Genomic DNA, 144,179 nt, shown 5'->3' with positions numbered 1-144,179 from the left:
TCCCTCCGCCGCCCTTGACTGTTCTCAAAGCAAATCCAATCCCCGTTCTCGCTTGTGGTCTCTTGTGTATCCCATGTCTTCTCCCTCCGTTTTGAGATGAATTAGATGAAGAACGCTAGAGATCTGAGAGTCAGGAAAATGACAGATTTTTCATGTTTGAAGAGCCTTCCAATGTACGGGTTTGGTTGTTGTTGTTTAATATCTCCAAAATAGCTTGGTCGGGAAACTCCACGTGGGTTTCATTGACCTGAAATCCAGGCGCACAGGGGCCTCTGCATATTGGGGGGGGGGGAGAAGGGTTCATGGTTAATTTTAGAATGAATTGCTAGGGTTTTTGAACCTTCAGGAATCCTGGGGTGAGGTTCTCCGGCCTGCGCTATGCAGGAGCTCAGACGAGGGGATCACAAGGGTCCTGTCGGGCCTTGGATCTGTGAATCTCTCAGCCTCTCAGAATCAGAACTGCAGCCCAGCTGGGGGTGGGGGGATAAGCTGGCTTTAAGTCGCCTTTGCGCCCTCCCAATTCTGGCCTGCTCCAGGGGCTGGAGAGGCCCCCCGGCAAAATGTAGGCATGGGCTACTGCCAAGCTAGGTCGCCATAGCTACATTGGTCCGGGGTGAGGAAAAGCACTCCCCGGCGAGGTATGCGGACCTAAGCCCCAGTGTAGACACAGCAATATCAACACACTCCTCCTGTCTCCCTCCCACCCCCCAATGCAGGGCTTGTGAGGGATCTCCACAGCAGCGGAGCTGAGGAAATACTCCCCCAGCCAGAGGCGGGGATTTTAGGGCCCCTTTTATGCCACTCACTCTGTGACTCTCTCAGCCTCTCAACAGCCCCTAAGACCCTGCAGACTTTTTAAAGCTTCATTTAGTTTGCAACCACCTTCCACTGTTGACTTTGCCCTCTTGCTCTTATCCTGTTATGGGGCTCAGTATGGGCCTGATCCAAAGGCCACAGAAGTCAACGGAAAGTCTCTCACAAACTTCGATGGGCCTTAGATCAGACCCTAAATCCATAATAAGATTTAAAGGAATATCTGTTCGGATTCTCAGATCTGACTTAGCAGAACCTGAGGGGTTTAAGCACTTTTAGATCCTTCAAAAGTTATAGCCCCCCCCCAGCCCCAATAGATTTAAACCTTACCTGCTATGTAGAGAGTCTCCACATGCCACTTCAGTACAATCAGCCACACAGACAAATTACAAAGCCAAGGTAGCAGAGATGGACCAAAGTCATATCCGCCATACCAAGTTCAATGATCTCCCTAACTATCTCATTCTCCCTCCTGATATGGATCGGAGGCTCCAATAACCTCATGCAATCACATCCTCATCTTCACCCATCCATTAATTAAATAATGGCCACAGACCCCAGACTACCTCGTTTGCCAAAATAAAGCAGACACTTAATGATTATCCTCATTGTCCATGCAGAATAAAGGGGAGATGACAAAAATTGAAAAGCAGTTTTGCTCACTATCGCAGAACTGACTCTACATCGGGTCAGGCATTGCATTTCCTGCCTCACCTGATTTTGGGTGACATCCTCCTGGGGCGGGGGGGGGGGGTGTAGGCAGAGTACATACAGCTTGCCTGTTGAATTCCCTTAACTCTGAATTGTCAGACATTCAGAAAATCTATTAAAATTTTTTTAATAAATAACGCATTTTTTATATAGTGACCTCAAAGCACTTCAGTAAGTATCATTAGCAGAACCGATGGAAATTTTCTGAATTTAGATTTTTCAGTTACATTTTTTTCATCCAATTGAAGAATTTCAACCAAAATTGGGTAGAATTTTTTTGCAAAAAATATTTTTTTGCAAAAAAAATTCTCTTAGCAAATTAATCCTGACTTTTGGCCAGCTACGGAGTTGGTAAAATTTTCAGAATTTCACATTTTCAAAAATAAATAAATAAATAAATAAAAAGGGGGGGTTTTGAAATACTGAGTTTCAGTGAACAAGAGAAATACATTTTTGTGAACGTTTTTCAACCAGCTCTAATCATATCCCCCTTTTTACAGAAATCAGTCGGTCCTTATACATTGAACACGGTTATTAATGAAGATTACATAACATACAAGCTCCCAGGAATGGCGCACCTTAGCAATAGCAGATACATCCCTCCCCAGACAGAATATAAACTCAAAAGGATAGCCCCAGGGTCAATCTACAGAACAGATAGAACCATGCTAAGTGTAGCCCTACTCTGAAATGCTCATCAACCACAGTAATAGCTAACATGACCTAACAAGTCCACACAGCCTCAGTTTTGATGGCACAGCTATGTTGGTCTGTCTATTCTTGAAGGGTCATGTTGCATAACTGTATTTGTATCCGTGCATTGCAGAAAAAGAGTGGCTGGGGGGTAGTGGTGGGGGGAGAGGGAAAGGGAGCAGGGAATGTGACACCAACAGCATTACTTATTTTACAGTGAGGTTTATTCAAACGCAGGCTAAAAGTCAAATCCAACAGTCTCTGCTTGACCTTATCCGTTTTCCAAGCATATTATTCAACCAGGTCCTATCATCCATCCAACCTACTGATCCTTAGCAATACACCATGACAGGAGCGTCCCCTGAATTCATGAACATCACAGAGAGAGAGCTGACAGCTGGCATTTAAGAGGAGCTGATTTAGCTGCCTGGTTTATTTGTTTTGCATTCACTGCAAGGATCTGCTCCTTCCTTTGCATGTGTCACCAAGTTCCCAGGGGAACATCTGAAGCAATTTACAAACCCGTCTTTTCCATATTGCTGAGATTCTCTCACTACCGACTTTTCCTTTATACAGGAGGAATCAACCTTTTAGGATCCAGGAACCATCTACTCTAAGTCATCTTTAATGTCACTTCAAGAGCTGTATATACTTATATGTACACGTAGGCCAGAGTGAAACCCCAAGAGAAGCTATGCATGAGCACATATCGTTCAGCATCTGCAAAGGGATTTAAATAGGCTTACTGCGGGAGAAAGCTCTTTTATATATGTATAGAAAATGGAAACTAACTTTGGATAACCTTGGAACAAAGAGAGACAGGAACCATCCAGTGATTCCTCTTCTCTGCCTTCAAATACCATGATAAAATAGTATGAATAGCTCATAGTTAACATTTTATAATTGAGGATTCCATATTTGCCTTTCATTTAGATTCAGTAGATCAGGTATGATAGATAGATAAACCTAAAATATGGAAATCTTGACTGATTTAAGGTGAACTGAAATGGAGAAAGCTATTTTTATTATACAGCTATTATAATAATGCAGTTACTAGAGATTAATAACTGTGTAACAGATATGCTAGCATCTACATACAATATAGATATCTCTATAGTTTTATATTAATTTATTTAATATGCTAGTATGCTATTAATATGCTAGTGTTACCTATTGCATTGTGTGTTATGTAAATACATGCACTTTCAAAACTGGGATTTGTTTAATATGCAACGGGTCCAATGGAGTCACACAAAGGAAAAATTTGGCCCTGCAATTGAAAATCAAAATTAAATGCATGAATGGGCATTCTTCTTTTACATATGTGCTAATGCAGAGCAGATCCATTTAGAATAACATCTTAATTGCATATTAGTACTGCAAATGCACCATTCATCTGTAGCAGGAATAATAATGTGTATTAGATTTCCATGTCTCAGCTTCCAGAGATGTACTTTTGTATTTTCCCTGCACTTTGCTGCTTAGCCTTGAGGCTTGGTGGATTTTAAATTGACCCTTGTCTTTTGAGATAAGAGAAAGTAATAGGCTGAGTGAAAACAAGCAGTCGGTGCTGACTAGCCATTTTGATTTGGGGAGAAGAAGGAAGATACCAAAGGGACTAAAGCAAAGCCTCTGTTTTCTAAGCAAAATGTGAGCAGTCAATTTCAATGCATTCTTAAAACGGGCTCAGGTAGCTACCTTCCATAGCCTAGCATTATCAGTGTTACTTAATCTAAACATGAATGGATGGAAGGATTTCCCCCAGAATGGATTAGAGAGTCAGGAGAAAAACAAAATCCAGCAGAAATCCTTTTAGTCATTTTTATCAGGGTTAAGATTTTCACACCTCAAATTTCCAATGGCAGTTTGCGTGGATAATCTCAGATTAGTTTGTAGCTCTGTGTGTCCCCCCCAAAAGTGAATTTTGCAGAGACAGAAGAGTAAAACAATTATTTTGGAGGACGAATGTGACATCTAAATAATAAAAAAAGAGTTCATCTAAAAACAAGCAGCTTAGAGTTTGGGGATTTTTTCTGTTTTTCACTATGCATTATTCATATTAGACAAGGTGACCAAATGTGTCATCTTCCTGTGCAATTACCAGGAGAACATATTCAAAGACATATGCTAGTGCCTCTCAGTGAAAGGAGAGGTGCAAGTAGCGATTATTTACTAGACATGGTCATAAAGTCGGCAAGTTTGACTCCTGGGATACAGCTTAATTTACTCTCCATAGTAACTCGGTGCATGCATCCAATACAAGCCACTCCAGTGCGTGGTTGTTGGAGTCCAGTGCGTGTGCTCAGTGCTTTGGTTTCTCATGCACTGTTTAAGAAATGTGTTTTGCATCGATTAGATGTTCCTGTCGAAGAGCTGGCGAATGAATGACAGGCCATTTTTAAATTATTTACAGCCTTGGCATTTTACTGAAAGCAAATCGTCAACTAAATCTAGTTTGTTATCCTTACAGCCACTGGGCCCATTTCTCCTGAGCACAGCAACTGCGATAAAGATCATCTCCTCCTCAATTTATTGCTTTCTTGATTCGATAAATATATTTCCTGCAAGAAACCTTCACAGAGGATGTTTATCTAAATCAGTCCCCAACATTCATTTTTGCAACTACATGTGCTATTTCCCTTTCTTTCTACAGACGTTGCTTGTTTTTAATCTGCTATACTCTATAGGACGTATGGATTTTTCCACCCCAGTTCTTTTCTTTAACCTCTCCTTTGACAGGCAGTGGACTAGGTGCACGTGGGAAATATATTTCTCTCATTCAGTCAGATAGTTCCAATATCTTTCATGGCATTCTAGTCTTGTAGCGAATGCTCTTTAGATGCTGCCAAGGGGACACAGGAATGACATATGGCTGGCATGGAAGGGGTTAAGCGTGCCACCACTCCTGTTATTCGTGGTGTTATTATTTTAGATCATGCCTCCAGGTCAGTCAATTTGCAGCTCAAGGTTCGGGGTCAGATGGAAGTAATTTTGGAATGTGATTGAGATATAGAGTCAAGGCTCTTTTTTTAATAGGTACATTGGACACCGACGGGTACTATCATTTCCAGAACAAAGAAGCATCCAGTGGACATAGCCGCCAGCAAGTAGATGCATTCAGAGAGCCTGTTCTGCAGCAATTCTAATGGATGCGCATTGTTCCCTCTCTTAAAATCTGAGACGGCAGACAGGTCCTACACTGAATGAAACCAGAGAAATTCATGTCGCTCAGATACGCTAAAGCCTGCGTTTAACGAATGCTAAGGACTTCACAGACACCACTGTAGGCAAGAATGCAGAGTTAAGGCCTGCATTATGCCCCTAACTCATATGCAGTTATTTAAATGTGAAACTAAAAAGGGTATATTCTCACTAAGGAGAAGGTGTCAGCCTTCATTTAATTTTTGGTCCCAGTCTTAGCATGCAATCCTTTCCCCAGCCCAGTGTCTCAGTAACAGGGCTGAGTACTGGGGACTTCTGCAGGGGTTGTGCGCGCACAGAAGGAATCCTGGGATGGTCAATGGATGCGCGTAGTCGATGATCCACTGGCTATGCCATTATTCTGGCCTAGCCCTACAACTGCCCTGCACCCCGGGGCACAGCGAGTCCTAAAGACACACAGTTCCAGTGTCTTAGGGATTGAGCCAATGTCCACTGAAATCAATTGGAGCTGGGGTTGCTGAGCACATCTGAAAATCAGGCCACTTCTATTTAGAAGCCTAAATACAGCCATAAGAGCCTGACTCAGCGTCTGATAACGTTGGCAGCCATCCACTCGCAAAAAGTATTCTTGTACATTGTATACTCATTGTATTACTTGTACACGCACACACACTATTAAAAAGCAGAAACAATTTTTGGGGTGAAATCCATTTGTTCCTAGGCTCAGTCCCCTTTACCAAATTTGAGACCACAGAACATACATGATTCATCTACTTTCTGTAGGTACTTATATGGCTCTATTACTGTAATATCTGAACAACTCACTGTCTTTACTGCAGTTATCCTCATAACCCCCCGGTGAGGCAGGGCAGTGCTATTATCCCCATTTTACAGACAGGAAACAGAGGCACGGAGAGACTAAGTGACATACCCAAAGTCACACAGGATGTCTGTGGAAGAGCAGATTCTTGACCCCGGGTTTCCTGAATAGCAGGCTAGCACCATAACAACTGGACCAACCTTGCTTTTGCTAAATGCAGAAGTAGGAAACAGGAAGGAACAAGGTCCTCCCTTTCCGTGCAGTTACAGGAAAATGGGGTCCGCTCCTTGGGGGTATTGGCCGGGACACGCTGACTCAGTACATCCCCTCAGCAGCTTCCAATAGAATTTAAAGGTGCTCCCCCAATGGCTAAAACTGGAGCGGCTGAGCTGCTTGCCTTCTCTTGGGGGTCATTCCTCCTAGTGTGCAGAGAGATTAACTGGCAAAGGAGGTACAAGTTACACCTTCCTGAGTCGACTTTGGTGAATCTGACCCAACCAGCCATTCAGACACAGAACACACCAAGTGACCAGGAAACAGATTTATCAGAGTGGCTCAAGGTTTATTATTTGTTTGTTTTGTTTTTTATATAAAGAAAGTTAATAAAGAATGGTGACAAAACTTTTTTGAACGGTGGATTGATGCTGACAAGCTTCACAAAAGCAATGTGAGGAAGCTGTCAGTGTGCCCAAAGCGAAAAAGAGTAGGAAAGGAGCCCTTGTCATTCCTTTCGGTGCCATGTGCAGATGGTTTTTAGGCAGCTACTTGCACGGCGGATGAGCTTTGTCGGAAAGTCACCTGGGATTTAAACCAGATTGACAAAGTTCTCCTGTGCATCATTGCAGGACCTACTGCAATCTCTTCACCTGACTGGGGAGGGATAGCTCAGTGGTTTGAGCACTGGCCTATTAAACCCAGGGTTGTGAGTTCAATCCTTGAGGGGGCCATTTAGGGATCTGGGGCAAAAATTGGGGATTAGTCCTGCTCTGAACAGGGGCTTGGACTAGATGACCTCCTGAGGTCCCTTCCAACCCGGATATTCTGTGACTAAAGTGCATGCTTCCTGTGTCACGTGTCTCTATGTTTGGTCTTATTTTATCCATTGCTGTTTTCACTGCCAGTAAGGTTTGCACCAGTGGTATTTCCCTTAGAATGTCACCCTCATATCTATCAGGAAAATAGTCTTTTAACAAATCTGCCTTGGCAGGAGTACACATAGCAGGTCAGTTCAGCGAACTTTCAGGCCTGGCCATTCAACAGAGCACAGATGCTTGCCAAGATGCATTTGTTCTTTTCAGCCAGTGTGACTGTGTTAATTTCAGTGATCATACAGCAAAAGTTTCTCTTCTGGAACCTTGGCAAAATTACTCTGTAGGTGGAGCTGTTTGGGTTCCGCTAAGAAATGCGGGAGCAGAACTGATTTGAAATCAGATGTCTAGTTGCCACAGTTTAAGGCTTACTTGTTTAGAAAGTTTCGAAACTCATAATTTCATTGAAATTTCAGCAAAACAAGGGTAAAAACATTTAACGGTTCTGGACGTGAAAATGTCATCCTGTTTCTCAAATCAAATTTTGATTTAAAAACCAAAAGATGACATTTTTTCTTGAGAATTTTCAGGAAATTTATGTCCCATTGTTTGACCAGCTCTAATCAATACTCTCTCTTTTCAGGCCCCATTTAGGGCTTGTCTAGATTTAGGAAATTACACCAGTTCAACTGCATGGATGTGGTTTTCAGTAGACGTTCTGCAGCCGTGCAAAAAGGGATTTGATTTCAATAGGAATTTGGCACAGACTTACGTGATTTGTTGAATAGAGACCACGATATTTGGTGCTGAACAATGATGACAGAGGAAATATGGAAACCACCCTACTGTGATTGCGATAGGATAAATGTTCTGGGCTTTGCTCAAATGTGGGATGACATGTGAATGTGATCTCTTTCCACACATCACTGGAGACTCTTGCACCAGAGGTTAGCTAAAAAACCTTAAGGGCTTGGAGTGTAGGAGGACTTTTAATTGAAACTGAGCAACTGTAGCAGTTGAGTTGCAATGTAGCTCACATGGAATGCTGAGTGCACAGTTGAAATCCAAGGTTTATCGAGAGTAATTTAAAAAATAAGAAACTAAAAGCCTTTAGAAATAATATCGTGTGCGGAGTGTGGCTTTATATAGATTTGAAGAGCCTTAGTTATTCCAGATTTCTGGTGATATACACTGTATACAGAGATGACTGTTCAATTGTTAAACATGCCTTGGAAACAACTCTGTTGAATCAGAGAAACATGAAAGCCTCCAGAGCAATAGAAAGAGTAACATTTCTTAAAATATGTTTTGGCTCAGGAAAGAGCCATCATAAAGCATCATAATATAATCTACGTGCTGCTCACAATAGATAGAGTTTAGTAAAGGCAGGGGAAATCAGGGTTGTGAAAAAGTGATCATGTAGTTTGGATGTGTCTCTGCAAATTGTGCTGTGTGTTGCAGAATTCCAGCTTACTTTAAAGAAAGAAATAAAAATGAAGCTTCAGTCTCTATTCTATCCCATTTACCAAACTTATCCTCCTACAAATATGCTGTTATTATAAAGCTCTTCAAGGAAAAGACCTTGCCTTCTTCTCTGGTTGGAAAGAGCCACATTATAGGCCGCACTAAAAATAAAATAATAAATTTTTGATGTATATAATTTCTTTAAATCTCAAAGCACTTTATAGCCCGTATGCTTAAAGAGCTACAGAAATGCAGCCATCTCTGGGGCCGGGAGGCAACCATCAGGCAGACAGTTGGTACAGTAGGAAAGGGAAAATTCTGGCCAAGAATTTTAAAGCAAACTCCTACCACGACGAGAAGGATCCTGAGATTTCTGATGTTCATACAGAGCAGAGAGGGCTTTCATTTTTTAAGGCTCCTCTGAAAGGCCTTTTTGAAATAAAATGCATGGTCCTCAATTTACAGAGCAATGGGCTGCTGAGACCTGCTCACTGGGGTTTGAACGCCTGAGTGGTGAATCTAGTGTTATCCTCCAAGTTTACCTCACATGCAACTTGCCTAGCATGGGCTTGTCCCACCTGTTCCCTAAGTACCACCTCTCTGCTGTAGAGCGAATGGTATTTTCCCACTGGGAAACAATTGTAGATAACGGATCAGTGGAAGCTCAGGGTAGCCGTAAGAGGATATGTAGTTTCTATCTTGTTTTGCTGCACAGACCATGTGATCTTTACTCACTGCTCCAAACTGGGCTCTCCTTATACCTTTCCCTGTCAGATTTGCCAGCTCACTTACACCTCAAGTAAAACTGACTGCATAGGATACACTCACCTGAGTCTGCTGAAGGATTCCTACTCATTGTTATGGAGGAGGAAGGTAATAATGGTAATTGTTGGTATTATTTATTGCTTATTAACTGCTTTCTGTGCACTGGATGTGGCATGAAAACAAAGGAAGATACAGACCATGTCCCAAGGAGCTGACAACCAAAATACATGCAGACAAAACTAATCATATTAGGGGACCCAGAGGAAGGATCTGCCTTACAGCATCTTCTTTACATATTTCTGTCATGGTGAAAGGTAGTGTTTGCTGACGGTGGGTTTTGCAGAAGAGAGAAGTTTTGAGGATGGATTTGCAAGGGCAGAGGATGGACACCTCGCTCGTTAGGGTAGAGGTAAGTTTTAGGCGTCAGAGTAGCATGGAAGCATTGGAAGGAAGGCTGAAGGCATTGGAAGTTTTGCCTCTTTCATAGCGCATAGGCAAAACTGTAGCAGCAAGCTGAGCCCCAGATCCCTGGGGCATAATCTAAAGCTCAGTAAAGCCACAACACCCATTAGCGTCAATAAGTTTTGGATCAGGACCTTATCTTTTGTATACATTAGGTGTTCTAATGTGACCATTTTCTACTGTACATTTTAAAAACACATGGTCTTTTAGATCCTGATCTTCCTCATGGAGAAGCAGGTAGCAGCTAAGTGGATATGAAAGACCAGGTGGAGGCTGGGAAACCTTTGGCTCAGATACTGAAGCCATGAGAGGAAAAAGACTTGAAGGGCGAAAAATTAATCTCCAGATGCCGAGAGTTCCATCACTCCACGTTTGGCAGAATGAAGCTGCCGAGATTGCTCTTGTAAAACGGAGCTGCTGAGATCAGATATCCCCCTGTGCATCTATCACTTTGGTGTCATTTCACTAGCAGTATGTGGCAGCACGATGTCACGTGGTCTGATTGACTTGGGGGAATGACCACAAAGACAGGACATGTGTGCATGAGAGCAGGCGGGGGTGAAGGCCGATGTGGCTATGCCATGAATCTGTTCAGCTGTGCAAACGATGAACTGAAGGACACAAAAATCCAATCAGTCTGAAGACACTGTTACCCAGGGCACGTCACAAAGGGACCATTCACTTCCCCGATCTATTGACTCCAGGCCAGGGCTTGCATAGCAAACATTTTTAACAATAATACCTTCCCACTTCTATAGCATCCCTTATCTCAGGAGCTCAATGTGCTTTGCAAACGGTGACTCAATGCAGCCTCTGCAGTCCCCTGGCAAAGGAACTCTTATTATTTGAAGTATTTGGAATTTGAGTTCAAGGGACTTGCCAAGGTCACGCTGCGAATGATAGAACTGGGAATAAGTCTCCTGACTTTCAGTCTCCTGCTCTAACCGCTGGACAACTCTCCTTCCATTCGGTATTCTCCCCCCATTCATTACAGGCCAGACTGAACCTGCAGACCCAGCACTAAGTATTGAGCAATGCACAGATATGCCACCACATGAGCAGCCCCAGGAAGGACCGGCGACTCCGACAGTCACGGCTGTTCCCTTGGTTTCCTCTAATCCCTGGAGTGGAGAAGTAAGTTACCGCAGCTCTCTGAGAGTTGCCGCTCACTCCCTGACTCCTTGCACCTGGGCAGCTACTCTAGCCAATAAGCAGGGAGTGGAACTAAGGCTCCACCCACTTGCTTACGATGGGAAATATTTGGAGAGCAGGGACTGCAACTTCCAAGTTGTAGGTAAGCCAAACAAGTGGGAAGTGTTTGACTCCACCTTACTGCCCTGCTTGGCCTGGTAAGATAAGGACACATTCGAGCCCCATGGAATCAGTTTTAAAACCAACCAATTCCTCCTCACATGCCAAGAAGCGAGGGACGAGGCACACACCACTACTGAATCACTTTAAATCCCACCAATCCACTTTGACTCCAGCACCACTGGGCTCTGTGGATCCAGAGAGACAGCCTTACCACACAAACGTCTCGAGCTGGGATAACGGGGCATGATATCGTAGGGGTTGGAAAGCGGAGCAAGAGGGCACTTTGTCAAAATGATGGGATCATAAGATCATAACAGCTGGAGATGGGAAAGACTTATTAGATAATTGACTCTATCCCTGCCAAGACAGGATTTAGTCTCCTGACAGAGGATGGAACAGATATTAAACATACCGCGCTTATCTCAACAAAAAAGTCCCCTGGAGACTTTTTTTTAACCACTATGTAAAACATTTTTGGATAGTATAAACAGGTTTTGTCTGTAGAGCAGCTGATCCAAACATTACATTTAGAGCTATCAGGAAGGAATCTTTTTCCCTGTGACATTTTTTGACGAAAACAAAAATATTTTGTCGAATTTTTCATCTAATTTGGAGACATTGAATTTTTTTAAACAAATGGACATTTTCAGCAAACATTCCCATTTAGTTGAAACCCCCCTCCTACAAATTTGTCAGAAAAATATTTCCACGTAAAATTTCCATCCAGTACTAATGGCATTCGTATGGCCAGGCTCTCACACTAGGGTCTGACTACTATCGGAGCAGGGCAAACACTGCAAAAACGGATTCACAGGGCTCTGTTCAGATACACGTGAATTCCCTTAACATACTTGTGACCCCTTTATATTTCTTTTCTGCCAGTGTTCGTACAAATGTTGTTGTTCGGTTTTGTTTTGGTTTTTGTCATTCATCTGATTGGGCACAGAAAACAGAAGCTCTGTGAATAGCCAGGGGCAGCCCTACGTTTGTGCCAAGACTTGGGCTGGAAATGTCTGTCCATTTCTCTTTTCCTGTTTATAAATGATTTCATCAACCAATCAGGGAGCAGAAACAAACCCATGGTACTTAGGTGGCCAGTAGCACACCATGAATAGCAAACAACTGAAGTGAATAGTTTGTGAACAGCCCCTGGCAGAAATGCTGTGTGAATATTTCCAAAAGGATCTAGTGATTTTGGAAGCCTCAGTTTCTGGCTGCCCAACCTGAGACCCTTTAAGAGGGTCTGATTTTCAGAAGATGGGTGAGAAATGATCAGCATTTTCTGAAAATCAGGCCAATTTAAGGTTCCTCAATTCAGCCATGCAAAAATGGAGGTACCCAAAAATCAGTAGTCCGTTTTCAAAGTTTTGGCCTATGTCCACCCAAAGTGTGAGCCAAAACAATTTCTGAACAGAAAAAAAAAAAAAAAAGAGAAAAAAAAATCAGTCTGTTTGTGAATAATTTGTAAATAAAAGAAGAAAGGCCAATTTACTGTAATTTATACACGCAACAGGGAAGTCTTACATCTCTTCTGTGTGGCAAGTGGAGGGTTCTCCCACCAGCAAGGAGAGGAAAAGTAAGACAAAGGGGCAGAGTTAAGATTAGCTCTGGGACTCTGACCAGAGCCCCATTCTTGTAAACACATGTGCATAACTTCACCAAGGTCCGTAATCCTACTGACGTCAATGCAGCTACTCACACAAGTAAAGAAATCCATGCTAGGACCTAGAACCAGACATTCTGATATTTTTTGAATATTTGTCATTATTAGAAATATTGTTTACAATGTTTCAACAACGTTGTCTATTATTCTTTACTTTATCCTTATCTGTGTTTTCCTGTTACTATCTGGAAACTATTTGGAGCCAGGAATCGCAACATAGCATAAAGAGCACATGGAATTCCATTTGCCACGATGGGAGGGCGCATCTGCCTTCAGCACTGGACGGGCTTGGCGATCGTCTCACGACCGTACAAATGTAAAGGAAAAAGAAATCACACAAAAGGAGAAGGTGAAGAGCATTGGAACTGGCTCCCGCGTTGTTCGTTTCTAAATGAGATAGCAAAGCTTCTGTTAGAGTCCCGCAGGGGCTCTGTCTGGCATGAGTCAGCAACCAGCCAGATTTACTGCCAATTGATTAAATTAACATTTGTTATAAGCCAGAGATTGGGGGAAGGGAAAAAACTCTCTTCATGGCTTTTGCATTATTTATGTCCTGGAACTCTACATGCTACACTCCATACATACTTGATAAATACAAGCTGCAAGATACCCTTCCCTTAAAGGGACAGAGTGCATCCTTTTAGCTTCCTTGTGTCTCTGGGAGAATTTTAGAAATGAAGGATGTTATGATGCATGCAAGTCCGTCTTACACCCTGGAGGACTAAACTGCTCCATGGGGCATTTTGCTTCCATTATTTTAACTATGAGCTCTGTTCACCCAATAATGGTGTGACAGATAGAAATGAAGTACCACTGTATTTTTAAATGTTCTCTACTAAGTCTTTATTTAATTGTGAAACAGAGTGACTGATAGGTCTCTGTGTAGAGGAGAAGGCTGGTTTTGCTTTATTTTGCTCCTATGGCATTAAGCCAAGCATGGAATAACTGAAGCTGAATTCCCACTGATTTGATTATTTTTTTCCTGGGCACTGACAATTAATCTGGATCATCTGCTGGCTGCTCTTAAATTTCAGTAAATCGGGTCTGAATGTTTAGCGCGTGAAAACATAAAACATCAAATGCAGTCATTTGTCTCTGTGGGGGTCGGTTGGAGGAACGTGGATGAGAAGGATTTGTGCGTGTTTGAGTGAGAGGGAGAAAGATGCGTCCATGCTGAAAAAATGTTGTACAAGTATAAAACGTGAGTGGTGTGGCTATTCTGGGAAGGAATATATGCAAATGTGAGAGAAGGACGTATATAACCTGCTGAGGGAGATGCATAAGGAAAGAGAATCTTTTGTTCAAATCTCCCTTGCAGCAAGGCAGGCTCAAAACAAGACAATAGGTGTGATCACAATGTCCAGCTATAGGAAGGTGGCTATCAACCCAAGCGAAAAGTAAGGAAACTCTTCTTTCTATTCTCCTATAAACCAACATCCTGGTTCAAAAATAACATCAGGATGCGTTTCCTTCTTGTCAGCTGACATGCTGTACATTAACTACAGTGTGACCAAGGGGTTTTAGTGAGTGAAAGGCTAGAGGTGCACTGCCCTTTCCCAAGAGATAAGGGACAAAGAAAAAGGAAATCAAAGACAAAATGGCTGACAATGAGAAAGAGAGAGACTGTGTCTGTGGGTCCCCTTGTCCTACTTTATGCAAGCACTGGGAGAAAACGTCTCCATAATGCAGAGCAATAAGCACGCTGACTAAAGGACTGTTCTTTCATTGCTGAGCCACTCGAGACAAACTCAGTCAACTTGGACAAGGGACCAGCTCCCTTCCAGATTCCCAATGGACTCTGCACACATGCCCAGCGCTCCACACATCCTGAGTGCCTGGCTCAGAGATGGAGTATTGTGGCCTCAATTTCAGCCCACAGCATGTAGCGTTCGTAGCAAGAGGAGGATATACCACGTGTGTCTCTGGATAGCCCCATTTCACCTACAGCTGCCAGGACAATAGCATCCAGGTTAGGGAATGGTACTGCTGGGCCCCATTATAGCCTTCCCTCCTGGCAGGTCTACTTGCCGCCAGTCATCTTGCCCCCCCTTGTGATCCTCTCTGCGCAGAGTTACAGAGGTGTGCATTCAGGACTGGCTTTAGCAGGGGCAGCTCCTGTCCCATGGGGCTGGGCCCGGCTCCCCACTCTGGGGGTTGTGACCTGGCATGCAAGGTAGCAACACCACTCCGGTTTGGCCCAGCCCGCCTTCCATCATGACAGAGGGCGGGATGGGCCAAACCTGAACAGCGCTGCAACCCTGTATGCCAGGTCCCACTTCCCGGAGCAGGGAGCTGGCCCAAGACCCATGGGACAGGAGCCACCTCCATGGGGTGAGCGTGGGGCAAGTTCTCTCTCCTGGCCCCGCTCTCCCCTCCACACCAGGATTCAGGCTGCGGTACCAGGGCAGAGGGTACTTCTGCAGGTTGTTGGGGCCCCCCCGCAGCCAGGCGAGGAGGAGGTGGTGGTAGCAGAACGCACCCACTGAATTCGAAGGCTGTATCCGCCACCACGCGTGTTGTACCTTCGTCTGGGAGCTCGTTAATTGAAGGCACTGGGACTCGATACTGAGTTAGACAAACTAGGCGCGTCACTGGCCATGTCTGGACTGTCAGAGTGTTTGCACAGCACAGACTAAACCTCCCCTGTCGCTCAGCACTGGGCTGCAGGAAAGATTCAGTGGAGGTCAGTCTCTTTGACTGTGGTCTGCAATCTGCTATGAGCGTCCTGAGGCCATTACAGTGCATACACACACCTTATAGCACACGTTCAAGCTGCCTCTGGCAAATTCTGATCTATACGGCGTATGCTGCTCTCCACGTGCCTCATCCCAACACACACTGCAGGGAGGAGCACGCCATACAGGGTTTCGTCCTCACTTTACCCCTGATCGTCGTGCGGCCCGTAAGCCTCGGACTGGGGTTGCGTATAAAGCCGTGAATACTTCTGTGCAACAGAGCAGTTCTGTTTTGAGGCCTGATCCAAAGCCCATTAAAGCCAATGTGAGTTTTCCCACTGACTTTGACAGCCTTTGGATTACGTCTTTGGTGTACAATGTACTTCTTTTAACAAGGGCAGCACTGACAGTTTTCTCTGCTAAGTGACATGGTACAGATAGGACAATCAGGCCCTTGAATTTATTTAATTTATATATATATATATATGCGCACCCATACACACACACACGGGTGTCTGAAGAAAAAGAAAAAATAAATTCAGACCTCCTTACAATCGACCATCAAATGGTCATAGCAACAGATGAACCAAGAAAGGAGTGACCTATCACACATGTATTGGAAGGGAAATAATATTTTACAGCCAGCAGATTGAGTCATCTCTCTTGATAAATTTAGGATTTATTTCATTTGCACTCCTGAAGCAAACAAACCACTAGCAAGAAGAGGAAGGAACTTACTGTGAAGTACTCGGAGATAAGTGGGTTATGTAGGACAGAGAATGAAAACAGTTAGTGTAAAGAAGAAGATGATCTCTGTACTGAGGGCAAAACTCAGCCAGAAAAATTCTCCCCTCTCCCTGGCACAATCAGAGAAAATCAATAGCCTATCTTTTACAAAGTGAGTTTAATCCCTATTTTATGTAGATAGAACAGCTGAGTTGTAGGTAGGGAGGGTGGCCTAGGGGATAAGACATTGAACTCAGGAGCCCTGGAGTCAATTCCTACTTCAGCCTCATACTCCCTGCATGATTGTGCATGAGTTACTGAAGCTACCCTGTGCCTCAGTTTCCCCACGTGTTCAGTGGGGATGGATAGTACTTCCCTACCTCACAGAGGTGATGTGAGGCTAAGTTCCATTAGTGATCATGAGATGCTCAGATACTATGATGAGAAGGGGTACACCTAAAGCATAAGTACCGAAATAGATTTTTTTAAAAAATAAATATTTACAACATAGTATGTCACATCACTTAGGCAATGATATGCATGCTGTTGTCCATCACAAAATAAGTGCTTCTGCGCCTGTGTGTAGCAAGAGACCTCTCACTTAGAGCTGAGTGAGTAATTGAGTTTTTGGTTTGGGGTTTGAATTAAAAAATACAGACGAGAATTGCTTTGGGGTCAAACTGAAACTGAATTTATTTATATATTTTTGCCCAAATGAAAAAAACCCCAAAATATAAAGTTATAAAATATAAAGCCACTCCCCTGAGCGACAAAAAAAGGATTCTTCTGTCAAACTATACACTCACATACGTATGGGGGGGGATAGCTCAGTGGTTTGAGCATTGGCCTGCTAAACGCAGGATTGTGAGTTCAGTCCTTGAGGGGGCCATTTAGGGATGTGGGGCAAAAATTGGGGATTGGTCCTGCTTTGAGCAGGGGGTTGGACTAGATGACCTCTTGAGGTCCCTTCCAACCCTGATATTCTATGATTCTATATATATATCTATATACACACACACACACAATTTTAGGGTCAAACAGAACATTTTATTCAATCCAACACCACATTTTTTGGCTTTTAATTTTGTTACATTATGTTTTCACTATTTTTTAAAAAAACAAATCTAGCTAAATTTCTAAATGAAACATCACTTTGAAATGAAAAAAAAAAATCAAAGATTTAGTTGTGACAATATTCAAATTGGACCATTTTGACTCTCTAATTGCCCCCCTCCTCCCCCGAGTTTTTATTTGGCTGAAACCATTCGCCAAATTCGATTTGACTTCTCAAACAGTTTCATTCAACCAAAAATGCATTTTTCGGCACATAAAATAGTCACCAAAATCCATCGCCCAGCTCAACTCTCACTCTCATTTGAAGAGCACGCTTAGCATTAGTGATCTGACGAGGGATTTTTTTTAAATTATCTGAATTTTAATTCAGAAGGCAACTAGGGAGAAGAAGGATGGTCTTGTGACTGAGGCACCAGACTGGGGCTAGTCTACACTAGAATCTCTAAAGTGGCCCAGCTGCATTGATAACAAAACCACCTCTGTGAGAGGCAGTAGCTATGTCCGTGGGAGAAGTGCTCCCGGTGACGTAGCGCTGTTCCCACCAGTCCTTAGGTCGGTGTAACTTATGTTGCTCAGGGGAGTGGCTTTGTTCGCACCCCTGAGCGACACAGGTTATACCGACATCAGTGGTAGCCCAGAGAAGCCCTACAATGGAGTAAACGTGGGTTCAGTTTCCAGCTATGCCGAAGATTTTCTGTTTACCCTTGAACAAGTTACGTCAGCTCCCCCTTTAAAATGAGGATGGTAACGGTTCCTTTGCCTGCCTAGTTAGATTGCAAGCTGTTCAAGTGAGGCCCGGTCTACACTATGGTGGCACTGTAGCTACGCCATTACCTAGACCCTTCCTACATGGGCAGAAGCGGGTTTTCTGTCGATGTCATTAGTCCAGCTCTCCGAGAGGTGGTAGCGAGGTAAACGGGAAGATTCTTCTGTCAAACTAACTATGGCACTCGCGGCATGACATTTTCACAGCCCTGCGCGACACAGCTAGGTCGAGCTCATTTTTAAGTTTAGACCAGGCCTCAGTGTCAGTTATTGCAGGATGGACCTCTGGGAAGTGAGCTGAGACCAATAACCCATTTCCCACTGAACAGGCACTATTCAAGACCCACTTTCAATCTCTGTCAACCTGCTTTGGATTCAGTTTAACAACCAGGAGCTCACAATGTCCCAAACCAACCACTGCTCCCCATCCAGCAGCATGAGGCTTCACTGGGGTCATTCTTCCTTCCTGAATTTTCACTGAAAAGACCACCACAGGATTCTTGGTGTTAAAGAAAAGAGAGGAGTAAATCAACCTTGTTTATACATATGGCAGGACTCCCAAACTGGTGTTAGGTACTTGTTGGAAATAAGATGCACTGCTCATCTAGTCCAGACTGAAACATGTGTGGATTTGGTTTTACTTTCCTTCCAAACGAGTTGCCCAATCTTATGAAAATGTCCTGTGCTTGAAGAGATGTTTGGCAAAGTGCTGTTTCAGCAGGTTTTTGGCTGACTGAGAGACAGACTCACAAACAGACATCCCACTCTGTTTTTTCCTAACTGAATCACAGATACAGATAGATTATTTCACTGCCAATAAAGGCGACACTTTAAGAGGACTGATTGGATTTTTGAGAGGCAAGAGAACTAAATTTCTCTTTGAATTAAAGAAGCTAAAGATCACACAGAAGGCTTCAAAGGGTGGAAGCTGGGTTTGTATTGTTGCAGGAGATGGGGGAGGATTGTGGGTAGGTCAACAAAGTCCAAAAAGTAGTTCAGTATCTCTATTCCTTACATACAGCCATCCATCCATATGTACGTATACAGGCACCAGTATAAATGTTAAGTGCAGGTTTAAGTTCCAAATCATGATCTCAATGAGGATCCAGATTTTAAACCTCTCCGCGCTGCCTCGAATGTTCAGAGGGATTCAGGTTTGGCATTGCAGTGTGTTTCACCACAGGCATCTGTGCTGATTCATACCCCATAAATGAGATGCATGAGATGTAAATCCACATAGAATCTGCTTCCCATGCCCTGATCATGAAATCGGAAGCTGGGTTTGAGTCCATAGTTTTGAACCCACAAGTCCATGAGAGTTCAGATTCTGGGCTCCAGTTTAGAGATGTTATCTAACCTATCCTGCTGCTACACTGATGCAGATGACCAAAGCAAAAGCCTTGCAGGTAGAATTATATACTCACCTCCCCCACACTCATTTTGTGTCCTGGATTCCAAATTCCTTTCTTCTTATAGGCTTTCCTCTAGTTGCTTTATTTACCATGATGGCTGGATTGCATCAGCAGCTGCAGCACCAGCGGTAATAACCTCACAGTGGGAGATTTCTCCAATACCAATCATTGCCTTGGCTTCCAAAAAGATGCAGGACTATGTATCTGATGACGGCAACCTATCATCATGAAGGGATTCGAATATTAACACAGAGCTGCCACTTATCTCAGTGTTCCAGTTTTCACAGGGGCGTCCCATAGCTCGGCAAGACAATTAAAGAGCCACAAACTCAGGTTAAGTATCATCGCATCGGGTCAGCAAGCGATAATGCAGCACCAGATGTACTCTTGCAAGGTCTTTTTATGACCACACAGCCAAGGTGGTGTCATCTGAGACAGCATCACGGTGCTGTAACACAATTAGAGTCAGATCTTGCAAGACACTGAGTACCTTCAACTCAGCAAGCGCCAAGTGCCTTAACTACCAAGGAGTGCCGTGGAAATTGTGAGTCCTTGCACCAGGCTGGAAGGGGAGCGTTGTATGGCAATAATCTTCACTCAACCTTCACAATGTTTGTTTGTACGTAATGTCTCCCTCATCGTGGCTATTATTTTCACAACTGCCAAACGGCCAGCACTTTTAAATCAGAGCATCTCTCTTTTATCCAATGTATCCAGAACAACTAGCTGATGCTTGCACCCATTACCAGCTGGCCTTTCTAAATTTCTGTACAATATCGTATGCTCACGTTCTAGGCTTGCTTAGTTACACCAATAATCTCAACGAGGATAATCTGAGCTATTACATTCCAAGGTGGCTGCACTGCCAATTAGGTTTCTAGTCAGACTCTGTTTTAATATCAAGATTCTCCATTTATACTGGTTTAAAGGTGACCTGCAAAGGAAAATAAGATTGGGCTCATGCCCGGTTTTTGCTTCTTTGTGATGCATTAAAAAGAAGCCCCAAAAGGAATTAGTAAAAAAAATACCATGCTTTTCTCCTACTTGTTTTTTACATTAGAAATTCCGCTCCTGGCTATGCTGCAAGACGCTGTGATGGCCAATGATGGCATCACGAGAGCCAATAGTAGGAAAGTTAAGCCATGAAGTGGGGAAGGGATTTTTAAAACTGTCTGTTTAAAACACTGTGTTTTTGTTTGTTTTGTTAATGTCAAGGACTAAATTACATTTTGGATAAAGGAACCCTTTGTTAAACATAAATATTATTATTCCAAGTCTAATTTATGCATCATAAAACAAAGTAAAAAGGAGCATAATCCCAATTTAAACCGATCCTTTATAGGTCACTTTTAACTGCAGATCACTCTCATCGCCACTGTTCCAAGAGCTGGAAAGAAATATTTGCTCTTCTGCAAACCTTGGACATCAGGTAAGCACTCTCCTATTATTAGCACATGTCTTCCCCTGCACAATCTATTCCTTCTTCTCCTGCTTAGGACAGTATTTACAACTGTTCTCCCACCAGGAACATCTGGATCAAATATACCATTGTCAGGTTTCTCTTAACATCTGCAGTGCCCTGGGTATCAAGTTTCCATAATTCCTGTAACCACCTGGCCAACCCTCACTAGGGTTTCTTTAATTTCAAGAGCCACCATTAAAACGCATGATCTGTTCTGATCACAGGTTTCCTCCTATACAGACACTGCTAAAAATTCATTCCCTAGGGTGCAAGTGCTGCTCTCTGAAGAACTTAAATTTTACTGTACCATGCCACTACCTTTTCAAGTCCCTGTTGTTTGGGACATGGCTGTTGCTGATCCCTAAGCCCTGGTCTCTGTATCTGATATGAAAAGAGTTTTGAAACATGGGTAAATCGAAACTGGAGTAAGAGTTTTAACCCACCATGTACCAAGTCACCCGCCAACAGTTTCTACAAATCCTCACACTTCCTTTGCTGGAAAGTTACTCCAACACGTTATGATTCTGATTCCAGCCCCTGAAAGACAGGACAACTCAGTCACTGCAGATTAACCACCTACACAGCATGTGTTTCACATCTTTCCCAATGCTGAATTTACAGGACGCCCTTACTGGCATTTATTACACAGTTACTAGCCCCAGTGAAATCCGAACCGGATAGGATTTCATTAGCTGTACCTGCCTCCCAAGTCTCTTGGTCAAATCCCAGAAGTTCAATTCTTAAACCCGGTTCTGCCCACCTTTGTGCACATGTGAAGTCCACAGTAACTGTTTCCATTTAGGCTTCTCACTTTTAGAACCTCTTTCCCTCAGCATAGGTCTGGTCTAAGGGCTTACATTTGAGCCAGCACCCACAATTCCTATGGATTCCATATGTCCAATTTCACCTGGATCAGGCAAATTCCCTTCATTGTGGTTTGTCTAGATTTAAACAGTTCTCCAGGAAAGGGCCAAAATGTGGTGTGTTGACACCTCTGCTCAATGTACAATAACTTTGCCACTTCACTATTATCTTGTCCTCCCCAACCCCTCACACCCAATTGTTTGATTCCACCACCTATTGCATTTTGACTTAGCCTAGGCTGTGAGCAGTTTGCAACAGGGGCTGTCTTTTTACCAGGAGACTGCACAGCGCCTAGCACAGTGGGGCTCTGATCGTTAATGGGCATTCATGAGTGCTACTGTAATGCAAATAAACAATAACAATACATGTCCTGCAAAGCTCCTTTAAGAACAGCTAAGGGAGCCAGCCTGTTTTCACTGGCACATAATCCTTCATGGTTTACTCTCTCCCCACACAACCTGAATTTCATCCCTAAAATTTGCAGGCGTACATAAAAAAGTGAAAAATAACATGCACTGCTTAGAAATTATAAAATTAGTTCCATAGGCAAGGGCTCCATGTCCAATAATTGCCTAGTAATTTGTTATTTTAACCTTTCGCACATCATTTTTTGTAAAGGATAAAAAGGGCAAAGCGACGGTTCAGTGAGCAGGGTGAGAGTGAGTGACGAAGGGTTATATGGCAGTGGGGAGCTAGCTGAATCCCTTAGCAATTCATCCCCACATTTCTTAGCACTTGGGTTTTTGTAAGCTATAGATTTGGGGCAAAGGAAGTATAATTTTACGGGGTTGTTACCTGGACTGCAATGAAACACACTCCTTTAGGGTATGGCTTCATTGCAGAGTTAACCCAGGTGATTAGCACTTGGGGCTGAGTGCCTGGCTGTGAGCAGCAACATTGCAAAGCCCTACCTGACTTACTGCATGCTTACCAGTGCTGCAATCCCTTGTGTGTTGCTAGGGCTTCTGGGGGAACATCCCATTGTTCTTAGTGCTGCAGGAAACTGAGCTGCTGTAGGATTTTTCCCCAGTGAAATGTGGGAGAACTTGTCTGTCCTAGGCACACAGGAGACAATTGTGGGAAGGCACGGGAGGACTATTAGAACTTGAATGGTTTAGCATGGGTCCAAAATGCAAAGCAGGTGGGGAAGGTTATCAGCCTGAGTGTAAGCAGTCCCTGGACTTTAGCTAAATAACATGGCCTGGTTCAGGGCAACATCTGAGTAAGTGCGCAAGCTAACTCTGCAGTGAATACAGGCCTTTTGTGTAGAAACAGCAGAGTTCAGACCATATTTGGCAGTGCACATTCTTTGCTCTAAGTCTGTATTCTGAGGTCTCATGCAGTTTAGGGCGAATGTGCTGTCTGGCCATGAGTCAGAATAACAAACATGTCTGTCAGGTCTCTTATCAGTTCATGCCATTGCTGAGTGCACAGAAATGCATGTCTACACCCCACCCTGGAAAAATAAAAACACTCTGAATTTCACATTTTAGTTTGCGGAATCCCTTGGCAAAATACCTCCTGCAATTGGCAGTGCATTCTTGAATTTACTTTGGGAAAAGCCAGACCAATATATGGAGAGGAAGCCTGAGAGAAAGGGGCTTCATACTTTTGTTTAGAGCCTGTTGCTAGGCAAACTGAACAGTCCTTCTGGGCTTGTAGGAATTCAGTATAGAAAAGAAAAGACAAAAGCCCACCGTATTTGCAGACCCTCCCATCCCTTCTTTGCATCATGCTTCCTTTGCACACACACATTCCTGAGGGCAGCAGCCACAGCCTGAAAACACAGTAAGGGTCAGAGAAGGGGCACACCCTGCGTACCTGGGAGCATGCAGACTGTAGGACTCACACACACTCCCACCTGTACCAAAATCATCCTGCAGGGTCTGCTGAACAAATCAGGGTCAAGAAGTGATGCTGTGGTGGAGAGCTCTGAAGAGAGCAGAGGCAGCTGGGTTTTGCGATGGAGGAATGGGGCAGCATGGGAGAGGGCCAAAGAGTTGCTGGCAACACACCCAAATCCATTTGCCTTTCTCCTCTTCCGCAGTAACTGACCCTTTGGCCTGGTGATCTTTGTGCTACCTGTCCTGGCATGGTTGTCTATCAAGCCTTACTCCAGGAGCAGTGCACATGGGCAGTGCAGAGCATGGCTATTAAGAGGCACTATTATCCTTCATTATCACTAATGGGAAAGGCACATAGCTAAGCCTCCACGGACTGAGCCAACAGTTTACTCCCAAGTGTCTAAATCAGACCTTTCGTATCCCTTGTCTGGCTTTCCACTGCACGGGCGGATGGCACCCAACTGCTGGCCAGTCCCATCATGACGCTGCTCCACGGGGAGCTTGAGAGAGCAGGGTAATCTCACAGTTTCCAGTGGGGGTTCCTTTGGCTCCAGCAAGGAGATGTTATGTGGGATGGATGAGAAGGGTGGAAATAGTAAAACAAAGGGAAGTGTGCAGGCCTGGATTCTTCATCGCTCTTCCAACCAGGGGGGCAGATCTGCAGAAGAAGGAAGTATAGTCTTATGGTCAAGGCACAGTATGGGGGAGATTGGGGTTTCATCTTTGGCCCTGCCATAGGCTCCCTGTGCGCCCTTACGCATATGGTTTAGGCTGGGTTTTTCAAAGGTCCCTGTGGGAGTTACGTACCCAAATCCTCCTGGGTTCCAATGGGAGCTGAGCAGTGAGCTAACAGATGTGCCTTTGGAAATCTCACTCTTAACCTTTCTGGGCCTCAGCTCCCACATGTGTTAAGTGGTGGAGGGGGGATAATGATTCCACACCGGTGTGCTGTGAGGCTAAATGAGTTAAAGCGAGCCAAGTGTCTGACTTGCCACCTCAGCCTTGAAAGCGGAACCAAACGGACTCATTCAGCACCAAGCTAGCAGGAGAACCTGCTGGTGCTAATGGGAAGCGCTCTTGGGATTCCAGGAGTTACCTGTATACTGCAGTGGGAGAACAGGGCCTCTGGCTGTGAGTGGCAGGTGGCCATTTGGACACCAGGGCTGACAAGCAGTGAAGTCTCTCGCGCTCTCCATGCACACAGTTTCTGCCTATTGAGGCTCCCCAGGCTGCTAATCAAGGCTCCAAACCAGCTTCAGAAACTGGAAAATTACCCAGGGATGCTGCTAATTCTTGCCAGGAAAGCCCCAAGGTCCGGTGTTTTTCTGTTATGAAGCTTAAGGACCTGGACGCTTTCCGTGTGGTACTCCTGATTTCCTGTACATTTTTTCGTTTGACTTCTTGCCTGTCTATTCATGGTGCAATTTTCCTGTAAGCACAAATGTGCTGTAATCTGCTGGGTCCACCCTTTGTCTCAGGCAAGAGGAAAATAACCACCTGTTCTCAACCCTTCCACGCCTTCTCAGCCCAACGTCACCCATTGGTAGAGCTGCTGAGAACTGCGAGATGTATGCCAGGGCAGTGGGCTGTAAAATTAAAGAGGCCAAAACCTGGACCTTTCATCTAACACTACGAGTGCTAAATTTTGGTGGTGTGGCTAGGAGGAAGGATGGTCCAGTGATTAGGGCATTACCCTCAGGCTTGGGAAACCTGGCTTCAAGTCCCTGCTCTTACAGACTTCCTGTGAGACATTGAGCAAGTCCCTTAGTCTCTCTGTGCTGTAGCTGTGGATAATAGCACTGCTATACTCCCAGGGGGTTGTGAGGATAAATAGATTGAAGATTGTGCAGTGCTCAGATGCTGTGGTAATGGGGGCTAAATAAGTATCTAACCTAGATCTAAATCACGTGCAATGTTGGATTTGTATAATCAATCCTGACTGATTAGGTCTTGCCAGACCAAAGGTACCTCTCAGCCAGCTCCCATTGAAGTCAATGGAAAAACTCCCCTTGATTTCAGTGGGATCCAGATAGGGTCTATTATAAAGATGGGACAAAACCTGTCTGAACCCTCCCATAAGGCAGGTGGTTTGGATAAAATAGAACCCAAATCCAAATCAGTCCTGGCTTTAGTTTTGGAAAAGCAAAAGCTGACTGGTGAGGTTTCTACAAAAGAAAATCGCCTTTAGTCTGCCCTTTATAGACATGACAAAACCTATATCTGGTGCCCCACTCCTTTCTCAGCTCCCCTGTGGTGGTTTGGGTAAAATGGGATCTGGACCTGGGTTTTGCAAATACGCCATAAAATGGCCTGCTCTTCCCATCTCTTATTAAACTGCATCATGAAAGTCCCTTATGTTTCAAAAAAAGAAAAGGAGGACTTGTGGCACCTTAGAGACTACTTTCTCAGACACATCCATAGCATCCCATGCTCTAGAGCAGGAGTGGGACTGTAGTCTCTGACTCAGGGCCAGGGTTGGTCATTTATTTATTATAGGCATTTTGGCGGCACCTGTTATTGGAATATTGAAGCAATAACGCAGTGAGCTTCACAGCACACCTGAGAGAGAGGGAAATGTCATTTCCATTCTTTAACGTCTATTTCTTTTGATTTATAAAGAGCGGTTAGTCACAGAGTCAGTGCCCATCCCAGGTTCTGGACACCTTTATGACATGTAAAATGCGCTCCCTCGACCACTGTGCCATTGGGGAAGTGGGGCACAAAGTGGCAAAGCTGCCCAGAGTCACAAGGAAGTCTGTAGCAACACTGTAAATAAAAACCCAGATTTACTGGTTTCCAGTCTAGGACTTTAACAACAAGACCATCCTTTCTCCCCTTTGGGGTTGCCTGTAAACCAATTCCGTTTTTTGGTGGGATAGAAATTTATTGAGTCTAAAGCCAACAGATTTTGGATCCCTGGCTGATCAAAAACTCCCCCCTGCTCCAATAGATGAACTTCATATATCTCATTTTCCTGTGGTAGGGCACTGGACCGGGAGTAAGAAGATCTGGGTTTGAGTCCCTGCTCCCTCACAGACTGTGTGACCTGCGACAAGTCACTTCATCTCTCGGCACCTCTGCTTCCCTTCTCACCCTCTGTCCATCTCGTCTATTTAGATTGTAAGGGCCAGTCTTGATTTCAATGGGAGTTAGGAACCTAAATACCTTTGTGGATCTGGGTCTAAGCTCTTTGGGACAAGGGCTATTTCTTGCTATGAGGATGCACGGTGCCTAACTCAATGGGTCCCTAATCTTGGCTGGAGCCTCCATGGCACACTGGAATACAAACAATTCATGGTAAGTGTAGTTCTCAGAGATACTTTGCATTAAATTTCTCCCCTACTACTGGTTTTTGGTCTCATCCCACCTACCAAGACGAGGAGTACAGGTAAAGCACTGCAATTCAGGATGGCGTAAAGTAAGCTATTTCCCTTACTCTCCTGTGATTTGTATTTTACATTTTGATGTGTGCTTGGTAAGGCAGGTACGTTTTTTTGGACTGACTCACTTAATGAGCTGAGCAGCAACTCTCAATTGCTGCCTCCGTTGTTTAAACGATGTTCACGGAAACTGTTTAACCAACCCTTGAGAGGCCGAAGGATGTCACTTCCTGTAAGCAGCCTGCCCCTCTCACGGCGTCAGCCAAACCCGCTGTGTGCCTTCAGGGGTGTGTGTTACACCTGCATCGCCACTCTCTGAGTCAGGACCGAAGTACTGCTCCCTCATCTTGGGGCACAGTGCCGCTCAGGGTATCTGTAGCTTAGATCGGGGTGGGCAAACTTTATCGCCTGAGGGGCACATAGGGGTTGTGAAACTATATGGAGGGCCAGGTAGGGAAGGCTGTACCTCCCCAAACAGCCTGGCCCCCACCCACTATCCGCCTCCTCCCACTTCCCGCCCCCGATTGCCCCCCTCAGAATCCCTAACCCATCCAACCCCACATGCTCCTTGTCCCAACTGCCCCCTCCTTGGACTCCCCACCCCTAACCCCCCCCTCCCCCCCGGGACCTCACCCTCTATCCAATCCCTCCTACTCCCTGTCCCCTGACTGCCCGGACGCCTGTCCACACCCCTGCCCCCTGACAGGCTCCCCGGGACCCCACCCTCTATCCAACCCACCCTGCTCCCTGTCCCCTGACTGCTCCGACTCCTATCCACACCCCCTGCCCCCTGACAGACCCTCCGGGACCAATGTTCCCTCTAATTTTTGACAGGCCGTGTGCACAAAAAATTTCTTCTGTGCAAATTGTTGTGCTTCTGTGCAAATTTCTGTGTGCGCAGTGTTTCGCCGTGTGCGTGGGGTTTAGGGTCTGTGTGCGTGCACACACGTGCACAGCTTAGAGGGAACAGCGCCCGGGACTCCCATGCCTATCCCCCCCCCCCCATTCCCAGTCCCCTGACCACCCCCCCCATCCAACTGCCCCCTTCTCCCTGTCCCGTGACTGCCCCCCGGAACCCCCTGCCCCATATCCCACCCCCCCCGCCGCCCGCCCCCTTACCATGCCCCTCAGAGCAGCAGGAGCTCGCAGCCACGCCGCCCGGCCGGAGCCAGCCACACCACCGCACTGCCCGGCAGGAGCGGCGGCCCAGAGCACCGGCGGCACGTCGCGCTGAGGCTGCGGGGGAGGAGGGACAGCAGGGGAGGGGCCGGGAGCTCAGGGGCCGGGCAGGACGGTCCCGTGGGCCGGATGTGGCCTGCGGGCCGTAGTTTGCCCACCTCTGGCTTAGGTACCTATCTGGCCCTTATTTCTACAGTATCAGAGCACCTCACAAGCTGTAACGTGCCCAGGCAGAACAGGAACTCACACCCAAGTCCTAGCCAGGCAAGTACCGTAACCAACGCACCATCCAACGGTCAGAGGAGATGTGAAGCTGACACAACGAGCGTCTGTGGCACTTATGCTCACAAGAGTCGAGGTGCCGTCCTTGGGGTCCTAGCCAAACTCCAGCTCAGGGAAGTATATTTTCCTATTTAACCCCCCACCCCACTCTAGCTTTACCTATGTACACTTTATTTTGCATTCTGCCCTAAACTAGTGCATAACAACACTATACACGAATGAACAGCTGTTGTGTTCCACCCCAGAAGGTGCTCCATTCAGTGGGGGGCTAAGTGGTTGCTGTATTTTTTTTTACAAAAATCAATAGGTAAGATGCTTCAGGATCCTTGTGCCCAAAAGCATAGGTGGCCTATTTCAGGTGTCCAAACTGGGACAACTTGAAGGAGCCCAATTTTCAGAGCAAAGCCACATTCCCCGCCCCACCGCCTCCACCCATGAGGCCTCTTTAAAGTGATTCAAGCTGGGCACCCAAAAATTACTAGCCACGTTTGAAAATCTTGGCCATACACAGCTTATTCTCACCCCCTTCCCATACAAGAGAATATATTTCCCATGGAGCCCTCTAGATTTCAGAGCCTTCAATGGAGAATTTACATCAACTGACAATCTTCCCCCCGCCAAGCCTCTTGCTCAAGCAAGCTAGGAGTGCTCCAGACACAGCCTGTCATCCCCTCGTCCCCGCCCCCCCGGAAAGGAATACCTCATGCTGCCTAACCTTTGTCTAGTTCAGGAGTGGTGTTGACAAGCTTTGAAAGAAATCCTTGCCAGTTCTCAGATAGGGACTGTGTGTGTGTATCATCATGGGTGAGAAATATCCCTGCAATTAAAACAACCCATCCTTGGATGAACAGCCATGTTTTATAAATCAGGTATCTCTGATCTCACAGCCAGCCTTTGCTCCCAGCCCCAGGCAATGAATGGCTGTATCTGTGAGGACTGAGTGATCCATGTTAATAGATTGTATGTTACATTCATGATAGGGGGCAAACCACATAAGGCCAGATCCTCAGCTCATTAAATGGGTGTTTGATGTTGATGGCAGCAGAGCAGGGCTGATCCACGCTAGCTGACGATCTAGCCCCCGGTTTCTGCAAAGTGGCTGCTACTTCTGGAGCAATCTCCCTTCAAATAACTTCTCCTGTTGTTCTAAATATATTTACTTTGCAATGCTCTTTCTAAATGTTTTTGTACCATTAGAGCTTGGGGTTGTGTGTGGGCTTTGCTACCTCGGTCCCTGCCCCTGTTTGTTTTGTTCTTGCCCTGCCTTTCATTTTGTTTTTACTGGTCTTCTGCCCACTCTTGTTTGTTTCCCTCCTGTGTGTCGGGAGAGGGAAAGAGTCCCCACTTTTGGTCTGTCCTGTGTTTTGCCTGCTTTTGTGATGCTGCCTCCTTTGAGTTTGGCTATTCCTGCTCCTGCTGCCTCCCTAGACTTTGTTGTGGTTTCCGCAGGGCTTTACGCTGCTTGTCTTTCTTGTGCTGCAAAGTTTCCCTCTCTTATTGCTGCATCTTTCCCTGGATCTAGTCATTTTAGCTGGAGGCCTTCTCTATCTGCACCTGCTTCCCCTAGAATTTAGGCCTGATTGGTGCCTCCTGAAGATTCCTGGGGCTGCTGCTAGCTGCTCTTTGGTTCAGAGCTTTCTTGACTGTCAGCAGTGTCACTCAAGCCTTCCCTCTTGCTCGCTTGTTCATGACTTACAGCTTGCTGTTCTCCTAAGGTTGGTCTGCCTGGTGGAGTCTGTCTGCACTGCTGGGCTTCCAGGCCATTCCCACAGGCCTGAGACTGCACTGGGACTCAGTTTCACCTTTGTGTGTTTGTTATGCTTGGCATCGCTCTCGTACTGGTAGTGTCACAACTTTCTTCAGGTTCAGTCATGCCCAAGACAGGAGACAGCTCCCTCGGACAGGTCAGTCCCTGTATCTGAGGGTGCCCCACAGGTGGTGAACACAATTTGGAGATTAGGGATTTTAAAAAACCGATCAGGGCTGTGGGGCAGATCCTCAGGTGATGTAAACTGACATAACTCCGTTGTGGACCTATGACCGCTCACATGGTCTGAGGATCTGGGGAGGGAGGGATAGCTCAGTGGTTTGAGCATTGGCCTGCTAAACCTAGGGTTGTGAGTTCAATCCTTGAGGGGGCCATTTAGGGATCTGGGGCAAAAATTGGTCCTGCTTTGAGCAGGGGGTTGGACTAGATGACCTCCTGAGGTCCCTTCCAACCTGAGATTCTATGATCTGCCCCTCCGTGTTTAGGGTTAACCCCCACATCCGACTGCTATCCCCTGAATCCATTTCTCAGTATTAAGGCTGGAATAAAAGTGATTTAAAAAAAAATATTCCCTACACGACCAAGTACTACAGCCAATAAGAGACCATTGGCTCAAATGCTCAGTCCCGGTGGTTAGCCAAGAGCTAGCTTGCCTATCAACAACATGAGCTCCTGTCATCCCACCGCTGCTGCAGCATTGACTAGTCAGCTCCCTTCCCCCAGAATACACACATGTTGTATGGAAGGGTTATTGCTTGTAAATCAGTGCAGACCCTGCACCGAACTGACATGCCAGACCCTGCACCGATGAGGCAAGTCGCATCCTTTGAGTCAGAAATGCAGGTTCATCGTTGCAGTTTTGTGAACTTCTGTACAAGATGATCAAGAGTTACATTCCAGTTCTAAATTCAAAGGGCCAGATCCTCAGCCGGTGTATGCAATTTATGCCACCTGAGAATCCGACCCATGAATTAAACGTTTAATCCAAACCTTTCCCCTAAAGCTGCTATTCCATTATTTCACTGGACTGATTTAATATCTATTACAGAACCAATGGCCTGTCAACACCCAACGTCAGAATGGCAACGGGTCAGTGGCAGGGCTCCAGCAATCCTTTGTGCCTTGTTCACTCCCTAGAGGATCACAGTGGCCCCTTCTGGCCTTAGAATCCGTGAATTCAGTGCCACTCAAGTATGGGATGAGGATCACTGGTTATATTAGTGATTTAAAACTCTCTTAACTATGGGCTCTATATTAACTAATGCTTAATTAAGTGAATATTAAATAGAGCCCAGGCGTCTAATACCTTCATTAAAGATTCCTTTCCCCAAATGCTGGACAATTCTTTCTTACTTTGACTGTAAGCTCATTGGGGTGGGACTGTATTTCTGTTCTTTGTTTGTACAGTGCCTAGCACAGTGGGCTCCTGGTCCATGACTGAGTCTTTGGCAGTACCTCAGTACATATAACTGATAAATAGCCACAATCCCTTCTTGATTTGGTTGTTTTCATCAAATCATCTTGCTTCTGATGGTTTCCTAAATTTCATCATCAGCTACATTTCTTTTTGTTCATCCTCAATCCTCCTGCCATGATCTACAGCCACCAAAGTAGTTTCTTAGGACTTCTAATTTTAACCAAGGCTCCTGCTCCTCCTCATCCTGACCACCCGTGACTCTGTGGAAGCTGCTGTTGAAAACCACGCAACTCAGTCTCACAAATAATTTATCACTTTGGTTTCTGCTTGGCTTCCTGCTGTTCTTTTGACTCCACCAATCTCTCTCTCCCAGTTCACTCATCTTCTTCACAATGCAGGATTGGGAACAAGAACCAGTTTCATTTTATTGCCTCTCTTGGACACAGTGTATATGAAGCATTGTTGGATCAGTGTAGACTTCAGGCAGAGCTATGATGCCCCCTGAAAGGAATACAAGTTACCAACTTTCAAATCATTAGACAGATTCTTAACCCCACCAGATGTCTTGTTTCACCTCAGTCAGGTGATGCCAGCTTTCCATTATCTACATTTAATGCCTTTCTAGCATCCTTCTGATATGCCTGGTGACAAAACAATGACCAGATGTGAACTTTCTTCTGTCATTGATAACCATTCCTATTGCTAGTGCTGGTCAGAAAAAAAAAAAAAAGGGAAAGCAGTTTTCAGGAACATTTTTCAAAATGTTCAAGTCGTTTTCATTCTGCCAGCTTCAGAAAGGAGCCATCTTTTTTCGTTTGTTCAAACTGAAAAAAATGTCACTGGGAACTCTGTCTTTGAAAATGCTCATTTTTAGTCTTTTCAGTTTCCTTTTTTTCTCCCCTTCTATTTTCATTTCTTCAGTCTTTCAGTTTAACTGTTTTTTGCCCTTGTTTCCATTTTGCCACTGAAAATAAGGAAGGCACAGGGGAAGAGAAAAAAGAGAAAGGAGGGCAGAGAAGAAAAAATTAAAAGGAGCTTCCCCTAGATTTCCCCCTCCCTCCTCCCCACCCTTCCAGTTTCAAAAAAGGGGAACTTTTAGGGGAAAAAATACCCCCTTTTCAAAATCAGAAACTTTCATAAGGTATTTTTAGACCAAAAAAACTTGACAATATTTTGATCTATTGCCCACCTCCAGAGGGACTGCAAAAGATGCAGATGAGGCTGTTGACACTCCATCGGGTTGATTCTTCCTCCACAGGATGCAAGATCAGGTCCATCTGACCTGATTCTCAGCTGATATAAATTGCCCCCGTGGAGCTACAACAACCCACCAGTTGAGGAGCTGGGCAAAATCATTGACTTTGATGGAGCTAGCCGTCATTTCTAGTGTCTTCCTGCAAACTTGCTATGTGCTAGAACGTGTCTGTGATGCTGCATTGTCAAATGATGCTGTTGCCATAAATAGCTATCACAGCTCTTAGTGGATTTAAGCTAAATTAACGTAAAGAAAATGAACACCACTTTACTTGATGGCAGAAATGGAACCACACCATTGTGTTGAAGCCTGCAGCTGTACCTTGGGTTGCGGCGTTGGAGTCCCAAGCTAAGCTGAGTCAGGCTGGATTGACACCTAAAAGGGAGACTTGAAACTTTTAAGGTGAGGGAAAGGGTGTTGGTGCCAGTGTGTGACACCTTCCCCTGAGTGTGAATATGAAGCAAATATCGGAGCGTGAGGCTGGGGAGCAGCGTGCTGGGATAGGTGCCATCTTTTTAATGATGTGCCCGGTACAAGGAGGTCTTGACCACAAGAGGTCATGAAAGGACCCCAAATGCTGTTTGCAAGAATAGATCGGAATGTTGCTCTGATTGTCCACCTGACCAAATTACAACTCAAGCAACCATGATCTACCTACCTAAAATATTCCCTTCAGTTGCAAATAGATACAATGGCAAAATGACTTCAATGGGGCCATCCACTATACTAAAAATGTCTATCCAAAACTGCCGTATAAAGTGCTGTTAAACAGAGATGGCTTAATTTCAGTAACAGCTGAAGCAATTCTGGTATGACTATACATACCAATGGATGGGGAAGGCACTATATAAATAAAAACCTCTAATGGTGGAAACTGAAGGAGAAATAAATAAGTTCTACTGTAGTAAATTATTAGCAATTACCATGGTTTTCATGATTCCAGGAGGGACCTTTTTCTTGTATCACCCACGCAGGCTGTCAGTACCCATTACAGGAAGCTAGCTATTCAAAGGCAATCAGAAATCTCCCTCACGCCTCCTTCGGGAGGATGCAGTCAGAGATTTCAAGAAGCTTATGCCAATTATTTTCTCTCACTGTCTATCAGCACAGTGAAGTCTGACATACAGTAATCATGCACGTCAGGTGCTGCATAAAGCGTTTTCCTAACCTCCATTCATTCAGTCATTTCTCTTAATTCCTCCCCCGCCCCCTTCTGTATTTTCCCAGCTGTCAATCCTATTTGCATAACTGCAATGCACACACTCAGTCCCAGAGCAGATGCAATACAATGCACCTTTACCTGCCTTCTCTTTTAGCTTTATTATGAATTCACACTCAGACATGAATTTTCTTTGGAAGGACTCACTGAGAATGTAGCCCATCGATACTCTTATGACTGCCATTTGCCTGACAGCTCCAAGGAATAACCTTATAATCATGTTTTGGGTTGTTTTTTAAAACACAGATTTGCTACAAATTCTATGTGGTGACAACCAGGACCTAGAATAGCCTACAGGAACTCAGGGAAGTGGTCATCAGATATGGAACCTTTACCACTAGAATCCTGGACACACTGAAGTTTAATGGGGCTTTTGCCATTGACTTCAGCGGTACTAGCATGTCACCAGTTTGAATAAGGGGTAAATAGGGAATGATTGAAAGCCATTTCTCATGGTCAGGTGATCTGTTTTTAGTGATAAACCACCATTCTCTCTCAATCCCGATTTCAGAATTAGGATTTGATCCCCAGTTACCGTTCACCAATTCTGCCTCCCCATCCCAAAAGCCTGAGTTTTGAGAATTGTCTCATGAGGCCAGCTGTCATTTTACTTGGCCTATCTGACAACAATGCTGCAGCCCCTGGAGAAAATTTCAGTGCTGGCTGTCAGAGAAGCTGCAGATAAACATGTGCGATAAATATAGCCATTGAAAAATGGCCCTGGGGCCAGATCCTCAGATGTATTTAGGTGCCTAACCCCCACTGAAATCAATGGAAGTTGGGTGCCTAAACACCTTTCAGGACCTGGGGCTAGATCCTTAATGAAGCAGCGTGATGGAACCTGCAGTGAAGATGCCATTGAGGATGCAAATCAATTTGTTGAAGTCAGAAACATTTCACTTTTTTTAACCTTAATGGAGAAGCCATCAGCTTTTATATTCCCTCCCTTCTTCTCCTTCTACACTCCCAGCATCAAAATAAATTGTACAAATAAATCTAATGGATGAGATCCTCAGCCGGTGTAAAACAACATCGCCCCCCGACATCAATGAGGCTATGCTGCTATATGCCAGCTGAAGATCTCACCCAATATTTTAAATGTCCCCCAAAATTACAACTGAATTTTCTCAGCTGAGTTTTAACCAGAAGCCAACAACAACAAAAAAAAAGGCCTCCAAAATCAAGTGGCTGCTAGTGACTCTTTGGTGGCCTGAGATGATTACTCCAGTTGTTCGTGGGTAGGTATCCACCTCCCCAACCCCCCAGCTTCATCTGCACTACGTATCGATATCAGAAGATAAAGAGAGGACTGCATTAACTCAGGACATGAACCTGTCCTCCCACCCATATGGGAGATGCTGCCAGAAAGGGGGCTGAAGGTCAGTGCTAGGAAGCCTGCAGTGCTGCGGCCTTTGCTATACCTGCTCCGTTGATTAACAGGGGACTCTCTGGTCCTCAGAGCTGTCAGCCTAGAACCTCTCACCATCACTAATTTCACTTAGAAAAAAATACAGTCCGTCATTTTCTTAGAAAGGCTGCCCTGTGCTCATGCATCCAGAGGTGTCTTTGTTCGGATCCATCCCTAAGCTGAGCTAGAGCAAATGCCAGTCAACAAGATTTGAAATTCCTTTCGTAGAGTTGAAGGTCACCAGCTTCCTGGGCTTTGATTGCATCATTCAGCCCTCTTACCCTTCAATCCGGTCACTCTGCTCTGAGCCACACTGCCTGATTTTCAAAAATGATGGTAGCAGGTGCCTTTATAACTTTAAAATGCTCATTGCAGCTATTTGCTGTGAAAATGAAGCAATGAAAAGGGTGTGTGCTAATGTGAACTACTGGTCTGTGTGTTGTGTCCCTGTCTGAGCCCAATCCAGAGAGGATCTAGGACCGTTACAGCTCTTAGCTTCAGAGCTTGGAGCTTCAGCTCAAGCTGTAAACGCTCATGCCTTCCGTTCTTCCGTTCCGGTGGCTCCTGGTTGAACTGTCAGTGCTGGGCAGGATGGCAGTGGTCACGACATAGGGCAGGAGTGTGTAATAAGGGTCTGACACACAGGAACGCTGGTAAGAAATGGAACCTTTCTCCCTCTTCCCTTTCTGCTCCCTCCCTTGCTGGGGGAGAGCCCAGATCCACCCTCTCCAGGCACCCTGTGTTAGACTGATTGCTCCTTACAATCCCTCACCACTTCCTGGGGCTGCTCCTACCTTTCCCTGCTGTTCTGTGTCTCCCCCAGGTCTCTGGACTCCGCTGCTCCCACCCTGGATCTGTGGCTCATCACCAAATCTTCCCAACTGGTTACTGAGCGGCTTCCTCAAAGCATCTCCCAGCACCTCTGGTTTCCCTCCTCAAGACAGCAATTCCCCAGCTCTCCTCCCTGGAGCTGGGTTATATCTTAGGCCAGTTGTTGGGCGTAGCTGTTTCTCCTTCAGCTGGTTTCTTCTCCAATTAGTCCTTAGGCTTGGAGGGCTTAGCAGGTGGACCTTCTCCTGGTGCTATCAATCCTTCTATGGGGGAGGCAGCATATACACTGGTCCCCTGTCCAGAGCTCAACCCAATTGGCTGAGAAAGAGGCGAGCCTTGCCCCACCCACTCTGTAAGGCTCTTGGTCCCAGGCCCTTAAAGAAACAGTAATAGGATTTTCTCCCAAACACTAAATGATTCCCAGGACCACCTCCTCGCTACCAATAACTCCTAGGTCCTTGTACATGTCAGACCTCTCAAAATCTGAATGCGCCATGCCACATGCTGGGTGGGAGGGGCTGCCCCACCACCCTGAATGGGACAAACAACCTGCCACAGCGTCAGTCTCTTCCTCAGTGCCGACACAAAGGGCCATGGATTGGCACCAATTTACAGCAGCTCTGAACATGGCCCGTTGTGTAAAAACTGAGTAACAAAGAGACCCCATAGCCTTGCCCTGATTCTATCTCTACCTTTCCAAAAATGCCAACAGAGAAGTGATGGTCGAGGTGGTTAGCACATTCGTTTGGTGTCTTGCGTGAAACCTGGCCTATCTAGCAACATGCTTAGGCACTGACTCAATACTGACCTCCACTGGAGCACTAACACCCAGGGTACAGAGTTTCCTGGGAGCAGAGGTAACATTATTATTATACAGGGTTGGGAAAAGACCTTGAGGATGAGATTTTCTGCTGGCATAGATCAGCAGAGCTCTAGTGACCATGTGGCAAAGACTGGCCACAAAGGAGTTACCCCTGTCTATTGTCACCATCACCATAGTATTTGAGCACCTCACAATCTTTAATGTGTTTACCCCCACAACACTCGTGAGGTAGGCAAGAGCTACTGAGCCCACGTTTTACAGACTGGGGACAGAGGCACGGAGAGAGTAAGTGGCTTGTCCAGGGTCACACAGGAAGTCTGGGAGGAGCAGAGATTTCAACCAGGTCTCTTAACTACCCTAATCCCTGGATGGTCCCTCCATTCTGGTTGATTTGAACCTACCGAACAAAACAGCTGGTTCTCCATGTGGTATTAAGCACTGGCACTCAAAAGAATAAGAAGCTTTTTGCTATGGCAGGATGTGAACTAGGAACCTTCTCTAAAACTGGAATGTCCCTCTGTGTTTCTGACATTCCTATTCATTTCAGTGGAAATCTTGGCCCAAATCCAGCCCTTGTGCAAGTAGGCAGAACTCCCACTGAAAGCAATGGCTCATATTCAATAGTAAATAGAAAAGCTGGGCAAGGGGAAGTGTGTCTGGAATTCTTGCAGATATTTACATGGTTTCATTAGGGCTGATGTGTGTTTCAATTTGCGGAGACTCGCACTGTTAGAGGGGAGAAGTTGATTCAGGTTTTTCAAGAGATTTTCATTATCAAGCCTTACCAAGAGCCTTCAGCCAGGATGGGAAAACTACAGGCCAGCTCGAGCAAACAACTGGGCTTCTGTGCACAAGTAAAAAATACATTTGAACAGGGAACTCAGCAAGGCGCTGTTCCAGCACTGCAGAGTGAAAAAGTAGGTCATGAAAGTAGGTTTGACAGACCAGAGAGTTGAACTTGTCACCTCAGATTCCATTGGTGTAGAAATTGAAAACTGCCAGCGTCAACTAGCGAGCAGAATGGGGCGTCCTGCATTAAAGGAGCAGTCAGGAGGCAGGGCAAACCTTTATGCTCCCCCATAAAGCCAGCAGTATAGTATGCAGTCCCATGATTATACCAGGCGGCGACAGTGGCTGAAGATCTCCCAGGAGATGCTTCGGGTTCTGCAGTTTCCAAACCACCAGCTGCACTTGCCTGACTGATAATTGAAGCAGGATCCCAAACCCAGAGCAAAGGCACTAATTACAAATAAACACTGCATTCTAGGAAGCTGCTGGATAGCAGTCAGGCCGCCAGAATGAAAAATTCCTCCTCATCAAAAGGCTTCATTACCATATTTGTGGCTACAAATGGGTGGGTAGTAAAAACACTCGCTTCCTAACACAGGTACCCAAAATGCTAACTTTGCCTGGGTTACCTAGTCAGCCAGCTACCCACAATGTTTTGGATCAAGCACCCAGGATCTTATGCAATGGTGCTTCTTTTTAAAGCTCTTCTGTATAAAGCTCCCATACTTCAGCTTCAGTGGAGTCCATTCTCTGCTGTTACAGCTCGTGCTTCCCTGTAACATACAAAATAGTTGGTTCCCAAGAGCAGCCCAACAGAAAGCAAGCTGTTTGCTAGCCAATTGCCTGCCTCTCTTCATGGCAACAGGGGTAGAAGTGTGTTGGGGGGAAAAAACTCTGCCCCGATCCATTATGAAATACTTTTATCTGGGCAGACCCTGCCTCATCACTGAAAATGGTCAAACTCCACGCCCTTGTGGTAAAACTTCTGAACACAAAACAGACTTGAGTTGCAAAGTGTTGATCCAGAGCTGAACTTCCCACACCATCTGAAGGTGTCTGGAGCTGGGGATTAGGGCCAGATGCTGATACCCCTATCCATATTGATGAGCACCTTACTCCATAAGCGGGCTCATCAATACCAATGGGATTGTTCCTGGAGTAAGGTACTACTCAGCATTCTTAAGTGTATCAGAATCGGGTTTTCTCTTTGGGCCCAAGATCTCGATTCAATATTCAGCTGGCAACACAATGGGGTCTGGATCCTGATTGGATAGGCACTCCCATAATAATCATTAATATCACCATTATGGAGTCTGAGGAGACCCGGCATAAGTGGATATAAAACATCAAAGTCCCTGGGGTTTTCCCTGCTTATACCAGAGTTGAATCTGGCCCGTGATCTTACAGGTGAAGTACTCCTAAGTCTCTGTAAATAGGACCATTTATTGGACAGCAAGTTTGGAACTTCTACAACTTGGACTAAGCCTCTGGAGTCTCTGAAGCAAGGACAGTTTATACCAGCTGCAGCTCTACCCCAGTGGGTTTTCAGGAGGGACTTGAATAAAGAAAGGGTGGATGCCTTGCAAACTGAATAGGGCTGATATTCCAGGGATAGGATGCAGTGTGGCAGAAGGCAGGAAGATAAGAGTGGGGAAAGGAAACAGACAGTGTAACTAGTCAGTGTACATTGACAGTGTATTTTAATGAAAACTGACCTTTTATATGAGCTAGTCATTGATTCTATTAATTCTCCGCTCTCTCCAGGTTCGTACGCCCGGCCGATCACCATGGCATCCGAGTGCCTAAAAGTGAACACTCTTCCAAGCCAGCAGCCTAAGGACATCTTTTAAGCCCACTACAATCCTCCACTCTACCAGCTGAGCTTGGAAAGGACATTGCTGCAGCATATGGTTCTGAGTCTAAATCAGGACTGAGGAGCTATTCCACAACTCACCTGGAGTGCATTACTCAGCTGCTGTATCAGAGGACACAAAACCCCTCACCAGGAAACATAGCCCAACTCTGGCCTCCTAGCTCACAAGCTCCTGTATGCCTTAGACAGAATCCTTTCCTGGAGATACAAGGCTTGCGGCTATTCTGGGGGAAACCGAGGGGGTAGCATCTCACTCAGAACAACTCTCACTTGTCATCGGTTATCAGGCTGAAGGCACAGGGAAAGGCTCCCTGAGAGGAATTTCCCAACTGATTGGGTCCCACCTGCACTCAGTGATGGAGGCACCACGAGGGAATTCAGCCCACAGCCATCTCCTCCACTCCCCCTTCCCCAGTGGAGTAACTCTCCTTGGAAGGAGAACGGACGCACCAAATCTCCAAGCTGACAAGTCTTCCTTAGCAAAGTCAAGGTTAATTTAAACTCATCTCAGCTACTGAATTACTTACTTACTACTCCTCTACCCTCAGCAGTAGCCTGTTATAAGCATCCTTCAGTGGGGGGTGGTGGTTTGGCTCAGTAGTCTATCCATAAGCAGCCCCTTGAAAACACATAGCCTTGGACGAGCTGCATTCAATGCATGTCCCAGCTGCTATAATGAAGATACAGGGGAGTTAATAACACAATTTTTAGCTTCTTACACTACAAATATCTGTTGTATTGCCTTGGTGTAGCAACACGGCCTCTCTCTCCTCCCTGTTTGAAGCTTGATTCTGCAAGGTATTAAGCATCTTCAGCTCCCACTGACTTCAGTGTTTGTTGAGCGAACTCAGCACCTCACAGGATTGAACTTTTCTTTGTTGTAAAACATCAGCCATTGCTTCCTTCCTGAAAATGGTTGTCCTATTATTGCACAGCTGGCTACAGCTGAAATGATTCTAGTTCCATACTGGGAGGCAGATCAAGATTAGGGGCCTGGCCTATTTCCTCTGTTGCCCTGCACCTTGTATCATTACGGCAATGTGGGTACAAAGCGCTACAAAAATCAAAGACAGCTCCTCAGGTGTTGTCAATTGTCTATTGGATTCAAATGCGTGACACCAACTGAGCCCAGCAGAGGATCCTTCAGTTGAATGGTAGCATTTTACACCAACTTTGCCCTGGTGTAACGGTAACGAGTAAGGGTGAATCAGGTCCTCAGAGAGGACGTATTCATGGGATCAGACAGTGTAAACTGATGATTTATGTAAGCTGTGCATCTGGCAGGTACCCTGATTCGCTTCTCCCTTGCACCAGTTTTACCCCAGGGGAACTCCTCCTCTGGTGTCAACAGAATTTTGCCCTGACTTACCCACAGTGTAAATCAGGCCTTGTAACCATGAAAAGCAACCGACAGACAGAGAGAGGTGCAGAGAGAGGGTTTCTCTATTTTTGGCACCTGTGACTTTCCGAATGAAATCGGGATGGAAGCGCATCATCCTGCATAGGGGGAAAACGTAGCCAAAGCTTGTGACGAGCAAGGAGAAAAACGTGGCTGGAGTCCAGCGCCTATTTAATAGCACAACAAAAACGCTACCGGTACCACCTGGTTTTCTTGCAACCCTGCAGCTCGGGCAAGCACAGCTGGTGCATTTTCAAACTTTCCATGGCGAGGGTCGCCCCCTGTGGGGTATTGCTTTCCATGCCACACGCCTGCATTGGTTATTTTGCGTTCACTTGATCTTACCTTTGTTATTTCTGGGACGTTCCTATTCCAGTGGACTCTGAGACTGAAAATGGTGCAATCTCTCTCTCTCTCTCTCTCTCTCCTGTCTCCCTCTAACCAGTGGGTCATCATTTATTCACAGGGCTGAAGTCCCTGAAGCAGTCTCCCACTGGCCATCACGCTGCAGGGGACTGATGCAGTGTGGCTAGCCAGCCACCGAGAAAGATGACATCATTTTCATGTCAGGACTGAGGCACGCAGGGGAACGGTGCGGGGAGGGAGGGACTTAGCCCACTTATCATTAGATGTACACCTGCAATTTTCCCTTTCAATCTCATTCCAATCTGGTTACTCCCACATGAGTTACTAATATAGGACACACAACGGGGCTTCTTCCCGTCTGTCCTCGTCTCATACAGTCAGCTAATTAGCTTGTTTTCACAAGGGATCCAAAATCCACCCTCCGCCCCTGGCATTTGGAGCCCTGGACACACAGGACCGGATCGGCAGCTGGTGTAAATCAACACAGCACCACAGAAGTCAATGGACCTAGACCAATTTACACCCACAACGGATATGCTACTATCAGTCTATCACAGGGCCGGATTCGACGCCCATTGAAATGAATGGCAACACCGCCACTGACTTCAATGGGCTTTGGATCAGCCCCTCTATGCTGTGAGAAAGGTTCTTACTCTTCGCTCTGTAATAAACTTCTCAGCTCCAGCAAGGCAAAAAGTGTGCGGGTGGAAGGGAGATTAAGTGACTGACGGGTTCCATTAGCTCTTGAATTTTTACGATCATTGTGAATGAAACCAGAATGGAAATCAGACCTCTCCCTGGAGACAACCAACGAAGGCAGAGAGGTCAATCTCTGAACAAAGGCTTTGCTCAAATTGGGGGTCCAAAATAAAGTTTAGGGGCCAGATTCTCAGCTGGGGGTTAACCAGTGAAGCTCCATTGTTTTTGGTGCCACCCGGCTTCACACCAACGAAGATCTGGCCCTAGGTTTGTGCTAGACTCTGTGTCCCTCAAATCCTTGACCAAATCCAAATCCACAGTCCGTACTGACGGTGCCCTGATACACGGCACTGGCTCTGAAAGTAGGAGGATTAGTTAGTGTTTGTTGGCAACAGTGCCTGAGATGTGCTAGGTGCTTTCCAGAGGGGATGGCTTGGGCCCTGAGGATCTTAGGGCAGTCAGCCAGCCCCAGGTAGGCTGAGTTTAGGGGAGGAGGCACTAACAATAGGGAATTCTGTCGACAAGTCAGCTAAAATAACTCTAAGCAGCACAGTGGCAGTGGGTGTTAAAGGGTGTGTCTACACTGCAGCTGGGAGTGAGCCTCCCAGCCCGGGGCAGACAGAATCTCGCCAGCTCTGCTTGAGCAAGCATGCTGAAAACAGCCGTGTGGACGCTGCAGCGTAGTAAGAGGTAGTTAAATATGGACAAGCAGAAATCTAGGGAGGAAACTTGGTCCATGTTTGAATGTGGTGGTGAGAGAGATGAGAAGCCGTGTGTGTGTGTGTGTGTTTCAGACCCTGCTGTGTTATTACAGTTCTCTCTTCAGCACTGCAAGGAATTTTATTTTTCCTCAGGAAGTGTCAACACTTGTCTTTCAAAAGCAAAGGGGGATGGGGGGCAGAGGCGAGAGAAGAGGATTGTGAAAACAAGTGTTGTGGAGCCCCATTTCGCACCCTTACAGCAGATGAAGAGGTAAGAGAGAGAGGAGAGCTGCTAATGAATACGCCAGCTGTGTATCGAAAATTGGCCACAACCAGCCCTCTGGGCTCTCCTTTAGCCACTTGGATCCTTAGCCCAGGCTGCCTGAGAGCATCATCTGATAGTGCCTCAAAACCAGCACGAAGTGGCAGCCAGGCTGATTCATTTGAGCTCAGACGGGGGCGGGCTCTCTCTAGCTGGCCAGCCCCAGGGTCACGCTCTCAACAGCCAGCCTGGCAAGACGCAGAAGGTGAAACCCTGACTCCACTGAAGTCAGAGAGAATCTTGCCTGCGGACTTCAATGGGGCCAGGATTTCACCCACAGTGTTTACTGAATGATAAACTGCAGTGGAAGAAACAAAAAAACCCCATGGAACTAGTAAGGCAAGTACTCGATATCACAGCTCAACCACCTGCTTTTACTCTGTCCCCAGCACTAACCTATGTACCTTCAGATGGTAATTTCTTTGGGGCAGGGAACAGGTTGCCTTACTACCACATCGAACTCCTGGGCGTTTCTAGGTTTTTAACAATAATAAATCTCCCTCACAGCAAACCCTTGGATTGGCAGATCTAATTAGCCCTTTTAATAATGATAATATGATCCACAGTACTACTTTTCATCCATAGAGCTCAACATGCTTTGCACAGAGAGGCAAGAACTTATTAACCCTATTTTACAAACAGGGAAACTGAGTCACTCAAAGTGGAAGGGACTAGCACGCAGGTCTGCTGATTATGAGCCATAGCCCCCAGCCCACTGGACCATGCTGCTTTTCCCTAGTCTCTTTATTTTGATTCAAAACAAAATGCCTCGGGACACATTCTTTGTGGAGCAGTGTGATGCACTTAGTGCTGGACAAGCGTCTACAAGCCATCCGTTCCCCTTGCCCCTCTGCACCACGGGCCAGTCACAACCCTATTCCTTGCACCCCAGGAGTGTCAAGACCATTTGAGGCTAGTTGTTCCATACTGGCAGGGATGGACGAGGCTGGGAGTTGGTCTGATTTGCACAGACAGGACAGAGAAGTTGGAACTCGAGAAGGGGTGCATAAGCCGCACTGTCTGAAAGCTCCTACTAGCGCAATGTGTCTATGCTCAATCCCCATCATTGCCAATGGATTACATACCACTACGCAGCCTTTATTAGCAACCAGCCAGTAGCAGAGGATTTGCCGCAATTTAGATCTTTCAGTCACCCAGCCATATAGGGATAAATCAACCACCTCACTCGTTGTTAAAGGAACCTTTATTCTGCAGGCAGGTATGCAACTAGCTGAGCCCTGTCAATAAAATCTGCAGCTGGATATGTGTCATATGAGAAAATTTATGATTCCTTAGGCAGGGAATGAGTGGTTAATTACCATGTGCCACTGCTGTTAACCTCTGCAAATATGTCTAATTATCACAGATTAATGAACAGAGCTTAGGCACATCTAAAGAGGCTTCGCTGAGGGTTTTTCATACCCACATTTCATTATCTTCATAAGCACCGCTGTTCCCCGTGCATGCTGTTATATGCATTTTATTATGATCTTAGCTGTGCCCTGTGAAATATCAACAGCAGGACCCATGCACTAATGGGAAAATTCCCATTATTGTTAATGGGTGTTAAATCAGGCCCTTGTAAAAGGCATCAGTTTCCCAGAATCCTCGAGGACACCTGACAAATCAAACCCAGGTCATGCAATCAGATCTGTTAGCACAGATTTCCCATTGATTTCACAACAGGGATTCACTGCAGGATTTCACAACAGGGATCTGACTGCAGGATCAGGGAGCAAGTTGCTTTTTACTCTTCATTTTATTAATAATTTAGCTGAATATAAGAATTCAGCAAAATATTTGCTGAAACATGGGGGAGGGGGAATTGAGTTTGCAAAACTCCCAGAATTGGAGCCATGTGATGTCATTTTTAATAGCTTTTTTTTTCACTCTCTGGATATTTGTGAAGCTTGAAAAGCCACTTTTAGTTGAAAATTCATACTTGTGAAATAAGGGAAAAGAGATGGCAGGAGAGGTGTTTTTTGCTTTTAATGACCTGATTTGCATATTCAAATATTGCTCACACACACATCTGAATTTTTTGTATGTGTGAAAACGGCTGAAAATTGCACACACACACACACACACACACACACAAAACTTGCAAGAGCAAAACTGTGCGAAGAGTCTTAGGCTTCACTCCTGCAAACACACATGTGTGGCCAGTCCTGGTGAATTCAACAGGACGATTCAGTGTGGCCAGCTCTCGGGATTTTATCTCATGCAATTTGGTGGTTTTTTTAGCCCCTTGTCTCCTGGAGGCCAGTGATTATATGAGTATCTCAGCTTTCATTTTTTAAAAGTACATTTCTAGTTCTCCTGGTTGCAGAGGGAAGCCTGAGTGCACGCCACAGGCTCTGAAACCAGAAGACAAAGAAGAGGAACCTCACTCATTGTTTTTTTTTTTAAATCTCATGATTTTTAAGCCAATAACAATTTTTTAAATCTAACTCATGATTTTTGAACATTTGGCATTGGTCGTATTGCATGCACACAATGACATACATACATGTTTGCAGGATCCCAGCTTAAGAGGCCAGAATGAGGACATTTTGCAAACGTGGACCAGAAATGGCAGAGACACAAGAAAGATACTAGGTGCCATTCTCCAAGCTAACAGCATTAATAAATTATAGGACTTTGAGATCATGTCAGGAAAGCTTGCTCTTTCAGCATTAAATAATGAAACGTTTTTAGCGACTCTGGCTTATTTTCAACACTGCTGAAACGTTGTTGGGTTGCTAATATTGTCATTATTACCTTCCTTTTAACTGTCTTAGATTCAGATAGATTATCTTCCTATGCAAAGTATATGTATATACTCATGCTTAACTTTTGGCTTAACTTGTATTGTACACACAGTTTCACTCCTAAGATCTGCAGAGAGAATTTCCCACAGCTGTGCGACTTCTTTCAATATTGTGTCTGGACGAGAAAAATTGAGTTATATTCACAAGCTGCATGGATCACAAGAAACCACAGATTTGCTAGCAAATAAGGGATATTCAGATAAATTCTGTGCTTCCTTTGAAACCGACATCTAACCGCCTCTTTGCAGCAGTGTTTTTTGGTGGCCTCAGCTGTGTCTGGCTTAAACATCTCCTATTGTTTCCCTCATGGTGATTTTGCCTCTTAACAGCACACAATCTCTGTGTACTTGCTTTCATGGAACACATTTCAAGATTCTAGACAGTATGGAAGAAATCAACAGATGTAGAGGAGGCTGAATGGGCAAATTAATGGTAAAATAATTGGAGCCACAATTTCAGACTTGATTAGTATGTTGTTCAAATTATAGCTCCGTCTCAAAAAAAAAAAAAAGCAACAGTGATTTAATAATAATGAAACTTGTAAATAATGTAACACTCATTTAAATTGTTTCTCATACAATCTCTCTTGAGAGCTGGTGTAAGGGGCGTCTTAATTTTGGGGACAGGATGGCACATGTGCTGTAAGATGCAATGTATTATTAATCACCTCCCCGATGAATCTGACTGTTTGTCAGCTATTCTGCATCTGTGATATTTCCAAAAGCAGTATGGTCCAAAAATGACATTCACAATCAGATGCTGTTTCAATATATGACAGGTGTCACTCCTTAGACAGGGTCCTGGTAGATCAGGGTTAAGTACAGAGTTTATGTCAGGATTGAGCAGCTTTGCTGTACCTATTCTAGGGATAAATAGGGCAGTTTATTTTTTGTGGCTGTCAATCTGGCAAGCTTTTACAAGCCTGGAACACAATTTCCCTCCCCTCTGTCCTACGCAGAGTTAAGGAAACACCTTTCTCTTTTATTTATGATTCTCAATAAGCCAAGAACACTTTACTTGCTTAAATGAAAACATATTTAACCTATACAGAACATTCTCTTCAATTCAAAAATTATTACAGTGTCACACTGAAATTGCCTCTCTATTTACTTAATTATTTGTTGACATCAAAGCTGTTCTGCTTTGTGCACTGGAAATCTCACACCTCGCACACAAAATTAGCATAGCATGCAAATATCTGTGGGGTTATTTTTAAAGGCCAGCACCTAGATTATCTGTTTGAATCAATACCTTACAGCTGCTATGAGAATGACTGTTGCTATGGGTTACTGCAAGGCACATGGCAACGATGGCTTGAAACGTCACATCCTCTACTGAGTTAGTGTCTCTCTGGAGGGATGACCTTTCCTTCCCCTTCCTTTCCTTCCCTTGTTTTTTTCCTTTCTGTTTGTGTATTGTGTGTAAAAGAGAATTTATGTTGAGAGAAGAAAGAGAAAGAAAATGCAACACTACTCTTAAATGCGTTAGCAGGCTTCCTATGGTATCCTCGCATCTGTCCTGTCCTAGTGTTCACCTGAAATGTCACCATCACCTGCGGTACCTACACCTGAATGCAGGCTCCCAGAATCTGCACCACAGCCCAACACCCCAGCTTTGCAAAGAGGGCAGAGCCATGGAAAATGTCCCATGTGATTTTTGTTTTCCTCACTCCGTTTGCCTGGGCTATTTATCTAACCATTTGTAGTGTCTCCTTCGTCATGAGAGCAGATGGAACCCACAGAAGGAAAAAAACAACCCAAAAACCTGACCAGCAATTACCATCAAACTCAATAAAAACCAGAACAACACAGCAGTGTAGTTTAGATCCTTTGTTTTCCTTATTTTTTTACTGCTGTAACATCCCATTGCCAGAGTTTACATCCTCAAAGGTCCTCTAGGTTTTCTTCTGCCTGCCTCCGTGGCTTTATTTATTGATATATTCAATAATTCAGTGAAATCCTATTTTAAACCCAAAGGGCAGAATTTGCCCCCAGGTTTAAAAACAAATCCCATCCCATCTGGTAAACTGATGGACAAGGAGGCAGACATAAAGCCCAGACACACTAAAGATATACAATTGCATATTAAAATAATATCTACAGAAATAAATATTCCTTATGATTATTTTCTCATCTGCAACTAAAAGCATGTTTGTAATGTTGTTGTATTGATTTCATTGGTCCTGAAAATCCTCTCATTGGAGCAGTCCTTAATCACATAGTTAGACTTACTGATGTCAGAGGAACTACCGGCATAAGCAAAATCTACCCATTTGAGCAAGGATTTGCAGGGTTGGGCCTTTAAGCAGTGAAAATACTTCCTATGTCTACATGGCGTTCATTTAGACCCCAATTCAGGAAAGCACTTAAGCATATGCTTAATTTTAAGCATGTGCATAAGTCCCTTCATGCTTAGATGCTTTCCTGAATTGTGGTCTGAAAGGGACTGGACTAGAAACACATGGTGCCAAAGTCAATCGAATTGCACCAGGGATTAATTTGGCCCATGGTTTCTATTGATTGTATGCAGTAAATGTATTGTGTTCCAATACGACGCTAGTTAGGGCAGCTATATAGATATATTTTTAAAGGAGCTTTGTATAGCCCCATGTCTATTTATTTTTCTTTTCTCCTGTCCCTGTTCACATTACACAATCTCACACTTGACCAATTCTCGCTAGCCATCACCTGCCATGTAATTGTTATGGTTTGTTTATAGATAATTGAGAAAGAAATGTAAACTCGCCGAGATGATTAAGATATACACAGCTGGTGTCAACAGAAACTGAGAAAAATGAGAGAGTATTGAGTATGTATGAAAGAAGTGCCGTGCTGTTTCATAATGACTCATCTATGACCCTTAGCTCCCAAATTATGCCAAAGGCAAGTGAGCTGCATTTCAAATCCATGGATCTATGCCTTGTGGGATTTTTCATACATTATCATTTTCGTCTCATTGCTGCCAGTGCTAAAATAAACGTGTACATCGATACAGTAACTCCGAAGAAGAGACTGTTTTGAGAAGATGTGGCATTGCCTTATAAATGTCACCAGCTGAGCAGTGGAGTGCTAAGTCAGATGCTATTGCTTCTATTATTTACCTTTTATGAAAAATACATCTCACAAATAAATACTCCAACTCACAAAAACCCCCAAACAAAAACCAACCTCATCCTGTATTTCTGGCAAATCTTTTAAAGATCTGTCTAGAAAATGAAGTTATATGTATTTTTACATCATGTAAATGTAATTTAAATTTGCTTTTTAAGTAAGATAGTAAAAAGTGAGGATCTTTGTAAATATTTAATATCAGTGTTTATTAAATCCACTGCATGATGTACATTGTTAGCATTCTGGAGTATTTTATTATGGAAAAACACCACAGGACTGATCCAAAGCCTATTGAAATCAATTGGGCAGGGGGAAGGAGGGAAATCTTTCCACTGACATCAGTGATTCGTATCAGGCCATATATTTTGTTTGTGTAGCATATATAATACACTTGCATACAACTGAATGGTTGTGCACTTCAAGGTCAGTCCTACAACAGGCATGACTATACTGTGAATGTACTCATCACACACAGACATAAATAAATGAAAAGCCATGGCCTGATGTGGATTACCCACTGCTCCCAATGACATCTGTGGGAATGGAAGGCCAGGTGCTCAGCTACTCCCAGGGTATACAAATAGTTTTTTTTATAAATAGTTTGAGAGCCTGATCTTGCAGTCTATACTTGGAAAGATTCTCATTAACTTCTCTAGAAGCATTAGGTTAAATAAGGGGTTTGGGCTCAAATTCCATACACGTTTTAAGTGACTCTTGCCATTAGATACCATACCAGGCTGACAAAGCCCTAATCCTGAACACTGAAGTTATGTGGCAATTTTTACTCTGATTTCAATGAGAGCAGGATCAGACCGTAGGTAGGATGAAATGCAAGGCACAGGAATAATTTGAATCATAAATCTCAGTCTCTATGGGCTTGATCCTGCAAGGTGTTTAGCACCTGCTATGCAGCGCTGAGCTCCCTCAGCTGCTATTGCAAGCAAAAGCAGGTTGCAAGAGTGCTCTGCGCCTTGTAAGAGCATGCCCTGTATGGCTGCTGACAGCAACCAGAACGAAAAAAGGACCTGGTAAGAACCATTCATAACAGAACTCAAGTGCGTGCATGTCAATATGCACTGATTCTGTATTCGCTATGAAGGCTATACTGCCTGATTCAATGGGAATTTTGCTTATGTTTGGACAGTCCTATAGGCCTATCATTAGAGCTGGCTGAACATAAAAACATTTTTTTCCCCAACCGAGAATGGCTTTGCAAAAAAAAAAGGAAAATTTTCACGTTGTCCACAATTCTCTTGTTTGTTGATGAAAAATGGGGGTGGAGGAATCAGATTCAGTAGAAAATTTCAGTTAAAATTTTAATTTTTCAGTGTTTTTGTTTTTGTTATTTTTGTTTATTTTACTGAGGACGGTTTCCAAAAAAATAGCAAAAATCCCTTTTGGTTTTTTATCTTAAATTTTATTTTTCTGCAGGAAATTTAGGAAAAAATTGAATTGTTTAAAAATTTCCTGTGAAAACTAACAGCTCTACATATGATCTCTCAATTTGAGTTTTTCTCTTCCCTTCTACTTACCTTTTCTACGGCTGCTTTATTACTTCAGTCTTTTATAAGGAGTCTTGGAAATAAAATACTTGTAATGTTTTAGGAGGTAAGCGTACTGCATACAGTTTACTGTACAATTTAGAATTTCGCTGATACTATGACCGCATCATCTGAGATGCTCTTAAAACAGCAAATTCCCATGCTTTCAGCTGTTTACATTTACTTATACCTATACACCAATAAAAACATTACTACCACATCTTTTATAGAAATTCGAAAGGAAATTGTTACCCATATACACAGAAACACCAAACTGCAACACAAATGCCAGACCTATTAAATCCTAAACACCAGCCATTTATAAAATATCTTGTTGCAAATCAAATTGTATTATGGTTAGAAGAGCATTTAATACACGACGAACAGTTTTAAATTAACATTTTGCATTCAGAGTGATTAATGGCACCATATTGTATTTCAATTACTACAAGATACTTCTCAGTAATAAACAATGGCAATAATATTCACATTAAGTCAATAAAAAGCATCTTCAAAAGTGTGATGTATAAGAGCCATTAACATAGCATAATTTGATGGTATCATCCAATGAATTATCAATGTTGTTACAAAAACTGGGGCACTGTTGCTTCTGAGCAGTATTTACATGCACGACTTATAAGCATTATAGGTTATCCAGGTGATTCCTGTGAGCATCAACAGGTATCAGACTCCTTCAGTCTCCTCCTGAGCAACACGGATGACAATATCCACACTACAGGTCACACAAAAGCCTTTCCTCCCGTCTTCCTTTTTGCCCAGTAATTTTTACTGAAGTTTTATTGGACTCACGGATGTGGCCTCACTGAGAGATATAGAGAGGTAACATTTCTTAACTTCATCTAATATTTTTCAGCTTCAGTCCAGAACAACCCAGTGGCACAGCCAGAAGCTAGGAATGACCAAAACGGCCCTTAGTTCTATTGACTAAACAGAGGGTGTGACTTTGCATTCCATATGCTTTATAAAAATAGGCTCTTGAATGTGAATATGATGTAACTGGAATATGCTTTATGCAAAAGGTCTTTTGTAGAGTATCATTACAAAGCTTATAAGCTACTGACTGTGTTCATCCTGTTTGTATGACTGTATCATTCTCAGGTTTCAGATAAATTGGTTAGTCTCTAAGGTGCCACTAGTACTCTTTTTCTTTTTGTATCATTCTCGTATCTGAAGCTAGAAATATGAAGTATAACTCTGAGGTCCTATTGTAATTATGCAAAGTGTGGGCCATTAATGGTGGTTTAGAATCTTGATGGCTCCCATTGACTAGGACAATTGGTAGTAAATGGGTTATTTACCTGCAAACCTTCCTGTGTATGTGTGGACCAGCCCAGGAAGAATGGAGGCTGGGATCTCACGGGACATGTGACCATGTCACCTGATAATGAAATCGATCTTAAATCTGGTACTTTTCCATTTAGAAGGAGGAGTGGGAACCCAGAGAGACAAAAGATTCCCGCCTTCTGCCAGAGCTATAAAAAGGGGTTGGAGGAGCACAGAGGGGGCTGCCAGTCATGAGAAAACCCTTAGTTTCCACCTAAGATGTCTGCTGGAACTAACAATGTCTGTACCAGGAGAAAGGACTGGGCCCAGACTAGGAAAGAGACTAGTCCGTGAAAGAAACTTATTGGAACATCTCTGAGGGTGAGATATTACCTGTAATCAGTTTCTTAATGTATTAGGCTTAGACTTGCATGTTTTTGCTTTATTTTATTTGATGACATACTTTGTTCTGTCTAAAAGAATGAGGAGTACTTGTGGCACCTTAGAGACTAACAAATTTATATGAGCATAAGCTTTCGTGGGCTAAAACCCACTTCATCAGATGCATGCAGTGGAAAATACAGTAGGAAGAGATATATATACACAGAGAACATGAAAAAATGGGTGTTGCCATACACACTATAACGAGAGTGATCAATTAAGGTGAGCTATTATCATCAGGAGAAAAAAACCTTTTGTAGTGAACCTTTTGTTCTGTCTGTTATTACTTGGAACCACTTAAATCCCACTTTTTATACTTAATAAAATCACTTTTATTAGTAAACCCAGAGTAAGTGATAAATACCTGGGGGAGCAAACAGCTATGAATATCTCTCTATCAGTGTCATAGACGGTGGATAATTTATGAGTTTACCCTATATAAGCTTTATACAGAGTAAAACGGATTTATTTGGGGTTTGGATCCCATTGGGAACAGGGTTTCTGGGTGCTGGAGTCAGGTGACCTGCAGAGCAGTTTTTGGTTAAAGTTTGCAGCTTTGGGGGCGTGGACCAGACCTGGGTCTGGGTTGCAGCAGGCTAGTGTGTCTGGCTCAACAAGGCAGGGTTCTGGAGTCCCAAGCTGGCAAGGAAAACGGGCTCAGAGGTAATCTCAGCACATCAGGTAACAGTCCCAAGGGGGTCTCTCTGTGCCTGAACCATAACACAGGGTTCCACAGAAATGTAGAGAGGTTCCGTAGCTCATACTCTAAAAACCTATAGGATTTTTATCGTAGGAGCAGAAGCTAGGAGAAGGGCAGGGGCAGGAGCAGAGCGGGTGGAGTGGGGGGGAGAGGGATAAAGAGAGAGGATAGGAACAAGGGGAAAGGGACAGGAGTAGGAGCCAGGAATGGAAAACAATAGGAGCAGGGGTGTAGAATACTGGGCAGGAGTTAGTGACAGAGAGAGGAACCAGGAAAGATAGGGGACAGGGCAGGAATAGGGAGTGGGAACTAGAAGCAGAAGAGAACAGAGAGGCCGAGGTGAATGGAACAGAAGGATCTGTAATATTCTTCTCTAGACCTTGGATTTTAAAACCCATTAGTCCCAAGTTACAACAATCTTTCGCTGTACAGCAAATACCTGTGAAACCCACACGTCCCTCTACCCAGATCTATGTAGAAGATAATAACCTTCTACGGCTACCAGTTACTCTGTTAGCTCAAGTGGTAGAGGACTATTCTGTGAAGCCAAAGATTCCAATTCTGCTGATGACCAATGGGGGAGGGGGGAACAACAAGGTTCTACATGATGAATTTTTTTTTCAAATATTTAAGGTTATAAAAAAACTTTACAGATTTATATTAAAAATTACACTTAAAGTTGCCAAGTCATGTACTCAAAAGTTAGGAAATGGGGGAAAAAACCAGTATGTGATCATGTAATTAAAGACATGCATGAGGCTGCGTGAGTCTTACGCCCTTTAAAAAATCCTTCCATGCCACCTTTTAATCACAAAGCAGCAAAATAAAACAAGGGCACAAACCCATTTTTTAAAATAGCTTTTCCAGCTGATCAGTTTTACCGAATCTACTGCTTGACAACCTCTCAGTGAGCCATTATCTGTAGATCACTGACACAGCAGACCATAAAGGCCTCTTCTGAACCATTAAAGTCTATTGGGTTAATGTGCATTTAGGGAGTCCTTCATCCTGCTGTCACTGGCAGGAAAACGGACAATGCTCCTTTGGAGTTACTGCAGTCTAACCACGGGTAGGGTGTCAAAATTATTCTATGAGGGGAGATGAAGGGCCTGTTTTGCTAGGGTTCATAGCCTAGGTCTGTAGGGCCACAGAGTAACCTCCTTCCACAGTGGAATTCAACTAGAGATTTGCTGTAAAGATAAAGGGTAGAACATGACCCTTAGGTAGCCGCTACATCTTTAGGGCCTGTTCCAACTCCCAGTGAAGTCAATGGGAGTCTTATGGTGGAGTACGAATGGGCCCTTGGTGAACATTAGGCATCAGTGATGAACAAAAGTGCTGCCAGGGCCCATTTGGGCCTGTTGTGTCTGTCCTTTGATTTTCTTCCTTCCCTATCTCTTCCCACTCCCCACCCCAGTTTTGTTTTCTAGTCAGTCCCCTCTTTCTGTACGTCTCTGATCCTTTCTTCTCCCTACATTTCTCGTCTCTGGGCTCCCTTTCCTCCATTGTTCTTGTCTATCTGTTCTTTCCACAGGCAGTGCTGACTTCATATCATTGTGGGCCTCCAATTCTTTCTCCCACTCTCAACTTCACTCCCACACTCTCCCCCAACTCATTCTTCCCTCTGTGCTGGTGCCCAAGACCAACCCTCCTTGGGGACATCAGGTGGTAGAGTCTCTTGTCCCCACTCTTTGGAGCACTAATGTATACCACTGCCTGTGGGTTGGCTGTGCCTCCCACCCAGTTCCCCGTGCTGGCTGGCTGCACTGAGTGGGGAAAGAGCAAGAGGATGAAGAAGGAGAGGAGGCATTGAGCAGTCCTAGGTAAAAAGCGCAGCAAAATCAGCTCTTTCATTCCCTCCTGGCCACCTGTCCTGAGCACAGCAGTGGAGGAAACCCAGCAGTGGCTCATTTCTCCTTCCTTGGCTCCTGCTCTCAGGCAGAGGACAGGGGCAGACAAAGTAGCAGGGCAGGCTTTGGAGAAGTGAACTCCTTTTATCTCATTGGGATGCCAAGTGGCCGCTCCTGATAGCCACACTCCTGCCTCCCATCTCCTGGGATCAGCACACTAGCTGGATGTGATCAGCAGCCAGCGCATGCCCACACTGGGGATTTACCTTGATTCCTGCCACCTGCAACTGGTGTAGCTGCACCCAGGCAAACCCCAACTGAATGAAGACAGGCAAAGTCACTCCACCAGTGCGAACAGAAGTTCTACCAAGGCAAAGCACAGCTTTGCCTGCCCACACTAGAGATTTGCACTGGTGCAGATACACTGGTTTCTGGCTGGAATCTGAGCAACCCTCCCAGTATACACAAGGCCTTTGACAGCTACCAATATTGCAATTTAAAGTGACTTAGCATCAATATCCCATTGAGACGAAAGGGGCAACTCATGTCTCTCTTCGGGCAGCCTACAGCACTGTACTGTGCCACATCCAGAAGATTTTCTTCCCAATCAGAAGGTCTGAACACGTAAATATATGTACATATATGTTAATATTACAGTCCACGAATTCTTCATCTTCCAGGGAGGCCAAATTAATACAACAAGGAGGACAGATCCTTTGACTTCCATGGTCTAATTCATCAGTGCATGCCGCTAAGGATCCACTGTACTAGCTGCTCCTTGGTCTTACTGCCAAGATGGGGCATTTTAACCTTAAAAATTGAGAGGCAACGTGACTTACTGGATAGAATACTAGACTGGGACTCAGAAATCTATTCCTGAGTTCTGCTCTGGCCTGCTGTGTGACTTTGGGCAAGTCATTTCCCCCCTCCATGCCTCACTTTCCCCATCTGTAATACAGAGATAATGATACTGACCCTCATATAGTGTTTTGAGATCTATTGATGAAAAATGTTATGAGAGGTAGGTATAATTATTACATGCAAATAATGTGCTATCCTTACTATGCAGTAACCCTGTGGATAAAACGCTATATGGAAAGTAGTCTGTATGTTTGATAGCAGCCGTTTATAGAAACCCGGACATCACAACCATTCCTTTTCATTAAAACAAATACTCAGAGGAATCAGACTGAGCTAGAAACCTGAACTGCCTCCTGGCAAATCAAGATAACCTATATTATACCCCGACAGAAAGCACTTTATGCTCTGAGACATAAAAGCAAAGACTTTCTGCACATCTGGGAGTCTTTCCCAATCCACTGTTTAAGTACCCCTGAACTCAGACACTCCCCAGTGAATGTGTGACTGAGATCTATGTTAATCACTTACAGACAAATGGGGATAAACCAACATTGATTGAAAATCCTACAGTATAGTTTGTAATTTTCAGGCTTGGGTGAGATGCTAAAAAGTCTCATATGCTGAATAGGGCATTTTTTTGTACTTTAGTTAGCTTGTTGTGTTCAAGTAGAGGCAAAAGCATCCAGTAAATTCTAATCTATCTTCCTGTCTTATCTGTCTTAGGTACTTCTAGGGAGTCATTCACTAAGCGCCAAGCTACTGGAATAATGTCAATGTAATTTTATTAGCTGTCTCCTCATTTCTGAATGCTACATAATGGCTTCTTCAGGAAGGCTGTGTTTGTGCATTTTCTTTCTGTGGGCTGCCTCATTTTACATTCCTAGAAAATTTTATAGTGAACTCATAGTGTGGAAGGGAAAAGAAATCCTGGAATTGTTCTTTTCCATGTAGTAACAATGACAATGGAAGTGTGGGGAAAGCGTTTTGTTGCTGCCTGTTTTAAAGAGAGTGATATTAACATTTGTGTGACTGTTGCTGAGGATTGCAGCAGGACTCTGGGTTTGATTATTGGAAATACTGTGTTACATTCATGGATTTCCTTTGCGACACAGGGTATGTGTCCTTGACTCACTGTTGATGGATGGAAGGTCACTGAAACAAAATCACCTTGTCCAGTTCCAACTATGATTGACAACACTGGCTTGCAACTGGCGAGTTGAAGGAAAACGGTTCCAAGAATGAGCACCACTCCCTCTCTCGGCAGGAGCCATACCACTGGGGCCAGGAAAACACCGCCCTCACAAATAGCTTCTCCAAAACAAAAACAAAGACTGCACAAAACATAAAGGGACAAACCTGCCCTGACATACGCCCTCTCCAACACCAATAACTTGAAAATAACTGATATAGGGATTGCTTTTGTAATCTAATTAATAAGACCTATAGCAACTACTACTAAAAACAGCAGTTCTTCGATAATGATAATTCCTAGCCCTTTTCAAAAGAGGTCAGCATCATTATCTACATTTTACAGTCGGGGAAACTGAGACACAGGGAGGTGACTTGCCAAAGTCACCCAGCACGCCAGTGGCAGAGCTGGGAATAGAACCTGAGTCCCACTCCAGTGTGCTATCCACTAGGCAACGCTGCCTCTCAATTTTAAATATGATTGGTTTATGGCCAGATCATAGAACAGTAGAGTTAGAAGGGACCGCAATGGTCACCTAATCTAACCCTCTGCCAAGAGGCAGGATTTGTTGTGTCTAAACCATCCCAAGAGAGATGGCTATCCAGCCTCCTTTTGAAAACCTCCAGTGAAGAAGCTTCCACACAAGCTCCCTAGGCAGTCTGTTCCATTGTCCTACCGTTCTTACAGTTAGCAAGTTTTTTCTCAGATTTAATCTCGATCTGCTATAATGTAGTTTGAACCCATTGCCTCTGGTCCTGCCCTCTGTGGCAAAGGGGAACAACTTTTCTCCATCTTTTTAATGGCAGCCTTTCAAGTATTTGAAGACCGCTATCATCTCTCCCCTTAATCTCCTCTTTGTCAAGCTTAAACATACAGTTCCTTCAGCCTTTGCTCATATGGCTCGCATTCCATCCCTTTGATCGTCTTTGTTGCTCAGCTCTGGATCTTTTCCAGTTTCTCTACATCCTTTCTATACATGGGTGATAAAAACGGGACACAGTACTCCAGCTGAGGCCTAACCCAGTAGATCAGTACTATCACCTCCTGTGACTTGCACGCTATGCCTCTATTAATGCAACCTAAAACTGCATTTGCCTTTTTTACAACAGCATTGCATTGCTGACTTACGTTGAGGCTGTGATCCACCACAACTCCCAGATCCTTCTCAGAGTTTTCCCCCATTCTGCATTTGGCTTTTCTTCCCTAAGTGTAGCATTTACATGTCTTTGCTGAATTTCATTTTGTCGTCTCTAGCCCAGTTCTCCAAATTATCAAGGTCCCTCTAAGTTTTAGCTCTAACCTCCAAAGTATTGGCAACCCCCCCTCTTCCCGCCCTACACCTTTTTATCATCTGCAAACTTGATCAGTATGCTCTCTATATCGACATCCAGGTCATTAATAAAGATGTTAAACAACCGGACCCAGAACAGATCCATGTGGAACCCCACTTGAGACCTCCCTCCAATCTGACATTCCATTAATAGTTACTCTTTGTTTGAGAAAAAAGAAAAGGAGTACTAGTGGCACCTTAGAGACTTTGTTTGAGGCTGTTTAACCAATTATTTATCCACTTAACAGTAGTTCTGTTGAGTCTGCATTTCTCCAGCTTACTGATCAGAATGTCACGTGGGACTATGTCATAAGCCTTGCTGAAGGTCTGGTATATTATGTCCACCGTGTTCCTCCATCCACCAGATCAGTTACCCTGCCAAAGAAGGAAATCAAGCGGGTTTGGCACAATTTGTTCTTGGTAAATCCATGCTGCCTGCTCGTGATCACCCCTTCATCCTCCAGCAAACTGAATGTTTTATACATTTCTCTAGTAGCTTCCCAGGTATCGAAGTCAGGCTGACTGATCTATAGCTCTCCAGCTCCTCCTTTTCCGCCCTCCTTTAAAGATGAGCACCATGTTAGCCCTTCTCCAGTCTTCTGGGATCTCTCCTGTCATCCATGAGTTTGTAAATGTTATTACCAGTGGCTCCCAGAGTTCTTCAGCTAATTCCTTCAGTACTCTCAGGTGAACAGCATCCAATCCCACTGATTTGAATTCATTCAAATTGGTCAGAAGATCTCTGACTTGTTCTTTACTAATCCCAATCTGCATCCCTTCCCCTTTACTGTCTATGGTAACTTCTCTAGTAATCCAATCACGTTATTTTTCATGAGAAGACTTAAGTAAAGTAAGCATGGAGCAGCTCTGCCTTCCTATCATGTTACCAGCTCACTCCCTCCACTAAGCAGCGGACCCACACCATCCTTGATCTTTCTTTTTTGTCTGCCATATTTGAAGAACCCCTTCATGTTGTCTCCAGTATTCTTTGCCTTGGCTTTTCTGACTTTGTCCCTACATGCTCATGCTATTCCCATGTATACTTCCTTGGCGACATGCCTCTCCTTCCATTTCCTGTATGTATCCCATTTGGTTTTTAGATTGCTAAAAAGCTCCTTGTGCAGCCACATTGGCCTCCTGCAGATCTTCTTATCTTTCCTCTGCGTTGGAACAGCATGATGTTGAGTCTCCAGTATTGCATCTTTTAAGAACTGCCAGCCCCCTTCGACTCCTTTTCTTCCTAATTGGTCTTGCCATGGGACCTTGCCTACTATTTCTCTGAGTCGGTTGAAATCTGCCTTTCTGAAATCCAGTGTCCTTGTTTTGCTGTTCTCACGTCCTCCTTTCTTGAATTCTATCAGATCACGATCACTTCCTCCCAAGTTCCCAATCACCTTCACGTTTGCAACTAATTCATCCCCACTGGTCAAAACCAGATCCGAAATGGAAGACACCCTAGTTGTTTCCTCAACTGTCTGAATCAGAAAGCTGTCCCCTCTCTTGCTCCTATCCTATTTAAGTCAATGGTGAAACTCCCACGGTCTAGAACGAGAGGTGGCTCTTAAAGCAATTGTTTTTCTCAGGAGAATGAAATTGGCTCCCTATCAGATTCTGAATCCCAATGTTCCATTTCCTGGGGCTTTTGATAGTTCACCTTGTTTTACAGAGTTGCGGAGGGGTTAGGGTCAGGGCCCAATCCAACTCCCATTGAAGTCAATGGGTGTCTTCCCCTTGACTTGCACAGGAGCCAGATCAGACTTTCTATGGTGTTGCATTGAGCGCAAATCAAAGAGAATCAATATATTTCTCCTCCCAGCCAGAAAGGTTTGTTTTTACAGGTTGCTTTTACCTCCAGCCCACCTGAGTGTGATATCATGATGTGTTGCCCTGGAGAGTAAAATGATGTCAGAGATAAAAGCAACCACAAGGTCACCTGTTTCCACGAATCTAGGAGAATATACATGAGGTGACATGTCTCTCTCTGTTCTCTCCTGGACTCTGCCTCACTTTATCTCGGATTTCAAAAATCAATATGAATCCACTGCGCACACAGAGATCTCTCTTGTGCTTTATAGAGCTCCAGTGGGAATGATTACACAACAGGTCTAGCCTCACTTCTGTAAACTCACTCTCAAGCCAGGGAAGTGCAGAGCAGGAATGGGCTCATGGCTACCACATATCTCTTGCATTGTTCTTTCAGAGGAAAAGAGGCAATCGTCAGGCTAACATATTTACCTCCTGCTAAAGAGCAGGAGGGAAGCTGGTGACCTGCATTTTATAAAATGATTTCCTGCCCCCGCCCCCCGTAAAATAATCTCATAACATTCCCTGTGGCTTTAATAGTAATAACCAATTACTCACTGATGGCAGCAATTGCTACTGGTAGAAAGGGCAGGGATGACAAACTGCAAGCTACCCTTCTGAGCATCGCGCTGGAGGAAATGACAGCTCAGCCAAGTTCCACCAACTGGCAAATTGACACTAGAAGTCAAGAGTCTACCCCCATCAAAGAGTGAATGGGAGCCTGAGGCTCCAGGTGAAGGAGGCGCAAAACAGGTGTAGTCCAATGGCTGGGGCACTGGTTAGGACTTGGTCAAGCTGGGTATTATTCCTGGCTCTACCGGCGACCTTGGGTAAGGCTCCATTTCTTCTCCCAGCGTTTGTCCATTTAGAAGGCAAAGCCCCGGTCCTCAAAGGAATGTGGGCATCGAACTCCCATTGATTCCCATGGCAACTAGGTGCCTAAATACCAGGGCTTATGCTCTTTGTGGCCAGGCCTGTCTCTTATTCTGTGTTTCGACAGTGCCCAGCACAATGAGGCCCCAATCCTAGCAGAAGTGTCCAGGTACTACTATAGTTCCACTACTCCTGATGTATCCATCAGCCTACTCAGGCCCGTCCCCTCCACTTTAAGGCTTAAACAGGGGCAATACACTCTCCTGAGAGTGCTTTACGCTCAAGGCAGAGCTTCCACCCACAGGTGCAAGGGAGTGTAAAATAAGGCACTGAATACGGGAGTTTGCAAACGAGGCTGCCGGAGGTTGCACTGGGGGGTGTGGGGGAGTTCTGCCACTGCTCTGTAGCTTGAAAGGGAGATGCTCTCTCTCTCCGCCCCCCTGCCCGCTACATACCATCGAAGAATGCTACATTTGAGCTGAGTGCTGGGCTCTGTATGTAGTGGGCAGAGGATAGGTGAGGACTGGTCCATCAGTGGCTATTAGCCCAGATTGTCAGGGAATGCAACTCCATGATCTGGGTTTCCCTAGCCTCTGATTGCCAGAAGCTGGGAATGGGCGACAGGGGATGGATCACTGGATGGTTACCTGTTCTGTTCATTCCCTCTGGGGCACCAGGCATTGGCCACTGTCAGAAGACAGGATACTGGGCTGGCTAGATGGACCTTTGGTCTGACCCAGTATAGCCGTTCTTATGTTCTGACCTTACATACAGGACAAAATCAGAGCAAAACAAACCATATAAACACATGTTCCAGCCTGGGGCGCTCCAGGCAGACAGACACATAGATCCATCCTCTTTTCAGTGCTGGTAATTAGCCACCTCAGTATGGCCTGCTAGGTACAAGGGGCAGAATGCAGCTTGCTCCTTACACTTGGAATGACACTTCCGAAATATTGACATTAATGGCAAGCTGGCACTTTGAGAAATGCCACCCTGTTACCCCACAGCACAGAGCCTCCAGATCCTCAGAGCACCCAGTGGAGCTACGCTGCTTTACACCAGCTGAGGATCTGGCCTGTGGTGTGAATAAACGGATGTGGATTTCTCCTTTCCTCCCTACACATCTTCCCCTTGATCTTGATACTGGGCCGGGCACCCTCATCAAGTGTGCATTTTTGGCCAGGTTGGGTATTTTATTTGCTGTACCTCTCTGTCAGGAAGTCTGAAGAAAGACTTTATAGGCTAGTGCCACATCTATTAAACCTGTGTGCATCCAGCGTGACTTCCTCTGACAGACAAGCCCGGAGCCTCTACTTTCTTTGTCGCACTCGAAAATCTCCTCATTAATTCTCACATCCATGCCGCACCGTGAAGAGCCATGTCTTCAGCAGCTTGTTATAAGGGACAGCAGAGGAGAGAAACCCCCCCCCAGAGGATGTGGAAACAGCTCAGTAATAGACTCTGGCAGCTCCGGACTGGAAGGCAGGTTTTAGTCTGAACACTTTGCATATCCTTCATCACAGAGTTGTTTAGAAAAAACCAGCAGCGTTGTTTTAACCTCTGCTTCCTTGAGAATTCCAGCCTTTCAGCAGGCAGCAAGAGGCATACTGATGCTTACTGTCTCGCCGTGGTGAGAGCAGCACACATCAAACATTGGTCGGTGTGTATCCTATCTGTGGAGTAATGCCATCACTTTACATAAGGCCTGGGCTGGTGATCAAAAAAGTGTGACCCACCAGAGGCGCTGTCCCGTGACACCATCCACGGGGACCTGCCAATGTTCCTTGATTTTACTGCAATATTTCCTATAAGTTATCTGCGAGTCAACTGGCTTGGTTGTTAAACGTATGAATCACAGGCATGCACCATGTAAACAATTCTACTTCCTCTTTGATAACAACCTTACAGTACCTCCTAATGCATTATTTCCCACCACCTTTGCAACATGGGAATGAGGGGCCAGGAAAGTTGCCAGGGGACTTGATCTGGCTCCCACTGAATTCAATAGTGACCCAAACAGCGAGAGCAGGATCAGCCCAGCAGTAAGACAATTACTGTTTATGAGCCTATCACAGCATTGCCATATCAGACACCATATGTTACCTAGATTGTAAGCTCTTTTGGGGCAAGGACCATCTTTTCATTATGTGCCTAGCACGATGGGGCCCTAATTGCTGATGGGGGCTTCCAGGCACAGCTACAATACCAATGATCACAGTGACTCTGCAACGGGGATGGCTGAACCAAGCAGCTGAAATAAGAGCCAATCAGAACCATCCCCCAAAACTCAAACACAACTGTTTTTGCGGGTTATTATTATTTATTGTTCGTATGGCAGTAGCACCTACAGGGCCTAAGGAAGTGCTCCAAGCCCCACTGAGCTTGGCACTGGACACGTGTAGAACAAAGACCGCTGCTACCTCTCCCAGGGAGAGCCAGAAACATTCAGATAACTTGGATAAACAGTTTTAGTTCTGGTTTCAGAGTAGCAGCCGTGTTAGTCTGTATCCGCAAAAAGAAGAGGAGGACTTGTGGCACCTTAGAGACTAACAAATGTATTTGAGCATAAGTTTTCGTGAACTACAGCTCACTTCACCGGATGCATACAGTGGAAAATACAGTGGGGAGATTTTATATACACAGAGAACATGAAACAATGGGTGTTACCGTACACACTGTAACGAGAGCGATCAGGTAAGGTGGTCTATTACCAGCAGGAGAGAAAAACCCCAAAACAAAAAAAAACGCAACCTTTTGTAGTGATGGTGAAGGTGGGCCATTTCCAGCAGTTGACAAGAACATGTGAGGAACGGTGTGGGGGGGGGGGGAGAAGGGGGAAATAAACATGGGGAAATAGTTTTACTGTGTGTAATGACACATCCACTCCCAGTCTTTAATCAAGCCTAAATTAATGGTGTCCAGTTTGCAAATTAATTCCAATTCAGCAATCTCTCGTTGGAGTCTGTTTCTGAAGTTTTTTTGTTGAAGAATTGCCACTTTTAGGTCTGTAATCGAGTGACCAGAGAGACTGAAGTGTTCTCCGACTGGTTTTTGAATGTTATAATTCTTGACGTCTGATTTGTGTCCATTTATTCTTTATGTAGAGACTGTCTAGTTTGGCGAATGTACATGGCAGAGGGGCATTGCTGGCACATGATGGCATATATCACATTGGCAGATGTGCAGGTGAACAAGCCTCTGCATGCATCCAATGAAGTGGGCTGTAGCTCACGAAAGCTTATGCTCAAATAAATTTGTTAGTCTCTAAGGTGCCACAAGTACTCCTTTAGTTTTAGTTCTGACTTTTTTGCTCACCCTTGTACTTCCTAGTGTTGCATTGGGCTGGAGGTAGACGTATGGCAAGGAAGGATGCCTTGCAGTATTCTTGCAGTATTTCTGGTCTGGCAGGAATCAGGAAGTACTTGATATCTCTGGAGAAAGCCTGCCCTTACCTGGGTTACAGACTGGTCTACAGACCCAAGTGGTCTGGATAGTAAGAAAGGTTCAGATAAGTGAGTGAACCTTTTGGTGGGGAAGAATGGATCAGTGGTTAAAAGCTCAGGACTGAGGCCCTCAAGTAAGCCATATAAGCTCTCTGTGCTTCAGTTTCCCCAGTTGCAAAATAGAATAACGCCATGTTACTGATGAACAGATTCAATCCATCACAAATCAGTGTTGTAAAGTGCTCTGAGATGACTGGATGGAGGATGCTGTATATGTGCAAAGTATTATTATATTATTATTCTAACCCATTTTTTGAATCTCATCCGTTGGTTGCCTGTATTCATTTCTAAAACCAAAACCACAGAATGACTGTGCCAAAGCCCACTGCAGTTAATGGAAAGACCCTCACTGAATTCCATGGGCATTGGAATTAACCCGTATTAAGGAGTTTATAATTTAACATAATGGACCAGATTCATTGCTAACTTACACCTCCACTGAGACAAAATGGGCAAGGTAGTATCTTTTACTGGACCAACTTCTGCTGGTAGAAGAGACAAGCTTTTGAGCTCCACAGAGCTCTTCTTCACCTCTGGGAAAAGCAGTCAGAGGGTACATCTACACTGCAATTAGACACCTGCAGCTGACCCTTGTCAGCTGACCTTGGCTCCTGGGGCTCAAGCAAAGGGCTGTTTAATTGTGGTATAGACGTCCAGGCTTGGATGCAACCTGAGCTCTGGGGTCCTCCCACCTCACAGGGTCCTAAGTCCCAGGCTGAGTCCGAATGTCTACACTGCAATTTAAACAGCCTCTTAGCCCGAGCCCTGCGAGCTGGAGTCAGCTGTGTATTTTTAATTGCAGTGTAGACATATACAGAGCGTCACAGCTAAATACAAAATGGAACCGATTGTTTAGCATAAGTAGTCAATGCATATTCTAAGTGACATTTCAAAGTGAAGTGGCCCATTAATGTCTGCAGTCATAAGTAAAAAAAGAAAGCTTGAAAGCTTGTCTCTTTCACCAACAGAAATTAGTCCAATGAACCTCACCCACCTTGTCTCTCTAATATCCTGAGACTAACATGGCTACAACAACATTGCAACCTCCACTGAGGTCAGTGGGCTTATAAATCAGCATCAAATCTGGCCCAAATCAGCAAAATTCCAACTAAGAATTTTTTAAACTCAACAGGTGTTTTGGTATTGACTTTGATGCGATCAGGATCAGGCCAATCCTGAAGTCAATCCTTCCTTCCTTCCAGGATGCCACTTGGTTCACACATTTTACTTAGGAGTCAATGTCACTGCAAGTGATCTAAAAACCCAAGAGCAAACTAAGTAGGAAACCAGCTCCAGCCTGGCTAAAAGTTTTAAAAGGGGCAGAAATCCCTTTTTTCATCCACCCCACCAAAGAGAGTTTCAAACCCTTGTGATAGCCTCCATCGCCCTGTCTAGCTCACATAAAATATCAGGCCAGATTTCCAGCTGGTGTCAATCCATTGCAGTCAAAGCAGCTGCACCTCTACCTATATCAGCTAAGGATCTGGCCCAAGGTGCTTTAGCTGAATCTGTTATTTAGTAACACAGGCCTAAGATGCTTGCCCGGTCAGGGTGGACAAGTCAAATATCTGTTAAACATGTTTTACCAAAATAGCGCAAAGCCATGCTACAGAGCAGATGCAAAATGAAGACTACTGAATCCAACTGAAGTGAAAGGGGGGAACCTTAGGGTGTAGGAACATCATTAGCTGAGCTGGAATTTGGCCAAGACGCTGGGGTAGTGAAAGCAGTTCTCCAAAAGTGGCTGTATTTTAGCTCCTGCCTAGACTAAGAAATTAGAACCCATAATTCCCCAGAGGTGCAACTCCTGTCGGCCCCCAGAGTAAAGGATGTAGCCTAGCCAGGGATCAGTTTTATTGCTACCGCCATGTCACCTAACACAGTGGTAAGAGCATCTGAGTCACATCGACTTTGCGCCATGTTCTGATGTCCCTGATACAAATGCAGCCACAGAGACGCAGGCTGATCTTAATATGAATAACGAGAACAGTTACAATTAGATGAGCTAAAAAGCAATTATAAGGCATATAAACACTTTAGGGCATATAATCCAACCATTAATAGATGGCAAAGTTATTCTGTCAGAGCTCAACCCTATGAGGAGCTCAGCACCCTCCACTCCCATTGATGACAGTGGGAGTCAAAGGAACTCATCACCTTCCAGGATCAAGTCCACACCGTATGGTTGGTTTTAACCTTACATTGAATCATCTGTGCCAGGCCTCTGTCAGAGACAGAGGGCACTGAGCTAGATGGACCCCTGCTCTGGTCTGGGCTATACCTCCTAGGGGCACACTCAATGATTTGTGATTAGTTTGCAAAGTCTGTTAAGCTCTTTGGATGAACTGAGCTAAGATTACGGGGTTAAGTGCGTTCAGTCTTACCTCTGAAGGGTGCTCATTTCCTGCATAGCAATTAGAGCCTTAATGTTATTTTGCCATTTCATTTTCCATGGTTCAATGATCTGAAAGGTACAGAAAACCAATTATGCCCATTTTAGGAATTAGGGAAAACAGGGGAACCTCATTATGCCACAGAATGGAAGTGACCTGCAGTCTGGGAAGGATTCTGCCAACCATTTTGGTCCCTACACATCATGTGGCAGCATGTAGGGGTGACGGACTGGTCACAAGGGGTTGGGAAGCAAGGCCCAGCTCAGAGGAAATACCGTAGGTGCAGCTGGGGCAGAAGAAAGTGGATTCTGGTGGGAGCCGGGGCAGCTCCTGATTGCTCCAATTTATACTGAAGGCCACACCAAGTACTAGAGCAGCCAAGCATCCCAGGGCACAAACGTGACTGAAAGCTACCTTTCACCTTCTTTGCCTTGGGCTGTGCCCTCTGGGCAGCACCTGCTGGAAGGGGAGGACAGACTCTCAGCCTTTGTTTGTTGACAAGTCTCCAGTTGGGACCCGATCTCTCAGCAAAGTAGAACAGAGGGTCAACACACCAAGATTTCAACCTCACTGTCTCTCTCCCTCTCCTATCTCCGCCTTTGTTCAGCACAGCCGAGCAGGCCCTTTTCTCCCTGGGAGAGCAAAGGCAAAACAGCTACCTAGGCACTGGGTCAGAACATGTACATTCGGTTAGGGAAATCAGGGGCTGGCAAAGAGGAGCTTATGCAAAGCGGAACCCGTTTGTTTTCCACCGAAAGATTGTGCCCCAGGGTGCGCACTAATCCTTTTAAAGAGGTATCGCTCCGGCAATTTAGCAAAGACTGAAACAAGGATACAAAACATACCCTCAAGAAAAGAACCCCGGAGAATAGGAGATGAAAGTCTCCATATCCGCAGAACAATTCCAGAGATTAAACAGAAGGGGCAACGAAAGGTATATGGAGAACACACGCACGCACACAAATACATGCAAAGCAAGCAAACTCCTAGAACCTCTCTGTAGTAAAAAGCTATACAAAGGAAAAAGCTGTTTTCAAAGAGGAAAGAAGAAACTGCATGCAGCCTCTCATCCCATCAAATCCAGGCCCCTTTGCAAGGTGAAACAACGGCGGTGTGTGTTGATTGAGTGAGGCTGGATGCGCCATACAAAAAAGAGGTAACAGTTTACCTCCATGCTGCAAAAACACCTTCACTTATGGCTCCCAGAGACCCAGAAGGTAGCAGGCTGCCAGTAGCCATAGCAACTAGCTCAGACATGAAAGGGATCTCATGCAAAAGCCCAGTGGCAGTGGATGGCAGGGGGTAAAGCTGGTAGAGAGGCAGTGAAAGTGAGGAAAGCGAGTGGCCAATAGGAATGCAGTCCCAAATCCCATGGGAGAGGACAATTCATTTACAAAGTGTCCTGCTCATAGTTAAAACTGTCTGAAATTTTTCCACTAAAGCAAGCAAAGCAACCCTCCCACCCCGAATTGATAACAAAAGCATAGTTAGTCAAAAGCCTGATTAAACTAACAGCCTGGGGCTCTACCAGGGGACGTGAGCTCCAAAGGTGGGATCTTTCAGCTGCGAATATCCTGCTTCTACCATCCTCGAAATTCTAGTATCACATGTATCTCTCTGGACTTCCACTGTGACGGCGGATCACGGAGGAACAATCCTTTTAGTAACCAGATCCCAGACAAGAGGGTTTTAAGGATTGTCACCTGCACCTTTAATTGCAACAGGAACAGAACCGGTAGCCAGCGAAGAACAAAGAACACAGGTGTTGTGTGTGCTCACAGCAACCCAACTCACTGCGTTCAGCTGTTAGAGGTTCCGTGAGGGCCACCCCAAGGAAAGCATGTTCCAGTTCCCCAATCTGAAAGTGGCAAAGTCATGCTGCAAAAGATCACAGTCTGCTGGCAAGCTGCACATGAGATGAAGACACTATCAGCCACCACGGCTGCCCACCTGTGAAGCAGCAGTGAGGCACCCTCAAGAACCACCAGCCTGGAAAATCCTAGAAAAGGGTAGCCGTTCTACAGTGCGACTCCCTACAAAGTTGTGCATAGAGAACAATGCTAACTGCACCCCTTGGAACTGCCCAGATACGACATATTCTGGATGAATTCATGTGTGCGTGCCCCATGATGAGCCCAATCCAGCAGTCTATACTATTAATTATTATTATTATTAATAGTAACACCCAAACACCTGGTGCTAGGCACAGTAGAAACACATAGTAAGAGACAGTCTCTGCTCCAAAGAGATTTCAACCTACAAAGACAAGACAAAGGGCAGGAGGGAAAACAGAGACCTGCCCAAGCTCACACAGCAGGTCAGGGCTAGGGATAGAACCCAGGTCTCCTGATTCCTACGCCACGGCTCCATCCAGTGGGCCCAACTGTTTCCTAATTTTCCTCTGATTAGGCAAAATTCCCACTGATGTTCATTTGAGATGCTCCCCAGTCAGGACTGCGAGACTGGCCCTTCTGGGTTACAAACAAGCGAGACGACACACGCACACAGAGACACATGTCCAGCCTGCACGCTTTGTTCTTCAGAGGAGCTGTCCAAAGGAAGCCCCGCATTCCCTGTGGACGTTGGAAAGTTCAGGGGCCCTTTCGGACACAGAACGAGGGCCCAATCAGATTCCTCTGTCATACAATCTCACCTTCCACCAATCTGAATGGGGACAGGGCCATCTGAAGAGGGCACAATGGTATTTAAAGAGCTATCCTGGAGAAATACCTTCAATTAAAAAGCAGAAGGTTAAAAATTATGGGCCAACAAGGATTTCCCTGCCGTAGAAAACCAGATTTCTTGCAGTGCCCCCTCTGCCTCCACCCTACCATCTGCCCCAAAGACAAGGGTCAGAAAAGAAGAGCGTGAATTCTATCCCAGCACTCAACATTGCTAACTCCCTCTTGGTCTGGTCTAGCTCAGCTGTGCAGTCATTCAAATCACCACGCGTTTTAAGAGAACGTGTTAGGAAACTTGACATACCAAACTACCCTCCCATTCACCGAAATGCTAAGGGGTGGGGGTGGGAACTATAAAGTCCATCAATAAAGGCCTTCTGACAAGAAGGGGAAAGCTATCAAAACTTAGAGGAAATTAAGGACTTCAAGGGCCTGAAGAAAACTGCTTGGTTCTGGGAAACGAAATTGTCTCTTTTATGGCTCTTTACTGTTTATTAGGATTTTGGTAAAAACTGCAGCTGTTCAGATGAGATTTAGAGACGTGGAACACACCCGCGCTGGAATCATATAGCACTTAATCAAAACAGCAATGCCTTCCCAGGGTCTGATCCTCTCCCCTGCACCTTGGGCAGACACTTATACTGTGCAAAGATCCTGTAAACAGCTGCCAGATCAGAATTCTCCACTCGCACTGACTGATGACAGCATTTTACACCCGCTTTGCACAACAAGAAATGACTGCACCAGCGGAGAATCAAGCTCATAGTGTATGCAGAGTGCTTTTTATCCTAATGGGCCCCCAATGGCCCTCAGTCCTGGAAAGGCGTCCACACATGCAGACTCATGCGAAGACTCACTGACTTCAGGCAATAAGCGCTTGTGGGTCCCTTTGCAGTATCAGGGCCGATATACATAGAGCATCTCTGAATTGCAGCCACTTCTGGGATGGAGGGGGGCATTGGAGAAGATTAATGATGCAGACAGCAGCCCTGCATATGTGGAGGAAGGGCAAATTTTGGCCAAGACACCTGGGCAAACTCTTACTTGTGTGGAAAGTGCCATGGGATCATTTCTGGCCACGTAGAGCAGACAAGATCTCAGGCTTTAAAATCTCATCATGAAAACTCACACAGTGTAAATGCACAGAATTCAGTTTATTTCTTAGGAATGATGCACAGCTAAGTGAGAGCAGCCAGGATTCAAAAGGGCCATCCCAATGTAATGATTAGATCTCTAAGAAACCCTGAATTGAAACCTAAACTGGTAACAAAACCAATATACCCATCCAGGAGCTTATACCACACTCCTCAACATAACATCCTGGTTCTTTATCTTCATGAACCAAATCACACTGCACCCTTGCTAATCCAGAGTAATACAATATAGGTGCAAATGTCAACGAGCCTCAGAAACTGGAATTTCATAGCATCCAACTGAAACATACCCCAGCGCTGCTCCAGGGCTCAGCAATGCCAGGCTCCAATGTGCATGAAAGATCAGCCTGAATAAAACACCAGGAGCCTGAACAGAAATAAGAATTATTATTATTATATATTATATTATTACTATAATTATTATTATTATTATTATTATTTGTGTTACAGGAGCAAGCCAAGCTTGCCAAGCTCAGGGCACTGTTGAGGAGGCACCATGGCTTAGACCCAGATCCTCACAAGTATTGAGGTGCCCAACTCCCACTGAAATCAATGGAAGTAAGGCACCTAGATACCTCTGAGGATCAGTGAATAGGGCACTGGGCGGGGACTCAGGGGCTGGATTCAATGTCCAAATCTACCACTGGTTTCCTGGGCGATCTTAGGCTACTCACATCCCCGCACTGTGGCTCAGTTTCCCCATGTGTAAAATGGGGATAATGATACTGGCCTTCTTTGTAAAGCGCTTCAAGCTAGACTGACGAAAAGCGCTCTGTAAGAGCGCGGGATTCTTATTATGGTACAAATAGTAAGAGGCAGCCCATTCTTCTTATAGTGACAGAGGCTGGGGTAGGGCCAGTACTTGCTGCCTGAGGTACCGGAATGGGAGATGAGGCCTTCAAGTCGCCCTCTGTCCTTACCCAAAAAACCAGAGGCACCAAGGAAACACACGCCCCCCCCCCCCCGCCCCACCCCCCCCAGGACTAAAAGCCACCGTTGCTTTTCGGTGCCAAAAATGCAAACCCTTGGCTGTTGCATGCCAAGCTGTCCCTACCTTCTGTTTTCCCCCTGACACAGTTTTCAATATAGAAGTCTGTGGGATATTGAAAATGTACGGGCAGCATAAACTACAATGACTTTCCCATCAAAATCAACGGCGCAAACCGCTCCCATTGCCAAAACGGTCATCCGGTTCGCTGAGGATCAGACAACGCAGCTGGGCAGGGGCGCAAGGGGTCATGGGATGTGCCCTAAACTCTTGAGCAGCCCCCTGGACCTTGGGTCTCCATAAGGGTATGGAGGCACTGTGGCCCTGAGCCCCAAACGTATTTAGGTGCCTTACTCCCATGGGAGTTAGGCACCTAAATACCTTTGGGGCTCTGGGCCTGTGAGCCCATTAATTCCACACCCACAAGCAAGGCTTGGTGGAGGCAGTGAAGCCTAGTGCATAAAACACTGGGCTAAGACTCAGGAGACCTGGGATCTTTCCCAGCTCTGCTACTAGACAGCTGGATGACCTTGGTCAAGTCATGTTCCCCTCTCTGTGCCTCAGTTTCTCCATCTGAATACTGCCTCCTTTGTTGAGCACTTTGCGATCTACTGATGAAAACTAGTCTGTTAGAGTTAGGTGTCACTCAGAGTGCTGGGAAGTGTGGCTGGATCATGGGAGGAGCAGCTGCACTTTCTTAATGGTAGTGGCCAGTAGCAGATTACCACCCCTGAAGCTAGGGTGGAGCAGGAAATGACTCCTTCCTTCACTGCTCCCGAGTCAGTCCCTTTGCTGGTGCATTTTACACAGGGAAGGTTGTGCAGGCTAAATGGAGTAGCATTAGTTCCTGGTTCAGACATTTCCAACACTGTTAAAGGATAACCCCCATCCAGCTTTAAGAGAAAGCTTTCTGAACCAACGTCTAAACAGAATATCCACAACGCTGCAGACAATAAAAATTAAACACCTTCCTGGAAACCGTGGAGTGATGCCCTTTGAATCATTTCCAGGCAGGTGGCCAGAATCTTAGCGCAGATCTTCACATCAAGGCTTAAGGCCAAATTCTGCCTTCAGTGACAAGCATGCAGTCCTTCTGAAACTTTGCCTGTATCTGATCGCAAAGTCTGGCCTTTAGTAACCATACAGCCTGACAAAAGACTGCATGCTAGATTCTCAGCTGGTGTCCAGCAGTGTAGTGCCCTGCTTGAGAGCAGCCTTTTCCAGGAGAATGGAGATATAGTCATTTCTCCATCCACGGCGTTAGCCAGAGAAGTTTGAAAGAAATAAAATCAAAACAAATAATGACGATCCAAAGCAGAAATCCCTGACGAAAGGTAGGGCAAGAAAGTGAAATTGATCATTACCATATCACAGAAGACTCCTATAAGGTCATCTGTCAGTAGGGATTGACAGCCTGGAGCTTAGAGCAATTTATCCCCAAGCCGTAAAGGCCAAATTCTGCTCTCACTTACACCAGTATAAATCTGGAGTACCCCAGTGCAAATTTGCAATGGAGTTAAGTCAGAATGGAAATCGTCCCTTTCTGAAATCAATGGTATTACTCCAGATGGGCACGGGTGTAGGTGAGAACTGAAACTGGTCTAAATGGAGGCCTGGAATACAGAAAAGATCCTCCCTTCCTTTTAGAAATGGAAAGTGCTGAAACAAAACCACAGGTTAATCATTGTGAAAGAGGAAGTCCTTAGCTCTGGGGGGTCCAACTGCTGAGCACCTTGCTTTTTATTAAAACTGTAGATACGCACAATTATTAAAAAGCCACACCTGATTGAAGGCTAGAGTGTAAAGTGCTTTTTCAGCCCTGGAAACTCTTAAATCAGTAGATAGAAATGGAGACTTGAATAGTCCAAATTCTGCAATTCAGTAGTCTTCATCATCTGTACCCTTAAACAGGCCACGTACAGCTTCATTACAAGTTTCTTGCTCTGAAATCGTTTTCCAAAGATGATCCACGAAGGACAAATGCTCACTGAAAGCTTTTTCTAAAACAGGTTTTTCTTGGTACAGTAGCTGTGGAACAATTGCCTTGTCTTGTTTCCTATCATATTTGACCCTCTTGGTTTGGGATTCTTTCTTTTCTTGTCCTTTCATTAGGATCTTTACCTGACATGTCATTCTATGTGCTCAGAAAATCTGTCACTACTCTGGGAGACCAAAGAAACCCTAGAAACTGATGACTTCTATCCTCAGAACACCTCCAACACAGATACAGCCAGTGCAAAGCTTTTCTTCTCCTCTGCCAACTGGGGTGGTTCTTTTACAATGGGCTAGTGAATGGAGAGAGAAAGGCAATGCTTCTTTTCCCACACAGGCCTTTGAACTATCAAACTATCACCAAACAGTAACTCACCATCACCAATGAACTGTGCAGGCTGCAGAGGTGAAAGACTGAGCACGCTTTGATCAACTCCACAAACCATCCAACTATTTTTCAAAACGAACCCACAATCTAAAAGCAATGTGTACTTTTGCAGTGCCAAAGACATTTATTTGTATACAGTCCCCCAAGCCCGCCATTGCTCCTGGTTATTTATAGAACCCACAGTTACATCTCCTCCAAACATAAATTTCAGCTACAGAATTATTGCATTTCATGTGAAGTCAATGCTAGAAAACAGCATTCCCCATAATTTGGCCCTGATGGAGACAAAACACATGCAAAATTAATTACTGCCAGACAGCTTACTTTATACCTGAACATTACTGTGAGTTACACTTAAGGGGCCAGATCCTCAGTTGGTGTAAATCAGCACAGCTCCACTAAAGTCCATGCAGCTATTCTAATTTACATCATCTGATAATCTGGCCCAGGAACTGGTGTTGGGTTGCAGAGCTAGATGGTGGCTAAATGTGTTCATCTTATTCAGGTAGGGGCAGAAAAGTGGTGATGCAACTGTTGCAAAACCAGATGGCCTGAGAGCACAGGGCAGCATCTGTGGCAAAATCTGTTTATGTTGAGAACCATTCCAACTCCCAACTCAAGGGTCCCTCACAAAAGGGCACTGGAGGGAGCTCTGCCCGCTGACTGATGGTGGGATACGGCCCTGGCTGTGCATCTGATGGGACTCACGGGCCCTTTGAATTTAAGAGAGACAAAGAACATATTTCTTCTATTACTGGAAAAAACCCATCATCTTTAAATTAGCAGAGTCACACTTCTGCAATCATTCCAAAAGCAGAAATGCAACTCTGCCCAGCTCCAAGAGCAATTTGGGGAAGCTGCCATCACACTAACCATTTACGGTCAAATAGCTCACTGGCTAACCCAAACTAGTATGCAAGTGAGATCAGGTAACAGCTAAGCCTGGTTAAATGCTTTGATGAATCTCTAATAAATACATGTACATTTATGGAGGGATTCCAGCCTTATTAACATTCAGCACTCCTTCCTTCTCAAGAGGCTGCGTTATCCTTGTCTGGGCTAGATACTCACAATATACACAGGCCCTGGGCACGTGTCAAAAACTCACTCCCAAGTCCTTCGTATTCCAACAGATTTCACACACCGGCTGTAACGCTGTTTTAGTCTTCCCCTCTCACCCCTTACAATTTACACATCGGTTTGATGCGCCCTCGCTCAATCAACGGTTGACTGGGAATTTTTTGACAGATCCTCCCCCTTCAGCGAGCAACAGGGGAAGGAGACGCGCAGGGGCGCTCCCCGGCTCCCCCAGGCAGCGCGGAGCTAGCCAGCTGGTGAGCAGCACCGCAGATGTAGCTAGATCTGCGGAACAGGCTTAATCGGAGAGCCTGCATTGAACCGCCTGCTTTTCTTCTCTGAGTACACTGAATGTCTCTCTTTCCCTCTCTGCACCATGTTCTCCCCTTGCCCCGGGGAAAGGTCCCGTCCCCCCCCCGTGGCACGATCCAGAGAAGTGCTGATAGCCCCCCCCGGAGCGGAACAAGACATCAGACTAAAAGAAACCAGCTCCTATTTCCCTCGGCGCAGGGAGTTTTGCCCTCGCCTCCCGGCTGCGCCTTGCGTCTTAAAGGGCAGCGTTTTTCCGCTTCCAATGGTCACTAACGAGCAAGTCCTTCTCCCCGAAACCTTTGTGGGTTTGCCCTTAAGATGCCACGCTAGGCTGCGGATTGCACAGCCCCTTTGTGGGACGGGGAGCGAGGGGGTGGGGTGGGGTGGGGGGGGGTCACGCCGCTGTTGTGGGTCCTTGTGTGTGCACGCTGCTTGCCTCGCTCGCTGGGGAGCCGGGCCCCGGGAGAGCTCCGACCCGCCGCGTCGCTTTACGGACTGCCCGCAGCGTGCGGGGCTCGCTTTGCAAATCTCCCAGAGCCCGGGCGCCCGGCCCTCCGCCACCCCCTCTCCGGTCCCCGGGCAGGCGCGCGCAGCCGTGCGCCCCTTATATAGCCCTCTAAAAATAGCTCGCCTTACACTGCCTTGTAAGGCAGCGGGGAGATCAACCCCCATCCAATCCGCAGGGCCCTTCCGTGCCAGGCTCCGCCTCCGGCCCCTTCTCTTTGGCCTTCATTGGGCTTCAGTGACTTCATGGGCTCCCCCCACCACCCCCTCTTCGCCTTACATGGTCACGCGTTGTCTTAATGGACAGCTTCCTTCAAGAGCTGACGGCTGCGCGGAGAAAAGATGGGAGGGGAGGGGGACGAAGAGAAGGGGGGGCTCTGAGCTTGCAGGATTGAGGGGGGGGGGGTTGGCTTTGAAAGGGGGGGGGACAATGGGGGCTGAGAAAAAAAGCGATCGCGAGAAAAAAAAAATGCAACCTCCCAAAAATAAAGAGCAAAGATTGCATTGAGCAGCGAGCAGCAATGCAGAAATAGATGGCAGTTTCGTGTCAGGGAGTTTGCATTCCCCCTTCCTGGTCCAAGAAGTGGAGTGATTAGACCCCTGGAAGGGACTTGCATTTACTACAAGTGGAAGAGTCCCCCCGCTTTTGCTGGCTGCTGTTTGCACTGTACATATTGGGTGCATCTAGCCATTCTCACTGGGGTTTTTTTTTTCCTCCCCTCTCTTTCCTGAATTGATTTTTTTTTTACAGTGTGACAGAAACAAAACAAAACAAAAAAAGGGACATTGGATCTATTGTTGTTTTTTATGATCACAAACAAAACCCCACCACAAACAAACAAACACAAAACAAAACAAAAGGGTTTTGCTCAGCAGCAGCATGGATGTGTTGGCTAGTTATAGTATATTCCAGGAACTACAGCTTGTCCACGACACCGGCTACTTCTCAGCTTTGCCATCCTTGGAGGAAAACTGGCAGCAGGTGAACCATTTAAATTACTCCTGTAAATCTTTTAAGTGCAGACAGTCGGTGCGTCGAGGCTGCATTTCTGATTTTATTTTATTTTTCTTTAATACTTAATTTGGAGGTTTTTTTCTGTGCGGGGCTAACACCTTAATATTTTTTTTTTTTGCAATTAGAGACAGAGCCCTCCATTCAAAGCTGTCTGCATTCAGTCATATAAACACACCAGGCAGTATCTCAGATCCGGTGAAATTCTTTGGGTTTTGTTTTTTATGATTATTTGTAAAGCTTAGTGATTTTTTTTGTTCTTTGCTCACTTGTTCCAGCCAGTGTTGACAACTGGCAGCTGGTGGAAGCTGAATAGATCATTCTTTTTTTCAGGTAATTAGTATGTGTCAATAAAAATCCTACCTTAATTTAGAGATGCGCTGGGGGTGGAAATGGTATCAATAGCAAAATACAGTCAGTGAAATCTGGAGTAAGAAAGATGACTTCTTTTTGAATTGTTCTGGACAGATGAAACTTGTTTTTGTATCTTAAACTGGCTTAAGACAATAACACTTCAGGCTGGTTTCAGCCACCAGGGTGCATTGAGACACTATAGGGTTAATATGCAGAAGGAACTGGAGTACTTCTGAAGGTGGCAATCTGGTATTATGGATACATTAAAAGTGATGGGTGACATGCCTAAATAATATCAAGGGGAAGAGTAGTTTGTAGAGAAATGGGCAAGATGTGTAAAAGTCATGACCAGCCCAAATGCAAACCGACCCTAAATAACTATCTACTGGAGGAAAAAACAGGGGACTCCTCCTTATAGCAGGAGAAGAGCTAAGCTACTGTATTGCTTGATATGATTACAGGTTAGTCAGATTGTCAACATTCTGTAAATTAGTGTCTCTTAAAAAAATCGACAAGTCTATATGAATGGTCAGGTGTGGGTAGAATGGCATGTGGCGCTAATGTAACTTACATACCCCAGGACAGAAGCAGGTTAAGACTAATGAGGGCTGGATTTCATTTTGCATTGATCCAGTGCAATATTTGCCAGCACAAGGCTAGTGTGTGTTAGTTCTCTAGTAAGTGGGCGGTAGGATTTTTTGTTTTTGTTTCTGGGTGGATGATAGGACTCCAGGACAATCTGTGGCACTGCTACCTACTTGGCTGTGCTTGGATACTTGGGAGATTTACCTAGTAAAATTATTTTGGCTTCAGCTTTCTTTTATGAAAGGCTTACTGGCAGCCACAGGGCAAACATTTTCAGATTTCATTCGCAACTGGACAGTCCAACTTTGCTTAATACTCCAAAGGGGGAAACACTTTTTTGTTGTTAATATTCAGTGTGCACCTCGGTGATGGTCACATCTGGTTTCCTTTAGACTTTTAACATGCTAAATTAAACTGAAGAGGTTAATATGATTTCATTTTAGAATCCCCATTTAATTCTGCATTGTCCTTGCTGTTGAATCAGTTGCATATTAATAACAGTCTAGACAGTTCAATGTGAGATAATCTGTTGACATAGCCAGCATGCCTAAGGCAGATACTGTATGTGATACTTTTTGTCTACTGCTGCCTGACTTCATACAAGGAAGGGAAGCATTTCACTTTCTGCAATAGTGTATCAAAGCAATCCTCTTGTGAGAGCTACATTTTAAAGGAACACCATCACTTAAAAAATCTAGCCAATTTTTAGGAAAGGAGCTAAAACCTTTTTCACGCGCTACCTCTTCCCCTCAGTCCCCTGGCCAATTCTTGTTGTTTTATAGTACATCCTATTTTTATAATGTTTTTCCTCCCCTGTTGCTGTGTGAAGTCTCCATGCAAGCAACTGGGGGAAACCTGGCTGACACAGGGAACAGTGAAACTGAGTGGTGCACAAGGTGTAAAAATGTACAAAGTAAACCAACTGAAAAAGGGAGGTGTTTTTTCTTCCTAATCTCTTTCAGGGGTAATCTCTTTCAGTCATAATCTTAGGTTAAAAAGCTTTTGTGTGTGTGTGTTTTCCATTTGTTTCCCTTTAAAAGTGGTAATCTGGAGACCTTGCTTTTGGGAGACAGCTAACTAGTAAAGTCTGTCTTTTCCTCTCCTCTTCCTGGGCAGTAATCCATTCCATGGAGCCCCCCAAGAATGTAAAGTAGCAGCCTTAATTTTAAATGAAAGCTCTTGAATCGATCATTCTAACATCTTCAAATGAAAACCCGGTGCGATATAAATACTACAGTAACGATCCAGAATATTACCTCTTCCACCAGCAGTGCAGCAGCGTTTTGGAAGATTATTCTAGTATCGTTTAAGAGGGCAACAGTATGGTTGTGAGGGTGAAGAGCAAGATTCTTTATCACATTGTCAGCAAAAGTTGTTTCTTGTTTAACATTCTTATAACACTGGTGGTAGAGAGGTTAGTGGGTGCCAGTTTAAAAACTCCTTGTGAGTGATATCTCCTTCTATACTATAAAGACACATCTGGGCTGTTGATAGTGTTACCCTAAAGCTACCTGAAATTGTTGACACAACCTTCTTCCTTTTGTCCCTAGTTTGGCCTAGTGTTTTGTGACTGCTTGATGAAGTGTATAGTAGGGACAGTTGCATGCAACTGCTAGCGTTTCCGATTATGAAATGTGCATCACTAATTGCAGTGACGGCTCAGGCTGGTTGCTAAACACTTGCATGCACTCAACCGATCTCCCCTCCTCCTCCCCCACAACAGAAGTGAGAGGAAGTTTCGTATCTGTGCTTCTCTTAATTACTGTTGGAAGTTAAAATAGGACAGTCATTAGACAGCCCAACCTGTAAGTGCAAAATGAACAGATTTTTGGTAGGAGGCGATTAAAAATGTATTTATATGTGTGGATTTCAAGGGGGGGAGAACATAGCTTGAACTGTAAACATGGGAAGGCTTGTGTGTTTGAAATTTAAGATGGAATCTGAAGGTACTGTGTGTTCAGGTTATTTTCATGTACATTTTTATGTGGGGGTGTAATCTTTGGTACCTAATTCTTGTTAACTAATGTTGCAGTTCCTTCAGGCCTGATCTTTTGGTCAGGCAAAACTCCCCTCAGATCAACGGGAATTTTGCCTGAGCAAGGAATGCAGGATCTGGACCACTAGTTACCATGATATTGTTATTGCACCGACAATAGATGTGGTAGGGGCTCAGAATGTTTAAAAATCAGGCCCAGGGTGTCTTTCAACTGCCTGGTAGCTCAGACGGATTCTGTAAATAGCCCGCTAGTGTGTCGCTGTGGCTCTCATTTGAACCCCCTTCCTTGGTATCCATTCCTATGACTTAGGAGCCTGTTCAGAGGGGGAAGCCTGAGCCGGCATGAATCCTCCCTGCCTGTCCTATGCTGTAACGAACGCTGGGTTCACGTGCACTGTTATGGTGAGGTATTCACCAGCTCTGGCACTCTTGGAATATCGAATGAGAGCTGTAGAGGCTGTGAAAAGTGTGTTTCAAACAATAAAAGGCCAGGAGGTGCCTTTGATCCACAGCATGTTACCCCCAGTGGAGGGAAGGGGTTCGGAAGGATCTGCCTGATCCTGTGAAGACAAAGGACTAGGTGAGCTGTGTGCAGAGGGGATCATCCACTAGCAGATGTGCACCTCCATTGGAAGGAGGCATCCGCTGCCCCATGACAACCACCCCATCCTTCTTTGGGCCTTAGGAAGAACTTCCCAGGGTGCAGGATCCACTAGTGGGGAAAGAGTCAGGGAACAGCCTGGGGCTGCATTCCTTTTTCTACAAGGCCCCTCATCCCCTTAAAGGAGGACCCCAAGGGATAGCCTCTGGCATGGAAGACTTTGGTAATGTGACTAAAGTGGACCCCTGCTGTCAGAGATGGGGAGCCTGGAGGATGGGCTGAGGCACAGGGTCTCCATGCTTATGGCCTCACGCTTCCAGGGGAATTCTGCAATTAGCAGAGTTTGGGTGTCAAGCCCTTCCCATTCTCCCAGGTTTTGTCAGGGGTGGGGTCATAGATCCTGTTGGCCAGGAGGACTGGAAACAGGATCTCTTCTTCTGATAAAAAGAACTATGGTTCCAAACATAGGGGCTGATGCTTATACTCTGATTTGAATTCCTTCTCTCTGGGATGATTCATTAGTTCTTAGATGAACTAAGCTTTGGTTCCTCTTACACTAGAACAGGAAGAAAGGATGAGCTGAGACATAGGACTGGGACTCAAGAGATCTGGGGGGAGGGTTGGCTCTGCTGTAGACACCCTTCCTCTGTCCCCCAGTGTGTCCTTGAGCAAATCTTTGTGCCAATGTTTTCCTCTCTGTTAAATGAGTGATGATAATACTTAATAATACTCACTGGGGCATTGTGAGGCTAAATAGTTTAATACCAGGAAAGTGCTTTGAGATCCTTGTGCTGTGTAAGTGCAGTATTTTATTATGATGTGACTAATCTAGCAGAACTCTGTTAGTTGTTGATTCTGATTTATATTTGGCAGATGGGGTCAGTTTCAGGCCTGAAGGAAAAACTTCCACTGCTACTGGAAAGGAATAAATTACATTGTAGAATGTTCCTACCTCCCCACTGTCCTCATTGTTCTAGTTTAATGGCCACTACATAAACTAAACCATCTCTTCTAATATTGCTATTTCATCTTGGTTCCAGTCACAGTGAAACACATTTCTAAGTGCTTATAGTACATCAGGCCTCCTGAGGATAACTTGCAGAAATGGTTGACTTCCAAGAACAGCCACATGTGTGATGCAATATATTTGGACTGTGAGCCATGTTCAATACCGGTATACAGGCTCACTGTCTGCTAAATGAACTGAAAACAGGCTCCTGTAAACCCCTCCCCCCCCAAAAAAAAATTACAAAAAATCAAATCAGCAAACTGGAGCCACTGTTCATATCATTTTCTGCGTCCCTTAGTTACAGAAAACATTGCTTTATGTTATTACTTCTTGGCATTTAGTATTGCTGGTATAAATGTGTAGAGACACAAAGGAGACCTGCAAACCCCATAAAAAGGGTAAAATAGCTGATTTAATGTGTGACTTGGGTGTGATCTTCAGATTGGGTAAATGTATTTCTTTTAATAGTGTAAGTACTAAATAAGAAAATATTTTCTATTATTTAGTATAGTTAAAAAGATACAATTACAAAATGCATATTTTTTTTAAAGTGGAAGCTCATGGTCATGAAATCAAATGAGTATTTGTGCTTTTAAAAAAAATAATATGGAAACTATATATATATATATACACACATACACATACATATATATATATATATATATATATATATAAGGAGTACTTGTGGCACCGTAGAGACTAACAAATTTATTTGAGCATAAGCTTTCGTGAGCTACAGCCCACTTCATCAGATGCATGCAGTGGAAAATACAGTGGGGAGATTTTATGTATGCAGAGAACATGAAACAGTGGGTGTTACCATAGACACTTTAACAAGAGTGATCAGGTAGTGTGAGCTATTACCAGCAAGAGAGAAAAAAAAACTCCAACGAGAGACTGCTGGATTGGAATTGATTTGCAAACTGGACACCATTACATTAGGCTTGAATAAAGACTGGGAGTGGATGTGTCATTACACAAAGTAAAACTATTTCCCCATGTTTGTTTCCCCTCCCTACTGTTCCTCACACGTTCTTGTCAACTGCTGGAAATGGCCCACCTTGATTATCACTACAAAAGGCTCTTTTTCTCTCCTGCTGGTAATAGCTCACCTTACTTGATCACTCTCGTTACAGTGTGTATGGTAACACCCATTGTTTCATGTTCTGTGTGTATATAAAATCTCCCCACTGTATTTTCCACTGCATGCATCCGATTAAGTGAGCGGTAGCTCATGAAAGCTTATGCTCAAATAAATTGGTTAGTCTCTAAGGTGCCAGAAGTCCTCCTTTTCTTTTTGCAGATACAGACTAACACGGCTGCTACTCTGAAACACATATATATACGTAACCTATTGTAATATGAGATTGTGTATATATACTTAACCATCTCTTTCTCTCACTCTCAATACACACACACGCACATATACAATAAACACAGACTACAAAGAGGTACTATCATTTTGAAATGGCAGCAGATTATCAGTTCCATGCAGTTATAGCTTCACGTTTTGGCTTTTCAGGCTGGAGGTGAATTGTCTTTAATATTTTTCTGTATATTGTTGAATCCTTTGAGGCCTTATTACATGGTTCTCCATTGAGGGGAACCCTATTCTCTATTAGCACATATTTCACAGGGACATGGGGAGGAAGCAGCTTCCATTTAAATCTGTAACTATATAAAGTTATTTTTAATTCTTTGTTATAGAGAAGAAGGCAGCTTGTTCATCTTCTCAGGAGAGTACGGCATTAGGGTTCAGTAAATTAAGTGACAGAGTAGAAGATACAGATTTTATTCCAGGTTAAGCCTGTCGCATTTGGACAGTTGGCCCTCATCCACAAAGGGGGTAATTCAAAGCCAACTGGAGTCCATGAGAGTTTTTCCATGGACTGCAATGGACACTGGATCAGGACCATAAAGCCAAACCAAACAGGTGATAATGGAGCTTTGTAAGAATGGTGGTGCTCTCACTCTCTCTCTCTCCTTAACACACACCATCCCCCCGGTACTTACAGGTGCCTTATGACTATCATCCTATGCTACAGCTTCTTCTATAAACCTGCAAAACGTACCCACTCCATCCTTTCCAATAGGAGTGGGCAGGCACGGCCCGGGAACAACGAGCGTCATTTCTGTGATTTCTACCCCCTGCCTTGAACCTTAAAGTTCTCCCAGAAAGTGTCCATTTCCTAAGTCTCCATTAGTGTCTGCTAGTGATATCAGCCGTCATCTTGGTTAGAATGAGTGTGTGTTTGGGGTCAGGACTAAGGAGTTCAGTTGGCCCAGTAACTAAAATCTGTTGAGGAAAGAGCTCCTTCTCTCCCCCACCCACCCCTGATTTTGACTTAGTTGGAGAATGCGTGTGTTTAACCCAAATGTTTTGTAAAGGCGCACTATGCCCTTGACCCTACAGTGTTGAAGTTAACTGCCTTTATGTCGTGGGCTTAATTTTTTATATATTCTTTGCACACTGAGATTCTCAGATAATTACATGATTCCACGAGCTGGAGCTTTAAGAAAACACACCACGTGTTCTGAGACTCAGTGAAGTTACCCAAGTTGGCAACATGGCAAGAGACAGGTTGTAAGCCCTTGGGGCAGTGCCTACAACCTACGGAAGAGGGAATGGCAGCAGATCAGGCCCTATGTAGACTATCAGCCATTATATGCCCAACATTAGCTTGTAAGGAAGGATGGTCCAGTGGTGAGTGTGAGAGCCTGTGTGAGGCCTGTGTTCAATTTCTGCTCCACCACAGGCTTTCTGTGTGACCTTCGGCAAGTCACTTAATCTCTCTGTGCCTCAGTTCCCCATCTGTACAGTGGGGATAACAGCACTGCCCTAGTGCCCAGGGGAATTGTGAGGATAAAGACTGGGAGGTGCACAGACACTGCAGTGATGCAGACCTGAGATAGCTAGCTCCTTCTGAGACGTACTACACTATATTTCCGGTGTTTAATTTCCTATGTTCGTTGGACTGATATCTGCTGAAACTGTGGGACAGCTCCCCATCTCTAATAGCTCTCAGCAGTGCTCACAATCTTGCCTCTGGCTAAAAAATTGTTCTTACATGTAAGCTTAATACCCCACCTCCACTGCCCCACCTCCCAGAATTTATGTAATTAGTCTATGACATCATTAGCAGGTAGAATAACTTGACATAAATTTTGCAGAGAGGTTGAGCTATAAAGGAAGGTGGTGAGTAGGAAACTTATGTCAGACCCCGAAAAAACCCAATCTATTGATCTTTCAACATGCTATGGTATTTAAAGTTTTTGATTGGGATGGGTACTTACTTTCCCCCTTTCTGTAAATCGAAGGTACCCCCTTCTAATCCAGAACGGTTCCACACCTTGACACTCTTGTATGTAATTGTCTGTGCACTGCACATATTGCTTAGAGAGAGCGATAAGGGCACATATGGCATTCTCTAAAACATGCAAAAAGATAAAGGATATAATTTTCAAAAGCGCTTAAGTCACTGAGGCTCCTAAGTCTCATTAAAAGTCAACAGTAATTAAGCACCTTTAAAAATTAGGACTTTGGGTAAATACTTAAATCACCCAAGTCACAGATTCCAAGGCCAGAAGGGACCACTGTGATCACCTACTCTGCCCTCCTGTCTAACACAGGTCACAGAACTTCCCTGAAATAATTCCTGTTTGGACCAGAGCTTCTCTCTTAGAAAAACATCCAATCCTGATTTAGAAATTCCATGCCTTGAAGAGTTTAAAGCTCCGGACCCGCAGCTGAATCGCCAAAGCTCTGGGCAGCCTTGGATCCAACTGCAGAACAGGGGCCTAAAAATCATAAAAAAAGGATACACAGGGGAACAGTTCTGACAGAAACCCGAATTGAAGAGTAGTGGCAGAGCATAGAAGGGCCTTGTGGACAAAATGGATTTTCAGGAGGGATGTGAAGGAAAAGGATATTGGCACACAGAAAATTGTTCCAAGATGTTCCAATAACTATCCGGATTTATAAATTCTTCTCTTATGTACAAGTATCCCAAGGTCAGCGTTAAAGGGGCAATGCCATCAAGTCTGTTTGGCCACGAATTTAGACTTAGCAAATAAGTATAGCTCTTACAAAGCCTACTATCAATAGAAATATTCCCATGGGAAGCAGCATTTTAAAGAAAAACAAAACAAAGAACCCAGCCCAGCTGCTGTTTTTGCAGGGCCAATGTGGCAGTGTTCCAGCCATGTTAACTGAAAGTGAAAGTGACTACTGATGAAAGTGAAAGTGCCTTTGCTGGCTTTTGATTGCCCTGCTGGGAGAAATGTACCGAGGATGACAAGTAAATTAGATTTTCAAAAATGCTTCCGCTTCTAATAAGCTAATGCGCTGTTCGTAGTTTGGTTTTAATAATGTGACATTTAAATGGACAATGCTCCTTTCCATGTGCAAGCAACCACTTGGAGCCCTGCTCTTTTGGGCTCCCCGTCCTTTCCAGGTTCTGCAGTCCACTGAGTGTTCCTCACCCCCACGCTAGATCGCCAGGAATCAACTCGCCATCCGATTTTCTGCTGCTGGTAGGAACGAAGAGGGAGGCTGCTGATTGTCTCACTTGACTCCCTACCCCTTTTCCTGGAGGCTTGGGCCCAGTTGTCTGTTGCCCTGCAAAGTGTAAGGCTTGGCTCTGTGTGAGGCTTCCACTTTCGTGCCAGTTCCTTCTTGTCCCTAATTTAGGAACCTGCTGTCCCTGAATGGTTTGAGGTTACTTAGAACCTTCATGCTGGTTCTCTTTCAACCGTGCAGCGGGCGATGAAAAGCTCCCGGTTTTCGTTCTTCTCCTGCAACTGCACAGTTGCTTTACCAATGCATTGGCCAAAGCACAGCTGGCCCTACAAGGCTTTAATTCAGCCAATGAACTGGTTAAAACTTGTTTGTAATGATATATTGCCTTCCATGTCAGGCTGGAAAACACACACTGCTCTGCAAAACCATCCCCCTCAACTACAGCTACTAAGAGCTGCCATGTGAGTAAGGAAGTATGAAAAAGGGTGGTTGGGGGTGAGGGAAGGAAGATATGGAAAGCATCAAATCAGAAACTGCTTTGTCTCTGACACGTTACCAGTGGAGAGGCTGCCTTCACTGTCTAATGGAATTCCTATGTAGTGCTTGTTTGGCGAAACCTTTTGCATTGTGTGGATTGGATGGGTAGAAAGGTGTGCTGTGAATGGCTTTTGTTCTCTTTTTTTTTTTTTTGTGCATTTGAAAACAAGTAATTGGGGAAGCAAAGTGCAGTGGTCAGAGTGAATAAGATTGCTTCAGGGTGTACAAAAACTGAGCAAGACTGGTTACACCACTCTCCCTGCCTAGGGCTTAGAGGAGATTAATACCAGTTTAGAGAACTCTATACCTTGCTACTCTTACCAGAAACTTACCTCCCACTCCAATACTGTAGCACGTGTCAGGGCCCCCCAAAGTCATGAGATTAAAAATGGGAGGTTCTTCTGCTTCGGAGCCCTTTGTGTGTAACTAGGTCATGTTTGCAGGCTTTTCTGCACAGCCATGAAAGCTAGAATTGTATTCGTTTCTTAGAAACATGAAAGCTGATATTCTCACATAACCACATACCTCTAAGAGCTGGTACTTCAAGAGAAATATCATATATTGTGAGATGGGCAATAAAATTGCCAGAGTTGGCAATCCTGCATGTCTGCGCAGTATGAGAGCAATGAAGCTGCGACGCAACTTAGAGGTTGCTTGTGCCTCGGGTTGCGGGGGTGCGGTGAGAGGTGGATGGGTATGGGGTCAGTGTGACAGTGATTTAGGTGCCGACTGAAATAGCTTATAAAAGTCCTTTTAATGGCTTCTGTGGCTGGGAACTTTGGGATAAGTGGATGTCACATGGTTCTGTACAAACAAAATCTGAAGAGGAATCTACCTAGTTTCCTATGAAAAAATATGGCATATGGGAAAGTCCTATTGAATAGGAAGTGATAAGCTTTCTATAGGTTCTCTTTAAACCACGCTGTTGAATTTAAGTGCCATATTCTTTCTCTAGAAGTTTTTTTTTAAAAAGGTGATTACTCCGTAGGCTTTTTGAGTCATATCTAGAGAACCCTTCAGGTTTCACCTCTGTGTGGTTCTACAGGATCTTTCCATACAGAGTCAGTCTCTTAGCCTAGGTTCTGATCCCGCACGGTTAAAGTTAATGGGAGCTTTGCCATTGGCTTCAGTGAATGTATGATCAGCCCTTTAGGTCCCAGGTCAGTAAAACACTTAAACATTTGCTTAACTCCACTGACTTCAGTGGGAGTTAAAGCATGTGCCTCAGTGCTTTCCTGAATAGAGATGTTTCCTGAATTGGAGCTCTAGGAATTGTGATACTTCCAGGTGAAAGAATTCTATCCACACAGAGCCATGTGAAGAGGCTATGCTCTTTGCCTCAAATTCAGTTTGGGCTATTGTACAGCAATGCTTTCTGGTCCTTCTTTGGCTAGGATGACATTCTCTGTGTTCAGTCAGCCCTGGTTTTCCACTTTAACGAGACGGCTTTATGGTCTCAAAGAGTGACTCCTGTATTGATCTTTCTTGAATGATAGCAGATAGGTTTTAGGGTACCCTGATTAAATATTCTGTGTCAGATGTGCTGGCTTGCAGTAGGTGTTTCTGTTTTGTTTTTATATCTGATATAAGCCACAAGTGTTTTGAGAAAGAGCAGAGAAATCAAAATGCCAAGTTGAATTCTGATGTGAGGAGTTCACCACTCCAAATATATAGTCTCTAGGTTACTGAAGGTAAGGCAAAGGGTGCTTTCTGATCTACATAAAGTGGTATTTGAAATATTTTTTTCCTAATACTGGCCAATGAAGAAGGGTATTACAAATGCCTTTTTCTTTTTAAAGAAAAGAATTTGGTGGGGGAGGATGATGGGAAGACGGGCTGAGGTTTTCATCTTGAAACACCTCAAAGGTCCGTTGTTTTTATAAAGGGCTGAACCACCCACCCACTTTCTGAAAGTGGGAGCCATTTTTAAGTGGTCTCCAGTTGGGTATTGACAAAAATCACTAATGTCTTTGGAAAACCACAGCCATAATATTTAGGAGCTGACTGAGTGTGGAAAGCCCACTGCAGCATTAGACACAGAAATTATCAAGAACTTCATTGCAAAATGTTGCTACTTGAGCTTTTTGTCCAGTCAGCTTCAGCCTTGATTTGCAGGGATCCTCAACTCAAATTCCGTTTACCTTTTCAGCTAATCTGTATCTTCTCTTGAATCAAATTTAGAGTGTAAATCTGGCTAGTTACACAGGTGGGACCATTAAACTGAATGCATATTCGTCTTTACACTTGGCTTTTGACTGCAGCGACCCAAGGTGCAGGCCGAATGCCATGAAGCTAAATTATCCATTGGGTTACCTCACCTCCCTACTGTAATCGTGTAAACTATTCTACTGTGGTTTAGCAGGAGAGTACATCTTGTAGTAAAACTCCATTTTTTGCTATTCTTAAAAGTATATGCTTAGTTTTGAAACCATATCCTTCTTTAATGTCCACTGCCACCATTGGGACATTTCATCTTAGTGTCTTGAACACTGCTTTCAAGAGTGAATAGGACGTTGTCATTTAGAGACCCTCAACTTTGGGACACTCTCTCTTGCTGACTCTCCATCTTCAATGGTGAGCTCTGCCCCAGTTGCACATCCTCTTTCGTTCATTCAGGTTTTTGCCACTACATAGTTGTTACAGTTTGTTCAACATTTTAGGCCAGAAGAAACTTTAATAAAGGGTGGCACATTTTCATCTCTTTTCCCCTTCTGTATATTTGAGGGGAAGTAGTCTCATACAGTCAAGAGACCTTGGACTGGTCAGTTATGTATCATTCCTCCCCCCCTACATAAAATGAAAATATTAATACCTACTCTGCATTGGGGTTTTGTCTGTATGACTCAGTCAGATCCTCAACTAAGAGCTTGTCTACATGGACTAGATGGGTGTGACTTCTAAAGTGCACCAACATGCTAGCTGGCCCATGTAGACCATGGTCATTGCTGCCCCACATAGACAAGCCCTGATCGATTTCTGTGGCTCTACATCAATTTCCATGGACCTCGGCTGATTTACATTAGGCCAGATCCTCACCTAATGTCTGTCAAGTCATTTGAGACCTCTCTGTAGAAGGTTCTATAGAAAAGCAAAGTATAATTAATCACACACAGCAACTAGGTGCATTCATTCTACACACTATACAAGACACTGAGTAAATAAAAATGGGGCAAAAATAATATGCCCATTTTAATGATTGTTTATAAAGAATATAGAAGTTCCTGGTCTTCCATAAGTATTATTTCCAGTGGCATTTTGGAAGGAAATAGAGAATGAGAGAATAACTTAATGTTGTCCATTGACCTTTAAGTCACATCTGACTGTTTTGGCTTATTTCTAGTGAGTATGGCCTTAGGAATTCTACAATCATCATCCGCACCCTTTTAGGTAACAAATAATGGGAAGAAATATATACAAGCAAGGAATTTTCTTTCCAGGAAAAAGTGGTAGCTCGTGAACTTCCCTCTGTAAAACAAATAGTGTAGTATGTTTTTCTTCCTTTGACGAAAATATGGGGGGAAAGGGGTCACATACACACAGCATAACCATGTCCTTCTCCAAGGTTGGAAGGGTGGGGAGTTATCTGAGGTGTACATTGTGTCACTTTTGAAAGGGATACATTTTTGTGCAATCAAAACCAAACCCCAAAGTGCAGAACTTGTTTCTTCTCTCTCCCTATGCCCTTCTAATTGGTGTTTCCTTTCTCTACAGTCATCACCCAGCTCCTTCCCCAGCTGGGTTTCAACTTTATTTAAACCTGGCCCACTGTCCAGATGCAGCCAGGTAGCATAACAAGGCCCACCTTAACCCTTTCCTTGCCTGTGTGGGGTACACACCTCATCATGGGCCTTACTGCAATTCTCTGACAGGATGTGCAGGACAGTAGGTGAGTCAGGCCTACTTGGAGGCACCTCTGCACTGCGAGTGTGGTGCAAAGGGGCCTTGGTGTAAATGAGAATCAGGATTTGGATTTATTCCGGGGTAGATAAAAATCAATAATTTAAAAAAAAAATCAAAAATCAGATTTTTCTAAATTTAAATCGGGATTTTTTTTGATTTTGATAAAATGCACCAGCAGTCATCCCTCCATAATGCCAACTATAACCAACTTCAGAGCTAAGGGTGAACCATTCAAGAAATATACATTTGCTGCTGATATTTTAAAGAAAGTCACACCAGTGAACTGGTAGAAGTCACTTAGGCACTTGGATTCAGAGACTGTTGAAGTGGTAATCTCACTTTTAACAGCAGAAGCTTCTTGTGCCTGTGTAAAAAGAATATTTTCTTACTTTGGACTAATTCATTCCAAATTGAGAAATCGTCTGGGACCTGAAAAAGCAGGAAAGCTTGTTTTTCTTTTCCAGATTATGAACAAACAGGAAAAAGAAGATGAAGATGACTGAGTTAGCTGCAGAAGGCAGTATTTTAAGTTTCTCATGTTGACCTGGCTGACAGTTGATTTAAATTTTTTTTTTTAATATTTCCATGGGAAACATTTAACTATTTTAGTTAAAAACAATTTTAACAAAAACAAACCTGATTTTAAAAAACTTGAATGTTTAAATTCAAAAATTCCTATGCTTGTTTTTTTAAAATATATGTTTGCTGTTGAAGAGAAAAATCCAGAATACAATGCTGTTGTTTTAGTTAAATAAAACAATTTAAATGCCTGTCTGGTGATGTTCTCCTCCTAATACAGCATGGCAAAAAAAATCCTCCAAATATTAATGATTAACCTGTTGAATTGGAGATAGTTCACCTCCCAATGACTTCATAAATATCTGCTTCAATTACCTTTGGTAAATGAATTAACCAAACAATCATTCATTTTCTGATATAGCTGTAAAACTAATCTGTAAAGTTTTCAAAACAAATCACTTTAAAAATGTATAGTGTGTATCTTCTAAAAATGAAACCTACATCTATCTCTGAGTTGTGAAGAATCTGTATTAAGGTTATAACAACCAACAAGAATGCACTTTTACATAGAAATCCATGATTAAATTGAGTCTTCCTGACTAGTGATTTAAATCATGATTTAAATCAAATCCACCCTGATTTATTCTCAGAAGATGTAGGGGATGGTGGGAGTGCGCACGTGCGTGTCCACACCCAATGTTTCATTTATAAAATCAGTGTCAAGAGAGTACATTGTATAAAGCATCTGAAGTGGATCTAGAAGAAAACCTTTTAAGGAAAGCCCATGTTTATATCCAATGGGTTTCGGATTAAATCCTAATTCTTTAAAGTCAATAGGGAGTCTTGCCACTGATCACAGTGGGCTTTGGTTCAGGCCTGAGGGCCTCTTCTGCCGATGGTTAGAGTTTGGCCCATATGATGAATAAGTATCTGGAATAGGCGAGGGTTCAGCCTGGCTAATTCTGAAGGCAAATGAGCTGGGAGCATGCAATGTGAAGGCCATATTGTCCACTGCCTTTAGCCAAAACTAGTGAACAGCGTACCCACCCGTAGGTCATGTGTGTCAGGGCTGCAGGATTGGGCCCATAAACAGTGGTGCACATGTATAATTTTTTTATTCAGATCACAGAAATTGAGCTGGAAAATCCCTGTTACAATCAACTAATCTTCCTGCCAATGTGCCATTCCTTGCTGTACACAGACAATACTTCATCCGATCTAATAGACTTCATTGTTACAGGCTGAATATCAGAAAAGACTACTTCCCTTTCCTAAATTGAATCAAATTTCTCCTATTTATATTTCCTTTTACTTCTCTAAAGAATTCCACTGCCTCCTTGCAGTTCAGACCGTTCAAATCTTTATAGACTTATGTCTCCATTCTATTAGCTGTTGCTATACATAAATTAGTTCTCTCAGAGGCCATCTTCTTGTTAAAGGAGTGTGCAGTTCTTAGCACCATTGGGACCGTGATCCCTGACTGGTGACTCTAGTAGCTATTGCAATACAAAGAATAAAGTGTCCCCCCAGCTTCCTAATAATTCCTGTTGCACTTCTTTGGGCACCCTGCAATTTGCCTATAAACCTGGCTTGTATTGAGGGTCACAGAAGTGAATGTAATATTTCCAGGTGATGTTGTACTAGAGATGGCTCCTGCTCCATAACGTGTGTATGAGAATGCATCCCAAAAATTAAACGGACCTTTTTATTGCCATCTCCCACTGTAATCTCACATCTTTTCGGGTTTTAGGTCTCTTTCAGCATTACTACTGACTGGCTCTCTCCTTCCCCTTGAATATGCGTGGCTCAGATTCGCCGAGTCTCCTAGATGTATTAGTCTGCATTTTTCATAACTAAATCTCACCTACTTATTTTCTGCTCATATCTCTGCTCACTCCGTGGATCCCTTTCTATAATCCCTTCACAGGCATCATTTAAAGACAACGCTTGCTTTTAAGATTTTTCTCTGCTTTCTTTGTTTTCAAAGAGAGCTTTATATTAGCTTCCTTTGGTTTTTAATTTCCGTGGAGCATTAGACGCTCATGTGTTCTCCGTTTGTTTGTTGTTTGTTTTAAATTTAGGGATGTGGACTAAAGTAACTGATCTTTTTTTTTAAATGTCAATTGCTTTCGCGCCCCCCTTTAAGACAGAAATGATCATGAGGAGGGCAAAGTCACATCTAGTACAGATGATATCACTTGTAACGTCTTTGCAAGTAGCCAGTTCTGAATGCTGACCACTGATAGCAGATAGTGGACAATCTCAGGGCCTAAAAATGTGACTTGTGTCTGGTTGACAGTCACAGTGAGTAGAGGAGCAGGGTTCCTGGTGCTAGAATTTTTGTTCCTCCCATACCAACATCAGCAAGTTGACACTGGATGTACCCCACTGCTTTGCATGTTTCTGCTTGGCCTTTTTGACAGGTGCAATAATGTGTGTGTGTGTATATATATAACTAGACCATTGAGTAGGATACCTGAATCTCTTTGCCAGGATTGAGCGGATCTGCGTTCTTACTTTATCTAGAGGGTGGAGGTGGGGTGCAGTTTTTAATTCTGCTACAGTGCCCTCCTAACTGACCAGAGGGCAGAGGAGAGATGCCAGTAAAAAGGTGGTAGCTGATGGCTGGGATTGCCAGAAAATCCAGACCCTGGAGTTGAGGATGTTGTATGACCTTTGCCTGAATATTAAACCTCCAGAGTCCTAGACCACTAAGGTCCCGAGAAAGCATTGGGCAACTGTTGTTCCCGAGAGTGCTGCTCCTGCATGGACTACTAAAGGCTCCCTGCATGGCACTGCTAAGCCTAAAATACGGTAAGATGCAAACAGAATACAATAAAGACTCTGTTTCAAACTAGCGCTTTGGATGTCATTGCTGGACAGGCACTATGGACCTGATCCAGAGGCTGCTGAAGTCAGTGGAAATCATGGGCTTTGGATCAGGCCTGACAGAGATGGGACTAATCCTAATCCAGCAGCCCTAAGGAAACATCTGAGTTTGCCAACAGCATAAAGTGCCAGATGTTTTGAGCTTTGAGCCACTCTTTGTTGAGGCTGGCTACTAACTGCAGGCAGTAGAATCTCCTGCCACACTAGTCTGTCTGTTTCTCTCGAGGAATTTGGGCTGGTTGCTATGGAGGCTTGCAAAAGATCTTCCCTGTTTTTAGGAAGACGTAGTACCAGTCTATCCTGTGTGAGGTGCAACCAAATAACACAGGGGTTGGCATCTTAGGCTTGTGACAAAGCAGCAGGACCTCACTGAATAATTAGTGCACACCTTTGGCTAGATCAGTGGAGCGATGCAGATTTACATTAGCTAAGGATCTGGCCATATCTAATTTGGACACACAAACTGTGGTGTGTCCCCTCTTCTCAGCAAAGCTTTGAGAGCAAGCCCTCTATTCTAGGGAGATCTCAAGGATACTGGTATATTGGGGAGTATTATCAGAATCAAAGCTAAAGTACAGCTGGCAAAGTGCATCCTGTGACGGATTATCCTTTTGGGTTTGTTTTGTTTGCATTCCCCTACTAACCTGCAAACTTCAGCCCTCTTCAGTGGGTCTCCTGGTGATGAGGGAAAATTAATGCAGGTCTAATGTGAAATACTTATACTTGAGATGTTAATTTAACAGAAAGCTCTTTCAGGGAATGATCTTGTAATCATGCAGAGCATCTACACTGGATTTTTATCTGTGCCAGGCACAGGGATTCTGTGAATACAATTCGTGAAAGACATGCCACGTGTAGGAATTACCTAACAGTCAAAGCTACCGTTCCTATAGACCAGGACCATCGTGCAAACAATAATGCAAAATGATTTTGTTAGCACTAAGGATGCCAAACAAGTGGCTTAAACACAGAGGGAGCGTGTGTCATCCTCATAACTGATTGGCATGACTGCCCTGGTCCGCATATTGGGTATTTCTTACTTTTTAACTACTGACTGGGAGAGATGAAGACCCAAGGAGATGCTATAGGGCCAATAATCCAGCCAGTCAGTAACTACTGTACTAAGAAAGGCCAGATCCAAAGGTAAAATGCAAAGAACATAATTGTGGTTGAAAGTTAAGATGCACGTTGGCCTGGATACATAGCTCAGTTTACAGCAGTTAAAGACCTGTAGCAAAGCAGAATTTCATCATCGCTGTTCCATTAAATTTATGGTTTGGTTCAAGAATGCAAAGCAATGAAATCATGTGATCGCCTCGTGACAATCTGGTACCCGCTTACCACAGAGAGCACACAGGGGTGCTGGAACAGTTTTTATAGGCAGGGTGCTAAGAGCCATTGAACCAAAGTGGAAACCCTGTCTAAAACGGAAACCACTTCAAGCCAGGGGATGCGGCAGCACCCGTAGTTCCAGCACCTATGCCTTTTACCCTGTAATCTTGCAAATCAAGCTTGGCTGGAATGCTCTTGCTGTCCGTTCTGGAATCAAATTTTCCAGGACCAGTGACAGCTGTCTCAGTAGAGATCCCCTTCCCCCACTGAACGTGCTTTTGGAAACGGCTCCTCCAGTGCCCAGGTTTGATCGCATTCAGATGCCAGGCATTCTTATCTAATCTAGAGATCATGCTTAGCATTCGCATCATGTTTTTCATTCACTGTTCTCAAAGCACTGGGAAAGCTTCATTATGCCCATTTTACAGGTGGGGACACTGGGGCAAGTCATGAACCTCTATGTCCTGTTGTCACACAGTGAGTCAGTGATACAGCTGGGAATAGATCACAGTCTCCTGACTCCCAGTTGTAATTAAATTATTTTTGTAATGGTCATTCTTGGCAATTTAGTTCCTGAAGTGTGGGCTAGCGGCTGAAATTGTGGCTGCAGTTTTGGCAGTAGGTTATGGGGCAGATCCCCAGGCAGCAGAAATCAACATAGCTTCATTGACTTCAGTGGAGCTCTGCTGATTCACACCAGCTAAGGATCCGGCCCTAATTTATAAACTGTGGGCAGCTTCGTATAACTGGTTTAATTTTTGTCTGTCTAGACACTTCTGAAGCCCCCATCGCTGGAGTAACCATGTCCCAGCAGCTGCATGAGAGTACCATGTGGGTCTGGTAAAAGGTGCTTAATGAACGTGTTGCATAGAGGCAGGACTAGGCATGTATGTGTGCACACAGTAGCTAGACTTTTTACTTTCTCGTTTGGGTTTTGAAAGTCTTCTCTGGGGAGGGGTCTCCGGTAAGAACCAGTTCCCTATAGGAGGCAAATTAATATCACAGCCCCCTTGTAGTTTTTATCCAAGTTAGTCTGAAGCAAGGAGGGCTAGTGCATAGCTAGCGATTTCTGATATCTGGCGTGAGGCCTCCTTCCAGCAGCAGATGAAATACTTCCCTGGTTTTGTCTTTAAGGCTCTTCACACCTTGCTGATCTGATAATTCACCATGACCCTGACCCCACCTTCACTCCACCAGCGGTCCCACTACTCACCACCCACCAGTCAGCTTCCTCCTACACTGACCCTTGTGTCTAGGGGGAGGCACAAGAGGAGGGCAATTCCCTGGTATAATCTGTACAGCCACTTCCTTATCCTCCTTTAGAGACTTGCCAGGGCCCTGAAGCCTACAAAACCTTTATGTCTACTGCTGATTATGAGGGATTGTCTCTCTTCCCTTGCCATACTCTTACTAATTTCTCCATTCCTCTCCCTACCTGCAGTTATGAAGTGTAAAAACAACAACAAGACATGTAACTTACAAAGCTGTGCCGTTTTTCCAACATATTCATTTGCTTGTATGATGTCACCATCAGCTGTTTTGTGTCTTTTAGGCTGTAAGCCCTCTCGGACAGGGCTTGTCATTTATCTTTGTGCAGTGCCCACTACAATCCAGGTTGGCACTATTTGAGCGCTACCGTAATATGTTTACTGCTAATAATAATCCCCGTTGCATTTGACCCAAGCCCTCCAGAATAATGGGAGTTGTTGCCAACTGTCATGATCTTATTGTGAGTCTAGTGATATTTGGTATGTCGTAAAGCCTCAGCTCCTGGAATCATGTGATTCCTCAAGACTCTCAGTCTTACTTTTTGTAGGTGTGGAGGAAATGTGTAAGTTCTTAGCTGTCATGGTTGCAAAAAAAAACAAACGCACCACTTAAAAACATGGTCCCCCAAGCCTCAGAAGGCAAATTAAAAAAACCCACAATGTTATTATTTACAGTGTTGTGATAGCTGTGTTCGTTCCCACATACACCGAGAGAACCTGCCTCAATACAGGAAAAAAACCTCAGACTGCACACCTCTAGTTGCCACCTCCCCCCACTCTGGAACGCATACAGGGTATCATTAAACATTTACAACCAATATTCAATGGGGGCCACATCCTGAAAGATATCTTTCCCTCTCCGGCTTTAAAACAACCCCCCCCACCCATTCATGCTCAGATGCAAGCTCCCCACTGACCAAGACACACCAAGTCAAAGCAGCACCAGCCTGTGCCATAACATGCAAAACCTGCAGACATATCTTCACCATTACAATGATCAATACCCTCTCCCCAGCACACCTTTCAGTATCCCTGGGTCCTAAACCTGCCTGTCATATATGGTATACCTCATCCAATGCTCTAAATGCCCAAACAACAGCTATGCGAGTGACAGACAATCACTCCACACAGAATAATAAAAAGACAAGAACACCACGTCACCCATGGGTAAACACTTTTCACAAAGCGGTCACTCTATATCTGACCTCTCAGCCCTTGTCCTCAAAGGAAACCTGCAAACCACCTTCAGGTATGAGCCTGGGCACTTAAATTCATAATTTTGCTCAACATGCAAAACCAGGGACTCAAAGACACTGGATTTATGGCTTATTACACCAATATGTATCCCACTAATCTCCCCCCCCACCCCCACTTTTTTTGTCCTACAGCTGCAGAAGTGTTAACTGCCCATTCCTCCTTGAATGGTCTTTTGCTAAATAGTCTGTTCCACCTTGTATTTAGCTGCGAGACACTGATTAAAATCGTAGAATCATAGGACTGGAAGGGACCTTGAGAGGTTGTCTAGTCCAGTCCCCTGCACTCATGGCAGAACTAAGTATTATCTAGACCATCCCTGACATGACTACATTTCCCAGACCTGAAGAGTTCTGTGAAGCTCAAAAGCTTGTCTCTTCCCCCAACAGAAGTTGGTCCAATACAAGATGTTACCTCTCCCAGCTTGTCTCTCTGACAACAATATAATTTTTAAAGCTCTGGTGATTTTTAAGCCAGTGTTGTGATATTTGGTGGACCTGACTCAAGATTTCTGAACCCTTGGATCTTAGCAGTATTGGCAAAATTGGGCTCTCTCAAAAAGGAGCTTGTGTATGGAGGAGGGGAGGGAAATGTTGTCATTATGAAAAACCTAACAATTTAAAAATGCTTTTTCCTTGGAGAACAGCCATAGTAATTTTCTTCCCCTCTTCCCAGGTTCAGCACCAGCAAGCACTCCTGTCCTCTCTCCTAGTATTGCAGTGTTAATGTTGCTGCTGTATTGATTGAGTCAGGCTCCACTGCCACTGGGGACTGTTGCCGGGGGGGGGGGGGGGGGGGGGGGGGGGGGAGGAATTGTTTTTAGTCTTAGCCCTGTGCTTCCTCAAATGCATTTTTTAGCCTTTTCTTGGCAAAAGGGCATTTTGAGCTTTTATTTTTTAATAGGGTGGGGGTGCCCCATTGTCCGTCGGCCGTCTCATCCACACTTTCAGGTAACTCCTGAGGCTGCTCCCACTTGAATTGGCCAGGTCTCAACTTGAGAACCGCTTTAAAACCAGCTCTGATTCTGTGCCCTTGAGAAGCTCCTCAAGGAGCCTGTTAGTGAGCACTGTCTGCTGCTGGAATGTGGATAAACACCGAGTTACGGGAACAGGAGAGGTTTCCTCTTTGTTGTTTTGCTCCCTTTCTAAGCAGTCAGAAAAGCAGAGTGCAAGAAAAACATGCCCAGGGTGGGGTTTTCCCTCCTCTCCCCAGGCTGCTATTCATGACCTTGTTAAGCAGCTTGGTCTGCCTCAGACAGCGTAAGCGGTAATTTTAAGTGTATGGAGAAACCAAATGTGGCTTTTATTTTTCCATATGACAAATTGCCAATCGCTGGTTTTACTTGCAGTACATTTTGAGTTGTCTCTGGAGAACGCAGTCACCTTGAGGGGGTATTTATGAGGAAAAATGACATGAGAATTAAAGTTCTTAACACTCACATAAAAATAGCTTTATCGCAGATTTTCGTCTCCAGCCAGGATCTTGCTTCCAGGAATGGATGATTTTGTAAGGGGAGGCTGGCACGAGACAACTCTTGATGCTGCTTTGGCAGATGAAGTGAGGGGCGGGTGTAGAAGGGAGGAAGGGACGGGAAAGTATGGAGACATTAAAAATGAAGGTGATGCACTCCACATGCACATTGCGGATTCCACGGCTCTTCTCATACGAGCAGATGTTTTCTCTCCTACTCTTTGGCCAAAATCCTCCCCCAGGCTACCTGTTTCCTTCCCGAAAAAGATACATAACTTCCTAGCCAGGGAATGTATTTGTCCCCTGCTCATTATTAATGATTATATATTTCTGGGGTTTGCCTTAGCTAAGTACATCATGATGCTGTTTGCCTCACAGTGCAACTCCAAGGCTTTCTGTGGCTCCCACATTCTCTGCTAAATATATCAGTGAAGCACGGTTCATGGAAATATTTTATAAGAAAATCTGACCTTTGTGTGGTAGTTTCCAGACCAACCACCCCCTAGTGGGAAAGTCCCGTGAGTAGAACAGTGGATAAGGAGGTGGGAGACCTGGGTTCTGTTCTCTGGTATCCCCATTTGGTCTTAGGAAAGTCACTTAAGGCAACGTTTAAGACTGGGCACCCAACTTGAGGGACTTGGACCCTGACTTTCGTAGGTGCTGAGGACCCACCATTCCAGTTGGAGTTAAGGTGCAGGTGCTCCTTACTTGTGAAAAATCAAGCTCTTCTGGGTGCCCCAAGTTAGCCACCTAAAACTAGAGGCACCCAAAATTAGACTCATTCCAAACATTCCAAAACATCCATGTCTCACTTTACCCATCTGTAAAATAGGGATAATTACAATTGTTCCACCTTGGAAGGCCCTTGATGTCTACAGAGAGACAGTGTTGTAAATTATTGCTGCCACTTTTAACGTGCTGCCTCAGGGAGCCTGAGAATAGATGTGAAGTCTCTTGTGATACACGGGAGGGCCGGATAGTGACAGATATTTATTTCTGGCCCCCGTTATATGAAGTAGGCAAGGTTATGAGTCTAGTGGCGACTGTGGCATCTCTTACCTTAGAAGAGCAGAGATAAATGGAGCAAGGCAAGCTAGTTGCAGGCCTAACTAGGCCTATGGTCTGGTTTGTGCCTCCTGCCCCTAATATGAGCTTTCAGCTGTGCCATAGCCAATCTAACAGCTTGCAGAAGCTGCAACTAAGCGATTTCCCCTATGTACAGCGACATTCAATTTGACACTCTCTGGGTGAAATCCTGGCCCACTGCAGTCACTGGCAAAACTCCTATGGACTCAGTGGGTCCAGGATTTCGTGCTCCGACTCCTACTGGATTCTGTGCGGATTCAGGCTAAATTCATTGCTGTTCCCTGCCATGAGTTAGGGATTGCTTGTGCCTGGCTCTTGTGCGTGACAGCTACCATGGCTTGAACTGGGACCTCGAGAGCAGGAAGCACGAGCCGCTACAGATTGAGCTAGAGAGCCAGACTCTCATCCTCTGTGGATCAGGCACAAAGGGGACATGTAACACACACTGACCAGGGGGCGACATGAGGAAGACGCAAGGAAATCTCACCTCCTTTGGATGCCTCCGTTGACGGGGCTGGGCACAATTACAGCCCCTGTATTCTCCTGAGTGTAGGAGCTGTGGTCCTCATAGCACCCTCTGAGGGTATGTCTACAATATGCGCTGGATGGACGGGCAGCGATCGATCCAGTGGGGAATCGATTGATCACGTCTAGTCTAGACGCGATCAATTGACCACCGAGCGCTCTCCCGTCGACTCTGGTACTCCACTGAGCGAGAAGTGTAGGCGGAGTCGACGGGGGAGCGTCAGTGGTCGACCTACTGCAGTGACGACACCCGGTAAGTAGATCTCAGTACGTTGACTTCAGCTACGTTATTCACGTAGCTGAAGTTGCGTAACTTAGATCGATCCCTGCCCCTAGTGTAGACCAGGCCTCAAGTTTCTGCACTGCCTCTTACGCGGATCTGTACCTATCAGTCCTGGTGCTCAGATTGTAAGCTCTCGTTTTGTTCTGTGTTTGTACAGCACCTAGCACAATGGGGTCCTGGTCACTGACTGGGAACGGCAATACAAATAAATAATTATGATGGACGCCCTACATGGATGAAATAGATGGATCAGCAGGAAGCCAAGATTTTCAACAGTGACAGGGGACAGTGAGAGGCTCTGTATTTGGATGCTCAACTGGAGACACCTTAAAGAAACTGCCCTTCGAAGGGGTCTCAGGTTGGGCACCCAGAGTCACTCATCTCTCTTGAAAATCTTGGCCCGAGCACATAGGACAATGATAGCTAGAGGAACCTGTGAACTCTGATCTTGGCCTTTCATTTTAAAATGCATTTATTTTATTTGCAATTCTGGGGCTTCCCACACCTCCTGTGCCTAATTTGGTTACTTCATTCCTATTTGGGTAGGGGAATATTTAAGAACTTTAATTCTTCCATAGTATTCTGACATTGTAATGGTGTTTTTGGAAGCTGGGCCCAGGTAATATTAAAGTATTAAGGGCTTCCAGAAATTTTACATGCCAAGGATAGGTGCTTGTCCTGTGGTCTCTATGCTATGCGTCTGCTGGAGTCAAGGTAATTTTCGTATGTTAATATCCAAAATAAAATTGCAGCTCTTGAAAGCTGCAATTTGTACTTGGGGAAAATGATGTTTGTGTTTAGCGGGGCTGTACAAGAGCGTGCTACCAGGAGTCTGAAAATGTTTGTGATGACAACAGAGTCCACTTTGGGGGCTATTAAAAATGGCTTTAACTGGGCAGTACTGGTGATAAACAGAGTGTCAGAGAAATATACCTTGCCAAAGAGGTCCCCCTACCCCAAACTATAGACTAGATCTGCTTAGAGAGAGAGAGAGAGAGAGAGAGAGAGAGAGAGAGAGAATACTCTTCCCCTTGTAATAAGAAAACACAATTTGCAGATATTCCTTCTCACAATTACATCAGGGGCTTCGGCCCTGTCTCAGAAAGATAAAGAGGGGAGGGGTAAGCAAAACTAAAAGAGGGAAAAGCCAGCTTCGTGTAGCGGAGAAATAAACAGAGGTACATGGAAAACTAGGGGAAATGCAGAATTTAGATAGGAAGTTTACAACAATTGGAAGGACTAGAACTATACAGAGTATGATGTATGTAAATGTTAATATCACATATACAACACACTCTCCCTCTTTCCCGTGATCATAAGTAAGAGAAGTGGGTTGCCTTTGCTTGCTTTCTGGGGGGTGGTGAGGGAGCACCCGTGGACGGTAGAACAAGGCAGCCATCCCCATCTGCACAGGGTCAACGGTTAGCAACGATGCTCCTGCATATAAAAAATGAATTCAGTGTCAGAGGGGAAGATTTAATTGCCTAAGCAGCAAGCTGCAAGATTTTGGATTCCCAAGAGCAACATGTTCAAATTCCAGCAGCATCAGCTCAGCCTTTTGTCTCCGAAAGAGAGACACTGAGTTCCAGGCCGTTCGCTGGGAGCAGGTTTCTCAGGGACCTGAGTGACAGAGAATCTTTGTGCTCTGCATGGACATTAAAGAGCCTGTAATACTGATGTAAGAGTTGAGATTTGGCTTTGGCCAGACCCTCCTCCCCACACTGTCTCCGTGCTATCCAGGGGCTGCGGCTGCATTTCTGTTTTCAGAGGGTGGTGTTTTGTGACGTATTCTGGGATCCTTTGGGATGAAAGGCACTATTGTGCGTGCCTGTGTCGTTTTGTAATATATTTTGCAGGGATATTCCGCAATAAGCATAAGAACAAGCAAAGGTGGCAGGGTTTAAGAGATGCAGTGACCCTCACCTAGACGTACTTCTTCCAGTAGGGCAGCATTTGAGAAATGGTCATTCCTACAAGGGAAGATTCATGATGGGAGCCGCCAGTGGGGAGGGGGAGGAGGTGGCAAGATCAGAGAGATAGAACAGAGCCTGACTTTTGGGGGGGGGGGTGTCATGAAAACGTGGGGGAAAAAAAGCTTCTGACTTGGAGACAGACAGACAGACAGTCCGTCCGTCCCCCCGTCCCCCCCCTCCATTGACTTGGCTGTGCTCATTAGGAGAGAAATCTCTAAAATCTTAGTGTCAGAGCTCCTTTCATCCTGGATACGCCACCACCCGGCCTTCCTTTCCCTGGTCTCTCTCCTAGGCATCCTGCTTCCAATAAACCCAAGGACTCCGTGCGCTAGTCTGCTGCCTCTCCTACTGTATTTCTTATAGGGGCAGAGAAAGCGGGGAGCGTTCCTGGGGCAGGCACGTAATAATAGGTTTATCACAATGACATGACCTAACAAAGCCCCAGCACATCAAGATGTCTTGTCTTAACTACAGGAGGGTATGCAACATGGGCACCAGGAAGTGCTGGCTTCCAGCAACAAGACGTTGCATCCCTTCTAGGTTCTGTTTTTACTGACTGCTGCTATTCATGTTGCACTTAAACAGCACTCTCTCATTGGTAGATCTCAAAGTGCTTTATAAACGTGGGTAAGGCCCCACAGGCCCATTTCACCAATAGCATATGGAGCTGCACTAATTTACATCCGCTGATGATATGGCCCAGATTGCTGAAGTGGCTTGTTCAAAGTCATCCAGAAAATGAGTGGCAGAGCTGGCAAATGGAACATGGGTCTCCTGACTCCAAGTCCCATGCTTTAGCCACTGGCTGCAGTGTCTGCTAGACAGTACATTAACAGAATAGCGATGAGGCACAACTGAGAATTAAGCAATCCCTAGTTAAATGCTTGGCAGGCCAGTCCTGCATTGTGGGTGCACTACCGCCAGGATTTAATAATTGGGCTCAATTCACAGAGGGCTGGAACTCGGGAGCAAATTCTTTATAAAGCAGTTTTAAAAGAGAACTACTTGAAAAACAAACCTGTACAACAACTAGCATCAATTGCCATACAAAAAGAGAAGGAAGAATCAGTTAGACGGTGGCCACGCACAGGTGATGAAATCTATGACTGACAAGTGACAGTGGATGACGTGCATGTGCAGGTCACCTTGTGAAATCAGGACGTGCAAACTGGTCCCTGTGTCTGTAGTTGTTGCAGGGGAGGGAGGGAGGTTGGGGGGTAGAAGGGAGCCATAACATTCAAAACCAGTGTGTGGCTGCTTTTATGTATTTCCTGTTTTCCCTTTTTGGTAACACTGGCATTAGTAAAATATGGGAGATTTATCATTAAATAGAATAATTTGTTCTTTTACAGGACATGCCAAATTCTGCCTTCACTTAGATCCACCCACCCACAGTGACTCTTTATGTGTCTAACCAAAGGCAGGATCTGGTTTGGAATGACTAGAGGCCATCATGCTTAGCTGGTGTAGGTGGGAGCAACTGGAGGCAGTGGGGTGTTGCCCAGTTACACCAGCTAAGGATCTGGCTACCTTTTCCATCCTTTAAAAAAACAAAATCTGATTTTTTTGCTCAGTGTAAACAAGTTGGAAGCTTGAAATTGTAATCTGCTTTTTCTGCACTGAGATTTGTGTTTTATCCCCATGGAATACACATTGTCTTGCATTTGTGAGATAGCTAATGGCTTTAAAAAAAATTACCACCACAAATTACCCAATAGATAAAACCAAAAAAAGGCAAATCATTAGCTTTTTTATTGATTTTGATCTAAGAGTTGTTGGGCTGTTTGAATCTCTAAGCTGAATTCAGACCATTGATCTTAGTGTAACTGGGGTCATAGTTTGGCTCCCATGTGTTTGTTATGATTTAGAAATGGTATAAATGCTCTTCATTCTATTTGTCCTGACTGTGTTCCACAACACATTCCTCTCCTTACCCCTGCTTCCTGTTTCCCAGGCAGGTCCCACCACCTCTTCCTCTCAGCAGCCAAAAATAATATAGAAGTGAACAATTTTTTGAGCCGAAAGATTTAACAGTGAATGGGCATTGTAGGAAGAGAGGACTCACCTAGTGGCTAAGTTGGTGTAGCAGCTCTGTCTGCTGTAGCGCCCCCTGCTGACAGTAATGCCATCCTGCGGTAGGTTGCCTCATCTTGCGACTCAGCCCTCCAGTCGGGTCACATTTTAGTTCCACACTCTTTCGTGGTAACAGAAAGTCCAAACAACTCCACAAGACCTCGTGTCAGGTCTCCGGCCCCTGACTCTGGGTGCAGCAGTCCTTACACCCCTCTCTCTCCAGGCTCTGAATTGTCCCCCTTACATCAGGGGGCTTCATACTGCCTTCCCTGTGGCTGGTGAGGGAACCCAGGCCCACCTTCTGGGTTCCAGTCCAGGGATGCTAAGAAAGCAGCCAAGTTCCACACCGTTAGACACCTTGCCGCTGCCTCCCTGGACTCCTTCCTACCGTGCGTCTTTCCCTAGGCCTTTCCCCTCAGTCCCTTCCTGGGTGCTTGGTAAGAAGCAGCATCTTCTAGGGTACTCCTCAGGGGTCCAGTTCCTACCCTTGCAGCAGGATCAGCCAGAGGCGCTTACTCCAGTCTGTGTCTTCCAGATAGCTCCATTTTCTCGTGCCCAGAGAGGGACTGTAAAGTTCTTCCCTCTCCGTCTACAGCCCCTCAAACTCCAGTCCAGTGGCTCAGGACAATCCACCTCTAGTCCCAGGCTTCACTGCTCCTAGTTTCAGACTTCTATCAGCCTTTAGTTACCTTTCCCCTGGGCTTCCTCCCTTGCCTTTCTTTCCACTGCCCTCTGCTCCTGCCTTCCTGAAGCCCCAGCAGGGTTTGATCACCAATTGTGCCCCACACCCCTCCAGGTGCCACCCAGTGGCCTAATTGGGCTCCGGCTCCTGTTAACCCAAAGTTAAGATTGAGAAATCAAGCCTTTGGGTTAGGAATTTCAACTTAATGCTGCTCCTTGTTGATACACCTTAAAACTAGAGCAGAGGAAATAATTCATATTAATAACTTTAGTTACGCCTCATATTTTGAGTTTATTCATCAAACATCTTCTTGAGTTTTTAGTTTATGGTTTGAGTGTGACTGTTCGCAATTTTGAATACAGTGCAGAGTGAAATCTTAATTCGCATATGTATGTTAGTTGATGGGGAGGAAATTTAAGCTACTCATGGATGTTAATTAACCAACTCTAAATAGTACATTCTGAATCTGTGAGCCAGTCCAGAGCTATCCACCAGCATGGGTTCTTGCCTCACTTGCACCATGTGGGTAGACCCTATTGTGGAATCAGGACCTGGAATACGGCTCTACTTTTTAAAGTTCTCAGCCATCAGTACCGTTTTTATTTAATCCACTTCTTATGGCATTTTTACTGTGCTCCCTGGGACCTGATCCATTGAGTACAGTGGGAGCTGGATTGAGCAATTGTTAGAAGCTAACTGTCTCTTCTGACTATTTATAACTCTAAACGAGAGATGGGCCCAAACAGGAAACAACACTGAAATCGAAATATTAACAAATGTAGGTGAAGTTTGCAGCTAGGCCTAATTTTGCAGCTTAAGGCCATGTCTTCCACTGACACCGAACCATTCTGGTTTGTTACACAAATAAGAGGATTCTTCATCAAAAGTCTAACACTGTATTTCCTCTCTCTTATATTATCCTTATCTAGCTACCTGCAATCTATATTACCCAGTTGTGCTGGTATGTAAGTTTGTGTAGGAAACTCTTGTTTGTATTGTATATTTCTATGCTGCTATTTGATGGTTTTCCTGGCTTATGCAGAAGGATAGCATTAAGGTTGAATGCTCAGGTGTAACTTTTGGAAGTTCTTTACTTCTGAATGCTTGCTATACTGACATTACTGGTATTTTTTTTGTTTGTTTGTTTTTTGCATGGTTGGTTTTGCATGGAATTTTTCTTGGTTTCTTTAAAAAAAAATCAACAAAAATACCCTTGGCTATTCTGTTTACAGAGTAGCAGCCGTGTTAGTGTGTATCCGCAAAAAGAAAAGGAGTACTTGTGGCACCTTAGAGACTAACAAATTTATTTGAGCATAAGCTTTCGTGAGTTACAGCTCACTTGCATCACGAAAGCTTATGCTCAAATAAATGTGTTAGTCTCTAAGGTGCCACAAGTACTCCTTTTCTATTCTGTGTAGAGTCTGTCCATTTCTTTAATCCAAAGATGTTTATCCAGATACCTTTGGAATTCAGCCATCCTTAACCAAAGCATCTTCTAAGCTTGGTCATGCCCCAAAGTTATATATATTTTAATGAGCAAAACTGGCGTAGCCATTTGGAACAAGGTTTGTTAGATTGTTAACTCAATGACCAGGTTTTGATATGGCTTGATTTGGGATGGCCTGCATTTGGTAGGATCTAGGTTCTGACTGGTTTCTAATTGAGACACTTGGAGCATCCTGGGTTTAGGACTCATTGGCCAGATTCTCCCCTGGTATAAATTGGTGTAGCTCCATTGAAATCAGTGGAACTTTGCCAACTTATGGCAGCAGAATATCTGGTCCTTTGAGTTTATTAGGATCCTTGGAATCTGGGATATCCTTGGCTACATCCTGAAATTATGTCGCCACAGAAGACAGAAAAACTGTATAGTCAATGTGTAAAATGATGACTCTCTGTGCATTAATTAAAGCTGCAGAACTGGTTTTATTAAAATTTATCTTGACTGCCTTAAGTATCAAGGAGATCTTCAAAACAAGCCAAGTTTGAAGTTTCTGGTTTCAGCATCTTTATGTTCTCATAGATGCCAAAAATTCTGTTTGCAACATCTGGGGAAAGTATAGCATTTTAATTGTGATGGGAACAGATCAGTAAAAAAATGTGTTTTTTGCAGTTGAATTACACAGTGGCTATTTTTGCCAAACATATTTCCTTGAAAGTTCACCTTTGGGGTGGAGACCATGCAGGGAAAATTTTCAGCACAAAATGAATTTATTGTGAGCAATAAACCCTGTATCCTGAGTGACACATTAGATCTAAATGATGCAGCAGAGATCACAGAATTATCCAGCACTGCCTTCCCCCCCCAACTTAGTTGCCATCTAGCCCAGTCCAATCGAATCAGTGTCATTCACTGTGGGTAGCTTATTTTGATCACAGAATCATAGAATATTAGGGTTGGAAGGGACTCAGGAGGTCATCTAGTCCAACCTCCTGCTCAAAGCAGGACCAGTCCCCAACTAAATCATCCCAGCCAGGGCTTTGTCAAGCCTGACCTTAAAAATATTAAATTAAATTTATTTCATGCCCTCTCAAATGTTACGCTTTCAATGGGCTGCAGATTTTTGCATTGATAATTAAGAACTGCACTATAGGAGCTGCCAAAAAGAAAAGCTTGAGGTTTTGGCAGCTGGGTGAGGGACAGATGATGGCTTTTGGAACCCAGGAAGTCATGATCGCCGGTGTTGGCTTATATTATTCAGGAGGTGGTTATGCCTTTTGGTAATAGGGAGGAGAGGCATCTTTTTAACTCCCTCTTTTGGACAGCAGCAGAGGGAGATTTTGCATTTTGGGGATGGGGGCTTTGCCTAGAATTCCTCATCCCCCACTCCACCCATGGGTTGCCCCACTGTACTCCATTCCAATATCCACCGTTGTGGCCCAAAATGAGAGAGCTACATTAACTCGATGCTACTGCCAATCTGATCAGCAGTGAACTAGTGTATGTGGGCACTTTACACTGTTGTGATCAGACTGCAGGGGATTTTACAGGTTTCCGAATGATTGTTTCAGGCTGTCTTCAGATTCAGGCAGATGTCTCGGTTTTCACGTTCTGCAGGCTTTCTTTGCAATCATGCGACTTGTGCAGTAGTTTATAGATGACACCTTTTTTACATGCAACTGAAAAACAGGAATTAGAAGGGGAGTTGGAAATTGACCTTAACTAGAGCAGGTGCTCTAATAAACTCCCCTACAGGAAGAATCCTTGTAAATAGTGTAAACTGAGTCTGAAGTTCAGACCTGCAGATACAGCACATTCAACATTTTCATTTTCTGTCACAGCCTAATCCAAGTACCAAATTTATTAATTAGGTTTTGGATAACTTCCAGGTTCAGTGCTTGATGTCCCATTATATGTGCAGTAAAATGGCACTTAAAAGTAACTAGCACATTCCAGATAAGAGAACTGCCTATGGTCGGCTAGAAAAATTCAAAATCAAGATGTAATAAAATATAGTGTCAATAAAACAGAAGAATCAGCTGAACAGAGCGAGTAGGTCCCTTATTGAGTTTCTGTCCTAAATTCCTTGTAGGTATTTGGGCTTTTGTTAATCCAGTACTGACCTTTACCCACCCCATCTCCCTTGTGGCTCCCTCACTCCCAAAACAACTCAGACATTTTTAAGTATTATGAAGATTCCACAGAGAAGCTAGATGCTTCTGAACTGAACTTGCTTTCTTAGAGGGCTCAGACATATGGGCCAAATTCTAATGTGTTACCCAGCTGTAAATGTGGAGAAACTCCATTGCCTTCACTGGTGTTATCTGAGATATACGCTTTTGTCACGGAGGTCGTGTCTACGCATGGAAAGTTAATCCGGAGTAAGATAGGGTGTGAACTTAAAGTGGTCTAACTATTCATAATTTAACTCCAGGTGTGGTTGCTCTTATTATGGAATAAAGATGTCCACAATCAAGAATAGCTCTTCTGGAATAATTGCCCATGTAGACAAGCCCGTAGAGTGCTATTGGGGCAATAGGGTGGGATTTGACAGTGTTCTGAGTTTACCTTACTCTGCTCTCATTGATGTCAGGGGTAAAAGTCCCTTTAACTTCAACAGGAGCAGAGTTAGGCCAGCATGGAGCACTCGTGAAAATGGCACCCATAATATCTCAGGTAAGTTCCAACTCAGAGACAAGCACCAGGGCTTTTCTGGCTTTGTGCTGTACAGGCCAGAGTATACTGATGTGTTTCAATAAATAATAATTGTTCTGTATTGAATGAGAGCCAGAGGCAAGGCACTACATAAACTAGGCAACATATGTTTCTGGATTGATATTGGATCAGTGCTAATACAGCTTTAGGTAGAATCATGAAATACAGACCAGATCCTCTGCTGGTATAAAATGGTATAGTGAAGTAACTGGAGCTGCATAGGTTTACACCATCTGAGGATCTAGCCCTACACGTTTAAATGGAATACCAAAGTATGCAACACCTGCATTAACTTGGGTGCTATATAGACCACACAGTATTTTAGGATACATTTTAAGGAACCAATTGGCACTGGTAGGCATCTGTGTGAGGGCAGGCAGGGTTCTGTCTGGAACGTGAGGGTTCCTAGCATGTGATGTTCAGAAAGTACTTCCCTTGCAATTGTATTTCAATGGAGAAATCGGGCTGACGTATTTTAGGAAATGGCCACACGCGAGATTGCCATCCTCTGTTAGCCAGCTCCTTGCGTGAGTATGGAGCCTAGTACAATCACATCCTGTTTGTCACTCGTAAATCATCCTTACTTTGAGCTGGCTGAACTGTGAAGCAAGGTGCAAAGAAAACGATCCCTTGTTCATTGGGGCAGGTGGATTGAAGCCTTCGGTCACTTTTTATCCCTAGCCTGAAAAATCACCCTGATGGCAACCACTGGTCTCTGTTCGTATTGCATACCTGATGTGAGCTATTTTCCTCTTCGAGCGGGAATCTTCAGGGTCTTTATTGCTGTAAATCATATAGATGCTTGCTGATGTTGGCTGCTGAGGTCCAGTAGACTTCCTGCACTTCAGAAACCTGAAGTACACTAGACAGACCTCTCAATGGGCCTTGATTATGGGCTGAGTTATTCATTCAGGACCTGAATTCCCCTCTGCCCCATAAAAGCATACTCTTGCCATTTAGAGACAGTCTGCTTATCCTAAGGGATTGACCATCAAAGAGAGGACACTTCACCTATATTAGGGGCGGGCAAACTTTTTGGCCTGAGGGCCGCATCGGGTTTCGGAAATTGTATGGAGGGCCAGTTAGGGGAGGCTGTGCCTCCCCAAACAGCCAGGCGTCGCCTGGCCCCCGCCTCCTATCTCCCACACCCCCGCCTCTCACCTCCCATCCAACCCCCCTGTTCCCTGATGGCTCCCCCAGGACTCCTGCCCCATCCGCCCCCCTGCCCCGCTCCCTGACCCCTGACCGCCCCTGGAACCCCCCCCCCCCCCGCTGCCCCATCCAACCCCTCCTCTCATTCCTGTCTGCTCCTCCGGGACCTCTTCCCCATCCAACCACCCCTTCTCCCTGACCGCCCCTGGAACCCCTGCCTGCCCCCCGCCGCCCCATCCAACCCGCCCTCCTTCCTGACTGCCCCCTGGGGACCCCTGCCCCATTCAGCCCCCCCGTTCCCCACCCTCTGACCGCCCCGACCCCTATCCACGCCCCCGCCGCCCACCTCCAAACTCCTCTGCCCTCTATCCAACCCCCCTGCTCCCATCGCGCTGCCTGGCGCACTGGTGGCTGGTAACGCTACAGCCGTGCCGCCCGGCTGGAGCCAGCCACACACCGCGCAGCACAGAGCACCGGGTCAGGCCCAGCTCTGCAGCTGCCCCAGGAGCTCGCAGCCCTGTTGCCCAGGGCATTGCATCAGTGGCACAGTGAGCTGAGGCTGCGGGGCAGGGGCCGGGGGGCAGCCTCCTGGGCCAGGAGCTCAGGGGCTGGGCAGGAGGGTCCCGCGGGCTGGACGTGGCCACGGGCCATTTGCCCACCTCTGACCTATATCCTCTCCAACCAAGGTTCAAAATCAGCCCAGCTCAGAAGTGAATGAAAGCCGCCCTCTGATGGCTCTTCAGAAGAGGAGTCTGGTAGTCAGTCCAATTCTCAATGGACGGGTCAACATCACACCAGCCACCACCACAAAAATGACAGTAACGGGTGCACTTGCCGGCAGGGCAGCCAAGGACTCAGTGGGCATGGAGACAGAGGTACCCTCTTACCTCGAGAACTGGTCGATAGGATCAGAGCTCGGCATCTGACTCCCTTCAGTCCCTTGGACGATCCCACTATGTTCCTCCAGGTCAAGGCTGAAGGCAGAGGCCGGACTTCATGAGCCTAGCAATTAAGAACAATAACAATGCATTGTGAGGGGGGTGAAGGAAAGTGGCTTGTTGTTTAACAATTCGACAAGCGAGGGCAGCAGCCAGAGCCATGCCTCCTCTAGTGACTTGGGGTAGAGAGGAAAGTCAGGTAAGGTATTCAGCCTGAGCAGAAAAGGGCGTGCGGGGTAAAGAAACTTTGTTCCTGCACCAAAGTACCAGCTCTTAGCAAAGGCAACAGCAAATGGGACTGTGGTTGGGGGTACAGGAAGGAGGGTGCTGGAGTTCTCTCTTGTCATACCCCTTCCTTTTTGTTAACGGCTTTATTTCTAATGCTGATTAGATGGAGGCCTTTCTTGGCTCAATGTTTTTTTTCCTATTGCCTTGGTGGAGGGATGAGGGTAGGAGTTGGGTTCCCCCTTTTCCTGCCCATTATATTGTTTCTTTTTCTTGTGGTTGTTTTCTTTCCCTCTGTCGGGAGATGGGCTCCTTTGGCTGGTTTTGGATTTCAGAGGCAGAAGGCAAGACATGACCAGCTGGTGTCTTGAACTGACACAGGTGCAAAGACGGCGGGGGGTGGGGAGCCAAGAATAATTACAGGTTTCTGAAGCGTCAGGCCTTGCCTGAAAAGGGCTCGCCGAGAAATTGCTCTTTATGGAAAATTGGTGGTGAAGCTGAAAAACTGTCAGAACCACTATTGTTGTCATGGTGGTGGTAATCCTGCCTTAAAGGGACAGTGCCTCTCTGTTCCCTCTGTGGGAAATGAGAAGAGAGGACACAGCCTTTCCAATGTCAGCGCAATTGAAATTTCATGTGACTTGTCATTGGATTTAATGGCCTTGTGTCTCTGTCGGTGTCTCTTTGCTGGAACCTAAGATTATGCTCTGTCTCTCTCTCCAGAGCTTTTTATTTATTAACCCCTTAATCTCTGTGTCTCTCCCAAGAGACAGTGGGTAGCTGGAAGAGAAAGACAAAATGAAATAAGCAGCAGGGCTGCTGACAAACTTGTTCCTTTTTTCCCTAAGGGGGGAGATTTTCAAAGGAGCCCACCTCATTCAAAGTCAATGGGAGCCGGATGCCTGACTCCAATGTGTGCCTTTTGAAAATCTGCCCCCACTACCTGTTATCATGCATCTGGAGAGATTTGGGATCCCATATTGGATCCACTGCCTGCAGTTCCAGGATCCTAGTTTAAATAGAAAACAGGCCTCCTCTTTTCTGAAGGTGCCCTGCCTTCTTGTCTAGCAAATGCACGAATAGCCCAGGGACAGTAGCTTTTGTGGTCCGGTGCCGCAGATTCTAATTGTGATTCTTGCTGCCTCGGGTTTCGGTTTGCTGAGAGAAGTGGCAGAGTAGGACTGTGAATGACAGGCTTATAAAATTGTTACTGGTGCCCACAACAGCAATATCCATGGGATCTGTAACTGGTTCAAGAAACAGTTGTTCATCTTGCAGCTGATCAATGCTCTCTCATTAGTAGTGCACATTTCTGCTGTGGCTTGTATGATTTGTCAGTGAGTGGGAGGGAAAGAGTAAGTGAATGTCCACAGACTGGGGCCTTTCCCGCAAAAGAAATCCTCAGCATTCATTTAAAGGGGGAAGGCTGCAGCAAAAAGCATCTCCGACAATCACATGTAGCCAGGGAAGTTAGGCAACAGCAACATGTGACGCTCTTACAACTTGCCCAAGTGTTTAATGCTGACTCCAGGAGTTTCAAGCTTCCTCTTCTCCTCCACAAGCAGAGAAAGCTCAGAGGATGAAATGGGCGGATGTTCCAGGGGCTGATTTGCATTGTGCAGCAGGAAATGGGAACCCTTCCAAAGAAACTAACTGAAGGGGGGGAGGGGAAGACAAATAAGCAATTTCTCGACTCCTGAAACAGGATTGTCAGCGGAGCCACACATCACAGAGAGATGACAGAAGTCTCAGGTTCTTAGCATCTGTCTTGTACCAGATTAGCTTTCATAACATTATTCTTGGATTTTGCAAATTATCAAACCTGAGGGCTTCAGCGCTTCCCGGCCACTGTACTTCAAATGCTAACTGAAAAATAAAGGGATCAGCTGCTGGTTGCAGTCTCTTCAGTTCCTTGTGGAATGTAGCATCCCCAGTGGCAATATAAACCGAGACCCCCAGTGCATCCCAGGAGTTACCCTTCCAATATCTCCAGAGAGAGGTGCTCTGAGGTGAGAGCAGTAGCCTGGGACCTGGGAGATTTGGGTTCAATCTCCTGCTGCACCACAGACCCCCAGGTGTGACTTTGAACAAGTCATTTGGGGTCTCGGTGTCTCAGATGCCCATGTGATAAATAGGGATAATAGTGCTTCCCTAAAGAAGAGGATAGTTGTGAGGATAAATACATTGAAGATTGTGAGGCACTCACATACTAGTGTAATGCAGGCCACGGAAGCAGATAAATAGACACGTAGAAATAGCCTGTGTCTACACAGGGAATTCGCCCCAGTTTCAGCAGCCAAGGTATCTGTACCAGTGTAGACAAGGAAAGCCTTTGTATGGGTGCAATGATTTGCATGGGTGCATGAAATGATTTATATGGGTCCAACTGCAATAGTTGCTTAGATTGGTGCTAATTCCTATAGACCAGGCCTGAGAGAGCTTTATGAATAACTGTGCTTTATCCTCTTCTTTTGACCTTTCCCCCTTACCATCATACCGGGTGGCAACCAAAGTCAATAGAAGTACAATCATCTCTGTGAAAAGGGCATGTGCTCTTTTTGGAGCAAACCTATGGGATCAGACGTTTACTCAGGGTCCAGGACTCGGCTCGGAGAAATGGTGTGCGCGTGACTCAAGCTCCACATACGATTAGCCAGGCCCCTCCGCAGTCAGCAATGAAACAATTGACAAGATTGCTATCTGAACAGTCACTAGAGTCAGCATCCCAGTGAGAGGACAGCATTGGGGCCAGATCCTTGGGCTCATGTAGATTAGTACACATCCATTGACTGCAGTGGAATTACACTGATTGGGGTCAGCCGAGTGTTTGGCTCAGCATTTCTGTTTATTTGCAGATTCAGTGATTGTGTGTACACTAAGCATAATTACAAAGCAATTCCTGTCAGGGCTACTGGTGGGAGCCTGACAGTGGGCAAGGCTCTGGAGGGCAGCCTCCTTTTTATAATCATTTTTTGTTAGACTTTCTTCAAGGCAGGTTCAGCTAAATGGGGATGTTGACTAGAAATGTATCCAGCTGCAAGAGCCTCATTATGCCAGGGTCCTGTTGGTGCCAAAACCAGTTGGAATATTTTGTTGTAAACCTTGCCCAATATAGACAGGGCTGTAAAGACAGCATTGGATTAGATTTCCTTTGGAAGATGTTATTTTGAACCATTAGACTCTAAACTGTTTGGACCAGCGCCCAGCACCAGGGGGTTCTTGTTCATGACCAGGCTCATGGGCACTATGAGAATACAAATAAATAATAATAATAATAAGAGAGCTACAAACCCATATTTTAAAAAATGGAAGTTCTGCCTTGTGCCAAAGCCCTTGATGGGGCTGCAGGGAAAGTGTTAGGTACTGGCTCAAACCTTCCCCTATTCTACTGTACACGGCCAGTACAAAATACAGAGTAAGGCCAAGACTTTCCAAAGCAACTAGTGATTTTGGGGTATCTCAGGTTTTGGGTGCCCAGCTTCACACAAGGGTCCCAATTTGCAGAAAGGACCGAGCGCTCGGCCTCTCTGCCATGTCTCAAGTTGGGCACCCATTAGTTACTTCTGAAAACCCTGGCCCTTTGTTATTAGTGGCGGACCACACCATGTTCAAACCCCGGAGAATTAGTGCTTAGCACTTCATTCTTCAAAGTGCTTTTACAAACCCTGTAGCTCAGAACACCCCAAGTGGTGGATAAGGAAGTAACACCTCCATTTTATAGGCTGCAAACCTGAGGCAGAGAAAGAAATGATCTGTTAAAGACTAGGGGGATAGAGGTCAGAACCAACTAAGATTTGATCTGCCGAGCTCCTGGCTCCAGCCCTGTGCACAGAGAGGTAACACAAAACACACAGTTATGTAAATGATATCCAGGTGATACACTGCAGCTCCACGTTACTATTTGTTATGCAATTTGAATGCCTTACCTGCACTGTGCCCATGGCTCCATCTTTCTGCTTCAGGCCTCTAAGCTGCTTCAAACAGCTACCATTTAAAAACAAATAAAAAATGAATGGCCTGCAAAATATTTCCTCCTTTCCCTAGCCATGACATTTCTCCCACAAAATTACATGTGAAATAGGCAATATCCATTCCTAGATCCATGATGGGTTAAAAGTAACTCAGACACTTCCCAGAACTATCAGTGGGAGCTCTTTATACCCCTGCTGATGAGACCTTTATACCGTGAAGCCAAGAGTCTCTCACCTCTCTTCCTGTTTCGGATGGTTTGAGGCTTTTGTTTCTGGCCCAGGTGTTGAAAGGTATTGGATTTACAGGCTTAGATTTAATTGGGCATCCAACTCCCATAGACTCCTTTGAAAAATCTCACACTAATAACCCAACCTTACCATCTATGGTAAGAAAGGATGTGGACAAACTGGAGAGAGTCCAGCAGAGGGCAACAAAAATTATCAAGAGGTTGGGGCACATGACTTATGAGGAGAGGTTGAGGGAACTGGGCTTGTTTAGTCTGCAGAAGAGAAGAGTGAGGGGGGATTTGATAGCAGCCTTCAACTACCTGAAGGGGGGTTCCAAAGAGGATGGAGCTCAGCTGGTGGCAGATGACAGAATAAGGAGCAATGGTCTCAAGTTGCAGTGTGGGAGGTCTAGGTTGGATATTAGGAAACACTGTTTCACTGGGAGTGTGGTGAAGCACTGGAACGGGTTACCTAGGGAGGTGGTGGAATCTCCATCCTTAGAGGTTTTTAAGGCCCGGCTTGACAAAGCCCTGGCTGGGATGATTTAGTTGGTGTTGGTCCTGCTTTGAGCAGGGGGTTGGACTAGATGACCTCCTGAGGTCTCTTCCAATCCTAATCTTCTATGATTCTATGATATGAACATGCTCTTTCAGGGATAATTTGTAGAGGTTTCAAAAATGAATTAGGTAGATGATTTGTCTCATGCCAACTCTTGTAGATTTAGAATCAAGATGCGAACAGGGCCAGGCTTTTCAGGTAGAGGAGTGTGAAAAATAGCACTAATTAAACTCTGTAAAACTTCCCAAACTATTTCTAACTATTTTCTGTAAAAATAAGAATACCTGAGGGTATGATGTGCTGAAAGGCTTTATTGGCCCTCATTTGGCCACTTTTAAGTCAGGTGGTCCTCCTGACCTCAGGGTGAGAAAGCCTTTGCACCACAGCATTATGTCCATGCTCATAGTTTGTAAAAGAGAGGTGATGGCAAGTTTTGTGCAGTGGCCACCTTAACTCCACCATAATCAAGCTTTTTGTAAATGATGTATGTGCTTGTTTAAGTAAAAGCCAGGTGTGCTCCACTGTACAGGGAGCCAGAAAAACCTCTAAAAATGACCTAAAGTAGCTGGAGCAGTGCTTTGGATTGGGGTAATTTTGGGGGTGAAATCCCACATTTGTGTGAAGAAAGATTAAACAATTATCTGGAAATGTTACTTTTTAAAAAACTGATGGCTACCTGAAGCTGCTCAGAGGTTTGGCTTGTTAGAATAATTCCATGTGGAGACAGATTAGTGGGCAGAGTGCAGGTGAGGCAATCAGAAAGTGCACCGGACACTCTTCCTATGGCTCTGCAGTTTATTCCATGCATTGCATCACAACGTAGTTCCAAAGCTGGTCTGTACCGCAGGAGTAGGTTTATCCCGTTTCTTTGTGCATGACCACTTTGGTGTGTATAAATGTTATCTCTGAACTGTTCTGGACACAGAGAGATTACCATGCCTAGCCTCCTGCCGCAGCTGAGGGTTAATGCTGAGATGGGTTTCTAATGATGGTTTCTTTCCCTCCCTCCCCGTCCCCCCTGCAGACATGCCTTGAGTTGGAACGTTATCTTCAGACGGAGCCAAGGAAGATCTCAGAGAACTTTGGCGAGGATTTGGACTGTTTCCTTCACACCTCCTCTCCTCCAGGCTCAGAGGACAGTATCCGACGGCTGAACCCCATCCTGTTTCCAGTGGAGACGAGTACATGTGACAAAAGCACCAACATGGACCTTATCCTGTCACGAGACAAACTGCTGTCTGCGACGTGCCTCAGCTTGCAGCCCACCGGCTCTTCCATAGAGGGTTACGCTGCTGTCAACCAGGCCCAACTCAACGCAGTGACCTCATTAACGCCCCCTTCCTCTCCTGAGCTCAGCCGCCATCTGGTAAAAACCCCACAAACTCTCTCCGCAGTGGACGGCACGGTGACATTGAAACTGGTGGCCAAGAAGGCATCGCTCAGCTCAGTCAAGGTGGGAGTGGCGGCGGTGGCAACAGCAAGCACGATAAAGAGTGGGCAGAATGACGGTGAGCAAGGAGGGGCAGGGGCCGAGGCATCCCCGGAAAACAAGAAGAGGGTTCATCGCTGTCAGTTTAACGGGTGCCGGAAGGTTTATACAAAGAGCTCCCACTTAAAGGCTCATCAGAGGACTCACACAGGTACTGGTGTAGGATGCCTCTCTCTCTCCTTGTTCTCCTGCCACCTAGCCATTACGGTCTCCTTTTATTTCTCTTTTTTAAAAGCCTTCCTCTCTTCCCAAAAGTCAAAGCCTCTAGCTATGAAATGGGGGCCGCGGTGGAAAAATGTTTTAGGCCTGCATCTGTGTCTGAAGAGAAGGGGGAATTCATGCTTTACCTGTTGTTGTCTTATGTGTCGCTGAGATCTGCTTACCGGGTTCTGGTGCAAAATCGGTGCAGGTTGCCTAAGGGAATGGGATGCCCAATTCCCATTCAAATGGTTGTTACTGAAATATGGGATTTGGATGCCTCGTTCCCACAGGTGCCTTGTAAAATTTTAATTTCAGTCAAGTCTTATTTGGTTGAAATGGAAAATATTGTAGGTAACTTTAAAAAAAAAATCCAAAGATTGTATTCTAAATCTGAATATATATATATAGAGAGAGAGAGAGAGAGAACTGGCTGGATACACTCATAAATTCTGGCTCTGTTTGGCTGCTCTAGTGATGCAAAGGAGCCAGAATGTACTGGTGAATCTGAGCGCTGTGTGTGGGTATGGGGAAAAGGGAACAAGAGATTAGGCTGTAAAGAGGGAGATTAGGTGGTTGTTTTGGGGAATATTTAATAATGGGGTGTGTGAGTTTTACGGTCTAAGCTATTTGCAGCATACCAAATTGGCTTAGATTTGGCGATTGAGAACCCACAATCCCCTGTCATCTATTTATAGTCCCTAGAAGCTTTTTGGTTGCAATATTCATTGACAATAATAACTGTGAAATCGACTAGTATCACTGCTTTGTTCTAAGCTTCACATGTGATAGGCGACAATAAATTCCCATTAGCACTGTCTTATCATGTGATTATTCTCGTTTCCAGAGGGATTGCTGTAATCAGTTTCTTCAATTTTACATGAAAATGTGTGGCCTCTTAACGATAACTGCACATTTAATTCACGATTGTATTGTACAAGCGGATTCCTAGACGCTAGGTTGGTCCTGCAACATGAAAAGAAGCACGTTGGACCAGTGCAGTAAATCAAACATATCTGTGGATTGTTGAGAGCTGCATCCATCTTGCTCTCAGTAGCATTTAAGAAGTTACATGGTGTAAAACATAAATCGTAATGTAAAAATGGATTTTTTTTTAATCATTAATATGGGCATTCTGAATGCTCCCAGTGGTGGGAGCCATGTTGCCACAAGTAACCTCACTTGTGATTCAGCCAATGAAGGAGTAGCCCCATCAATGTGCGCTTGAGCAGGGGGGTAAATGTTTTACCACCTCTGGCATTAGGCTCCATTTTGAGAATACTTTGCAGTAAGACAGACACCTGTCACCACTGTCAGATTACATATATCAGTCAAAACGCTTACACTGGAGAGAGTGCCCCCACCAGAACCATCAATGTTAAGCATGTGTGTTTCAGATTTGAAACCCTGATCTCTCCAGAGCCAAAGCCACTGTAGCTTCTGCTCTAAAACCAGAAGTGAGCTATCTTCTGGATCCACTTCAGATGTCACACAGGTTGGCAGAGAATGAGACACATTTCACAAGAAAGGGCTGACCTCATGAAATTTTCAATATCTAAGATTGGGGGACTTGCAAAAGTTACTGATCTTGTGAAATTTCCACTGTTTGGAATCAAAATCTTGCAAGAACAGCCCACCGTGTTTTTGATGCTTTTGAACTACAAGCCGTCGACCTGGTTCAACATTAAGCCTGAACTCCAAACCTGTAGCCAACCAAGATCATTGCCTCAGCCCATCTGTATTTCAAATGTTTTATAGTTTATAGGTGGGGAGAAGTGTTTCTCACTATGGCCTTGAATCTGGAGAGCCTTACCTGTGCTGAATAGAGGTCCTAGCCCACAAATCATCCCACTGGCTTCAGTGCGTTTACTTGTGGACTGAAGTGCCAATAGGTGTAAACAAAGATATCAGAATAAGATCACAGATTATTTCTTGGCTTTCGGAAGAGGTCCTACTTGGCTTTCACAGAGAAAGGCCAGTGACAGAGGTGGTTCTGAAAGCATGAAGAATATCCAGCTGCGGAACTTTCTCCACGAATGTCCTGCCTATGCTACAGATACAGCCCTAGTGGTGGACTCAGTTACATCACAGCTGTCCCCAGGAACAGTTGTAAAGCACAGTTCTGTTGTGCCGTCGCGGTGGGACACCTCACTTCATTTTAAGAGCAGTGTGAAAGCCGTGGGCATGGTTTGAGGATCACTGCATTGTAACAGGATCTCCTTCCACGACTGCATATGTAGTATGATCAGGAGCTTAAATCTGATCACTCTGAACAACAAAGCTAACACAAGGAGAGAGTCAAACTGCCTCCAACACAGAGACAGTAAATGTTAGAGGGGAGTGGCTTGGGAAATTCTGGGCTATATATTGTACATGGCTCAAGCTGTCTCCTCCCAGCCCCAACACCCAAGATTATAGACAAGAAGCAGTCATCTCGCTTGGTTCTTTGTTTTCGCATGCAGCCTGCTTGGATCTGTCGTCGGTATAATGTTGTTGTTGATTGTGAATTTGGCTGACAGTGCCAATGGCCACTAGCCACTTGGCTCAGTCAGTAGCTGAACTAGGAGATCTGAAATGATTGCAAGATATTTTACTTTGGCTGGTAGCTCGCTTGTGAGTAATACAAGAGCCATTTGCCAGTTACTGCTCTGTGCAGAAAGGGCAGGATGGCGCTTACAGACAAAGAGTTCTCAGTATGGGGTTCAGACCAAGCAGAAGGAAGATCACTCAGCTCGTGTATAAAGACAACATGCCGGATCAAAAGGATTCACTCCTTTCCATGAAAATTAAAACCATGTCTGTTGGGGGAAGACTTTTATTCCTTTTCGTTTGTATGTAACGCTGACCGGACACTTGGCTGGCTTTATTTAGTGTGTGATGATCCAAACGGAGCCAGGCATGCTACAAAATGATAGCAACCCACTAGATCTGACTTTTTCTTATATAGTATGTTTATATAAGCAGTAACATTTAGAGGTTTCCTGTCAGGATCAGGGTCGCAACGTGCTAGGTGCTATACAAACTCCTATTATTCTGCTGCACCATATGTAAGATTCAGGAGATTATTATATGGCACGCTTGATGCAAGATTTTCACTATGAAATCATCAGCCTTTGGAAAGGGATGAACAACTATCTGTATAGAAGAGAACTTAATTTGGAAGGGACAGTATAATCTGAACAAAACAGAAGGGAATGGGAAATACGGAGTAAATGGAGAAATTAAAATGGAGGTTGTACAGACTGAAATGGGGGAAGCCAAGCAGTGGGTAGGCATACGTGTGTGGCAATGAACTTTATATGGCAGGAAAAGGTGAGGTGGGTGTCGGGGAAAGTCGTGCAGCTAATGCGGGAGTGAGGTGTGGAATCTAAATGGAATAAATGGAGTCGGGCTGGCTGCAGATGTAATCCAACCGTAACACATTCAATTGCACTTAATCACATAGTAGACATCAGCGCAACGACAGTTTGTTTCTTTGGGAAACAGGGATTTTAGCCCAGTCTTAAATGCATGGAGCTGAATTACCAATGTAGCGGGGAGCAGAGGGGGAGCTAATTGGAATGCTCAAAAAAAAAAAAAAGTCATCAGCCGCCTCCTAAATTAGAAGGCAGGATATTGCTGGCGAGGGTCTGGATGCAAACACATCTAGAATTGAGCTGGCACATGACCTAAAGAAGGGTTAGTCACCACGATTCATTTTGTCCCTAAGCTCAGAGGCCAGTGGAATAGAGGGCCTATAAAGCTTGTCGTATTGGACTTCCTTTTACTAATATGGGGTGGAGTGGGGAGTATAATGATGGGATGGAGTCTTTCTGGCCAAAAATAAACACCACTGATGGACTTGCAAGGAATATCCTTAAGTTGGGGATTTTATTCAAGATGACCCTCTGATAGGTCCTGCTTGGGACTCCTTTGAGTGTCTTTTGGGATGTTCTGGGGACTTCAGGATTTTTTTTTTTTCTTTTTAAAATTGGGATCTGGTGAGATCTAACTTCCCAGTGCTTTCATTTCCCCAGGTATCTTAAGGGCTTTAAACAGTAGCCTGTCTCACATTGTCTTCCCATTTTACTATATAGTGTCTTTTATCCAAAGTGCTGGGTAAGAATAACCAAACCCAAACAAACCAACCACTTGGTGGTCCTGCAGGAGAACAAATTATTAGAGTTACAAGAAAAAGAAAAGGGAGACATCAGGTCATTAGAAGCAGCATTAAACAATAGGAAGGGATAAAGGCTTCGAGATGGGATTTAAGATAACAGTGGGAAAGATATTTCCAAAGAGGAAAAGTATAGTATTTCGAAATGGCAAGAGAAGAAGGAATAGTGGTACGAAGAGAGAGAGATAACGGGAAGGAATAGGAAGTCAGGGAATAACTGGGGAAATAAGATGATTTGATAGCAAGACCAGTGATAGCATTAGCGTGTGAAGTAATATCTACATTGTACTAATGAGATAGTGCAAGTGGGTAGGAAGCCAGCCAAGCAAGAGGAGAAAGATATGAATAGCCAAGCAAAGCAAATTGGGGGAAAGAAATTTGGAAGAGCTGCGCAGACAGCATGGAAGAAATCACGACTGGAGATGGCCTGCCTTTGGCCCAGGATTACTGCTGTGCCAAAAGAAAGAGTCATGGCTTTATGTGATGTTTAGAAGATAATCTGCAGGGGTTAGCAGCATGAGAAGTGGAAGGGCAGGAAGGGAGTCCTTGGTCACAGATAATTCCAGGCTTTCCTATGTGTGACAACAGAAACAGTAGGCACACTTAGCAGGAGGAAATCCTTTCTGGGTTAGATTTACTTTGGGGTAGTTGGGTGTATTTTTGCATTGCTAAACTTGAAGGTTTTTTTTTGTAATTTGAATAGAAGTGAAACTAGAGTTCATCTAGACTGATTAAAATGAGCCTAGTCTGGGTTTTCCCTTCCTGAGTCTGTTTAATGTTCAGCTAGTTTTGGAAAAACTTTGCCATTTCACTTTTGAAAGTACCCAAGTCTTACGCCTGTGAGAGTTGTGACTGTGGAAATGGGCCCTTCAAAGGTACTAGATCATAGGAGAAGATCTACATAGATGTAAATTACCAATAGATAGTACTTACATTTTAAAACTTTTTCTTTATCTACAGACCAGCTGCAGCAACATGCAAGGTCCCCCATGTGACACGCCAGTCTGCTTCAGGGGCCACCTCTAGTGTCCCTGGGTAGCTATCTCCATAATCATTCAGTCCTTGGTCTCGGCTGAGGCAGAGCAGACAACGGTGTCAATTGTGTGGACAACAATTCTCAAGTAAGGGGACTGAGCCCTTATAATGAGACCCTCGTCTCATTTCACATGGATCTCTATATGACCATTGGCTCATAGTTGTTTTTGGTCACTGCTGTCCTGAGCTGGATTAGGAATGGTGGCTGAGGGGTGAAAGACTTTCTCCTGAGCCAGTGACTTCTCTGAAACACCCGTTCATTCTGAGAGGACCAAATCCTGTCGTCATACAGATGGGCAGTGGGAGGAGCCTTGTGTGGAACTGAGGAGTTTTTTTTCCATAGAAGTCTGGCGACTGGGTGTAGGGAGTTCACTCCCTAGGTTGTGCTTAGCGCAATGCCATGGGGGCTCGTTGTTTGCTGTCACACAGGTCGGCTTGGGACCAGGACCTAGACAAGGAAGATAATTCCTTTGCCCTTCCCTGTGACCTGAGGGGGCATGGTGCTGCTGGAGATGCTGACTCTAGGAATAGATGACCTCCAGTGGTAATTTATGGTCCCATGGCACTTTCTGTAAAGGTAGAGATGCTAACGCTGTGTTCCCAGCCATAATGAAGTTCAGATAATTGCTTTCTGCTTGCCTAAGTTCTCCCTGCAGTTTCAATTCACCTCCCATTGTGTAGTGGGATTATGCATTGTTAAAGAGTTGTGTGTCTCTTGCAGTGTAACTGCATTTCAGTTCGTGGTGCCTCTGTGTTCACATACCCACCTTACGAAGGTGATGGGAAGCTTAACCTGTGAGATCACTGGATGCAAAGATGCTACGGACACAAAAACTAGTTGTGTACTGTTAAGGTTCCACAAGATTCTCTAATATAGGAGCTGGGGGACAGAGCATGATATCTACTGAGGAGATGAAGAGCATTTAATGAAAGTATGTGACCAGTAGTAGGGGATAACTTTGGCTTTGGCAAAAGAAGAGCTGGGGCTGGAGAAGGGGGAGCAATCCTTTGAAGAAGAAACTTCAGCAAAAATAAGGTCACAGAACCAAGTACATCATCACAAATGGAAAATACAGATACCAACACCAGCAGCTTAAAAGCAGAAGAGATGAGCAAGTGATCCGGCCAGGAGAGAAGGCCTAGATAGCAACAACATTCCCGAACCTAGTAGGAGAAGAGTAATGGGATACAATAACTTCTGCAAAAAGAAAAGGAGTACTAGTGGCACCTTAGAGACTAACCAATTTATTTGAGCATAAGCTTTCGTGAGCTACAGCTCACTTCATCGGATGCATTCAGTGGAAAATAATTTCTGCCTAGGCAATCAAATACCTAGCAAAGGGAAGTAATGCACTGTGCAGCAAAGCTAAGGGGGAGATTCTGATACCTGTACTCCCTTTGAGTGGCACCTTACTCCTTGAGCCATCCCACTGAAATCAATGGCACTTCCTGCAGAGTCAGGCAGCATTCAGCAGCAGTAAGGATATTTGAATCTGGCCCTAAACTGTTTCTCTGCATTGTTTTTTCAACAGAGGATGATGGAGAAATCTCTACTCTGGCGATGCTTTTCACACCTAGCAAAGGTGAGGACCAGTCAGAGATGGAAACAACTGAAGTTGTTAAAATGCAGTCACAGTTACATCACTGACTGGATGTGACTGATCTGAGCATTTCAGAGGAAACCAAGGTTGAAGCATCTGAGCCACTAACAAAACGATGTGCTTGAAAATGTGCCCCATGTATTGTGTCCACACCGAACAGAAGCCTGAGGATGACTGTAGGTAATAGAGAACTGTGCACCTTATGTTAGCACCCATTGGGAAAATTAATTTAAAGACAGATAAAGGACCTGGATAGGACGGGGACAACCAAGCATTGTTTTCGTAAGTTATAATTGTGCCTTTCTAACCTGCTGCAGCTGTTGGAGGGTGCGATCAGGACATAGAGTGACCAGATGTCCCCATTTTATAGGGACAATCCTGATATTTGGGGCTTTTTCTTATATAGGCACCTATTACCCCCCACACTCTGTCCCAATTTTTCATACTTGCTATCTGATCACCCTATCAGGGGACAGGGTCTAGAACCAGTGGGGATCATTTTATTTACTTTTCAAGAAGCTTATCCACATGCAAGGAATTTTGATAAGCTATAATGTACTGTAATGGATTAAAAATGATTCAGAGACAGGGGCTTCCATCTAAGGAGAGTTTAAATAATAGGCTAGTCAGTTTGGAATGGAGAAGGTAGAAGCATAGAGTACAACCCAAATTATCCAGATTTCTCAGAGGGTATGCAAAAACCTTTGTATGACTGGGGAATCAAGCCTAGCAGGCTTAAGTCTTTCTCTGCTCAGAGTCATCTTTATATGTTACAAAGAAGCTCAAAGGGGCATAAATCCAATTGTTTTGCTTTGCAAATCAATTTTAAAACGGATGAGAATACTTTTTTTGTTGTTGTTGCTACATCTGATTAACTTGTGCCACTTACTGCTACAAGATCTTGAGGCAAATGGCTGAGTACAAATTAAAAACATTAGATATTTATGGGCTAGAGTTTTAAAGTTGGATGCCTAAATCTATGTTTAGGCATGTAAGTGCTACTTTAGACAGCTAAACCTTTAGTTAGGCACCTAACTGTTAAACTCATATTTGAAGATTGGGCCCACAATGGAAAACATCTGCAGTTCTACCAGCTAAGATAACCCTTATAAGGGCTTGTGTTTCAAGATAAAAGCTGATCACCAGCTGGGCACAGAACGAACTGTCCCCTCATGGTATAATATTGCACAATTAGAAGTATAACACGGGATTTTACACCTTTCCCTGAAGCATCTGCTCCTTTACCGCTGACAAAAACAGGATATTGGGATAGCTGGACAATTGAGCAGTCCTAGTAGGCCAATTCCCATGTCCATACATGATTATTAATGCAGTAGAGACTTCTGGAAGCAAAATGTTATTTAAAGGTGGATGATTTTATATAAATACTTGTGTATTTAATAGAATGTGTCTATTTTTGTTTAGTTTATTATATGTTGAATTAGCAGTAGACACTATGGCTGCTTGCATAAGCTTTCAGTCACCTTTTAGTTTGCAAAACGTTCACCTTTTCAGGTGTTTGGTCTTTACCCAGTGGGAGTGGTTGGTTGTTCTGAAGTTTGGTTGTTTTTGTAAAAGAGGCAGGAGTAATGGGGAGGGACAGGGCAGGAAAATACTTTCCCATTAGAAAACAATTTTTAAAAGTTATAGCACTGTAAGGACTGTGGTTGGAAAGTTGGTATTGGTCATGGAAATAGCCCTTGTGTAGAAGACGTACCTTTGAGCATACTTGGTGAAAACTGGTTTGGATTGACTGAGTTATGATTCATTGAAAATTGCTCTTCACACATGTGCAATACAATTAGTACAATTTTATTAGCACTTTTAAGTGTTGTTCAGAGTACACTGAATAGCAGTCTTTTCATTGACTTTGTGGGCTTTGGATCAGGCCCAGCAAGTGGGTATTATCGCTATAGATAAATCTCTCTTACCCCCCAGCCTATATCATAAGGTCGCCAACCTGATAAAGTTTCTAAGTCATCAAATGATACATATTTTTAGTGCATTTGAGTCGCTATTTATCATAACATAGTTAATTACACTTGATGGAGTTAATTACTCCAGATGATTTGTGAGCTGGTGTTCTCATCTCCCTTAGAACTGAAGAGAGTTAACCATGCCTGTTTCCAAAATCCAGATGAAATAATGCAATTCCTGATATAAACTTTCCAGCCAATAGTTTGTGCATGTTGAACTAACCCATCTTAAATTGGCTTGCACAATACACTGTAGCAAAAGACTACAGCATAGCATCATAGTAGAACTATTCAACATTTTTTTTGTTCATTCAAAAATGGCCTTTTTACTTTTTTAAAAATCAGAATTTTTCTGGACAAAACTGGAAAATGAGAAATTCTGGGGAGTTTTTCATTTTTCCCTGTCTCCTTTTTCCCCCCTTCTCCTTTTTTCCTTCCTGTTTTTCAGAGGCAAAAGGAAAAAAGGGGGTAAAAATGAATACAAAAAAATTTCAAACAAAAAAAAGTTCCTTTTTCAAAACCTGCTGCACAAAAAAGAATTAAAAACTTTAGCATATTTTTGTGAAAATATCTAACCATTTTTCCACCAGCTCTAATCACTGATAAGTCTTCCTATGTTGCCTGGAATTTCCCAGAGAATCTATATGCACAAAACGAAAGTCCGCAAACTATAGATCTTTGCCACAGAGTTGTGCATTGTGGAAATTTATGGTGCGTGTTATAAATAGCCCTTTTCATTACTTGTTCTTCAGTGTAACTTGCACAAAAAAAAAAAAAAAGTCTATTGTGGGGTCCTGGAAAAATCTTTCAAAGTGAATTGAAATCTTTGAGTTTTTGCCCCCTGTCCCCCTTCATTTGTTTATTTTGCTGTGGTTGCCTCCTCTTGAGCTTTTAGAGCTCAACTGAATTTGAAACTAAAAGCTCTTATTAGAGGAGATTTTTTTTAAAGTTCTTCCAACCTCTCTGGGGACAAAAATAATGGCAGCTTGAAGCAGCAGAGAATCAGTAATTAGGGCAAACAGCAATGCCTAGCATGACTGGGGGAAAATATGAGGAAAGCAGGAGAAGAGTGCAACAGACAGATTTGTACAGCCTGTTACTAGGAAACCACATCAGCATTAAATGCAGTGTGCTAATTGGCTAGCAGTCACTGCCAGGGTACCAACCTTGGCCTGCTACACAGCTGTTTCTCCTCTCTGGTTGCTAGGCAACTGCATCCACTCCCCCCTTCCTCCCCCCCCACACTTATTCTAGAGCCTAATTGGCTACTTTTGCTGCTGGTGTTGCTGCTGGGTACCAGTCTGGGCCTGCTGCTCTGCTGTTCTCCCGAGGGGTCTGAGGTGGGGGAGGATATGTTGGCAATTAATGGAGCATAAGTGCAAATTCTACACAATGTCTGGCACCTGTGTCCCCAGTCCTGCTCTTTAAACTAAATCCTTCTGCTCTGAGCACACATCAGAACCTGGAGCATCTTTCTTGGCTAAGCTTATTAAAATATATTTAAAAGAAAATCAGAAGTTAGAAGGCTTTATGGATCTTTATGGGAGAATGTACATGGTATTCCTTAGGCTACTTTGTGTTCAGCGTGCATGTCAATGGACAATGGATATTTATTAAATGCTTCTTTGCAAGGAGGGTAGAAAATGGAATGTTTTCCTTTCTTTGAAATTAGTTACATGCTTTGAACCTTGTTGGTTATACACCTGTGTGTGTGGGGGCGGGGGGAGGGCAATGTGTATGTATATAGGAAATAAGGTGGAATCAAAATAATTTATTTTCATGCACTGAATGACTACATGCAGAAAACTGCTACGGGCTTTGTGTGTGAAAGACTCTTATTGGGCCCTTAATTTCTCTTTCCCCACTTCTAAAATGGGCATGAATATACCCACCTTTGTACAGGCAATTTTGAGCTTTTTGGATGAAAAGATCTATACCATGTACATGTAAATCAGTATTAATTTTAACATGTAATCATCCCTATTGACCTAAAAAGAGTCACAACCTTGTCTCGTGTATTTGACACTTCTATCACATTCTGCCTAATGTCCGTTTGCTTTGTACCATCACCTTTGAGGCGGTAGTTATCTTTCTGGCTGGTGCCAAAATGGTAATGAATAAAACAATTCTTATATAGGCAGAAAAGAATGATGAAACAGTTAAATACTCTCCAGTACCCTCTAGTCCTTTGTATATTTAAATAAAAAGTCAGTTTCCATTTCTCAGTAAAAAAAAAAATCAATTAGAGAAGGAAAGGATGTTAAGAGAAGCTGAAATTGATTTTATAAGTAGTTTCACTTTTACTTAGTTGAGGGGAGGCACACAAGTTGCAGGACACAGAGGGTGTGTCTGTGTCTTTTCAAGAGACTTTTCCGTCTCAGCTGTGTGAGCCATACAACTGTAACTTGTAACTCCTCACCTGAAACTGTGGCTGGGGAGCCAGCAAAGGATCTTGGACCACTCCAAATCTGTCTCTAGAGAGACTGGGATTCACAATAGCCCATGCTCCATCATGGCGTAGAGCACGCACAGTGAAATGAGAGGTGGGTAGTGGTGGTGCGTAGGGCACTAAGAGGGTTATTATTAAGCTATAAGTCTTTTGGAGGAGTCCTTGAAACCTGTCATCCTTTCTGCAACATGCTGATGCTGAAGATCACTTGGCATCTTTCATAGAAATAAAGGTTTGACCTAGTGTCCTTGGCCAACAATGTTTCCTATTGTGCAGTGTGCCGGGTATTCTGCCCGATTACTACCCTTGCCCCAGCTGTTTCACTGGTACGCTGTGTATGTAGTTTGTAAAGCACTCTGGGATGAAAGCTAAATGTAAGATACATGTAATGTGATTATTGTATTAGGCTTCTTATTGTGATACAATAGGCTTTTGTTATTAAGACAAACTGTGAGCAAAACCAAATTCATGTATTCCACATCTCCTCAAGGCAGTGTGGGTCGGGATCCATTCACCACTGAAATCCCAACCCCATCCCACCCCCATCTGGAATTCTCCTGTTACTTCCTGTTTCACTAAAGCAATCCCAGAATGTGTTACTCTGTGACCTATGCCTTGGATTGCCTGGGTTTCACTGACATGGACACTTCTGCTGTGTGATGGCCCATTCTAGGCTACTCTCTGTGAAACAGCAAGTACTAAGGATTTTGCAGAAGAGATGGGAAGGAGAACTATTGAAAAGTTCTCTAAAAAGTCAGTGAGGCTGCTCTGGTCCTGATCCTACTCACATAGCTTCCTGCTGCTTGCCCCCCCCCCCCCCAGTTTGCTTAGGGGAGGAATTCAGGAGAACGAGCCTGCATTTAACTCCATATTCAGTTTTGCTTTGCAGTTCACCTTTGACTGTCTCTACAAGGAAGCAAGTGGAACACAAATTTCTAGCAGTGACTCTCAGCCCACGCAATCTCTTAGTAGCTCAGGCTTTTGAAATTGTTTTTTTTCCCCCCCGCACATAATTGCATTTTATCTCCAATTTGTAAAAAGGGAGGGAAACAGAATTTCCAGTTTTGTACTGGTTAGAAAAATGCACAATTGTGGGTCCTGAAACTGTGTGAAAATAAGTTACAGTGGAAGAGCATATGCTGACTTTATGAAGGTTTTCTAATTTTATGTTTTATGTTTATGACTTTACATAGTATTGAAGAATGAAAGTGACTTCATTTTTTTAAAATTTAAATGAAGTTCAAAATGTACATCATCAAGGATCTATTTCCCCCTCCCTGCATTCTTAAAATATTTTGGCTGACTCAGCAACACTTGAGGAGAGTCTCCTTATTGTCTCATAGGGGAGAACTGAGAGAAACCATAAGGGACTTATGCCTGGATGTTGCAAAGAGCTCAGTGTGCGTGTGGACCCCATGAACGCAAGGATCTTCCTGCACAGATCAGTGTCTAATACTACTTCAAATAAATGTCATGATTTCACAAAAGATGTTGCAACCAAAATATTTTGACAGTTGCAGTGTTTGGGGCAGGGGAGGAGGGGGTGCACACTCATTCCTGGTGTATTAATTTATTATTTTATAAAGTTACACGGTGAAATCCTAGCCCCGTTGAAGTCATTGGGAGTTTTGCCATTGACTCCAGTAGAGCCAGGATTTCACCATGTACTCTCTTATTCACACGTTTCCTCTATTAAAACAGAAGAGCACATGAAATTCATCCCGCACCATTTTTTTCCACCGTTACCACTAATGAGATCAGAGGGACATCCCACTCCCAGACACCCTTTGTGGGACCAGTAGCCAAGAGAGGCTTTTAATTTTATCTACAATGGGTAAGAGAGTAAAGCAACAATGAAAAGATACAGTTAGTTCTTATCCTTTGTGCACAGAGATGCTCATGGAAATCTCTCCCTACCCCTACCTCCACCCTCCCATTTTCAAAATTGCTATATGGAGGGGGGGGGGAAGCTAATCTCTTTTAGATCTGTGGGGCAAGGATCTCTTTTTGACATGACTTTAAAGGTCACAGGCACTTTTGCCTCTCTGTTATGCCACACGGCTGACTGTAAGCAAGCAGGCTGCCTGGGAGCACAAAGGAGCGCTGTCTGACGTTCGGCAGAACATGGCTAATGTTACGGAGGAAGGGAATCTGAAGACAAAACCGGACTCTATGCTAGGCAAAGACAAATCGGGGACAGAGCCCCTGAAGCACGGACAACAGAGATATGTAGCATGCCACATGTATTCTAGACAGGCCTAACAGAAGTACTGCTGGCCTCCAATAAGCTAAATACAGCGCTCTACATTCTGAAAGCACTTGGCAAACGTTAATTAGACAAATCCAGCGTCAGTCATAATGCCCACTGATTTCAGGCAAAGACTACAGTATTTGTTAACAACCCTTCTGTTCTGCAGACGATTGGACGTTAGGCTGTCTGTACCTGCCAGTTTTGAACAAGCGTCAGCATCTCTCACTCTCTCCATAACATATGCAACAAATGTACAGCCACGCAGAAACACATCTGCCTTGCCGTCTCCATTGCGAGCGAGGCATCTCTTCTCTTGCAGCCACACAAGCTAAATGATTTTCACCATGCACATTACCCCTCGCACACACACACAAAATTTGTTACTGTGGTGTGTATTGCTTTGAAAAACAACATGTTAGTTGTCCAGTAGAGCAGCAGCTGAATGGTCCACCATCAGGGACAAGCCCAGAATATGGGGTGTCATTTCTGGGTGTCCACTCTCTATGCCAGTGGAGACCCAGGGCAGCATGCAAATCTTGCCCTGGATCTCTAGGGGAGAGCATGTAGGCCGTAGTACACTTGAGGGCAGTGTTTGGGTGAGCCAGCATTGGGGGCAATGCCCGAGCCATGGCTGAGATGGGCATGGGAAGCACCACCTTGCCCATGATCTAGGCCCTGATGGAAATGAAAACCTTGAATGGCTTTTTGAGCGGAAAATTCCTTTTTAACAAATTTGCCTCAGTGCATCTAGCTTGTTGCAATCCAGCATGTGCTATGTTTGTTCTGTTTTCTCATTGTTACCAGCCGGCGGTTTCTTTAGGATTTCTTTTATGTTTACTGTCTAACCAAATATGGCTGGGACAAACACGCTGCTTAGAAGAGAATTAGGGCATCCTAAATACTACAGCACATATAACTGTAGGCATGTTTCATTGGCCTCTTTTGCCTAGGTCTTGCAGCACACGAGGGTCCTGCTGTTCTAAGGCCTTGTGCTCTAGAGCTGCAGAGGAATGTTACCTGTACAGTGTGGTGAAGGTTCATGATTGGCTTAAGATATCTGGGCTCTGTTATATGCACTCTCATATGGTGTTCTGGGGGAAAAAAACCAACACCACCTGCCTAGATTGAGATGCAGGGAGAATGTGACTGGAAATGAAAATCCTGCTGCCTCTTCTTTTTTGTTTTTTCCTCAAACCCTCCCCCATCCACTACCTTTTATTCTTTAGGGCCTATAGACCGTGATTGCTTGACTGATGGATCGATCTGTGCCTTGGCATTTCTCCACCTGCTGCAGCCTCATGTAGGGTTTCCTCTTCTAATAGGAACGATGCAACGCATCCTTTTATGGGTTTTGCTTTTCCAACTTGAGTGGAGGATAAAAGGCTTGAATTGCTGAACTCTGGTAGATATCCCAGCCCATTCTCCTCTCCTCTCCGTGCCAGCTTTCCACTTTATCTTTGGAGCAGCAGAGCCTAGCTTGTAATCAATAATGTTTGGTAAATGACTAGTCACAGAGAAGCTTTTTCTACCCATACGGGGCCAAATCAGTTCCTGGGGTAACTCTGTTGCTGTCAGTGGAGTTATACCAGCAATGAATTTGATCCTCACACTCTGACTTGTCCGGTTTGCGTACTGTGTCGCTCCTAGTTTTGGGCTATAAACTATTCAGATCTCTCTCTAGTACCTGCTGAATATACTCTGTGGTAAATACATGACATGGGGAGACCTGACACGCTATATTTGGTATTTAAATCTGCTGAGAGAGATTTAAAGAAACGCCTTCTTAGCAATTTTCAGAATTTAAAAAACAAAAACAAAAAAAAACAATTTTCCCTCCCTGTTTATAATTCCCCCTTTGAGGCTTAACAATGAAACCTGTTTCCTCTCTGTGTTCTTGCTCATCCCCACCTCCCCTAGTGCCGCCAGCCTCTTTTTATCACTGGGCTGCTCAGGAGGGCTGGGCATAGTGCTATGGCTGCAATGTAGGAGAAGAGCATTCACACATTTATTCTGAGGAGATGTGGTAAACGTGTGCACATGCCCACACTTTGCAATCCTGTAGAGAAAGGGTCCGTGTGGGTGTGGGAGTTTTGGACCTTGACAGCGTCCATTAGTTGGGGATTGGTCCTGCTTTGAGCAGGGGGTTGGACTAGATGACCTCCTAAGGTCCCTTCCAACCCGGATTTCTATGATTCTAAAATGTTAATGGCCTTGGAGTACCGTCCTTGAGGTCATGGGTGCTACAACAGAGCTGCATTTGACCCCCAGAACCTGGTTTGTGGTATCAAATGGGGAAAGTGAACACAGCGGAGCGAATTCGGCACTGACTTCCAACCTCTGCAGCCCCACTGACTTCAAGGGAATTGTATGAGAGAGAGAGTTCCATGTGGGATAACAGCTGATAAACATATGGTCGTAAAGGTGCTAATCAGTCACAATCGCCTGTGGGATTAACAGATTTAAAGAGAACAGTTCTCCTCTAGCAGCACCGAAAATATCATTTGCACTTTATAATCAACTAAGCAGGTGCATCTAAGTGGGGATACAAGACGTCGGGTCTCAGTGGGAGGAAATGCGAGTGCTACCAGGGTGGGGGGTGAAAGGCAACTCCTAAAAGCCAGAACTACAGCAATACTTTTTGTTAAATGGTATTTTAAGCACTGTGGGTTTAATTACATGTGCAGTTGTACACCTATTTGCCTGACATGCATGGGCACTCATGATGTCTGTGCACAGGACTAGCCACTTGCATGGGCAGTAACCAAATTTGTGCACACAACGCTGACTCAAGGAATTGAAAACAAGCCTACGGCAACACAGCTGTGGGGGTGTTTGGGTTTTTTAAAAACAAAACCAAAAAAACATTGACGGGCTTGAAATATTTCTTTCACCAAGGTAGTGTAAGAATGCAAGACGTAATGAAGTTGGGGCCTGATCCAAAGACCATTCAAGTTGATGGAAAGTTTCCTATTGATTTCAGCGGGCCTCGAAGCAGGTTCGGAATGGGCAATTGCCTTTGGGAGTCTGCCATAGATTTGAAGAGTCTGAGTGAATATAAGTCATTGGTGCTTGCGTGCTAGGCAGCCAGGTGTGGGGCAAACGTGTGGCAACATCAGTGGTGCTCCTGCCCTACGTGGCTAATTGGGAGGCAAAGGCCTGGCTGGCTGGGTGTGGGGCAAAGGGTGGGCAGGTTTAGGCAGCAGTAATTTCATTGCAGTGCTGATTGATCTCTCGTCCCCCTGCAGGTGAGAAGCCTTACAAGTGCTCGTGGGAAGGGTGCGAGTGGCGTTTTGCACGAAGCGACGAGCTCACGAGGCACTACAGGAAACACACAGGGGCAAAACCCTTTAAATGCAACCATTGTGACAGGTAATGCAGCCTTCTAACGCGAGTGTTCAAGCAAATGTACTGCTGCTGAAAGAGAGCACACTGCCAGCCCCCAGGGACCAAAGCCTCTGGCTTTCCAGACGGCATACACAGCAGCCGTGCCTCTTTCCTTACAGTGCATGGGCCATGTTTTTTTGCCCTGAAACCCCTCTGTTCCTTAGTGGCCAGCAGGAGTGTCAGGCGTGACGGGGGGTTCTGGGAAGAGGAAGTTTGTCCGCTAGCATCTGGGCTGGGACCAGCAACTAATTTCTGTACCCAGTTTTCCTTATGGATCCCCCTAAAGCAGAAGCATGGACTCGAGGCCAGATTGTTGTCCCATCGAAGTCAGTGGGAGTTTTGCCATTGACTCTGACTGGAGCAGGATTTGGCCCAATGCACAGTTTTGTTCAGCAAAATCTTGCTTTAATGTGCGTAAACTCTACCCAGCCTGCTAGCTGCAACAACGTCTTGGGCTTTCCCTCTCCATGATCCCGTGTGACTTGGGCAACAACAAAAGCCTGAATTCCCAGCTGCCCTCCCTCGCTTACAAAATTGTGGTTGAACTCCACCTCGTGGCTTCCGGTCCCTGACAAGGAAGTCACCTGAGGACAGTCAAACCTCACAAACCAGTGGGTCAAGGGAATCAACACAGCCTAAGATGGGGAGTGTGTGATGTTCACAGAGTCTCACATGAATGGCGAAGGTACCCAAGGTCTAGAACCAACCCAAGGGGGCTGACAGCATTTTCCCTTTTCTGCATGTTAAATCTATCACTGATCCTCCAGTTCAGTTAACTGAGCACACAGCCCTTTGTTTGCCTATAGGAAGAGAGGCAAACAAAGGGCTGTTGGGGGGGGCAGTTCCTGGGGAAACAAAGGGCAACATTTTCAAAAGTGCCTATGTGATTTAAGCACATCTGAAAATTTTACCACAAGGATTTTGGGTGAAATCAAAGGAGCCCTGACTATTCACACTGACTGAGAATCTAGTCCTCTTGTCTTTAAATCACACACGTGACGACCTCCTTTTTATGTGATACTGTAGATTTAATATTTGATCATCTGTCTTTTTAAGCACCTAGATCCAGGGATAAGTACCCAAAGCCAGATTTTCCAAAGAACTCCCCGTCCAACAGCTCTCATTTGGGCAGCTAAAAGTGAGACGGGACTGGGTTTGCCTAGAGAGCTGTCTGCTCAGCAGCTGTCATCCGGAACAATGGGAGCTGCTGGCTGCTGATTCCTGTTGAAAATCTGGCCTCTTAATTTAGGTGCCTGAATGGAAGCAGAGCTCTTTTGAGAATCTGGTCCCGGTTGTGGTTGCTGAGCATCTTTGAAAATCTGGCTCTTTAAAATAAACACATAATTGGGGTGGAGCAAGAGAGAGACTACACAAGGAATCACATCTGACAGTACTGACATTATCAGATAATGACCCTTCCCCCCAAAACTGGAGGCTGGCAATGCCCACAGTGAAGGCTGGATCCAGTGTAGGCATAATCAAATAATGTGCTTGCATCTGAACTTGTTATCCAGCTAATCCTATTTATATATATTTTTAAGAGGCTTAAGAAAATTACCCGTCTTTTTAATGCAGCACTAAGGTTCTCCGTTATGATAAGAAAATGGTTTGTAATACAATAGAGTTTATAAAGCCTGTGGGCACACCAGACTGGCCAAGAGCAAGCATAGAAATAGGATACATAGAACATAAACAGGGACACATCCTTTGATGAGAAGGAAATTTGATCATTTGCACATCCTGTCTTTCCAAGATCCTCATCCTCCTCTCTCCCTCCCCCCTGCCCCCAACCAAGGGCTTCCTCTGTCTTTTATCCCTGGATTATCTTTTGTTTGCTCAGAATGATAAAGGATAAACCAAGCACAGACCCTCTGGAGTCTTGCCTTTTTATAAGCATCTCTGGTGTTCTTTATTTTTATTGTAAGAGGCTGCTTTCTGCTTGTCTTTGCTCTTTAAGAACCAACCAAGTCCCTTTCCGCCAATCCTTTAACCCCCCCAGTAAACAAACCACCCTTTTTGGTTTCTGTTGCAAAAAGACAACAGTTGTGATCATTCAGATCCAAGGAGATCTCACCACTCACTATTAACTCAATGATCTCCTTTAGTCGTTTGTTACATGTCGAATTGGAAGAATAATACCTCTCTCTTTTTATCTAAGTGTTTTTTCTATAGCAGCCACCATCACAGTGTCTATTTGCTGTTTTATTCAATGAATTTGTTCCCTTAAAATTGTCAGTTTTCCCCCCATTTGACCAAATCTATGGCTAGGTAAAAAGTATTCAGCAGTTTAAACTGATCATATGTGGTGAAATCTGTCCATCAATTTCCCACCGCCCTTTCACTAGGTCTAGTTTGGGAAGCTCAGGGACTCACTGTGTTCAAAGTGGTTCAGAGTAATGGCTCGTTTACTTCGCTGGGCCAGCTTTGACTTAACACTTTCTTTCCTTTCTCTTCCTCTTTCCCTCTTCCCAAGTGTGCTCACTGCCCCCTACTCCAGGCCTGTATTCAGGCATGCCCTTAAGCACATACTTCAGTCCATCCGTATTCAGGAAAGCATTTCATAGAGTCATAGAATCATAGAATATCAGGGTTGGAAGGGACCCCAGAAGGTCATCTAGTCCAACCCCCTGCTTGAAGCAGGACCAATTCCCAGTTAAATCATCCCAGTCAGGGCTTTGTCAAGCCTGACCTTAAAAACCTCTAAGAAAGGAGATTCTACCACCTCCCTAGGTAACGCATTCCAGTGTTTCACCACCCTCATAGTGAAAAAGTTTTTCCTAATATCCAGTCTAAACCTCCCCCCCTGCAACTTGAGACCATTACTCCTCGTTCTGTCATCTGCTACCATTGAGAACAGTCTAGAGCCATCCTCTTTGGAACCCCCTTTCAGGTAGTTGAAAGCAGCTATCAAATCCCCCCTCATTCTTCTCTTCTGCAGACTAAACAATCCTCCTCATAAGTCATGTGTTCTAGACCCCTAATCATTTTTGTTGCCCTTCGCTGGACTCTCTCCAATTTATCCACATCCTTCTTGTAGTGTGGGGCCCAAAACTGGACACAGTACTCCAGATGAGGCCTCACCAATGTCGAATAGAGGGGAACGATCACGTCCCTCGATCTGCTCGCTATACGCCTACTTATACATCCCAAAATGCCATTGGCCTTCTTGGCAACAAGGGCACACTGCTGACTCATATCCAGCTTCAAGCAATCCAGCTTTAAGCACCTGCTTCAAGTTAAACAGGTGCTTTCCCGAATTAAGGTCCCAGATAGTGAGAATCCCATTTCTCCACCTCTAAACTGCTCCCTCTTCGATTTCTTTTTAACTTCTTCCTTTTCACCCTCCACTGACGACAGAAGGGTCCTTGCCTATAGTAAACATCCTGGTTTTCTGAGCTTTAAGTAGCCTTAGGTACATCTTTCAGCAGTGTCGGTGTAGTGTAAACCAACTGCACACCACTCTTCAGAGGTGAAGGTGAGTACTTGGGCAATCAGAGCATTAAAATGATGATTGAACTACTGGTAGGGGGAGCATTTATGTACGTGATCCATCAACGAGTCCATTAAAAACCCCTCTTTCAGGGCTGTGGGTTTACACCACGAGCCTTTTGGATTGTATTCATGCTATCAGCCTAGAGGACAATTTTTAAAACAACCCATATAGGTCGATTCAGGTGTTATACTTTTAGTGAGAAAAGGAAGTGGGGGTGGGGAGACAGGAAGCTAGAAGTCTGTCACTTTTTCTCCCTCCGCAAGTGCGCACGCATATGCACTTTCTCCCTTTTTCAAACAACATTGGTGGCTTCTTTCTAAAGCACCAAAATTTCAGGCGCACACAGTCTTTGGTGTAAATGGAGGTGCCAAGGGCGCGCTCCAGGACCAATGACTTCAATCAGTTTTGTAGCGGACCTTTGGCCTTGGGTGGAAACACAACTCTCTTTGTCATGAAAGGGGATTAACAGCTGAAGTTCCTTCTGGAAAAACAGGATCCTTTAAAATGAAGTGTTTAGTTTTGCCCCCACATCTTACAGGACACAGATCGTATTGTTAATTTTGGTCGGCAAACTACCACTGATGGGAGGAGCAGCATATGTACAGCGAGTGGTGTATGCTTTGGAGGCAGCCGGGAAGAAAGCAGAGGGAGCTGAAGTAGCCCAGAAGGAGATGAAAGAGTCCACAGAGTGGCTGACGCACCATGAACGTGTTGGTTATTAGCGTTGCTGAAGAATTAGTTGAGAAGCTTTTCAGAACCCTGGGTGACTTTACATACCCTATATCAGAACACCTGGGTGAGCCATGGCCACAGCTGTCACATGTGTTCAACTGAGGGAAACGTGATGTAAAACTCTTCAGTTTTATTTTAATATATATATGGGTATCCTCCTTGACTGCAAGCTAAGAGCCATGTGCTCCTCTCCACACAGCTGGAGGGGTAGTAGATTGCTAAGAGGACCAAATCTCACTGGGCAGGGATCTGAGCAGAGGAAAAAAGATGGCTGAACATTATGTTCTCTTCCCATCCCAGCTGCCTCCTCTTGTTGCTCTGCAGATGCGGAGATGAAACCCACCAGCCTGTTTGGAAGCAGGCAGTTTATGTCCATGCAAGCCCATCAGGAATGACGATATTTTTATGCATCGCAAGCTATCCGTGCTAGGAACAATGCAGGGACACATGCAGCCTTTCTGAATCCTGGGAGGTGGTACATGCTGGGCGTGGGTACAACATGCAGCAATGCCATAGAGCTGGAAAAGTTGTGAAGACAGAGACCTGTCCTGCGGAAGACCAGAGATCTACAGGATTTATCCCTTATGGATCCCTATTTCCGAACCTATTGAGGACAACTGTCCATTCCGGGCCAACCCTATTGCCAGCACCAGTTCCAAGAAGGGAAAATGTGGCTGGACCTCAGCCACTTAATAGCTGCAGATGCGTCTTGGGCTTTTTGATGGTAGCATTTAGCTGTAATATTTTGTGGGGACTTACATAAGAACAACCCGACTGGGTCAGACCAAAGATCCATCTAGCCCAGCTTCCTGTCTTCTGACAGTGGCCACTGCCAGGATGCTGGGTTAGATGGACCTTTGGTCTGACCCAATGTGGTTGTTCTTACGTAAGTGATCTATTCCCTGTCACCCATTCCCAGCTTCTGGTAAACAGAGGCTAGGGACACCATCCCTGCCCATCCTAGCTAATAGCCATTGATGGACCTATCCTCCATGAATTTATCTAGTTCTTTTTTTGACTTTTTTTTTCCCCAGTTGAAACTGTCCTCCGCCTCTAGGAGCCTCCCGAGTAGATGAAGCTAACTGAATTACTAGCTGGGAAAGAGCCTGCAGGATTAGTCATGTATCATTTTATGAAGTATAAAAATATTTTGGAGCAGAACATAAGGTTATTAATATGAAACAAACTTTTGGTTCGGTTATTAACATTAACAAATCTTGCCATGTCAGTGACTCAGCAGACTTTTAATCCCCAATATTGCTTCTGATTATCAGCAGGCATCTGAAAGAAGCAGTGGTCAGGTGGTGGTCTTGTGGCTGGTCATAGTTTAAAATGCCAGCTGGTGCCTGTCTTCCTGGCACCCATACTTGTTTTGGCAGCCGTAATATCCATAGCCTGCTGCTTTCTCCATTAACCTGATGAGAGAGATAGCTGTCCAAGGACATATTTGGTACCCTTCAGCTGGACAGTACTAGCTGCGGTGAGCCTTCTGTATTAGAAGCCCACTGTCCATTGTAAGTCTTTCCTCTCTGTCTCTCCCTCCATTCTTAATGCACATACGTCACCCTGGAACGTAAAAGAATGCTGGATTCCAACTCCATACCATTCTAAAATTATTCTTTTTAAATTTTTCCTGCTCTGCTTTGTAAAGAAGCATGGACCAGATCCTCAGCTGGTATGAATCAACATAGCATCATTGATTACACTGGAGCTATGCTGATTTACACCATTTGAGGATCTGGCCATATATGTGAAGGTATTCTTCTTGCAGATTTTCTGCTCTTACAATATTTATCATATTTGCTCACCCCTGCATACAAGTAGTAGTAGGCGCACAGAGAATCAGAGAGCAATGGCAAAAGGACAGACTAAGTGCACTATACCAGGCCTTTGCCCTCGGATTTTCATGATTCTTTCTTAGCCTCATGCTGAAGGCACCGAAGGGACCTGTTGCTTTTATCATAATTTATTCCGCATAAATCTGTTTGTGTGCACAACAAATTCTAGCAACAAGCTTTAAAAAAAAAGCGTTTGTCGGTGTTTATTTTGTAATGTAGCTTTGTGCGGCACTGCATGAATTTTCAAAGCATCACGGACAGGTTAATTCTGGAAGTGGCCTGCCACAATGTACACTGGGCTAAGATTCCGGCAACAAGCAGCAAATGTCATTTGTGGTGGATTCTTTTTATCATTACTAAATATAACTTAGAAAGTGTCTTACAGGTTTGGGTGTCAAGAGTGAAGGCCAAGATATTCAAAAGTTCCAAGCGATTTTGGGCACCTCAGGTTTTGAGGGCCCAGTCCGGGGCATCTTAAAGGGGCCTTATTTTTCAGAAAGTGCCAAGCACCTGCCCTCTGGAAGCAGTCCTCTTTAAAAGGGATCACTAGGCACTTCTGAAAATCTTGGCCGAAGGCTGCTTTGTATATAGTGGCATTTGGGTGGTCGGTGTGAAAGCAGTTGCTGCTCTCAGTCCAATTCCTAGCATATCACATTTGGCATTTATGTTCTCTCTTCCTTGCTGGAAATGTTAGCAGAAGGGTCAAGGATCGAATGGCCATGAAGAAAGAATTGCCCATTGTCCTCAGAAATTCAGTCACAGTGAATACACTTTTGTGGAGCAAAGCACTGTGTTAATGTTGTGATTGGACAGAGGTTTTCATTCTCTAGGGCTCTCATTCGGAGAGCCTTCCATAAGCACTAACATGCATCTACATTTGTACAAGTGCCAGCATGTTTTGCATGTGGACTAAAGAGAAGATGGCCTTGGGGGATAAAGCCCAGAACTGGGAAGTGAAAGACCTGGATTCTGTTGCTGGGTTTGCCAGACTTCTTGTGGGAACTCGAGCAAATTCCTTATCTCACTGTGCCTCAGTGTCCTAATCTATAAAATGGGGATAATGCCTAGCTTCCTCTCGGGGATGTTGTGAGACTACCTTCATCAATATCTGTATAGCACTCATTCTCAGACAGAAGGCTCTTTGGGCCAGATTTTCAAGAGAGCTCTGCTTCAATTTAGCTACCAAAATGAGCAGCTCAGCCCTCAAATCTGGCCTCTTATTTTGATGCCCAAGTGAGTGCTGAGGTCTTTTGAAGATATGGCTACATGTAAGGGTGCTGAGCCCTTGAAAAATCTGACCCTATAAAATATGCAAAATTATTTAGTTTTATTACTACAGCTACTTAGTTAATGAGTTAGCTTGCCCATTCCCCAGTTTCTGACAGTATGAATCTAGTGGGGTTGGGCTGAGGGGAGAATAATCTGCTAATGGATGAGCCAACATAGCTACTTATCTTGAATGATCACCTTGCCTTTGTGACCACATGTGGCAGGTTCCAGGGAACTGCTGTAAACCTGGGTGAACATTGTTCTTGTGCATGATGATAGAGGAGCAGAAAGGCCTGTTTTTAAAATCCTTATTTTGTTTGTTTTGCAGGTGTTTTTCCAGGTCTGACCATCTTGCCCTCCACATGAAGAGACACATCTAACTACCTAAAATCCATCAGCATGGCATAGATGTCAGCTGAGCTAAAAGACATGGCATGAAGGGTGGAACTCAGTTATAACCCGCTGCCTTGCGGAAGAAGAGAACTTGATCACATGTAAACCTCTGTACACAGACCACACACTCACACTGTCATGCACCCAACTATACTTAAATACATACATCTGTTCTTTATGCCTTGCCCCAGCTGGATGGAAGAAGGTGCAGGAGAGGAGACGGGGTAGAGGTGAAGTCAGTAAGATAGAATAATTGCTTACAGACTTCATCACCCGTGGATTTGTTTCCAGCTATTGCCAGTAGAAATCAAAGTAAAATGGAAGAGGCTTCTCTGCAGGTGGACAGCAAGTGGGAGGGGCTTATTTAACTCGCTTCTCAATGCAACTCCATAGGAGAATAGGTCGTCTTGAAGTTGCATATTTGTAGCACTAACTTTTCTTTTTAAATAGATGGGGGGGAATAATGACCTAGAAAACCAAATCCCAGTTTGGTAGCCAAAATTAACCTCTTGGTTCCTTTGTTCTTTGTCTGAGAATTCCTAATGCTTGACACGTCAAACTTCTCACAGACACTTTGATCTGTCTTGGTTTTGGTTCTTCCTAGA

The 144,179-nt window shown here is 44.6% G+C and overlaps 1 protein-coding gene across 2 annotated transcripts; it reads left to right on the top strand.

The window, feature by feature from the left end:
- The first annotated feature begins 76,995 nt into the window (after positions 1-76,995).
- On the top strand, positions 76,996-143,561 carry KLF7 (KLF transcription factor 7). 2 transcript variants are annotated; one of them, XM_077830076.1, is made up of 4 exons: positions 76,996-77,197; positions 118,335-118,950; positions 135,711-135,834; positions 143,510-143,561. In XM_077830076.1, exons 1-4 carry the CDS (start codon positions 77,096-77,098, stop codon positions 143,559-143,561), a joined length of 894 nt encoding a protein of 297 aa, XP_077686202.1. In that variant the 5' UTR covers positions 76,996-77,095. The 2 variants fall into 2 exon arrangements, with proteins under 2 accessions (XP_077686202.1, XP_077686203.1); XM_077830077.1 differs by having other exon boundaries at positions 118,335-118,763; positions 143,510-143,555.
- The last annotated feature ends 618 nt before the right edge of the window (positions 143,562-144,179 follow it).

The sequence above is a fragment of the Eretmochelys imbricata genome, chromosome 11 (genome assembly GCF_965152235.1).
Source record: "Eretmochelys imbricata isolate rEreImb1 chromosome 11, rEreImb1.hap1, whole genome shotgun sequence".
In the NCBI taxonomy this organism is placed as follows: domain Eukaryota; kingdom Metazoa; phylum Chordata; order Testudines; family Cheloniidae; genus Eretmochelys; species Eretmochelys imbricata.
This window is presented reverse-complemented; position numbering and strand designations above follow the sequence as displayed.

What these genes read in the sequence shown, in the direction of transcription:
- KLF7 (XM_077830076.1), top strand. Translation starts at nt 77,096, where the DNA reads ATGGATGTGTTGGCTAGTTATAGTATATTCCAGGAACTACAGCTTGTC. An exon ending in TGGAGGAAAACTGGCAGCAG is followed by an intron (nt 77,198 to 118,334) that starts GTGAACCATTTA and finishes TCCCCCCTGCAG; the next exon opens with ACATGCCTTGAGTTGGAACG. An exon ending in TCATCAGAGGACTCACACAG is followed by an intron (nt 118,951 to 135,710) that starts GTACTGGTGTAG and finishes GTCCCCCTGCAG; the next exon opens with GTGAGAAGCCTTACAAGTGC.